We start from the raw sequence: 144,179 nt of genomic DNA on the forward strand, positions 1-144,179 counted from the left end.
GAATTTTTGCAACATACAGAGCCAGCAGCACCCCTATATTTTCAAGCATACAGGAGCAGTGTGCTTTTAATTTTTAACAACAGCACCCCTGAATTTTTACAACATACAGGAACAGCAGCACCCCTATATTTTCAAGCATACATGAGCAGTGTGCTTTTAATTTTTAACAACTGCACCTCTGGATTTTTACAACATACATGGCCATCAGCACCCATATATTTTAAATCATAGAGGAGCAGTGTGCTTTTAATTTTTAACAACTGCACCCCTGAACTTTTACAACATACAGGGCCAGTGTAATGTTATTTGAACAGCAACACCCCTATATTTTATAGCATACAGCAGTGTGCTTTTCATTTTTAACTGCACCCCTGAATTTTTACAACATACAGGGCCAACAGCACCCCAATATTTTACAACATACAGGAGCAGTGTGCTTTTAATTTTTAACAACTGCACCTGTGAATTTTTACAACATACAGGAACAGCAGCACCACTATATTTTCAAGCATACATGAGCAGTGTGCTTTTAATTTTTAACAACTGCACCTCTGAATTTTTACAACATACAGGGCCATCAGCACCCCTATATTTTAAATCATAGAGGGGCAGTTTGCTTTTAATTTTTAACAACTGCACCCCATAACTTTTACAACATACAGGGCCAGTGTAATGTTATTTGAACAGCAACACCCCTATATTTTATAGCATACAGCAGTGTGCTTTTCATTTTTAACTGCACCCCTAAATTTTTACAACATACAGGGCCAACAGCACCCCAATATTTTACAACATACAGGAGCAGTGTGCTTTTAATTTTTAACAATTGCACCTCTGAATTTTTACAACATACAGGGCCAGCAGCACCCCTATGTTTTAAAGCATACAGGAGCAGTGTGCTTTTAATTTTTAACAACTGCACCTCTGGATTTTTACAACATACAGGGCCAGCAGAACCCCTATATTTTCCAGCATACAGGAGGACAGTGCCCCTGCACCCTGTACAACACAGTGACAGCCAGGACAGCAACACCCATGTATAGCTGTAGCACATGAAACACCAGTAAAAGCCAATGACAGCCAGGACAGCACACCTAACACAGCACAGGTACACCACAGTGACTGCAGCAGCACCCCTACAGAGCACACACTAACCCCACCTGATGCCACCACCCACAGAGAGAGACAGAGGTCTGTATCCTTCACTCTCCAAGTCCGGAGTGAAAATGGCGGCAATGCACGGCTGTTTATATAGAATCCAAATCCTGCGAGAATCTGACAGTGGGATGATGACGTTTTGCTTCGTTCTGGTTTCCAAGTCTGCCAGAAAGTCCCGAGCCAGACTCGGATACGGGCTCGGGACATGATGTTCGGAGGGGTTCGGTTCTCAGGTAACCAAACCCACTCATCTCTAATTTAAATATGTGTAGAGCAGGCATTCCCAACCACGGTCCTCAAGGCACACCAACAGTGCAGGTTTTAGTGATATCCAGGCTGCAGCACAGATGGTTAAATCAAAATAACTGAGCTACTAATTAAGTCACCTGTGCTGAAACCTGGATATCACTAAAACATGCACTGTTAGTGTGCCGTGAGGGCTGTGGTTGGGAATGCCTGGTGTAAAGAGTTCTACATATATACATAGATATTCACTTTATTCAGCGCCATCACTGCTTTTTCTGCTTTTGACATTTACACTTAGGGGAGGGGGGACCCACCCTAAAATTGAATTAGGCAGCAGGATTACCTGTCAGAGAACAGCAAAGCAAAATGTTCCCTATAGTATCTTTCGGTTTGGCAAAATACAACAGAAGATCATCAGGAAATGCTGAAAATGTTATCTCTTTCCCAGCAATCTTGATACCTTTCCTTCCTGTTTCATTTATAAAATGTCTTAGCATGGGGTCCAGGTCAGTAGCAAGGGACATGAATTTAAGGAGTTAATAGTAAGGACAAGATGGGACCAAGACATCCTATAAACGGCCTTGTCCTCATTACAATTGACTACAAGGTTCCTCTTTGCTTTGATAATGTGAGTGTGGATTATATAATCACTTAAAGTGTGTGGATGTTATGCCCCTTAAAAAGCTGGTCGATGCTGGGTGAGGCATTTCGGGAAGAAGTGACTGGAGACATGTAGCCAATATCTAAGTCCTGATTTAATAAGGAGATTTATGGTAAGAACTTACCTTTGTTAAATCTCTTTCTGCAAGGTACACTGGGTTCCACAGGGAATAACATGGGCGGGTGTAGAGTAGGATCTTGATCCGAGGCACCAACAGGCTGAAAGCTTTGACTGTTCCCAAGATGCTCAGCGCCGCCTCCTCTATAACCCCGCCTCCGTGCACAGGAGCTCAATTTTGTTAACCAGTCCAATACAGTAGCAGGTAAAAGAGATGACAACCGTTAGTAGCCACATACACCACTTTCTCAAGACAGGAGAAGGTATCAGCGGCTAATGCCATACAAACCCAAAGAAGCTAAGTGCGTCAGGGTGGGCGCCCTGTGGAACCCAGTGTACCTCGCAGAAAGAGATTTAACAAAGGTAAGTTCTTATCATAAATCTCCTTTTCTGCAGCGGGGTACACTGGGGTTCCACAGGGAATAACATTGGGGATGTCCTAAAGCAGTTCTTCATGGGAGGGGACGCACTGTAGCGGGCACAAGAACCCAGCGTCCAAAGAAAGCATCCTAGGAGGCGGAAGTATCGAAGGCATAGAACCTTATGAATGTGTTTACTGAGGACCACGTAGCTGCCTTGCACAATTGTTCAAGGGTCGCACCACGGCGGGCCGCCCAAGAAGGTCCAACAGACTGAGTAGAATGGGCTTTGATGGTAGCAGGAGCTAGAATGCCAGTCTGTACATAAGCATGTGCAATCACCATTCTAATCCATCTGGCCAAGGTCTGCTTGATAGCAGGCCAGCCACGTTTGTGAAAACCAAACAGTACAAAGAGAGAATCAGACTTCCGAACGAAGGCTGTCCTCTTCACATAGATACGGAGAGCCCGTACCACATTCAAAGACCTCTCTTTGGAAGACAATTCAGGAGAGACAAAGTACGGAACCACAATCTACTAGTTAAGGCGGAAAGAAGACACCACCTTAGGTAGATAACCAGGGCACGGTCTAAGAACCGCCCGGTCAGGGTAAAAAAATCAGATAGGGGGACCTACAAGACAACCACAAGAACAAAGCACCTACAACAAAGTAGCCCCCTGGTGCTGACCAAATAATTAAATCTAATTAAAATACACATATATGTCCCAAGAAAAGAATCTGCATGCAGCTCACTGAAAAACAGGGGGACCTCTCCACCCCCTGACAGAAATAGTTATCACAAAAAAAAGAAAAACACAGACAGCGCTAGCAGATTTCTTATTAAAATACTAATTTATTAATTAATCTATTATCATTCATTCTTAACTCTAAATAAACAACATTTTCATCTCTAAAGCTAATTGCATGCAATTATAAATGTATTTATAACTAAAATAATGGCCTAATAAATAAAACAATCACAGCTGACTGAGGAAGCCGCCGATGCCGATAGGCGGAGAAACGCATCTTTTCTATCCGTCATACCTGTGATCATCACACTGCGAGACGATCGTTATACTGGGAAGTAACCTATGATCTCCGGAAAAGGCTTTGTTTAAAGGTATTGGGCACCAGAAGCCGGGAGCATGGTAAAACGAAACCCAGTAGTGATTGCGGTAAAGACGGGATTTTAACATGGCCATGTTTTAAAAGTCTGCCGGGACACCAAATTAACTCAGCTGCTTTAAGATAAGTTAGTCTATGCATGCATGTCTAACTAACTAATCAATTACTAACCGACTGTGGTTGTGCATGAAATCAGCATTGATTCCACAGGAGAAAGGAAACAGTTATCTGAACATCCTCACGTTATGTGAACTGCTGGAAGCAAATAGTATCAATATACAACTTGGTTTTAAAACAAGTGACTTTTTTGCTACAAAAGTGTCAATGAAGTATTAAACCCCTATTTGGAGTGGAATAGAGACATTCTAACATCTGAATTATAGTTGGTATACTTTATATCATTGAAGTAAACATTAAGTTGTTACATTTATAACATCCAAGTGAAATAGTGTGAGGTGATTGATTATAGCTGGTTGCTCTGTGTAGTAAGGGAGTATTAAGTGGTTCCAGAGAGCAGAGGATTATCACTAATTATGCTGTGATTGTTTTATTTATTAGGCCATTATTTTAGTTATAAATACGTTTATAATTGCATGCAATTAGCTTTAGAGATGAAAATGTTGTTTATTTAGAGTTAAGAATGAATGATAATAGATTAATTAATAAATACCTACAAGACAAGGCACCCAAATCTGATACCCGTCTAGCAGAAGCAATAGCCAGCAGAAACAAGACCTTAAGATAAAGCCACTTAAGGTCTGCAGATTCAACAGGTTCAAACAGAGACTCTTGCAAGGCCTCCAGAACCACCAACAAATCCCAAGGAGCCACAGGTGGGACATAGGGAGGTTGAATACATAAAAAAGTGAATGTATGAACATCAGGCAGAGTCGCAATTTTTCTCTGAAACCATACCGACAAGACAGAAATATAAACCTTGAGGAAGGCCAGCCGATGGCCCAAGTCCAGGCCTTGTTGTAGGAAGGCCAAAAATTAGGCCGCACTAAACTTGTAAACGGCATGATTGTTAGATGTGCACCAAGCAAAGTACGAATTGCTGACCCTATGATAACGCCGAGCAGAAGCCGGCTTACCGCCCTTTAACATAGTTTCAATGACCGCCTCAGAAAATCCTTTGCCCTCAGTATGGAAGCTTCAAGAGCCACGCCGTCAAAGCCAGCCGGGCCAGATCCTGGTAGACACAAGGGCCCTGAATGAGGAAGTCTGGTCATTGTGGAAGCAGAAGAGGATGCTCCAGCGGGAGACCCTGTAGGTCTGAGAACCAATGCCGTCTGGGCCACGCCTGAGCTATCAGAAGTAGGATTCCTCCTTCTTGCTTGAACTTCCTCACTACTCTGGGCAGGAGTGACACCGGAGGGAACACGTACGGCAGCTGAAAGTTCCATGGAATTGCCAGTGCATCCACGAACTCCACTTGAGTATCCCTTGTTCTTGCTCCGAAGACCGGAACCTTGTGATTGTGTCAAGACGCCATCAGGTCTACATCTGGTAGACCCCACTTGTCCACTAGGAGTTGAAATACAGTACTTCGGGATGAAGGCTCCACTCTCCGGCTTGTACGTCCTGACTACTGAGGATGTCCGCTTCCCAGTTGAGGACCCCCAGAATGAACACTGCCGAGATGGCTGGCAGATGGCGTCCCCCCATTAAAGAACCTTTGACACTTCCATCATTGCCATGCGGCTTCGAGTGCTGCCTTGATGATTTATGTACGCTACCGTGGTGGCGTTGTCCGACTGTAGATGAACAAGCCTGTTCTGTACCAGATGCTGGGCCAGTTTCAGAGCATGGAACACTGCCCACAATTCCATAATCTGTATCGGGAGGAGAGACTCCTCCCTGGTCCACCGACCCTGAATAGAGTGTCACTCCAACCCCACGCCTCAACCCCTCAGACTGGCATCCATCGTCAGGAGGACCCAGTTGTAAATCCAGAAGGGACGACCCCTGCACAATTGTTGGTCCTGTAGCCAGCAGCTCAGTGACAGACGAACCTCCGGAGACAAGGAGATCATGTGAGACCTGATCCGATGAGGCAGGCCGTCCAACTTGGCAAGAATCAGCTTCTGCAGAGGGCAGAAATTAAATTGAGTGAACTCTACCATGTCGAAAACCGACACCATGAGGCCTAGTACTTTCGTCGCCAAGTGTATCGACACTTGCAGGCGAGAGAGGATGCATCGCATCCTGATCTGAAGTTTCAAGACTTTCTCCTGTGACAAGAACAACTGCTGGTTGTGTGTGTCCAACAATGCCCCCAGGTTCACCATGCTCTGAGCAGGGACCAGGGATGATTTCTTCCAGTTGATGAGCCACCCGTGGGCTTGCAAAAACTGGACCATCAGATCCAGATGACGGAGGAGAATGTCTGGGGAATTCGCCAGGATCAGGAAGATGTCCAGATATGATAGGATCCTGATACCTTGATGGCGGAGCAGGACCGTCATCACCGCCATTACCTTGGTGAAAATTCGCGGAGCTGTAGTCAGTCCAAAGGGTAAGGCCCGGAATTGATAATGGAGGTTGCCAATAGCAAACCGCAGGTATAGCTGATGCAACACGGCAATAGGTATATGTAGGTAAGCATACTGTATGTCCAGGGATACCATATAGTCCCCTGGCCCCGAAGCCAGGACAATAGAGCAAAGGATTTCCATACAAAACTTGGAGACCCTCACAAACTTGTTCAAAGACTTGAGGTTGAGAATGGGCCGAGAGGAACCATTTAGTTTCGGGACTAGGAACAGCGTTGAATAGTACCTCCTGCCTCTCTGAGCCAGAGGCACCGGCACTACCACTCCTGTGTCCAGGAGGGACTGAACCACCAAATGAAGAGTCTTTGCCTTTACCTGGTCCGAAGGGATGTCTGTCAGGCAAAAGTGATGAAGGGGACGTTTCTTGAAGGATATGGCGTATCCTTGAGTGATGACTTCCTGTACCCAGGCGTCTGAAGTTGTCTTCAACTCTGTGTTGGAAGCAGGCTGACGGGCAACCCAGGCATGTTTAGGTTTGGGCTTAGTGGATTTGGAAGTGCAAGTACGCCTGACACTTTGCCTAACCTGGAGGTCGAAAGGAAGTACTCTTAGCCTTTGGAGCCGAAGGAGTAGTACTAGGCAGACATGCAGTCTTAGCAGATGCTAAGTCAGTAATGATCTTGTTGAGATCTTCCCCAAAAAGTATGTTTCCCTCAAAAGGGATCACCTCCATGGCCTTTCTAGAGTCCAGATCTACAGACCAGGACCGCAACCAGAGGATCCGGCGAGCCAGAACAGACGTAGTAGATGATGCTTTGGCCGCCAGGATACCTGCATCAGATGCCTCCTCCTAAATATAATGGGAGGCCGTAATAATATATGAAAGACACTGCCTAACATTATCAGGAAAATTAAACGGTAGTTCCGACTCAACTTCCTGAACCCAGACCTCTATAACTTTAGCAGCCCAAGAGTCCGCAATAGTAAACCTATGCATAGCTCAGGCAAGAGTGTAAATGACGGGCAGCCCAGACTTCGAGCAACCCTCCACACGCTTATCCGTCGGTGCGCTCAGGGAGGTTACGGTAGTGACAGGCAGAGCAGATGAGACCACCATACACGCAACTTGTGAATCCACCGGTGGTGGTGTTTCCTAATTGTTACTTAACTCTGCAGCGAGGGGATAATGAGCTAGCATCTTTGTAGACAAGGAAAACTTCTTACCTGGTTTCCCAGGATTCCTGACTAATATCAACCAAGTGGTCAGAATGAAGTAAAACCAACTTTAGTAACCTTCTGACGTTTAAACTTATATGGTTTTGCAGAGGTAACTGAAAGCCCTTCATCATCATTGATTTGAAGTATCAGCCTGATAGCCTCAAAGCAGTCAGGAACATCCACCTGTGTCAGAAATTCCCCATCAGAAGCATCTGCATGGTCAGTGAAAGCGCCATCTACATCGGATGAGGTATCTGAAACATGTGTGGATTGTGAGGAAGTAATGGCCCGTTTAGATGACCCCCTGGTCTTAGGCGGGCGAGAGTCAGGATTTGCTTAGCTAGTGACTGATGTAATTGCTGTAACCGAGAGAACAGAGTATCTGCCCACGGTGAATTAACTGTAGAGACAATATGTGACTGTAATGGCACAGGAGGTCCCACAGGGGGCGCAAGTCTAATTACTAGCGTAGTCAGTAAATTAGAGAAAACAGCCTAAGGTGGGTCTTGATTTGCCCCCGTTGCTGCTGCAGACTGACCATGGGGTATAGAACCCCCAGTACCTGAACCCTCAGCTGATCCGTGGCATCAACACTGCATGGTGCAGGATCAGCCATGGATTTACCACCCTGTGTAGCAGAGATTATTTGTAAGCGTAACCCTAGGGTGTAACAGTACAAGATAAGCAGACAAACTACTTGCCAAAAATCCCCTGTATGGTGTGACTGCAAGGCAAAGCACAAACAGAAGATTTCTATGGTAAAATGTGAGGTAAAATGTGACTAAAAAACACATAGAAAAAACACGTATATCCTGTGAAATACCTACAGTATATTATCTAATAACCCTGAAGCACGGAGCCCCCTCAGGGTACAGAATATAGGGATAGCCATATGTGTGAGATACACGAAATACAGACCACACAGCAGCTATTGGCACACACTCAGTCACATATACAATGCAGAGATTATTACCAACAATAAAACTGCACTGGACTAGCAATACTAAGTAACTATACCACTGAGTAAAGCTATGGTATATATAGATAGATAGATAGATAGATAGATAGATAGATAGATAGATAGATATAACAATGCACAGTAAAGACTGGATGTATATCACAGGGTACTTGTAGTAAATAACCCTGAATATATGCACTGGTTCTTAACTAACACTGTCTAGACAACATGTAGAATACTTACGTGTCCTGTAAATGCACAGCGCTGATGAAGCTGGTGGCATTACAGAGAAGGCATTGCCCATCAGTCCCAGAGTCAGCGTAGCATGTGTGTAATGGCGCCCAAACGCTGACAGGGAGTGAGGGGGACAGAGAGATGCAGCTCCAGGGCGGGAACATTTACTCTAAATGGCACCCAGGGGCAGGGGAAGGGGCTACAGGTCAGAGCCTTATTCCCTTGCTGGACTTCACCACCGGGTACTGTGGGCCATAATATCAGGATTTTGGTACTTACCGATAAATCCCTTTCTCCGATTCCACAGGGACCACTGGAGAGCAGTTACAATGGGGATATAGTAGGCAGTAACTGGGAGCTGACACTTTAAAACTCTAACACTGTGGCTAACTCCTCCTCTACTAAGTCCCCCCTCCAAGCCAGTCTACGTAAAACTGTGCCTGAGGAGAGCTGGAAGAGACCAAAGTTAACGTAGAGGGGGTAACAGAGCTCTGTAAACCAGGACAACCCAAAAACAGTGACTTGCAAACCCTGAGGTAAAAAAGGAGGAAACAGCGCTGGGTGGGCGTCCAGTGTCCCCTGTGGAATCGGAGAAAGGGATTTATCGGTAAGTACCAAAATCCTGATTTCTCCTTCATCCACTAGGGGACACTGGAGAGCAGTTACAATGGGGACGTCCCACAGCTCCCAAGACGGGAGGGAGAGCGCTTAGAGTCCTGTAAAACCGCTCGGCCAAACTGTGACGCAGAGGCCGCAAAAGTGTCAAACCTATAAAACTTGACAAACGTATGTCGGCCCGACCAAGTTGCCACACGACATAAAGTAGTCATGGAGACCCCGCGGGCAGCCTCCCAAGAGGGTCCGACAGAGCGCGTAGAGTGCGCCAAAATTGAAGACGGAGGTTCTCACAAAGCCGCCAAATAAGCTTGTCTGATGGTCAGCTGAATCCATCGGGACAAAGTCTGCTTAGAAGCTGGCCAACCACGGCGGGCAGCATCGTATAGAACAAATAAGGAGTCCGACTTCCGAATAGCCGAAGTCCTATCCACATAGATCCTGAGCGCCCTGACAACGTCCAATGATCTCGAATCCGGAGAGTCCCCCGAGAGGGCTGGAACCACAAGTGGCTGATTGATGTGAAAATCGGACACCACCTTCGGTAGAAAAGACATGCGAGTACGGAGCTCAGCCCTATCAGCATGAAACACCAGGTAAGGAGGTCGACAAGAGAGAGCCCCAAGTTCCGATACCCGTCTGGCTGAAGCCAGAGCCAGGAGAAGGACCACCTTCCAGGTGAGATATTTCATATCCACCGACTCCAGAGGCTCAAACAACGAAGACTGCAGAAAAAGAGAGGACCAGATTCAGGTCCCATGGTGCTGTCGGAGGGCGAAAGGGAGGCTGTATCCGTAGAACCCCCTGATAGAAAGTCTGAACCCCCAGCAGCAAAGCTAATTTCTTCTGGAAGAAAACCGAAAGAGCAGAGACCTGCACCTTTAATGAACCCAGTCGTAGTCTTGCAGGGAAACCCGCCTGCAAAAAACTGAGAAGGCGGGCCAAGCGAAAAACTGAAGGAGAAAACTCTTGATGTTCACACCAGGCTACATAAGCCTTCCAAATGTGACAGTAGTGAGCAGATGCGACTAACTTTCTAGCCTGGAGCATAGTAGGTATAACCGTACGAGAAATCCCCTTCCTCTTCAAGATGGCCTTCTCAACAGCCACGCTGTCAAACGTAGCCTGCGTAAGTTTGGATAAAGAAAAGGACCCTGTTGTAGCAGATCGTCCCGTAGTGGCAGGGGCCAAGGCTCCGCTACTGACAACAGGTGTAGGGCGGAGTACCAAGCCCTGCGCGGCCAATCTGGAGCCACCGGAAGGACCAGCTCGTCTTCTCTCCTGAGGCGTTGCAGAACCCGAGGCAGCAACGGGAAAGGAGGAAAGAGGTAAATGAACCGGAACTTCCAAGGAGTCGTGAGGGCATCTATGCCCGCCGCCGCCGGGTCTCTCGTCCGAGAGTTGATGGTTCAGGCGGGATGCCATTAGGGCGATCTATGGTTTCCCCCACCTGCGGACCAGCTGACAAAACATCTGGGGGTGGAGTGACCACTCTCCCAGGTGCATGTCCTGTCGGCTGAGATAATCGACTTCCCAATTGTCCACTCCTGGAATGAATATTGCCGACAAGGACAGAGCATACTCCTTCGCCGAGAGGAGGATGTTGGTGACCCCCCTCATCGCCGCACGGCTGTGAGTGCCGCCATGATGGTTGATGTACGCTACAGTCGTGGCGTTGTCGAACTGAACTCTGACTGCTCGACCACGCAGCAGGTGATGTGCCTGAAGTAGGGTGTTGTATACTGCCCGTAGTTCAAGAATGTTTATCGTGAATCGACCAGTGCCCCTGAAACCAATGTTCGAGGGTTATTGCCCCCCAGCCTCGCAGACTTGCATCCATGGTGAGGAGAGTCCAGTCCCAAACGCCGAACCGCCTTCCTTCCAACAGATGCGTCGACTGGAGCCACCAGAGAAGCGATGACCGTGCTTTTGGAGACAGCGTCACCCGCTGATGGAGGAATAGATGATATCCTGACCACTGATGTAGAAGACACAGCTGGAACGGTCGAGAGTGGAAGCTACCGTATGGAAGAGCTTTGAACGCCGCTACCATCTTCCCCAGAAGGCGAATGCACAGATACATTGATACCCGACGGTGTCAAAGTACCGACCTCACCAGCGTCTGAAGAGAGAGGATCTTGTCCTGAGAAAGGAAAACCTTCTGACGGACCGTGTCGAGAATCATCCCCAAAAACAGCAACCGTTGTGAGGGGCATAAGTGAGACTTCGGGAAGGTCAGGACCCACCTGTGCTGAATCAGAAGGTCCGGTGTCGGATATTCTGAAGTAACAGGTCTACAGAGTGCGCCTTTATTAGCAGATCGTCCAGATAGGGGACAATCGTCACACCCTGCTTTCGAAGTAGGGCCATCATGACCGCCATGACCTTTGTGAACACTCTGGGAGCAGAAGAGAGACCGAATGGAAGGGCCTGGAACTGGAAATGAGCCAAATGGGAACATGTAAGTATGCATCCTTGATGTCTAAGGACGCCAGAAACTAATTTTGCTCCAACCCAGCAATAACAAGCTGAAGGGACTCCATTTTGAACTTGAATACCCTCAAAAACGGATTGAGATCCTTCAAGTTCTGAATTGGCCTGACCGAGCTGCCCGGCTTTGGTACGAGAAACAGGCTTGAGTAATTGCCCTGTTTCCGATGATGAGAGGGAACAGGGATCAATACCTTTGCGGATAGAAGCTTCTGGACTGCTGCCTGTAAGGCAACTCTTCTGTCGTTGGAAAATGGTAAACCCGTGGTGAAGAAACGCTGAGGCGGCCGGGTTTGAAAATCAAGCCTGTAACCGCAAATTATGAGATCTCTGACCCACGCATCTGGACAGGATTGTACCCAGGCCTCCCTGAAATCCCACAGATGAGCTCCCACCCTGTGGTCTCCCAGGTGGGAGGGAAGCCCGTCATGTGGTGGTAGCGGGGGAGGACTTAACCTCTGACTGGGTTGAGGCTGTGGAACCTCTGCCTCTACCTCTATGGCCACGGGAGACGGAAGCTCCGCCCCTGGCCTCGAAACCTGGAAGGGGCAGGAAAGGATCGAAAGGAGGGACCCCTATAGGGCCTGCGAGAGGCTGGAGCAGCAGAAGGAAGATAAGTAGACTTACCTCCAGTGGCCTGAGAAATCCAGGCATCCAGATCCTTACCAAACAGGACCTCTCCCGTAAAGGGCAACACTTCTGCTGCCCTTTTGGACTCTGTATCCGCCTGCCACTGCCGCAGCCAGAGAGCTCTGTGGGCCGAAATTGCTAAAGCGGAAATCCTAGCTCCGAGGATACAGATGTCCTTGGAAGCCTCGCAAAGATAAAGGGCTGATTTGCGGATGTGTTCCGCCAACTGTATCAGTTGATCCGCAGGCAAATCATCACGAATTCCAAAGGACAATTGTTCCGCCCAATCTTCCATGGCCTTGTTGACCCAACAACCTACCTGCGGCGGGCAAAGTAACACCCCCGCCGCCGAGTAAATAGTCTTCAAGGTGATTTCCAATTTCCAATCCGACGCTTTCTTCAGCGAAGTCGCTCCAGGAAACAGCAGAACCGTCTTCTTGGACAGATGAGACACCAACTGATCCACTTCCTGCTATCTGCGGGAAAAGGATAGGAAGACAAAATTTTCTTTGATACCTGAAATTTTGCATCCGGATGTTTCCAAGCCGCCATTATGAGCGCATCCAGCTCCTCCGAAACTGGAAAGGTCACCGGCAGGCATTGGTTGGTGCCAAACCTTGAAGGGCATAAGGTGTCCTGCTCCGTCATCGCCAGATTCCTGTAACACAGAGGCTAGTGGAGGGGGACTAAAGGACGGGACTTGGGAAGGGATTACAGCCCTAGAGAACCCTTCAACTAATTTCGCCAGTGAATGAGCCCATGATGGTTCAGGCTCCGGTATCGGGACAAGCTGTCGGAACCGGACCGCTTCTCTATCTTCTCAAGAGGCCTCCAGTTCCCCAGTCAACAGGGACATAACCTCTGTGAGCTGTGTTTTCCAACCAGGGGTGCTCTGGGGTTCTGATGAGGGCTGAGCAGATGGCTCTGAGCCACAATCCTCACATAAAAGGAAATTTTCAGACTGTCCGTGGGTGATTTTTGCAGTACACCTCTAACATTGGAAAATCTTCTGTGCTGCCTTTGAGCCTTTACCAGCCATAGCAGCACCTGTCACACTCCCCCACACAAACACAGCAATAGGCAGAAGGGGAGGGGGGGGGAGCAGGGGGAAGTGCAGCCACATCAGCCCTATGAAACTTGCACGCTACTGTGCAGTGTCAGGCACTATTAATAAAGTACAGGTGCCTCACCGATACCTAGTGCCTAGTGCCCCCTGTCCCCACTGAAACTGCTCACTATGCCTGGGAAGAAGCCTCTGAGTCTCCCCTCTCCGCGGTGCAGCATTGAGAAATGGCTGCCAGCGTGCGCTGAACCCAGCTTAGCAGAGTGGGATTAAGCTCCGCCCCCTCCGTAAAGGCGACAGAGCCGGGCTGAGCGGGGACCTGTGAGCGGGGGGAGTCGGATGACTGTGAGCCGCGCTGAGCGGGGGGAGCGGGAGGACTGTGAGCCGAATTTAGAACTGGGAGCGTGGGATCGGGGAGTTTTGTACTCAACACTGCTGCTGCTGCTGTCCTGATGGAGTGGCCCGGACATGCACCGCACGCAGCGTTGTCTGGCCACTTATACTTACCACTGCCAAGCTGACCGGGCTCTTCTGCTAACGGAGCAGCCCCGACACGCGCCGCACGCAGCGGTGTCTGGCCGGTCTCCGGAGAGCTCAGTGTCTCCTTCAGCCGGGGACCATCCCAAGCCGCACGCAGCTGCGATGGGACCCCGCCCGCAGCTCCCGCGGTACAGATTGGCAGTGGCAGAACTGCCAGTCTATGAAGAAAGAAGAAAAAATAAAAAAAATTTCAAAGAGAAAACCCAAGAGTGACCAGCTCCCTTGGGCACTAAAAAAAGACTGGCTTGGAGGGGGGACATAGTAGGGGAGGAGCTATCCATAGTGTTAGAGTTTTAAAGTGCCAGCTACCAGTTACTGCCTACTATATCCCCATTGTAACTGCTCTCCAGTGTCCCCTAGTGGATGAAGGAGAAAAAACGGTTGTATATATAACCGACCTGTGCCCCTGCCCTGGTGGTCCACACCAGCGTGTGCTGCCCACCTCCTAATAGCCATGCCGGGTCGCAATTTTCAGCGGGTCCTGCTTGTGGGACCCTCTTACCTCCTCCCTTGATGCGGCCACGCGATCCTGAAGAGCTGCGGCAAGTGTGTGTGCCCTAGGTGAAGAAACGGAGCCTCCGCTGTAAGTACCCGGCAACCAGGGATGCGGGAGTATACAGCGCCGCCGTGGGAGGTGATGGAGCTGCAGCAGGAGATGTCAGAATTAGTGATGTGCACCAGACATTTTTCGGGTTTTGTGTATTGGTTTTGGATTCGGTTCCGCGGCCGTGTTTTGGATTCGGACGCGTTTTGGCAAAACCTCCCTGAAAAATTTTTGTCGGATTCGGGTGTGTTTTGGATTCGGGTGCTTTTTTACAAAAAACCCTCAAAAACAGCTTAAATCATAGAATTTGGGGGTCATTTTGATCACATAGTATTATTAACCTCAAAAACCATAATTTCCACTCATTTTCAGTCTATTCTGAACACCTCACACCTCACAATATTATTTTTAGTCCTAAAATTTGCACTGAGGTCGCTGGATGACTAAGCTAAGCGACCCAAGTGGCCGACACAAACACCTGGCCCATCTAGGAGTGGCACTGCAGTGTCAGACAGGATGGCACTTCAAAAAAATAGTCTCCAAACAGCACATGATGCAAAGAAAAAAAGAGGCGCAATGAGGTAGCTGTGTGACTAAGCTAAGCGACCCAAGTGGCCGACACAAACACCTGGTCCATCTAGGAGTGGCACTGCAGTGTCAGACAGGATGGCACTTCAAAAAAATAGTCCCCAAACAGCACATGATGCAAAGAAAAAAAGAGGCGCAATGAGGTAGCTGTGTGACTAAGCTAAGCGACCCAAGTGGCCGACACAAACACCTGGCCCATCTAGGAGTGGCACTGCAGTGTCAGACAGGATGGCACTTCAAAAAAATAGTCCCCAAACAGCACATGATGCAAAGAAAAAAAGAGGTGCACCAAGGTCGCTGGATGGCTAAGCTAAGCTAAGCTAAGCGACACAAGTGGCCGACACAAACACCTGGCCCATCTAGGAGTGGCACTGCAGTGTCAGGCAGGATGGCACTTCAAAAAAATAGTCCCCAAACAGCACATGATGCAAAGAAAAATGAAAGAAAAAAGAGGTGCAAGATGGAATTGTCCTTGGGTCCTCCCACCCACCCTTAATGCTGTATAAACAGGACATGCACACTTTAACAAACCCATCATTTCAGCGACAGGGTCTGCCACACAACTGTGACTGAAATGACTGGTTGGTTTGGGCCCCCACCAAAAAAGAAGCAATCAATCTCTCCTTGCACAAACTGACTCTACAGAGGCAAAATGTCCACCTCCTCCTCATCGTCCGATTCCTCACCCCTTTCACTGTGTACATCCCCCTCCTCACAGATTATTAATTCATCCCCACTGGAATCCACCATCTCAGGTCCCTGTGTACTTTCTGGAGGCAATTGCTGGTGAATGTCTCCACGGAGGAATTGATTATAATTAATTTTGATGAACTTCATCTTCTCCACATTTTCTGGAAGTAACCTCGTACGCCGATTGCTGACAAGGTGAGCGGCTGCACTAAACACTGTTTCAGAGTACACACTGGAGGGTGGGCAATTTAGGTAAAATAAAGCTAGTTTCTGCAAGGGCCTCCAAATTGCCTCTTTTTCCTGCCAGTATACGTACGGACTGTCTGACGTGCCTACTTGGATGCGGTCACTCATATAATCCTCCACCATTCTTTCAATGGTGAGAGAATCATATGCAGTGACAGTAGACGACATGTCAGTAATCGTTGGCAGGTCCTTCAGTCCGGACCAGATGTCAGCACTCGCTCCAGATTGCCCTGCATCACCACCAGCGGGTGGGCTCGGAATTCTTAGCCTTTTCCTCGCACCCCCAGTTGCGGGAGAATGTGAAGGAGGAGCTGTTGACGGGTCACGTTCCGCTTGACTTGACAATTTTTTCACCAGCAGGTCTTTGAACCTCTGCAGACTTGTGTCTGTCGGAAAGAGAGATACAACGTAGGTTTTAAATCTAGGATCGAGCACGGTGGCCAAAATGTAGTGCTCTGATTTCAACAGATTGACCACCCGTGAATCCTGGTTAAGCGAATTAAGGGCTCCATCCACAAGTCCCACATGCCTAGCGGAATCGCTCTGTTTTAGCTCCTCCTTCAATGTCTCCAGCTTCTTCTGCAAAAGCCTGATGAGGGGAATGACCTGACTCAGGCTGGCAGTGTCTGAACTGACTTCACGTGTGGCAAGTTCAAAGGGTTGCAGAACCTTGCACAACATTGAAATCATTCTCCACTGCGCTTGAGTCAGGTGCATTCCCCCTCCTTTGCCTATATCGTAGGCAGATGTATAGGCTTGAATGGCCTTTTGCTGCTCCTCCATCATCTGAAGCATATAGAGGGTTGAATTCCACCTCGCTACCACCTCTTCCTTCAGATGATGGCAGGGCAGGTTCAGGACTGTTTGCTGGTGCTCCAGTCTTCGGCACGCGGTGGCTGAATGCCGAAAGTGGCCCGTAATTCTTCGGGCCACCGACAGCATCTCTTGCATGCCCCTGTCGTTTTTTAAATAATTCTGCACCTCCAAATTCAATGTATGTGCAAAACATGGGACTGCTTGAATTTGCCCAGATGTAATGCACGCACAATATTGCTGGCGTTGTCCGATGTCACAAATCCCCAGGAGAGTCCATTTGGGGTAAGCCATACTACGATGATGTTCCTCAGTTTCCGTAAGAGGTTGTCAGCTGTGTGCCTCTTCTGGAAAGCGGTGATACAAAGCGTAGCCTGCCTAGGAACGAGTTGGCGTTTGCAAGATGCTGCTACTGGTGCCGCCGCTGCTTTTCTTGCTGCGGGAGGCAATACATCTACCCAGTGGGCTGTCACAGTCATATAGTCCTGAGTCTGCCCTGCTCCACTTGTCCACATGTCTGTGGTTAAGTGGACATTGGGTACAACTGCATTTTTTAGGACACTGGTGACTCTTTTTCTGAGGTCTGTGTACATTTTCGGTATCGCCTGCCTAGAGAAATGGAACCTAGATGGTATTTGGTACCGGGGACACAGTGCCTCAATCAAGTCTGTAGTTGCCTGTGAATTAACGGTGGATAACGGAAACACGTTTCTCACCGCCTAGGCTGCCAAGGCCTGAGTTATCCGCTTTGCAGCAGGATGACTAATGTGATATTTCATCTTCCTCACAAAGGACTGTTGGACAGTCAATTGCTTACTGGAAGTAGTACAAGTGGTCTTCTGACTTCACCTCTGGGATGATGATCGACTCCCAGCAGCAACAACAGCAGAGCCAGGAGCTGTAGGCGTTACACTCAAGGATCCATCGGAGGAATCCCAGTCAGGAGAGGACTCGTCAGACTTTCCAGTGACATGGCCTGCAGGATTATTGGCGTTCCTGTCTAAGGAGGAAATTGACACTGAGGGAGTTGGTGGTTTGGTTTGCAGGAGCTTGGTTACAAGAGAAAGGGATTTAGTGGTCAGTGGACTGCTTCCGCTGTCATACAAAGTTTTTGAACTTGTCACTGACTTATGATGAATGCGCTGCAGGTGACGTATAAGAGAGGATGTTCCGAGGTGGTTAACGTCCTTACCCCTACTTATTACAGCTTGACAAAGGCAACACACGGCTTGACACCTGTTGTCCGCATTTGTGTTAAAATAATTCCACACCGAAGAGGTGATTTTTTTTGTATTTTGACCAGGCATGTCAATGGCCATATTCGTCCCACGGACAACAGGTGTCTCCCCGGGTGCCTGACTTAAACAAACCACCTCACCTTTAGAATCCTCCTTGTCAATTTCCTCCTCAGCGCCACCAACACCCATATCCTCATCCTGGTGTACTTCAACAGTGACATCTTCAATTTGACTATCAGGAACTGGACTGCGGGTGCTCCTTCCAGCACTTGCAGGGGGCGTGCAAATGGTGGAAGGCGCCACCTCTTCCCGGCCAGTGTTGGGAAGGTCAGGCATCGCAACCGACACAATTGGACTCTCCTTGGGGATTTGTGATTTAGAAGAACGCACAGTTCTTTGCTGTGCTTTTGCCAGCTTAAGTCTTTTCATTTTTCTAGCGAGAGGATGAGTGCTTCCATCCTCATGTGACGCTGAACCACTAGCCATGAACATAGGCCAAAGCCTCAGCCGTTCCTTGCCACTCCGTGTCGTAAATGGCATATTGGCAAGTTTACGCTTCTCCTCAGACGCTTTTCATTTTGATTTTTGGGTCATTTTACTAGAGATGAGCGGGTTCGGTTCCTCTGAATCCGAACCCGCCCGAACTTCAGGTTTTTTACACGGGTCCGAGCAGGCTCGGATCTTCCCGCCTTGCTCGGCTAACCCGAGCGTGCCCGAACGTCATCATCACGCTGTCGGATTCTCGCGAGGCTCGGATTCTATCGCGAGACTCGGATTCTATATAAGGAGCCGCGCGTCGCCGCCATTTTCACACGTGCATTGAGAGTCATAGGGAGAGGACGTGGCTGGCGTCCTCTCCATTTAGAGAAGAGAGAGACACAGTATTTTCGGGGAGCATTATTAGGAGGAGTACTACTGTATACTACTATACTACTTGCTGAAGTGATATTTATAGATTAGATAGTGTGACTGTAAGTGTATTATCTGACTTGTGGGGGAGACACTGACAGTGGGGAGCAGTTAGAGTCTGAGAGCAGGACTCAGGAGTACATATAACGTACAGTGCACACTTTTGCTGCCAGAGTCAGTGCCACACTGCCATTGTTGTGACCACACTGACCACCAGTATAATAATATATTTTGTGATTGTCTGCTTAGGCCTCGGAGTACTAGTTGCAAGTTGCAACGTGACCTGTCCTGAAGTGACCACCAGTTTAATAATCAATCACCACCAGTTTAATATATATATATATATATATATATAATTGTATATAATATATATATATATAATATTGTATACCACCTACCCGTGGTTTTTTTTTTTTCATTCTTCTTTATACATACTACTATAGTAGCTTACTGTAGCAGTCTGCGGTGCTGTGCTGACCTGACAGTGTCCAGCAGGTCCGTCATCAGTCATTACATAATAAATATATATAGTACCTGTCCGGCTGCAGTACTAGTGATATTATATTGATTTCATCTCATTATCAATAATTTATCATCCAGTCTAGACTCTATATTAGCAGCAGACACAGTACGTTAGTCCACGGCTGTAGCTACCTCTGTGTCGGCACTCGGCAGTCCATCCATAATTGTATACCACCTACCCGTGGTTTTTTTTTTTCTTTCTTCTTTGTACATACTACTATAGAGTATAGTAGCTTACTGTAGCAGTCTGCGGTGCTGCTGAGCTGACAGTGTCCAGCAGGTCCGTCATCAGTCATCATTACCTAATAAATATATTATCTACCTGTCCGGCTGCAGTACTAGTGATATTATATATACATACATATATATATTGATTTCATCTCATTATCAATCATCCAGTCTATATTAGCAGCAGACACAGTACGTTAGTCCACGGCTGTAGCTACCTCTGTGTCGGCACTCAGCAGTCCATCCATAATTGTATACCACCTACCCGTGGTTTTTTTTTTTCTTTCTTCTTTGTACATACTACTATAGAGTATAGTAGCTTACTGTAGCAGTCTGCGGTGCTGCTGAGCTGACAGTGTCCAGCAGGTCCGTCATCAGTCATCATTACCTAATAAATATATTATCTACCTGTCCGGCTGCAGTACTAGTGATATTATATATACATACATATATATATTGATTTCATCTCATTATCAATCATCCAGTCTATATTAGCAGCAGACACAGTACGTTAGTCCACGGCTGTAGCTACCTCTGTGTCGGCACTCGGCAGTCCATCCATAATTGTATACCACCTACCCGTGGTTTTTTTTTTCTTTCTTCTTTGTACATACTACTATAGTATAGTAGCTTACTGTAGCAGTCTGCGGTGCTGCTGAGCTGACAGTGTCCAGCAGGTCCGTCATCAGTCATCATTACCTAATAAATATATTATCTACCTGTCCGGCTGCAGTACTAGTGATATTATATATACATACATATATATATTGATTTCATCTCATTATCAATCATCCAGTCTATATTAGCAGCAGACACAGTACGTTAGTCCACGGCTGTAGCTACCTCTGTGTCGGCACTCGGCAGTCCATCCATAATTGTATACCACCTACCCGTGGTTTTTTTTTTTTCTTTCTTCTTTGTACATACTACTATTGTATAGTAGCTTACTGTAGCAGTCTGCGGTGCTGCTGAGCTGACAGTGTCCAGCAGGTCCGTCATCAGTCATCATTACCTAATAAATATATTATCTACCTGTCCGGCTGCAGTACTAGTGATATTATATATACATACATATATATATTGATTTCATCTCATTATCAATCATCCAGTCTATATTAGCAGCAGACACAGTACGTTAGTCCACGGCTGTAGCTACCTCTGTGTCGGCACTCGGCAGTCCATCCATAAGTATACTAGTATCCATCCATCTCCATTGTTTACCTGAGGTGCCTTTTAGTTGTGCCTATTAAAATATGGAGAACAAAAATGTTGAGGTTCCAAAATTAGGGAAAGATCAAGATCCACTTCCACCTCGTGCTGAAGCTGCTGCCACTAGTCATGGCCGAGACGATGAAATGCCAGCAACGTCGTCTGCCAAGGCCGATGCCCAATGTCATAGTACAGAGCATGTCAAATCCAAAACACCAAATATCAGTAAAAAAAGGACTCCAAAACCTAAAATAAAATTGTCGGAGGAGAAGCGTAAACTTGCCAATATGCCATTTACCACACGGAGTGGCAAGGAACGGCTGAGGCCCTGGCCTATGTTCATGGCTAGTGGTTCAGCTTCACATGAGGATGGAAGCACTCAGCCTCTCGCTAGAAAACTGAAAAGACTCAAGCTGGCAAAAGCACCGCAAAGAACTGTGCGTTCTTCGAAATCCCAAATCCACAAGGAGAGTCCAATTGTGTCGGTTGCGATGACTGACCTTCCCAACACTGGACGTGAAGAGCATGCGCCTTCCACCATTTGCACGCCCCCTGCAAGTGCTGGAAGGAGCACCCGCAGTCCAGTTCCTGATAGTCAGATTGAAGATGTCAGTGTTGAAGTACACCAGGATGAGGAGGATATGGGTGTTGCTGGCGCTGGGGAGGAAATTGACCAGGAGGATTCTGATGGTGAGGTGGTTTGTTTAAGTCAGGCACCCGGGGAGACACCTGTTGTCCGTGGGAGGAATATGGCCGTTGACATGCCTGGTGAAAATACCAAAAAAATCAGCTCTTCAGTGTGGAGGTATTTCAACAGAAAAGCGGACAACAGGTGTCAAGCCGTGTGTTGCCTTTGTCAAGCTGTAATAAGTAGGGGTAAGGACGTTAACCACCTCGGAACATCCTCCCTTATACGTCACCTGCAGCGCATTCATAATAAGTCAGTGACAAGTTCAAAAACTTTGGGCGACAGCGGAAGCAGTCCACTGACCAGTAAATCCCTTCCTCTTGTAACCAAGCTCACGCAAACCACCCCACCAACTCCCTCAGTGTCAATTTCCTCCTTCCCCAGGAATGCCAATAGTCCTGCAGGCCATGTCACTGGCAATTCTGACGAGTCCTCTCCTGCCTGGGATTCCTCCGATGCATCCTTGCGTGTAACGCCTACTGCTGCTGGCGCTGCTGTTGTTGCTGCTGGGAGTCGATGGTCATCCCAGAGGGGAAGTCGTAAGCCCACTTGTACTACTTCCAGTAAGCAATTGACTGTCCAACAGTCCTTTGCGAGGAAGATGAAATATCACAGCAGTCATCCTGCTGCAAAGCGGATAACTGAGGCCTTGACAACTATGTTGGTGTTAGACGTGCGTCCGGTATCCGCCGTTAGTTCACAGGGAACTAGACAATTTATTGAGGCAGTGTGCCCCCGTTACCAAATACCATCTAGGTTCCACTTCTCTAGGCAGGCGATACCGAGAATGTACACGGACGTCAGAAAAAGACTCACCAGTGTCCTAAAAAATGCAGTTGTACCCAATGTCCACTTAACCACGGACATGTGGACAAGTGGAGCAGGGCAGACTCAGGACTATATGACTGTGACAGCCCACTGGGTAGATGTATGGACTCCCGCCGCAAGAACAGCAGCGGCGGCACCAGTAGCAGCATCTCGCAAACGCCAACTCTTTCCTAGGCAGGCTACGCTTTGTATCACCGCTTTCCAGAATACGCACACAGCTGAAAACCTCTTACGGCAACTGAGGAAGATCATCGCGGAATGGCTTACCCCAATTGGACTCTCCTGTGGATTTGTGGCATTGGACAACGCCAGCAATATTGTGTGTGCATTAAATATGGGCAAATTCCAGCACGTCCCATGTTTTGCACATACCTTGAATTTGGTGGTGCAGAATTTTTTAAAAAACTACAGGGGCGTGCAAGAGATGCTGTCGGTGGCCAGAAGAATTGCGGGACACTTTCGGCGTACAGGCACCACGTACAGAAGACTGGAGCACCACCAAAAACTACTGAACCTGCCCTGCCATCATCTGAAGCAAGAAGTGGTAACGAGGTGGAATTCAACCCTCTATATGCTTCAGAGGTTGGAGGAGCAGCAAAAGGCCATTCAAGCCTATACAAATGAGCACGATATAGGAGGTGGAATGCACCTGTCTCAAGCGCAGTGGAGAATGATTTCAACGTTGTGCAAGGTTCTGATGCCCTTTGAACTTGCCACACGTGAAGTCAGTTCAGACACTGCCAGCCTGAGTCAGGTCATTCCCCTCATCAGGCTTTTGCAGAAGAAGCTGGAGACATTGAAGGAGGAGCTAACACGGAGCGATTCCGCTAGGCATGTGGGACTTGTGGATGGAGCCCTTAATTCGCTTAACAAGGATTCACGGGTGGTCAATCTGTTGAAATCAGAGCACTACATTTTGGCCACCGTGCTCGATCCTAGATTTAAAGCCTACCTTGGATCTCTCTTTCCGGCAGACACAAGTCTGCTGGGGTTGAAAGACCTGCTGGTGAGAAAATTGTCAAGTCAAGCGGAACGCGACCTGTCTACATCTCCTCCTTCACATTCTCCCGCAACTGGGGGTGCGAGGAAAAGGCTCAGAATTCCGAGCCCACCCGCTGGCGGTGATGCAGGGCAGTCTGGAGCGACTGCTGATGCTGACATCTGGTCCGGACTGAAGGACCTGACAACGATTACGGACATGTCGTCTACTGTCACTGCATATGATTCTCTCACCATTGAAAGAATGGTGGAGGATTATATGAGTGACCGCATCCAAGTAGGCACGTCACACAGTCCGTACTTATACTGGCAGGAAAAAGAGGCAATTTGGAGGCCCTTGCACAAACTGGCTTTATTCTACCTAAGTTGCCCTCCCACAAGTGTGTACTCCGAAAGAGTGTTTAGTGCCGCCGCTCACCTTGTCAGCAATCGGCGTACGAGGTTACATCCAGAAAATGTGGAGAAGATGATGTTCATTAAAATGAATTATAATCAATTCCTCCGTGGAGACATTGACCAGCAGCAATTGCCTCCACAAAGTACACAGGGAGCTGAGATGGTGGATTCCAGTGGGGACGAATTGATAATCTGTGAGGAGGGGGATGTACACGGTGATATATCGGAGGATGATGATGAGGTGGACATCTTGCCTCTGTAGAGCCAGTTTGTGCAAGTAGAGATTAATTGCTTCTTTTTTGGTGGGGGTCCAAACCAACCCGTCATTTCAGTCACAGTCGTGTGGCAGACCCTGTCACTGAAATGATGGGTTGGTTAAAGTGTGCATGTCCAGTTTATACAACATAAGGGTGGGTGGGAGGGCCCAAGGACAATTCCATCTTGCACCTCTTTTTTTAATTTTTCTTTGCGTCATGTGCTGTTTGGGGAGGGTTTTTTGGAAGGGACATCCTGCGTGACACTGCAGTGCCACTCCTAGATGGGCCCGGTGTTTGTGTCGGCCACTAGGGTCGCTTATCTTACTCACACAGCTACCTCATTGCGCCTCTTTTTTTCTTTGCGTCATGTGCTGTTTGGGGAGGGTTTTTTGGAAGGGACATCCTGCGTGACACTGCAGTGACACTCCTAGATGGGCCCGGTGTTTGTGTCGGCCACTAGGGTCGCTTATCTTACTCACACAGCTACCTCATTGCGCCTCTTTTTTTCTTTGCGTCATGTGCTGTTTGGGGAGGGTTTTTTGGAAGGGACATCCTGCGTGACACTGCAGTGACACTCCTAGATGGGCCCGATGTTTGTGTCGGCCACTAGGGTCGCTTATCTTACTCACACAGCTACCTCATTGCGCCTCTTTTTTTCTTTGCGTCATGTGCTGTTTGGGGAGGGTTTTTTGGAAGGGACATCCTGCGTGACACTGCAGTGACACTCCTAGATGGGCCCGGTGTTTGTGTCGGCCACTAGGGTCGCTTATCTTACTCACACAGCTACCTCATTGCGCCTCTTTTTTTCTTTGCATCATGTGCTGTTTGGGGAGGGTTTTTTGGAAGGGACATCCTGCGTGACACTGCAGTGCCACTCCTAGATGGGCCCGGTGTTTGTGTCGGCCACTAGGGTCGCTTATCTTACTCACACAGCTACCTCATTGCGCCTCTTTTTTTCTTTGCGTCATGTGCTGTTTGGGGAGGGTTTTTTGGAAGGGACATCCTGCGTGACACTGCAGTGACACTCCTAGATGGGCCCGATGTTTGTGTCGGCCACTAGGGTCGCTTATCTTACTCACACAGCTACCTCATTGCGCCTCTTTTTTTCTTTGCGTCATGTGCTGTTTGGGGAGGGTTTTTTGGAAGGGACATCCTGCGTGACACTGCAGTGACACTCCTAGATGGGCCCGGTGTTTGTGTCGGCCACTAGGGTCGCTTATCTTACTCACACAGCTACCTCATTGCGCCTCTTTTTTTCTTTGCGTCAAGTGCTGTTTGGGGAGGGTTTTTTGGAAGGGACATCCTGCGTGACACTGCAGTGACACTCCTAGATGGGCCCGGTGTTTGTGTCGGCCACTAGGGTCGCTTACCTTAGTCATCCAGCGACCTAGGTGCAAATTTTAGGACTAAAAATAATATTGTGAGGTGTGAGGTATTTAGAATAGACTGAAAATTAGAGATGAGCGCCGGAAATTTTTCGGGTTTTGTGTTTTGGTTTTGGGTTCGGTTCCGCGGCCGTGTTTTGGGTTTGACCGCGTTTTGGCAAAACCTAACCGAATTTTTTTTGTCGGATTCGGGTGTGTTTTGGATTCGGGTGTTTTTTCCAAAAAACCTAAAAAACAGCTTAAATCATAGAATTTGGGGGTCATTTTGATCCCAAAGTATTATTAACCTCAAAAACCATCATTTCCACTCATTTTCAGTCTATTCTGAATACCTCACACCTCACAATATTATTTTTAGTCCTAAAATTTGCACCGAGGTCGCTGGATGACTAAGCTAAGCGACCCTAGTGGCCGACACAAACACCTGGCCCATCTAGGAGTGGCACTGCAGTGTCACGCAGGATGTCCCTTCCAAAAAACCCTCCCCAAACAGCACATGACGCAAAGAAAAAAAGAGGCGCAATGAGGTAGCTGTGTGAGTAAGATAAGCGACCCTAGTGGCCGACACAAACACCGGGCCCATCTAGGAGTGGCACTGCAGTGTCACGCAGGATGTCCCTTCCAAAAAACCCTCCCCAAACAGCACATGACGCAAAGAAAAAAAGAGGCGCAATGAGGTAGCTGTGTGAGTAAGATAAGCGACCCTAGTGGCCGACACAAACACCGGGCCCATCTAGGAGTGGCACTGCAGTGTCACGCAGGATGTCCCTTCCAAAAAACCCTCCCCAAACAGCACATGACGCAAAGAAAAAAAGAGGCGCAATGAGGTAGCTGTGTGAGTAAGATAAGCGACCCTAGTGGCCGACACAAACACCGGGCCCATCTAGGAGTGTCACTGCAGTGTCACGCAGGATGTCCCTTCCAAAAAACCCTCCCCAAACAGCACATGACGCAAAGAAAAAAAGAGGCGCAATGAGGTAGCTGTGTGAGTAAGATAAGCGACCCTAGTGGCCGACACAAACACCGGGCCCATCTAGGAGTGGCACTGCAGTGTCACGCAGGATGTCCCTTCCAAAAAACCCTCCCCAAACAGCACATGACGCAAAGAAAAAAAGAGGCGCAATGAGGTAGCTGTGTGAGTAAGATAAGCGACCCTAGTGGCCGACACAAACACCGGGCCCATCTAGGAGTGGCACTGCAGTGTCACGCAGGATGTCCCTTCCAAAAAACCCTCCCCAAACAGCACATGACGCAAAGAAAAAAAGAGGCGCAATGAGGTAGCTGTGTGAGTAAGATAAGCGACCCCAGTGGCCGACACAAACACCGGGCCCATCTATGAGTGGCACTGCAGTGTCACGCAGGATGTCCCTTCCAAAAAACCCTCCCCAAACAGCACATGACGCAAAGAAAAAAAGAGGCGCAATGAGGTAGCTGTGTGAGTAAGATAAGCGACCCTAGTGGCCGACACAAACACCGGGCCCATCTAGGAGTGGCACTGCAGTGTCACGCAGGATGTCCCTTCCAAAAAACCCTCCCCAAACAGCACATGACGCAAAGAAAAAAAGAGGCGCAATGAGGTAGCTGTGTGAGTAAGATAAGCGACCCTAGTGGCCGACACAAACACCGGGCCCATCTAGGAGTGGCACTGCAGTGTCACGCAGGATGTCCCTTCCAAAAAAACCCTCCCCAAACAGCACATGACGCAAAGAAAAAAAGAGGCGCAATGAGGTAGCTGTGTGAGTAAGATAAGCGACCCTAGTGGCCGACACAAACACCGGGCCCATCTAGGAGTGGCACTGCAGTGTCACGCAGGATGTCCCTTCCAAAAAACCCTCCCCAAACAGCACATGACGCAAAGAAAAAAAGAGGCGCAATGAGGTAGCTGTGTGAGTAAGATAAGCGACCCTAGTGGCCGACACAAACACCGGGCCCATCTAGGAGTGGCACTGCAGTGTCACGCAGGATGGCCCTTCCAAAAAACACTCCCCAAATAGCACATGACGCAAAGAAAAAAAGAGGCGCAATGAGGTAGCTGTGTGAGTAAGATAAGCGACCCTAGTGGCCGACACAAACACCGGGCCCATCTAGGAGTGGCACTGCAGTGTCACGCAGGATGGCCCTTCCAAAAAACACTCCCCAAACAGCACATGACGCAAAGAAAAAAAGAGGCGCAATGAGGTAGCTGTGTGAGTAAGATAAGCGACCCTAGTGGCCGACACAAACACCGGGCCCATCTAGGAGTGGCACTGCAGTGTCACGCAGGATGGCCCTTCCAAAAAACACTCCCCAAACAGCACATGACGCAAAGAAAAATTAAAGAAAAAAGAGGTGCAAGATGGAATTGTCCTTGGGCCCTCCCACCCACCCTTATGTTGTATAAACAGGACATGCACACTTTAACCAACCCATCATTTCAGTGACAGGGTCTGCCACACGAATGTTACTGATATGACGGGTTGGTTTGGACCCCCACCAAAAAAGAAGCAATTAATCTCTCCTTGCACAAACTGGCTCTACAGAGGCAAGATGTCCACCTCATCATCATCCTCCGATATATCACCGTGTACATCCCCCTCCTCACAGATTATCAATTCGTCCCCACTGGAATCCACCATCTCAGCTCCCTGTGTACTTTGTGGAGGCAATTGCTGCTGGTCAATGTCTCCGCGGAGGAATTGATTATAATTCATTTTAATGAACATCATCTTCTCCACATTTTCTGGATGTAACCTCGTACGCCGATTGCTGACAAGGTGAGTGGCGGCACTAAACACTCTTTCGGAGTACACACTTGTGGGAGGGCAACTTAGGTAGAATAAAGCCAGTTTGTGCAAGGGCCTCCAAATTGCCTCTTTTTCCTGCCAGTATAAGTACGGACTGTGTGACGTGCCTACTTGGATGCGGTCACTCATATAATCCTCCACCATTCTTTCAATGTTGAGAGAATCATATGCAGTGACAGTAGACGACATGTCCGTAATCGTTGTCAGGTCCTTCAGTCCGGACCAGATGTCAGCATCAGCAGTCGCTCCAGACTGCCCTGCATCACCGCCAGCGGGTGGGCTCGGAATTCTGAGCCTTTTCCTCGCACTCCCAGTTGCGGGAGAATGTGAAGGAGGAGATGTTGACAGGTCGCGTTCCGCTTGACTTGACAATTTTCTCACCAGCAGGTCTTTCAACCCCAGCAGACTTGTGTCTGCCGGAAAGAGAGATCCAAGGTAGGCTTTAAATCTAGGATCGAGCACGGTGGCCAAAATGTAGTGCTCTGATTTCAACAGATTGACCACCCGTGAATCCTTGTTAAGCGAATTAAGGGCTCCATCCACAAGTCCCACATGCCTAGCGGAATCGCTCCGTGTTAGCTCCTCCTTCAATGTCTCCAGCTTCTTCTGCAAAAGCCTGATGAGGGGAATGACCTGACTCAGGCTGGCAGTGTCTGAACTGACTTCACGTGTGGCAAGTTCAAAGGGCATCAGAACCTTGCACAACGTTGAAATCATTCTCCACTGCGCTTGAGACAGGTGCATTCCACCTCCTATATCGTGCTCAATTGTATAGGCTTGAATGGCCTTTTGCTGCTCCTCCAACCTCTGAAGCATATAGAGGGTTGAATTCCACCTCGTTACCACTTCTTGCTTCAGATGATGGCAGGGCAGGTTCAGTAGATTTTGGTGGTGCTCCAGTCTTCTGTACGTGGTGCCTGTACGCCGAAAGTGTCCCGCAATTCTTCTGGCCACCGACAGCATCTCTTGCACGCCCCTGTCGTTTTTTTAAAAATTCTGCACCACCAAATTCAAGGTATGTGCAAAACATGGGACGTGCTGGAATTTGCCCATATTTAATGCACACACAATATTGCTGGCGTTGTCCGATGCCACAAATCCACAGGAGAGTCCAATTGGGGTAAGCCATTCCGCGATGATCTTCCTCAGTTGCCGTAAGAGGTTTTCAGCTGTGTGCGTATTCTGGAAACCGGTGATACAAAGCGTAGCCTGCCTAGGAAAGAGTTGGCGTTTGCGAGATGCTGCTACTGGTGCCGCCACTGCTGTTCTTGCGGCGGGAGTCCATACATCTACCCAGTGGGCTGTCACAGTCATATAGTCCTGACCCTGCCCTGCTCCACTTGTCCACATGTCCGTGGTTAAGTGGACATTGGGTACAGCTGCATTTTTTAGGACACTGGTGACTCTTTTTCTGAGGTCTGTGTACATTTTCGGTATCGCCTGCCTAGAGAAATGGAACCTAGATGGTATTTGGTACCGGGGACACAGTACCTCCAACAAGTCTCTAGTTGGCTCTGCAGTAATGATGGATACCGGAACCACGTTTCTCACCACCCAGGATGCCAAGGCCTCAGTTATCCGCTTTGCAGTAGGATGACTGCTGTGATATTTCATCTTCCTCGCAAAGGACTGTTGAACAGTCAATTGCTTACTGGAAGTAGTACAAGTGGGCTTACGACTTCCCCTCTGGGATGACCATCGACTCCCAGCAGCAACAACAGCAGCGCCAGCAGCAGTAGGCGTTACACGCAAGGATGCATCGGAGGAATCCCAGGCAGGAGAGGACTCGTCAGAATTGCCAGTGACATGGCCTGCAGGACTATTGGCATTCCTGGGGAAGGAGGAAATTGACACTGAGGGAGTTGGTGGGATGGTTTGCGTGAGCTTGGTTACAAGAGGAAGGGATTTACTGGTCAGTGGACTGCTTCCGCTGTCGCCCAAAGTTTTTGAACTTGTCACTGACTTATTATGAATGCGCTGCAGGTGACGTATAAGGGAGGATGTTCCGAGGTGGTTAACGTCCTTACCCCTACTTATTACAGCTTGACAAAGGCAACACACGGCTTGACACCTGTTGTCCGCATTTCTGTTGAAATACTTCCACACCGAAGAGCTGATTTTTTTGGTATTTTCACCAGGCATGTCAGTGGCCATATTCCTCCCACGGACAACAGGTGTCTCCCCGGGTGCCTGACTTAAACAAACCACCTCACCATCAGAATCCTCCTGGTCAATTTCCTCCCCAGCGCCAGCAACACCCATATCCTCCTCATCCTGGTGTACTTCAACACTGACATCTTCAATCTGACTATCAGGAACTGGACTGCGGGTGCTCCTTCCAGCACTTGCAGGGGGCGTGCAAATGGTGGAAGGCACATGCTCTTCACGTCCAGTGTTGGGAAGGTCAGGCATCGCAACCGACACAATTGGACTCTCCTTGTGGATTTGGGATTTCGAAGAACGCACAGTTCTTTGCGGTGCTTTTGCCAGCTTGAGTCTTTTCAGTTTTCTAGCAAGAGGCTGAGTGCTTCCATCCTCATGTGAAGCTGAACCACTAGCCATGAACATAGGCCAGGGCCTCAGCCGTTCCTTGCCACTCCGTGTGGTAAATGGCATATTGGCAAGTTTACGCTTCACCTCCGACAATTTTATTTTAGGTTTTGGAGTCCTTTTTTAACTGATATTTGGTGTTTTGGATTTGACATGCTCTGTACTATGACATTGGGCATCGGCCTTGGCAGACGACGTTGCTGGCATTTCATCGTCTCGGACATGACTAGTGGCAGCAGCTTCAGCACGAGGTGGAAGTGGATCTTGATCTTTCCCTAATTTTGGAACCTCAACATTTTTGTTCTCCATATTTTAATAGGCACAACTAAAAGGCACCTCAGGTAAACAATGGAGATGGATGGATACTAGTATACAATTATGGATGGACTGCCGAGTGCCGACACAGAGGTAGCTACAGCCGTGAACTACCGTACTGTGTCTGCTGCTAATATAGACTGGTTGATAATGAGATGTAGTATGTATAAAGAAGAAAGAAAAAAAAAACCACGGGTAGGTGGTATACAATTATGGATGGACTGCCGAGTGCCGACACAGAGGTAGCTACAGCCGTGGACTACCGTACTGTACTGTGTCTGCTGCTAATATAGACTGGTTGATAATGAGATGTAGTATGTATAAAGAAGAAAGAAAAAAAAAACCACGGGTAGGTGGTATACAATTATGGATGGACTGCCGAGTGCCGACACAGAGATAGCTACAGCCGTGGACTACCGTACTGTACTGTGTCTGCTGCTAATATAGACTGGATGATAATGAGATGTAGTATGTATAAAGAAGAAAGAAAAAAAAACCACGGGTAGGTGGTATACAATTATGGATGGACTGCCGAGTGCCGACACAGAGGTAGCTACAGCCGTGGACTACCATACTGTACTGTGTCTGCTGCTAATATAGACTGGTTGATAATGAGATGTAGTATGTATAAAGAAGAAAGAAAAAAAAAACCACGGGTAGGTGGTATACAATTATGGATGGACTGCCGAGTGCCGACACAGAGGTAGCTACAGCCGTGAACTACCGTACTGTGTCTGCTGCTAATATAGACTGGTTGATAATGAGATGTAGTATGTATAAAGAAGAAAGAAAAAAAAAACCACGGGTAGGTGGTATACAATTATGGATGGACTGCCGAGTGCCGACACAGAGGTAGCTACAGCCGTGGACTACCGTACTGTACTGTGTTTGCTGCTAATATAGACTGGTTGATAATGAGATGTAGTATGTATAAAGAAGAAAGAAAAAAAAAACCACGGGTAGGTGGTATACAATTATGGATGGACTGCCGAGTGCCGACACAGAGATAGCTACAGCCGTGGACTACCGTACTGTACTGTGTCTGCTGCTAATATAGACTGGATGATAATGAGATGTAGTATGTATAAAGAAGAAAGAAAAAAAAAACCACGGGTAGGTGGTATACAATTATGGATGGACTGCCGAGTGCTGACACAGAGGTAGCTACAGCCGTGGACTACCGTACTGTACTGTGTCTGCTGCTAATATAGACTGGTTGATAATGAGATGTAGTATGTATAAAGAAGAAAGAAAAAAAAACCACGGGTAGGTGGTATACAATTATGGATGGACTGCCGAGTGCCGACACAGAGGTAGCTACAGCCGTGGACTACCGTACTGTGTCTGCTGCTAATATAGACTGGTTGATAATGAGATGTAGTATGTATAAAGAAGAAAGAAAAAAAAATCCACGGGTAGGTGGTATACAATTATGGATGGACTGCCGAGTGCCGACACAGAGGTAGCTACAGCCGTGGACTACCGTACTGTACTGTGTCTGCTGCTAATATAGACTGGTTGATAATGAGATGTAGTATGTATAAAGAAGAAAGAAAAAAAAAACCACGGGTAGGTGGTATACAATTATGGATGGACTGCCAAGTGCCGACACAGAGATAGCTACAGCCGTGGACTACCGTACTGTACTGTGTCTGCTGCTAATATAGACTGGATGATAATGAGATGTAGTATGTATAAAGAAGAAAGAAAAAAAAAACACGGGTAGGTGGTATACAATTATGGATGGACTGCCGAGTGCCGACACAGAGGTAGCTACAGCCGTGGACTACCGTACTGTACTGTGTCCGCTGCTAATATAGACTGGTTGATAATGAGATGTAGTATGTATAAAGAAGAAAGAAAAAAAAAACCACGGGTAGGTGGTATACAATTATGGATGGACTGCCGAGTGCCGACACAGAGGTAGCTACAGCCGTGGACTACCGTACTGTACTGTGTCTGCTGCTAATATAGACTGGTTGATAATGAGATGTAGTATGTATAAAGAAGAAAGAAAAAAAAAACCACGGGTAGGTGGTATACAATTATGGATGGACTGCCGAGTGCCGACACAGAGGTAGCTACAGCCGTGAACTACCGTACTGTGTCTGCTGCTAATATAGACTGGTTGATAATGAGATGTAGTATGTATAAAGAAGAAAGAAAAAAAAAACCACGGGTAGGTGGTATACAATTATGGATGGACTGCCGAGTGCCGACACAGAGGTAGCTACAGCCGTGGACTACCGTACTGTGTCTGCTGCTAATATAGACTGGTTGATAATGAGATGTAGTATGTATAAAGAAGAAAGAAAAAAAAAACCACGGGTAGGTGGTATACAATTATGGATGGACTGCCGAGTGCCGACACAGAGGTAGCTACAGCCGTGGACTACCGTACTGTGTCTGCTGCTAATATAGACTGGTTGATAATGAGATGTAGTATGTATAAAGAAGAAAGAAAAAAAAAAACCACGGGTAGGTGGTATACAATTATGGATGGACTGCCGAGTGCCGACACAGAGATAGCTACAGCCGTGGACTACCGTACTGTACTGTGTCTGCTGCTAATATAGACTGGATGATAATGAGATGTAGTATGTATAAAGAAGAAAGAAAAAAAAAACCACGGGTAGGTGGTATACAATTATGGATGGACTGCCGAGTGCCGACACAGAGGTAGCTACAGCCGTGAACTACCGTACTGTGTCTGCTGCTAGTATAGACTGGATGATAAATAATGATATAAAAATATATATATATCACTACTGCAGCCGGACAGGTATATATTATATAATGACGGACCTGCTGGACACTGTCTGTCAGCAGAATGAGTTTTTTATAGAATAAAAAAACACCACACAAGTCACACGACGAGTGTTTAACTTTTTCAGGCAGACAATCACAATATACTGGTGGTCAGTGTGGTCAGGTCACTGGTCAGTCACACTGGCAGTGGCACTCTGGCAGCAAAAGTGTGCACTGTTTAATATGTACTCCTGGCTCCTGCTATAACCTATAACTGCTCCCCAGTCTCCCCCACAATTAAGCTGTGTGAGCACAGTCAGATATTATACATAAATGATGCAGCACACTGGGCTGAGCACAGATATGGTATGTGACTGAGTCACTGTGTATCGTTTTTTTCAGGCAGAGAACGGATTATATTAAATAATAATAAAACTGCACTGGTGGTCTCACTGGTCAGTCACTAGTATAACTAACTAACTACTATCAGCAAAATTCTGCACTCTCTGAGTACTCCTCCTAAGCTCCAGTAAATGAAGTGTCTCACTCTCACTCTCCTATCTATTTCTAAACGGAGAGGACGCCAGCCACGTCCTCTCCCTATCAATCTCAATGCACGTGTGAAAATGGCGGCGACGCGCGGCTCCTTATATAGAATCCGAGTCTCGCGATAGAATCCGAGTCTCGCGAGAATCCGACAGCGTGATGATGACGTTCGGGCGCGCTCGGGTTAACCGAGCAAGGCGGGAAGATCCGAGTCGCTCGGCCCCGTGTAAAAAAACCTGAAGTTCGGGCGGGTTCGGATTCCGAGGAACCGAACCCGCTCATCTCTACTGAAAATGAGTGTAAATTATGGTTTTTGAGGTTAATAATACTTTGGGATCAAAATGACCCCCAAATTCTATGATTTAAGCTGTTTTTTAGTGTTTTTTTAAAAAAACACCCGAATCCAAAACACACCCGAATCCGACAAAAAAAATTCGGTGAGGTTTTGCCAAAACGCGGTCGAACCCAAAACACGGCCGCGGAACCGTACCCAAAACCAAAACACAAAACCCGAAAAATTTCCGGCGCTCATCTCTACATTTTACTGAACTTTTGTGTTTTGGATTTTACATGCTCTCTACTATGACATTGGGCATCGGCCTTGGCAGACGACGTTGATGGCATTTCATCGTCTCGGCCATGACTAGTGGCAGCAGCTTCGGCACGAGGTGGAAGTGGATCTTGATCTTTCCCTATTTTACCCTCCACATTTTTGTTCTCCATTTTTTAATGTGTGGAATTATATGCCAGTATCAATAGCAATGGCCTACTACTATATATACTGCGCACAACTGAAATGCACCACAGGTATGGATGGATAGTATACTTGACGACACAGAGGTAGGTAGAGCAGTGGCCTAATGTACCGTACTGCCTTATATTATATACTGGTGGTCAGCAAACTGTGCAAAACTGAAATGCACCACAGGTATGGATGGATAGTATACTTGACGACACAGAGGTAGGTAGAGCAGTGGCCTACTGTACCGTACTGCTATATATTATATACTGGTGGTCAGCAAACTGTGCAAAACTGAAATGCACCACAGGTATGGATGGATAGTATACTTAACGACACAGAGGTAGGTAGAGCAGTGGCCTACTGTACCGTACTGCTATATATTATATACTGGTGGTCAGCAAACTGTGCAAAACTGAAATGCACCACAGGTATGGATGGATAGTATACTTGACGACACAGAGGTAGGTAGAGCAGTGGCCTACTGTACCGTACTGCCTTATATTATATACTTGTGGTCAGCAAACTGTGCAAAACTGAAATGCACCACAGGTATGGATGGATAGTATACTTGACGACACAGAGGTAGGTAGAGCAGTGGCCTACTGTACCGTACTGCTATATATTATATACTGGTGGTCAGCAAACTGTGCAAAACTGAAATGCACCACAGGTATGGATGGATAGTATACTTGACGACACAGAGGTAGGTAGAGCAGTGGCCTTCTGTACCGTACTCCTATATATTATATACTGGTGGTCAGCAAAATTATGCACTGTACTCCTACTATATACTACAATGCAGCACAGATATGGAGCGTTTTTCAGGCAGAGAACGTATAATACTGGTGGTCACTGGTCAGCAAAACTTTGCACTGTACTCCTCCTATATAATACTGCTGGTCTCCAGTCCCCACAATAAAGCAGTGTGAGCACAGATATATGCAGCACACTGAGCACAGATATGGAGCGTTTTTCAGGCAGAGAATGTATAATACTGGTGGTCACTGGTCAGCAAAACTCTGCACTGTACTCCTATATAATACTGCTGGTCCCCAGTCCCCACAATAAAGCAGTGTGAGCACATATATATGCAGCACACTGAGCACAGATATGGAGCGTTTTTCAGGCAGAGAACGTATAATACTGGTGGTCACTGGTCAGCAAAACTCTGCACTGTACTCCTCCTATATAATACTGCTGGTCCCCAGTCCCCACAATAAAGCAGTGTGAGCACAGATATATGCAGCACACTGAGCACAGATATGGAGCGTTTTTCTTGCAGAGAACGTATAATACTGGTGGTCACTGGTCAGCAAAACTCTGCACTGTACTCCTCCTATAATACTGCTGGTCCCCAGAATAAAGATATTTGCAGCACCCTGAAAGTTCTGAAACAAAGTGAGAGGACGCCAGCCGCGTCCTCTCACTATCATTTCCAATGCACGAATGAAAAATGGCGGCGACACGCGGCTCCTTATGTAGAATCCGAATCTCGCGAGAATCCGACAGCGGGATGATGACGTTCGGGCACGCTCGGGTTAACCGAGCAATACTGGAGTATCCGAGTATGCCTCGGACCCGTGTTAAATGGGTGAAGTTCGGGGGGGTTCGGATTCCGAGGAACTGAACCCGCTCATCACTAGTCAGAATGACATCTAACACTAAGAGTGCAACTGCTTCAGCCCTTGACGTCTTCTATCTTCTTTTAAAAAAGCTCTTTTCAGGGCCGCTGGAGCAGCCCTGCCTGGTAGTGTCCTGCCTGCAGGGCACCAACTTACAAACTGAGCTCCTGTGCACAGAGGCGGGGTTATAGAGGAGCCGGCGCTGAGCATCTTGGGAACAGTCAAAGCTTTTAACCTGTTGGTGCCGCGGATCAAGATCCTACTCTACACCCCTGATGTTATTCCCTGTGGAACCCCAGTGTACCCCGCTGCAGAAAAAGAGATTGGCCTGTAGGAAGAAACAGGTAAGATCTCTATCCAGGTTCAGTAACACTATTAGTCTAATTGTATTAAAATCTGGAGGGGCTCCATTACCTACAAAGATAAAATGATATAAGGTGGAGTGACATGTGGTGCAAGTTGTTTGTAATAAGTGGCAATAAAACTGTGTGGACCCGATGTTTTACCAGTCAGTAATTATTTAATAACCCAGGAGACCTCTAACTGAGATGACAAAGCCTTTCTATCATCACTGTTAAGATCAATATGATGCCCCCTTGCACAGACGCTAGTTCCACCTCTGACCATATACCCCTTTCCCAGCACCATCAATCTTCACCCATAGCAGTCCTCATTTTGGTCCTCCTACCCCCTATATTTCAAATAGGAACAGTGTGCACATTCGGTGCACAGCCCAAAAAGGGGCGTCTACTTGCTGGGAAGGGGCATGGCCACACAATAATAACACCAGTTGAAATTACGCAACCCAGTACTGCAACTTTATTCACATTATAATATTATCACAATAATGCATATGGAAAATGCATATGTGAGGGAAGCACTGTTGTTGTTTCAGATTTTGCATTCAAAGGAAGCTATTTGTTCTCATTCGCATCTATGAGATATCCCACGGAGATGTTGGATCATTCAACTAATTATTAAAAAGCTCAGTAATATATAATTTATATATATGAGGTTCCTGTTGTGTGCACCTATACGAAATATCGTTGTCACTGTGTGATGTTTAAATTCAGCCAGCGTATTTCCATCCAACCCCTGGGCATCCCCCGAGTACGTGGGAAGCCACGGGGCTCCAAAATAATAAGGCAAAGTGATGGGATTCATTGTTGCCATTCTTGGGGAACTATCAGTATCACTATTAGAGGTATCCGGCCCCAGTTCCTGTTCACGGGACATTTCTCCGGCTCCGGCCGGTGGAATCCTGTTCGTGACGCCAAATAAATATGTAATATTATCTTGTTACCTTATTCACTGGTTACTTCTGGGATCCACAGACGGAAGGGGAGTCAATGTCCTTTAACTGTTCAATATGGTAATTAGAGTCAAGAATTTAGACCTGGATTGCAATTAAACTTAGTTTTATTTCACTGGAACTGTAGTTGCAGATACGATGGCTTACTGGTAACCACACAGGACTGTAATACAACTTAATATTATATGACTCTAATACAACTTTTGTATATATCACATGAATACCACTTATAAAATATTCAGAACTCTTTAATTATTATAGTTAATAATAACAATCCTACGTTAGACTTCCCAATATTTGCTGGTAATGGATACTATAACGATATACAATCTTATTTCTACTTCCCGATCAATAGTCTCGGTTAAACAGCAATTACTGACTTTCCATCCCGCCAGCGCAAATACCCTAGTCGGTGTGGTCTCTCTCAAAGTTCAGCTGATTAACTAAATAACACGTTGGTGCACGTTGGGTACCTTAGTTGGATGTGATACTAACAACCGGAGGTGACAGTTTTGCAGTGAGAGTTTCAAGGAGTGAGATCCCAACAGGATTTCAATATGGAGGCGTACAGATTACGATAGAGCGGCTTCAAGTTAAATGGGGAGTTAATATTATTCTCAAATCCAACAGATTAGGCTAATTCTCTATGATAAGGTCAATGACCAATAGAACTGTCTATGCTGCGAGCCTGGTCTGGGCTGGCTACCACATAAGTTAATTGCAGTATCTTATCTTTTTCCCTTTTAGCGTGCTCGTGGTGATGTAGAAACAGCTTGCGGAATTATATGAGGCTATGCTGCTTTACTAAAAGAGTATCTGCAAAGGTAAGTCAATTCTATATATCGAGTTCTTATTATTACGAATACTCCACTCCACTGACGCAATATTATGAGTTTTCTCTCTCTCTATTTCTCTCTCTTCCTCTCTCTCTCTCTCTCTCTTTCCCTCTTGGCTTCAATTAATGGCCAGCAATGGACTACGCATCATCTGTGTTGGTTACTGGGAGGCAGATGTACAGATAGGAGACGTTTTTCTTCCACAGCAAGGGTGTCTTATTACACATACCAACGATCCAGATGCCACGCCCATTATTCTTGGAATGAACATTCTACAACGATGCCCCAATGAATCAATTACTATTTTGAAAAAAGAATTATCGAAGATGGAAGTAACTGAGCAAAGTACACTTCAGAAAACTATTAAGACCCTGCAAAGCCAACAAAAATTCGTAAACTGTACCGAACATCTGGGAAAAGTGTGCATCACCGATAGTAAACCGGTGAAGATACCACCAAATTCTGAAATGATTGTGTGGGGAAAGAGTAGGTGTGGACCACAAGGAAGGACCTATGAAGCTTTGGTAGAACCGTATGGCTCCAACCACGGAAATAATCTCATAGTCGCTCACGCGTTGGTCCAAGTGAAGAGTGGACGAGTCCCTGTGCGGATCATGAATCCCCACAATCATACAATTAAGTTATATCGACAGCAGGCTATTGCTAAACTAACCTGGACCACTTTCCAAGATATTATTGATCCAAAACGAGAGGCAAACCAACGTATCACCCTCGCTCATAATGAAAGTAATAAAAATTGGTGGGAAGAAATCCAAATTGGTGATAAAGATACCCCGATGGAACAGAGACAAGGAACACTACATGTGGTGAAAGAAAACTCTGAAGCATTTAGTAAAAACCCCACTGACTTCGGTACAGTTGCCACGGTGAAACATCGCATTATAACAGGGGCCGCTCTACCCATTAAGGAAAGGCATCGACCATTGGCGCCAGCCCTATACCAACCCGTCCGGAAGATGTTAGAAGATATGAAGGCTACGGGCGTAATACAGGAGAGCCATAGCCCCTGGGCGGCACCGATGGTGTTGGTGAAAAAGAAAAACGGACAATTGCGCTTCTGCGTCGATTATAGAAAATTAAACAAAATCACTCACAAAGATGCATACCCATTGCCCAGAATTGAAGAGTCCCTTACCGCATTAAAGTCTGCAAAGTATTTTTCAACATTAGACTTAACCAGCGGCTATTGGCAAATTCTAATGGATCCTGAGGATAAAGAAAAGACCGCATTTACCACACCCATGGGTTTGCATGAATTTAACCGGATGCCTTTCGGATTATGCAATGCTCCGGCGACTTTTCAAAGAGTGATGGAGCATTGCTTAGGTCATCGAAACTATGAAATGGTCTTATTATATCTTGATGATATAATTATCTTTTCCCGGTCGTACTCAGAACATCTGCAGCATCTACATGAAGTGTTCCGACAATTAGCTAAGTATGGGCTTAAATTAAATCCTATCAAGTGTCATCTATTGAAACCTAAAGTCCATTACTTGGGCCATCTTGTAAGTGCGGACGGGGTGGCTCCTGATCCAGACAAAGTCGAGGCAGTTCGAGAGTGGCCAGTCCCTCGGACTATTAAAGAGGTCCGGCGATTTTTGGGATTCGTAGGATACTATCGCCGATTTATGAAGGATTTTGCCAAAGTGGCGTCTCCATTACACGAACTGTTACGAGATGTATCAAAAAATGATCGGGGAATGATAACCTGGACAACTCGGCATCAGATAGCCTTCGATCATCTGAAACAGTTTCTTGTGAAAGCTCCTCTATTAGCCTACCCGGATTATCAACAACCCTTCATTCTATACACCGATGCAAGCAAGCAGGGTTTGGGTGCAGTGTTGGCACAAGTCCAAGATGGTAAAGAGAAAGTCATTGCGTATGCTAGTCGCGGACTGAGGAAAACGGAACGAAATGACGCCAACTATAGCGCTTTTAAATTGGAGTTTTTAGCATTAGTGTGGGCTGTTACCGAAAAATTCAGGGATTATCTGGCCGTCACCCCATTTATAGCCTACACCGACTGCAACCCGTTAGCCCATCTGGCCACGGCCCGTCTCGGAGCCTTAGAACAACGATGGCATTCACGATTAGCCAATTACCAATTCAGTATCCGCTATCGACCAGGACGGAGTAACAGTAACGCTGACGCTTTGTCACGCCTCCCCACTCAGACTGAACCAGAAACATTGGATCAATGGGAAACGGTGGAACTGCCTTCATTCCAACCCGGAAAACAAAAGATCACTCAACACTCAACGGTATCAAAGGTCAAAACTAATGAGACACTCCTGGAAACGGCGTCTGCCACTGAATGGAAAGACTGGCAAGAGCAATGCCCCATTCTACAGCAATTAAAGATTTTACTGCAGCAGGACCGAGTGTTGACTAAGCGGGAGAGACAGACTTATGCACCGGAATTGGTGAAGTTGTGGCGGCAACGAGAGCGTCTGAGACTACGACAGGGTCTACTGGTCCGGAAAAGCGTCGACCCAAAGACACATCAAACAGTAACCCAAGTGGTTATTCCCCTCTCAAAAATATCAATAGTGTTACAGGCCTATCACGACCGATCCGGTCATTTCGGTCTAAAGAAAACTGAGGATAATCTGAGGCAACGGGTATACTGGATCGGTATGCATCAAGATGTAGACACTTGGTGTAAAAATTGCACGGCCTGTAATTTGAGGAGACCACCCCGCTCAACAGAAAAAGCGTTGCTACATCCCATCATTAGTAATCAACCCTTAGAGCTGGTTACAATAGACCATGTAAAATTGGGAAAAAGTAAGGCTGGCTACGAATATGCCATAACTATTGTGGATCATTATACCAAATTTGCTGTCGCCTTACCAGTAAGAGATCTGACTGCTAGGACCACTGCCGAAATTTTCTGGCGGGCTTTTGTACGGCCTTATGGGTATCCCACGAAGGTGTTAACTGATCAAGGACCTGCCTTCACATCTAAACTCTTTCACGAACTGTGTACACTGTATGGAAGTAAGAAACTTCAGACCACCGCTTATCATCCTCAAGGAAACGGCTTGTGTGAAAGAACCAATCAGACTCTGATACACATGTTAAGAGCCGTTCCGGTACAGCAACAAGTGGAGTGGCCCTTACTGCTAGCCGAACTGGTATTCTTATATAATAATACACCCCACAGCTCCACAGGATACACGCCATACTACCTGTTATTTGGAAGACAAGGGAAGTTACCTGCAGATATGGAATTCAATGTGGAAACGGACCTAGAACCATTCCTTGAAACGACATGGGTGAAGGAACATCAGCGCCGATTGCAGTTGGCTCAAAGTTCAGTGAATAAAACAATGGAAATAGTCCGGCGTCGGCAAAAAGAACACTATGATTCCTCAGCCCAAGCTAGTTTGTTGAGGGTAGGAAGTAAGGTGTGGAAGAAAAATAATCAGCGACATAGTAAATTAGACTATCAATGGGAACCTCATCCATATACCATCATCGAACAACCTATCCATGACGTACCAGTGTACCGACTAAAAAGGGACGATGGGTTTCAACCTAGTTTAGTGCATCGGAATCAATTAAAATTGTGTCCCCATGGACCATATTACGCAAAACAAACCGGAGAGATTAGGGAGGCTCCGGGGCCCCCAATCGACACTATCACAGTCACTCCTGAGTCAAATTCACCGATGGACTTTCTCATGAGTCTATATTGCCCGATTCTTTATTTGGCTCCAAACACAGAAGGGCAAGAAGTCGAAAAGGTGGTGGATGAAGACATCCCGGCCCTCCTTGAGTTGGAGTCCGAAATACTTCCTCCAAGACGCTCTGAGAGGAGTACAAAAGGGAACCTGCCTCTTAGATATCAATCGTAAATAATAATAGAAATGATAACTTGTTAGTTGTAAAGTATCCATTGTAATAATTTAATGACTTATGGTAGAAAAACGTTGAGTAACGTAGTAAGATTGTAATTCAGGATATTTAATGTGATATGAATTGCTATTAAATTAATAGAAGTTTGTTTCCTAGAAAACCAAGTTAGCTAGAAACATGAGGACATGTATTGTTTCAGCGGGGAAGTGTGTGATGCCTCACAGTAAATTACCCCAGGAAGTTTGATAAATAGTGTTTATTCAATGTTTATGTTTCCTATGGTATCCACAGTGTTATAAACCCTGAACTGTATGCTGCCGTGGTATCAGGGCAGGGTAAAGCAGGCTGACACGTGTGGGCTACTGCAGCAGCACCTTCCGCGTGCCCACCCTGAGTGTCTCGTGTCCCGAGCGGGAAAGATCCGGGGAACTAGGGGAGAGGAGTTAAAAAAGCAGGAGGCACGAGAGACGGCAGTTAGAGCCGCTGAGGAGAGGAGAGAGAAAGCTGAGTGCGGCGCAGCGGAAAAGACCGGGTACCTGACGTGAGTGATTCCCTTGGTTGACTCCGTGGATCGAGCTGCACACCGCCGCGGTAGGCAGGAAGAAGCGGGGAAGCGGCGTAGGCGGCCAGCCAGACTTCGTGACACAGGTCCGGTGACGTGTCGGAGGCGGAGACCCCAGAGGGAGAAGGGGAGGCGGCAGCAATCGAGGAGCAACGCCCAGCAGAGGGAGAGACAGGTTAGAGGAAGGAGAGGTGACCACCAGGTGGCGCCTGGACCTGTGAAATAGCTTAAAGCAGAAAGCTATTAAGACTCGGCAGGAGAGGTAGGCTTGTACCCTCATTGGTTATGCCACCTGAATCAGTCAGCAGCCTAACACCTCACAGCTATTAAGACTCTGTAGCAGAGGTAGACCTGTATCCTCACTGGTTATGCAACCTGAATCAGTCAGCAGCCTAACACCTCACAGTTATTAAGACTCTGTAGCAGAGGTAGACCTGTATCCTCACAGGTTAGGCACCCTTATTCAGAAAGCCGCCTATCACCTCACAGTTATTAAAAAGTACCTGGAGAAAGCAGCCTATTAAATAGCACTCAGCTGTTCAACTACATGATACTGCCTCAGTCACTCACATCACACCTCCATTATTAAGAGATAGCATCCAGAGTTGGATCGTTTTAGTATCTCTCCGCTGCCTCTTTAAGATAGACTGAACCATTTAATGACCCCGCTAAGATAGAAAGCGAGATACCTCACCTGGCTTGGTAAAAAGAGAGAAAGAGAGAGAGAGAGAGAGGAAGAGAGAGAAATAGAGAGAGAGAAAACTCATAATATTGCGTCAGTGGAGTGGAGTATTCGTAATAATAAGAACTCGATATATAGAATTGACTTACCTTTGCAGATACTCTTTTAGTAAAGCAGCATAGCCTCATATAATTCCGCAAGCTGTTTCTACATCACCACGAGCACGCTAAAAGGGAAAAAGATAAGATACTGCAATTAACTTATGTGGTAGCCAGCCCAGACCAGGCTCGCAGCATAGACAGTTCTATTGGTCATTGACCTTATCATAGAGAATTAGCCTAATCTGTTGGATTTGAGAATAATATTAACTCCCCATTTAACTTGAAGCCGCTCTATCGTAATCTGTACGCCTCCATATTGAAATCCTGTTGGGATCTCACTCCTTGAAACTCTCACTGCAAAACTGTCACCTCCGGTTGTTAGTATCACATCCAACTAAGGTACCCAACGTGCACCAACGTGTTATTTAGTTAATCAGCTGAACTTTGAGAGAGACCACACCGACTAGGGTATTTGCGCTGGCGGGATGGAAAGTCAGTAATTGCTGTTTAACCGAGACTATTGATCGGGAAGTAGAAATAAGATTGTATATCGTTATAGTATCCATTACCAGCAAATATTGGGAAGTCTAACGTAGGATTGTTATTATTAACTATAATAATTAAAGAGTTCTGAATATTTTATAAGTGGTATTCATGTGATATATACAAAAGTTGAATTAGAGTCATATAATATTAAGTTGTATTACAGTCCTGTGTGGTTACCAGTAAGCCATCGTATCTGCAACTACAGTTCCAGTGAAATAAAACTAAGTTTAATTGCAATCCAGGTCTAAATTCTTGACTCTAATTACCATATTGAACAGTTAAAGGACATTGACTCCCCTTCCGTCTGTGGATCCCAGAAGTAACCAGTGAATAAGGTAACAAGATAATATTACAACTGTGGTGTATTACTTTATACATGTGTAAACAGGGAAGCGCAGGATTGAACACGTAATTTTCTCGTTGTTATCTTGTACTTTTTGGAGTGTTGGATGAACACTTTTTTATGTGTTTTACTGCTGCATATCCCTGTTTTTAACAGCGCACATTTGTAACATCAAAAACCTCTTGTTTTAGGTTTGAGTTATGGTCATTGTTACGATTCCTGTACTCCAGACTGGAGAAGATCTTATGGCAGAGATCTGAGTACAGGAATGAAATACAGGTTGTGGGAGCTGGAGAGCCTAGTAACCCCTGGCGCCCTAACTCCGTTGTCTCGCCCGTGTTATCAGAAATCCCCTGCGAGACTATGGTTGCTTGAGCCCATGGCAGCCGCGTTCGAAGGGCGGATTATGTCTGCCCAACCCCGATGCCCCCGCAGGTCTTAATGGGAGACAAGGGGAAGTCCGAGACAGGGAGATAACAAGGGGCCCTCTGACTAAGCAACCAAGCCAGGGGTTACAAGCTAACTTAACTAAATAAAAAGGTATGTGCGGACTAGCCGCCAGGGAAAAGGACAACCAATGATCCACGGATCCGACACTCCTATCCGGCACCGCTGGACACCAGAGTGGATCTTGTGGAAGCGGAATCCTCCGCAAAGCTCCAGAACTCAAAATAAACACAATAATAAATAGTAGCGGACAAGCCGCAACACACGGCTGCGCCGCGACTCACGAACACCACCAGATGTTAAAGGTGCTCGGTCAGACTCCAGGAACAGATGGTAACTTCCGAGTACTGGATCACTGAGAACAGGAACAAACGAACAGACCGGGACTGGGAACTCTCTCTGCAGCAGAATCAGGCAAACAGGAAGCTATCACCGGCGTCTGTGAGGAGTCCTGGGAGTGCTTTTAACAGAGAGTCTTCCAATCAGCTGTTTGGAGGCTGATTGGATTAAATGCCATGCAGCTGACAAGCTGCATGGCCAGGAAAACAGATGAGTGATAATTACAACATGCCGTGCAGCTGCATGCTACACAGCCAGGAAACCAGTGATGATATAAACTTAGACCCAGCAACGGGGAACACGATCCGACAGTGGCGTCCCCGTTGCTAGGCGCCGGCCGCACTGACGAGCGGACCCTCGGCGCCTAACAGTACCCCCCCCTTGAGGAGGGGTCAAGGAACCCCTAAATCCGGGTTTCTGAGGAAATTCTTGAAAAAATGCCCTTTTGAGCCTTGGGGCATGAAGGTCCTCATCTAGGACCCACGACCTTTCCTCAGGACCATAACCTTTCCAATGCACCAAAAAATAAAGCCGACCCCGGGACAGCTTGGAATCGAGAACCTTCTCAACCACGAACTCCTGCTGACCCTGTACATTAACTGGTGATCTCCCCTGAGGTTTTTTACGAGGAAATCTGCTAGATGAAACATATGGTTTGAGCAAAGAGCAATGGAAGGTATTTCCGATTCGTAACGTTTTTGGTAGCTGTAACCGGAAAGCAACTGGATTGACTTTTTTGATAATGAGAAATGGTCCAATAAATCTAGGACCCAATCTGGCTGAGGTTTGTCGAAGTTTGATATTGCGAGTCGACAGCCACACCCTGTCTCCTACTCTAAAAGTGCACGGCCGCCGGAACCTGTCCGAAAAATCTTTTTCCTTGAAAGCTGCTTTTCTGAGAGCTATGTGCACTTTTTTCCAAATAAGTTTAAGATGAGAGGTCAGGGCCAGAGAGGAGACAGAGGAATGTTGGAAAAATGAATTAGCTCTGGGGTGGAAACCAAAAACTGCAAAAAATGGAGACACATTGGTGGAGGAATGACAGGCATTATTATAAGCAAACTCTGCCAATGGAAGAAACTCAGACCAGTCATTTTGGAGTTTGGCCGAGTACAAACGCAAATATTGTTTTAAGGATTGGTTCACTCGCTCAGTCTGTCCATTTGATTGTGGATGATAACCGGAGGTTAATGATAATTTCATTTTTAACGAAGCACAAAAAGACTTCCAAAACTGTGCAATGAATTGTGGACCCCTGTCAGAAACAATATCAGTGGGTAACCCATGGAGTCTGAAAACATGACGGAGGAACAAGACTGCCAATCCCTGGGCAGATGGCAATCGGGGAAGACCAATAAAATGAGCCATCTTACTAAAACGGTCCACTACCACCCATATGACTGTGCATCCAGCTGACAGAGGGAGATCCACCACAAAATCCATGGAGATATGCGACCATGGTCTAAGAGGAACATTCAATGGCATAAGTTGACCAATAGGCAAAGAACGGGGAACTTTATGCTGTGCACAGACCTGACACGAAAAAACAAACTCTTTAATGTCTTTAGAAAGACCAGGCCACCACACTGAGCGGGATACCAATTCAAAAGTTTTAGCGACTCCCAGATGCCCTGCAACTTTGCTATCATGAAATTCCTCCAAAACAGTTGCTCTCAAAAACTCAGGAACAAAAAGACGACCAGCAGGAGTATTTCCCGGAGCTTGATGTTGAAGCAGCTTCAATTGAGAAAAAACATCCTGTGTGAGACCTGCCTGAATGACTGAAGGCGGAAGTATGAGAGTAACAGGACTGTTGTCTTGAGCGGGAAGAAAACTGCGTGAGAGGGCATCTGCCTTGGTATTCTTGGAACCAGGTCTGAAGGTGATAATGAATTTGAAACGAGTGAAAAATAAAGCCCAACGAGCCTGTCGGGCATTCAGTCGCTTAGCTGATTCAATGTATTGAAGATTTTTGTGATCTGTCAAAACAGAAATGGTATGGGTCGCTCCTTCAAGCCAATGTCTCCACTCCTCAAAAGCCCATTTAATAGCCAGCAACTCCCGATTACCAACATCGTAGTTGGATTCAGCAGATGAGAATTTCCTGGACATAAAGGCACAAGGATGTAACTCAAGGGAATCTGGATCCTTCTGAGAAAGGATAGCCCCTACACCAAACTCCGAGGCATCTACCTCAACGATGAAAGGCAATTCTGGGTTGGGATGTCTAAGGACAGGGGCTGAGACAAAGGCTTGTTTCAAGGCCTGAAAAGATACTTTAGCTTCACATGACCAATTGGTAGGATCTGCTCCCTTCTTAGTGAGTGCCACAATGGGAGCAACTATGTCAGAGAAAGAGTGAATAAACCTTCTGTAGTAGTTCGCAAACCCTAAAAAGCGCTGAATTGCTTTTAAGTTGGTGGGTTGCGCCCAACTCAGGATGGCTTGGAGCTTCTTAGGTTCCATTCGGAATCCCCGAGGGGAAATAATGTACCCTAAAAAGGATACCTCCGTGACGTGAAATTCACACTTCTCCGGTTTGGCATACAAGTGATTTTCACGTAATTTCTTAAGTACCTGACGCACCTGGGTAACATGTTGTTCTATAGAGTCAGAATAAATCAAAATGTCGTCTAAATAGACCACAACGAATCTTCCCAGAAACTCACGGAGCACATCATTTATGAGATCCTGAAAGACTGCCGGAGCGTTAGATAGGCCGAAAGGCATGACCAGATACTCATAGTGACCTGATTGAGTACTGAATGCCGTTTTCCACTCATCCCCCGATCTGATTCTAATGAGATTATATGCTCCTCTCAGGTCAATCTTGGAAAAAATAACAGCCGAACGTAGCTGATCAAAGAGGACAGAGATCAGAGGCAGAGGGTAAGTATTCTTTACTGAGATTTTATTCAGGGCTCGAAAGTCAATGCAGGGTCTGAGGGAACCATCCTTCTTCTCTACGAAGAAAAAACCTGCACTTAAAGGGGATTTAGATGGCCTGATAAACCCTTTCTCAAGACTTTCTTTCACATACTCATTCATGGCCACAGTTTCAGGACCAGACAATGCATATAACCTTCCTTTAGGCAACGTGGCACCAGGAATTAACTCAATGGTACAATCATAAGGCCTATGGGGAGGCAAAATATCCGCATTGCCCTTGGAAAACACATCCAAAAAATCTTGGTACTCTCCAGGAATATGTGCGGACCTGGCAGCAGCTACTCGGATAGGAAGTGTAATACATTCTTTATCACAGATGGTACTCCATTGTAGAATCTCCCCAGACTGCCAATCTATGATGGGATTATGAAAGGCCAGCCAAGGGTGACCCAGAACCACAGGAACTGCTGGACAATGGGTAAGAAAAAACTCAATCTTTTCAGAATGTAGAGCTCCCACCGAGAGCAAAACAGGAGGTGTACATAGAGAAATAACCCCATTGGATAAGGGACTCCCATCTAAACCATGCATGGTGATACACCTACTTAAGGTTAACTGAGGAATACCTAAGGCCTTGGCCCATGTTAAGTCCATAAAGTTTCCTGCAGCTCCACTGTCCACAAAAGCAGAGACCGAGGAACAGAGGCTGTCATAAGAAACTTTAGCAGGAACCAATAGTGAATTATTTGAGGAGATGAGCTGTAGACCAAAGTGAACCCCCTCACTATTCACTTGGTCAGGAAGTTTCCCGACTTGTTTGGGCAACTACGGGCAAAATGTCCCTTACCTCCGCAGTACAAACACAGACCAGAATTTTGCCTCCTGGTTCTTTCTTCCGGAGACAATTTGGAGAGACCAATCTGCATAGGCTCCTCCATGTCTATCGGAACGGAAGAAACACAGGGAAAAGAAACTACAGATGCCCCTTTCTCAGTCCTCCGCTCTCTGAGCCGACGATCTATTTTAATAGAGAGCTCCATGAGTTTATCAAGGTTCTCAGGAGCGGGATACTGAAGGAGGCTGTCTTTTATAGATTCAGATAAGCCGAGGCGAAACTGACTGCGCAGGGCAGGATCATTCCTGCCACAGTCGTTCGACCAACGGCGAAACTCCGTACAATAATTCTCTGCAGGATTCCTACCCTGTCTTAGAGCACGCAACTGACTTTCTGCGGATGCCTCTCTATCAGGGTCGTCATACAATAGCCCTAAAGATTTCAAAAAAGCGTCTACAGACGATAAGGCCGGATCGTCTGTCTTTAAACCAAAAGCCCAGGTCTGAGGATCCCCCTGAAGCAGAGAAATTATAATTCCAACCCGCTGAGCCTCCGTACCTGAGGAAACTGGTCTTAAACGAAAATACAGTTTACAAGACTCTTTAAAATTAAAAAACTGTTTTCTATCCCCAGAAAAACGGTCAGGCAGATGCATTTTTGGTTCAGGGATGACCCTCGGGGAAGTCCGTAACAGATCTTCCTGTGAGCTCACCCGGAGGGACAGATCCTGAACCATCTGGGTAAGTTCCTGAATCTGACTAACCAAAAACTGGCCAGGATTTGGCCCAACACCGGTGGGATTCATGAGGCCGACAAAATTCTCCCTACTGGATAAGTGAAAAAATTAACTCCTGTTGAAATTTTTTCTTTTGTCTGGCCGGTGATAATGTTACGATTCCTGTACTCCAGACTGGAGAAGATCTTATGGCAGAGATCTGAGTACAGGAATGAAATACAGGTTGTGGGAGCTGGAGAGCCTAGTAACCCCTGGCGCCCTAACTCCGTTGTCTCGCCCGTGTTATCAGAAATCCCCTGCGAGACTATGGTTGCTTGAGCCCATGGCAGCCGCGTTCGAAGGGCGGATTATGTCTGCCCAACCCCGATGCCCCCGCAGGTCTTAATGGGAGACAAGGGGAAGTCCGAGACAGGGAGATAACAAGGGGCCCTCTGACTAAGCAACCAAGCCAGGGGTTACAAGCTAACTTAACTAAATAAAAAGGTATGTGCGGACTAGCCGCCAGGGAAAAGGACAACCAATGATCCACGGATCCGACACTCCTATCCGGCACCGCTGGACACCAGAGTGGATCTTGTGGAAGCGGAATCCTCCGCAAAGCTCCAGAACTCAAAATAAACACAATAATAAATAGTAGCGGACAAGCCGCAACACACGGCTGCGCCGCGACTCACGAACACCACCAGATGTTAAAGGTGCTCGGTCAGACTCCAGGAACAGATGGTAACTTCCGAGTACTGGATCACTGAGAACAGGAACAAACGAACAGACCGGGACTGGGAACTCTCTCTGCAGCAGAATCAGGCAAACAGGAAGCTATCACCGGCGTCTGTGAGGAGTCCTGGGAGTGCTTTTAACAGAGAGTCTTCCAATCAGCTGTTTGGAGGCTGATTGGATTAAATGCCATGCAGCTGACAAGCTGCATGGCCAGGAAAACAGATGAGTGATAATTACAACATGCCGTGCAGCTGCATGCTACACAGCCAGGAAACCAGTGATGATATAAACTTAGACCCAGCAACGGGGAACACGATCCGACAGTGGCGTCCCCGTTGCTAGGCGCCGGCCGCACTGACGAGCGGACCCTCGGCGCCTAACAGTCATGGGGTGAAATGTTTATAGATGAGATACAGGGGGGTATATTTACTAATATTTGTTCGGGTGTTTGAACTCGAATGGTATCGGGTGCATTTTACTGCAACTTTTTGAATCCTGATACGGTCATTTACTAAGCTGCCGAGTTTGCAACATTCGTCTTTTCCGATGTCGATGTGATTCGTAATGTCAGGCAGTGTTTTATGGGAGTGATGAGTAAAACACTGCCTGACAAAACACAAGGAATCCCGGCCATCTCTGTGAGTTCCGAGCAGGGCTTCATTGTGCACCTTTAAAAAAAAATTTTAAGTGTTAAAAATCAAGAAAAAAATTGCGTGGGGTCCCCCCTCCTAAGCAAAACCAGCCTCGGGCTCTTTGAGCCGGTCCTGGTTGCAAAAATATGGGGGGGAAATTTACAGGGGTTCCCCCATATTTTAACAACCAGCACCGGGCTCTGCGCCTGGTCCTGGTGCCAAAAACCGGGGGACAAAAAGCGTAGGGGTCCCCCGTATTTTTAACACCAGCACCGGGCTCCACTAGTCAGAGAGATAATGCCACAGCCGGGGGACACTTTTATATATGTCCCTGCGGCCCTGGCATTAAATCACTAACTAGTCACCCCTGGCCGGGGTACCCTGGAGGAGTGGGGACACCTTAAATCAAGGGGTCCCCCCCTCCAGCCACCCAAGGGCCAGGGGTGAAGCCCGAGGCTGTCCCCCCAATCCAAGTACTGCGGATGGGGGGCTGATAGCCATGTGTTAAAATAAGAATATTGTTTTTTTGTAGCAGCATTACAAGTCCCAGCAAGCCTCCCCTGCAAGCTGGTACTTGGAGAACCACAAGTACCAGCATGCGGTGGAAAAACGGGCCCGCTGGTACCTGTAGTACTACTACAAAAAAATACCCAAATTAAAACAGAACTCACACACCTTGAAAGTAAAACTTTATTACATACATGCACACCTACATTCACACATACTTACCTATGTTCACACGAGGGTCGGTCCACTTCTCCAAGTAGAATCCATGGGGTACCTGATACCTGTAGTAGAATCCATGGGGTTCCTGGTACCTGTAGTACTACTACAAAAAAATACCCAAATTAAAACAGAACTCACACACCTTGAAAGTAAAACTTTATTACATACATGCACACCTACATTCACACATACTTACCTATGTTCACACGAGGGTCGGTCCACTTCTCCAAGTAGAATCCATGGGGTACCTGAAAATAAAATTATACTCACAAAAATCCAGTGTAGATCGGTCCTCTTCTGAGCTTGTAATCCACGTACTTGGCAAAAAAACAAACCGAAAAACCCGAACCACGCACTGAAAGGGGTCCCATATTTACACATGGGACCCCTTTCTCCGACTACCGAGACCCCCCGTGACTCCTGTCACAGAGGGTCCCTTCAGCCAATCAGGGAGCACTCTCCTGATTGCCTGTGCGCTCCTGAGCTGTCAGTCAGGCTGCGCACGGCAGAGATACAATGTAGCACATAGGCGCTCCATTGTATCCAATGATGGGAACTTTGCGGCCAGCAGTTGACCGCGAGTAACCTCACCACTGACCGCAAAGTTCCCACCATTGGATACTGTCAGGAATCGACTTACCAGGCTGACATCCGTCCGCCGCTGCGGACTCCGTCCTGGCTCCCTGCGGTCACCTGTCACCTATGCCCCTGCCATGGGACATCATCAAGGGCCTGGGAACACTCCTGAGACAGCGGGCGTGTAGCGCGCCGCGTCCCCGCTAGGCCGCGGCGTGGGCGCCGCCATGACAGTCTGCAAACAGCCAGTATACTGCGGCCAATCCGGTGCTTGGCCGCACCCACCTTCCTTCACTCACCCAATCCCTGTGCACCATGGGGTACATAAGAGACTGCAGGATCAGTCTGCAGGCATCCTGGACTTTGTGTCATTCCTGCGACCCATATGAAAGGATCGGTTCCTGTTGCTCCTGTGTTCCTGGCTCTCTGGTTAAAGACTTGTATTCCTGGTTACTCTGCACAGCTCCGTGGAACTTCAAGGCCCAGCAATACCTGCAACCTGCAAACAAGGCTTCACACTCATCACCACCTTGTGTGCTTCAGCCTGCAGTTGAGACTGACTCCAGGTGTGTTTCATTCCTCCACCTGTGATACAGCTTGCTGCTGCCAGTGCTTCATCACCTGCACTGTGAAGTCAGACTCCTGCCTCTGCTCAGGTTTGCCATTCTACATCTTGCTGCCTAAAGTTTCCTGTTTTAAAACCTGCACTGGTTTCCAAACCAGAACCATTTCACAAGCACCCGTTCTTCTGTTTATTATATTACCGGTTATTATTTCCTCAAGTCATCTGTCATCCAGTGCCATAGACTTTCAGTTATCATGCTGAGTGATTGACTTTATTCATCTGTTATTATTGTTTCTGCTACCATTCTGTATAATATCATCTGCCAAATAAATACCATTGCGCTCATGCGCAGGAACGTTATCCAGCCTCCTCGTTTTCTCCCATCTACCTCCACTGACCCACTAGCGCCCCCTCCGGGGACACAGCCCAAACACAATCTGACAGTAAGTCCAGGATCGATGGACTCGGATGGTGGACGGAGTGTGGGGTCAGAGGCCTTGCAAAATCTGGTCTCTCGTCTGGATGGTCAAGAGGTTGCGCAGCAGCAGATGCTTCAATTCCTGCAAGGGATGTCCTCCCGATTAGATACACTACAGCAATCCCTGCCTAGTGTACTCTCTCCTACTGTTCCTGTTACTCCAGCACCTGCCAGTGCTGTGAGTTCTTCTATGCCGGCTGCATCAGCTCCAGTGTCACGTCTGCACCTGCCCGTGCCGAGCAAGTATGATGGCAGTCCTAAGTTATGTCGCGGGTTTCTCAACCAATGTGAAATACAGTTTGAGTTATTGCCACATAATTTCCCCACGCCAAGATCCAAGGTTGCCTACATCATCTCCTTACTCTCTGGATCTGCTCTGAGTTGGGTGTCTCCTCTGTGGGAACGTGCTGACCCTCTGATTAACAACTACACAGACTTCGTGTCAACCTTCAGACGGATCTTTGACGAGCCTGGTCGTGCGACATCAGCTTCGGCAGACCTGATCCAACTTCGTCAAGGTACCCGAAGCATGGGACAATATGTCATCCAGTTACAGACGTTGGCTGCAGAGGTTCAGTGGAACAACCAAGCTCTGGTAGCAGCTTTCTGGCACGGACTCTCGGATCGGATCAAGGATGAACTGGCGACCCGTGACATTCCTATTCAACTGTCTGATTTGATCTCCCTGTGCATTAAGTTGGACTCTCGCATCCGCGAACGCAATAATGAACGCGCTCGGAGTGAGCCACGCAGATCAAGGTTCATACCTTCTGTACAGTTCCAGTCTCCCTCTTCTGACGAGCCTATGCAGATAAATAGGTCCCGCCTAACTCCTGAAGAGCGGGCAAGAAGAATACGTGAGAGACTCTGCCTATACTGTGCTGCTGCGGGCCATCAGATTAACTCCTGCACGGTGCGTTCGGGAAACGCCAGATCCTGACTTGTAAGGGAGGAGTCAAGTTAGGATCTTTCAGTCAAGCTCCTTCTCAACAAGACCTCATCCTTCCAGTGATGCTAGAGACTCCAGTTGGGCTCCAGTCTGCGTCAGCATTAGTGGACTGCGGTGCTGCAGGAAACTTTATCACCCAAGCTGCGGTAAATAAATTTTGTCTATCTACCTGTGAACTTTCTTGTCCAGTTTACATTACTGCTGTGGATGGTAGTCGAATCTCCAAGGGGAACATTTCTCATCAAACTGTTCCAGTGGTTCTGGGAGTTGGATTTCTCCATTCTGAACTGATCAAGTTCCTGGTCATCCCTCAAGCCACCCAGGAGATTGTCTTGGGCATGCCCTGGCTCCAGCTACATAATCCACAGTTTGACTGGTCAACGTTGCAGCTTACCTCATGGGGTTCACATTGTCATCAATCCTGCTTAGCCCAAGTGTGTCCCATTAAGTCTACCGAAGTAAAGACACAGTCAAGTCTCCCAGCAGCTTATCAAGACTTCTCAGACGTCTTCTGTGAAAAGGCTGCTGATATCCTGCCGCCCCATAGGGAATGGGATTGTCCCATCGATCTCCTTCCTGGCAAGAAGCCACCTAGGGGGCGCACCTACCCGTTGTCTGTTCCTGAAACTGAGGCGATGAGTAATTACATCAGAGAGAATCTTCAGAAGGGATTCATCCATCCGTCATCATCTCCCGCTGGTGCAGGTTTCTTCTTTGTTAAAAAGAAGGATGGAGGACTGCGTCCATGCATTGACTATCGGGGTCTCAATGACATTACTATCAAGAATAGTTATCCATTACCACTCATTACCGAATTATTTGACAGAGTTAAAGGAGCCCGCATCTTCACCAAGTTAGATCTCCGCGGTGCCTATAATCTCATCAGAATCCGGAGTGGTGACGAGTGGAAGACAGCTTTCAACACTCGAGATGGCCATTATGAATACCTGGTAATGCCATTTGGGTTGAGTAATGCTCCAGCAGTGTTCCAACACTTTGTGAACGAAATCTTTCGTGATGTCCTGTATAAGTACCTCGTTGTTTACTTAGATGATATCCTTATCTTCTCCCAAGACCTTCCATCTCATCGTCTACAAGTTTGTGAAGTTCTCCGACGTCTTCGTGAGAACCGGCTCTACGGGAAACTATCTAAATGCACCTTTGAAGTTCCCTCTATACCCTTCCTGGGTTATATAATTTCCGGATCGGATCTTCAGATGGACCCGACAAAATTGGAAGCTATTGCCAATTGGTCCATTCCAAACTCTCTCAAGTCTATCCAGCGATTCCTGGGTTTCGCCAACTACTATAGAAAATTTATTCGAGGATTCTCCACTATCATCGCTCCTATTACCAACCTGACTCGGAAAGGGGCAGACCATTCCAACTGGTCAGAAGAAGCCTTGGCAGCCTTCCAGAAGATCAAGCTAGCCTTTATGTCTGCTCCAGTGCTGTCTCAGCCAGATGTCAACAGACCATTCGAGTTGGAGGTAGATGCCTCTACAGTTGGGGTTGGAGCTGTTCTCTCCCAGAAGGGATCCGATGGGAAAGTCCACCCTTGTGGATTTTATTCTCGAAAGTTTCTTCCTGCAGAAGCTAACTACTCCGTGGGAGATCAAGAACTACTGGCGATCAAGCTGGCTCTCGAGGAATGGAGATATCTCCTAGAAGGGGCCAAACATCCGTTTAATATCTACACGGATCATAAAAACCTGCTATATTTAAAGGCAGCTCAGTGCCTTAACCCTCGCCAGTCCAGATGGGCTATGTTTTTCTCACGTTTTAATTTCAAGCTTCATTTCCGCCCAGGTTCGCAGAATGTGAAAGCCGACGCGTTATCCCGATCCATGGAATCTGAAGAAGGAACATCTGACTCAGTGCCACATTCCATCCTGAGTTCCGTGGTTTTCGCTGCATCTCAAGTCTCCCCAGCTCCTCCTCCTGGTAAGACTTTTGTTTCCCCAGATCTCCGTCCCAAGTTGCTATCTTGGGCCCATCAATCCAAGTTCACTGGTCATCCTGGGGTCCTGAAGACCTTCAAGTTCCTTTCTGCTACATATTGGTGGCCAAAGATGAAAATGGACATCCAGGATTTCGTGGCATCCTGTCCTAAATGTGTGCAGCACAAGACTCCTCGTCAGTCTCCAGCAGGTCAGTTACAACCACTGTCTATCCCTAGTCGTCCCTGGTCACACCTGTCCATGGATTTTATCACCGACCTTCCTCCTTCTCAAGGACATAATACCATTTGGGTTGTAATGGACAGATTCACCAAGATGGCTCATTTTGTTCCTCTCCAGGGTCTCCCTTCTGCCCCAAAACTTGCCCAAATCTTCCTACGGGAGGTTTTCCGCTTACATGGTTTACCCTCTGAAATAATATCTGACCGGGGGGTACAGTTTGTAGCGAGGTTTTGGAGGGCCCTCTGTTCTGCCATGCAGGTCAAACTGAAGTTTTCATCTTCATACCATCCTCAGACGAATGGGCAGACAGAGAGGGTCAATCAAGAACTTGAGACTTTTTTAAGATTATATGTTTCATCTTCCCAGGATGACTGGTTCGATCTGCTCCCATGGGCCGAGTTTGCCCACAACTTTCGATACCATACTGCCACTGAAACGACACCATTCTTTGCAGTATATGGGCAACATCCCCGTGTACCTGATTTCCAAGAACTCCCTCATATGGATGTTCCTGCTGCCACTACTGCTCTGACTCAGTTTTCATCTATTTGGAGAAAAATTCACGTTTCCCTCAAAAAGGCCTCCAGTCGGTACAAGGTCTTTGCCGACCGCAAGAGACGTGCGGTTCCCCATTTGAAACCTGGGGACAAGGTTTGGCTATCAACCCGTAACCTCCGTCTCAGGGTCCCATCCATGAAGTTTGCACCACGCTTCATTGGTCCTTACCCTGTCGAAAGAGTCATCAACCCAGTGGCCTATAAATTAAAGTTACCATCTTCCCTTCGTATACCTAACGCTTTTCATATTTCTCTCCTCAGACCTCTAGTCCTAAACCGCTTTCAGAATACTCTTCCAGTAGGTCCCAAGGTTCGAACTCAGCGGGGCGTGGAATTCGAGATCAACAAAATTCTGGACTCCCGTTGCCGGTATGGACGTCTCCAGTACCTGGTCGATTGGTCCGGTTATGGCCCAGAGGAGAGAAGTTGGGTGAATTCGTCCGATGTCCATGCTCCTAGGTTGGTCCGTGTCTTCCACAGCACTCATCCCTCCAAGCCACGTGGGTGTTCGGTGTCCACCCCTAAAGGAGGGGGTACTGTCAGGAATCGACTTACCAGGCTGACATCCGTCCGCCGCTGCGGACTCCGTCCTGGCTCCCTGCGGTCACCTGTCACCTATGCCCCTGCCATGGGACATCATCAAGGGCCTGGGAACACTCCTGAGACAGCGGGCGTGTAGCGCGCCGCGTCCCCGCTAGGCCGCGGCGTGGGCGCCGCCATGACAGTCTGCAAACAGCCAGTATACTGCGGCCAATCCGGTGCTTGGCCGCACCCACCTTCCTTCACTCACCCAATCCCTGTGCACCATGGGGTACATAAGAGACTGCAGGATCAGTCTGCAGGCATCCTGGACTTTGTGTCATTCCTGCGACCCATATGAAAGGATCGGTTCCTGTTGCTCCTGTGTTCCTGGCTCTCTGGTTAAAGACTTGTATTCCTGGTTACTCTGCACAGCTCCGTGGAACTTCAAGGCCCAGCAATACCTGCAACCTGCAAACAAGGCTTCACACTCATCACCACCTTGTGTGCTTCAGCCTGCAGTTGAGACTGACTCCAGGTGTGTTTCATTCCTCCACCTGTGATACAGCTTGCTGCTGCCAGTGCTTCATCACCTGCACTGTGAAGTCAGACTCCTGCCTCTGCTCAGGTTTGCCATTCTACATCTTGCTGCCTAAAGTTTCCTGTTTTAAAACCTGCACTGGTTTCCAAACCAGAACCATTTCACAAGCACCCGTTCTTCTGTTTATTATATTACCGGTTATTATTTCCTCAAGTCATCTGTCATCCAGTGCCATAGACTTTCAGTTATCATGCTGAGTGATTGACTTTATTCATCTGTTATTATTGTTTCTGCTACCATTCTGTATAATATCATCTGCCAAATAAATACCATTGCGCTCATGCGCAGGAACGTTATCCAGCCTCCTCGTTTTCTCCCATCTACCTCCACTGACCCACTAGCGCCCCCTCCGGGGACACAGCCCAAACACAATCTGACAGATACAATGGAGCGCCTATGCGCTACATTGTATCTCTGCCGTGCGCAGCCTGACTGACAGCTCAGGAGCGCACAGGCAATCAGGAGTGTGCCACGACGTGGCGCTCCCTGATTGGCTGAAGGGACCCTCTGTGACAGGAGTCACGGGGGTCTCGGCAGTCGGGGAAAGGGGTCCCATGTGTAAACATGGGACCCCTTTCAGTGCGTGGTTCGGGTTTTTCGGTTTGTTTTTTTGCCAAGTACGTGGATTACAAGCTCAGAAGAGGACCGATCTAAACTGGATTTTTGTGAGTATAATTTTATTTTCAGGTACCCCATGGATTCTACTTGGAGAAGTGGACCGAGCCTCGTGTGAACATAGGTAAGTATGTGTGAATGTAGGTGTGCATGTATGTAATAAAGTTTTACTTTCAAGGTGTGTGAGTTTTGTTTTTATTTGGGTTTTTTTGTTGTAGTAGTACTACAGGTACCAGCGGGCCTGTTTTTCCACCGCATGCTGGTACTTGTGGTTCTGCAAGTACCAGCTTGCTGGGGAGGATTGCTGGGACTTGTATTACTGCTACAAAAAACAATATTCTTATTTTCACACTTGGCTATCAGCCTCCCATCCGCCGACCTTGGATGGGGGGGACAGCCTCGGGCTTCACCCCTGGCCCTTGGGTGGCTGGAGGGGGGATCCCTTGATTTAAGGGGTCCCCACTCCTCCAGGGTACCCCAGCCAGGGGTGACTAGTTAGTGATTTAATGCCAGGGCCGCAGAAACCTATATAAAAGTGTCCCCCGGCTGTGGCATTATCTCTCTGACTAGTGGAGCCCGGTGCTGGTGTTAAAAATACGGGGGACCCCTACGCTTTTTGTCCCCCGTATTTTTGGCACCAGGACCAGGCACAGAGCCCGGTGCTGGTTGTTAAAATATGGGGGAACCCCTGTCGATTTTTCCCCCATATTTTTGCAACCAGGACCGGCTCAAAGAGCCCGAGGCTGGTTGTGCTTAGGAGGGGGGACCACACGCAATTTTTTTTTAACGTTTTTACACTAAACGACCCTTTCCCATAGATAACCATGCACAGATCTCACTGATCCGTGCATGATTATCCAAACTCGCCAGGAAAAAGCAGGTCTATTTTTTTGCTGCTTTTTTTAACGAATCGCAAAAAAAAAAACACCCGCACTTGAGCATTCAAAGACTAACACCCAAATAAGAATTAATAGTGAATACCCGTGTTGTATGAAATAACAGCCGCATTTGACCGATGGTCTATTCATTCGTATTTCTGAACTTAGCCTTGAAAACCATAACGAATAGCCCAAAACTGCCGAGATTTGTGCTTAGTGAATTCCCGTGTTGGGACTTAGAAAAAAAAACACAAATCGGTCAAACTCGGATTATTAGTAAATATAGGCCAGTATGTTTAAGGGACGTCATGGTGGGTTGGGTACGGGTGACCAGCGGTCAGGATTCCGCCCGCCAGAATGCTGACGGCCGGGATCATAACTACATCCCGTCTAAAATATTTGTTCTTTTGATAAGTAAAATTCAGTTGGTCTTGCTCCATACATAATTATCATATAGAGCCTTAACCTCCTTATACGCTTGCCGAAAGATTTATTAATAAACCTAAATAGGCCAAAGCAACTGCAATGCTAGCCTCATGACCTGTTTGCTGAAGCTTTTTATTTTTGTGTGAAACATATGCCAACAAATGGCTTCTCATCACTAGATTAGATGCTTGCCAAAACAGGATTATATCCTGACTGTTGGCAATGTAATCGAAATGATTTTGAAAATTGTGGAAAACTGCTGTTGGAAATCCTCTGATGAGGCTACGTATTTAGGAAATTTCCAATTAAAGGAAGAGATGAAGCATCTCCAATCTAAGTGTAAACCACATTTGTGTGTGGTCAGAGATTTGTATATCTGCTATGGCTGCATCCTTTACTCTATTCTATGAAGCAATGTCAAGGAACTAGCCAGGAATCTAAATGGGAGTAGATATGCGGGTGAGAATAAAAAGAATATTCCTTATACCGGATGTAGATAATGCCAAGGATTAAGTAACTGATTATACCATTAATGACAGAGTTGACGGTGAGTCTTGTCAACCCCTCCCCTGATTCGGAACACTGAAGGCATCAGTGGAGGGGATCATGTTATACCAATAATGACAGAGTTGACGGTGAGTCTTGTCAACCCCTCCCCTGATTCGGAACACTGAAGGCATCAGTGGAGGGGATCATGTTATACCAATAATGACAGAGTTGACGGTGAGTCTTGTCAACCCCTCCCCTGATTCGGAACACTGAAGGCATCAGTGGAGGGGATCATGTTATACCAATAATGACAGAGTTGACGGTGAGTCTTGTCAACCCCTCCCCTGATTCAGAACACTGGAGGCATCAGTGGAGGGGATCATGACTGTGTTAAGGTCTCCCACTAAAACCATCTATCCAGTCCTATAAAACTGTATATATATGCGAGAAGAAGGATGCGTTGGGTCCTGGTGCTGGAATAGATACAAGCAAAAGTGAATTTCTGAGTTTATGTACTCATCTTTAAAAACAAAAACTTCTCCTCTGAGTCCGCCAACTCCTTCAATATATTAAATGAAATAGCTTTACTAAACATAATGACCACCCCTCTTGATTTGGTATGAAAGGAAGCATTTCTATATTCTTGTACCCAGGTGTCCCTCAAGGTGTTAGGGTTGTCCATCTTCCAGTGTGACACCTGTATCAGGCAGGAATGTCTTAAGATGGATGTAACACCTTTTTACTTTTCCTATGTGAATTCAGCCCCTCTACTTTCCAGGACAAACATTTTAAAAACAGATTAGGAAGTGGTCCAGGAATGCCTGTATTGGGTGCAGAGGACATTAATCAATTCCCATTCTGGTGAATCTAGATCTAAGCTGCATCATAATTAGTGATGAGCGGGTTCGGTTTCTCGGAATCCGAACCCCCCCGAACTTCACCCATTTTACACGGTTCCGAGGCAGACTCGGATCCTCCCGCCTTGCTCAGTTAACCCGAGCGCGCCCGAATGTCATCATCCCGCTGTCGGATTCTCGCAAGATTCGTATTCTATATATGGAGCCGCGCGTCGCCGCCATTTTCACTTGTGCATTGGAGATGATAGGGAGAGGACGTGCAGCGTTCTCTCAGTTTCTGTATTCAGTGTGCTGCAAATATCTGTACTCAGTGTGCTTGCAAATATCTGTGCTCAGTGTGCTGAAAATATCTACGTTCTCTGCCTGAAAAATGCTCCATATCTATGCTGCATTGTAGTATAGGAGGACAGTGCAGAATTTTGCTGACCAGTGACCACCAGTATTATATAGCAGTACGGTACAGTAGTCCACTGCTCTACCTACCTCTGTGTCATCAAGTATACTATCCATCCATACCTGTGGTGCATTTTAGTTGTGCGCAGTATATATAGTAGGAAGACAGTGCTGAATTTTGCTGACCACCAGTATATAATATATAGCAGTATGGTACAGTAGTCCACTGCTCTACCTACCTCTGTGTCGTCAAGTATACTATCCATCCATACCTGTGGTGCATTTTAGTTGTGCGCAGTATTATATAGTAGGAGGACAGTGCAGAATTCTGCTGACCACCAGTATATAATATATAGCAGTACGGTACAGTAGTCCACTGCTCTACCTACCTCTGTGTCGTCAAGTATACTATCCATCCATACCTGTGGTGCATTTTAGTTGTGCACAGTATCATATAGTAGGAGGACAGTGCAGAATTTTGCTGACCACCAGTATATAATACATAGCAGTACGGTACAGTAGTCCACTGCTCTACCTACCTCTGTGTCGTCAAGTATACTATCCATCCATACTTGTGTGCATTTTAGTTGTGCGCAGTATTATATAGTAGGAGGACAGTGCAGAATTTTGCTGACCACCAGTATATAATATATAGCAGTACGGTACAGCAGTCCACTGCTCTACCTACCTCTGTGTCGTCAAGTATAATATCCATCCATACCTGTGGTGCATTTTAGTTGTGCGCAGTATTATATAGTAGGAGGACAGTGCAGAATTCTGCTGACCACCAGTATATAATATATAGCAGTACGGTACAGTAGTCCACTGCTCTACCTACCTCTGTGTCGTCAAGTATACTATCCATCCATACCTGTGGTGCATTTTAGTTGTGCGCAGTATTATATAGTAGGAGGACAGTGCAGAATTTTGCTGACCACTAGTATATATATAGCAGTACGGTACAGTAGTCCATTGCTCTACCTCTGTGTCATCAAGTATACTACAAAAGTTCAGTAAAATGACCCAAAAATCAAAATTAAAAGCATCTGATGAGAGCGTAAACTTGCCAATATGCCATTTACGACACAGAGTGGCAAGGAACGGCTGAGGCCCTGGCCTATGTTCATGGCTAGTGGTTCAGATTCACATGAGGATGGAAGCACTCATCCTCTCGCTAGAAAACTGCAGTGCCACTCCTAAGTGGGCCAGGTGTTTGTGTCGGCCACTTGGGTCGCTTAGCTTAGCCATCCAGCGACCTTGGTGCACCTCTTTTTTTCTTTGCCTCATGTGCTGTTTGGGAACAATTTTTTAAATCGTCCATCCTGTCTGACACTGCAGTGCCACTCCTAGATGGGCCAGGTGTTTGTGTCGGGCCACTTGGGTCGCTTAGCTTAGCCATCCAGCGACCTTGGTGCACCTCTTTTTTTCTTTTCATCATGTGCTGTTTGGGGACTATTTTTTAAATCGGCCATCCTGTCTGACACTGCAGTGCCACTCCTAGATGGGCCAGGTGTTTGTGTCGGCCACTTGGGTCGCTTAGCTTAGCCATCCAGCGACCTTGGTGCACCTCTTTTTTTCTTTGCATCATGTGCTGTTTGGGGACTATTTTTTAAATTGGCCATCCTGTCTGACACTGCAGTGCCACTCCTAGATGGGCCAGGTGTTTGTGTCGGCCACTTGGGTCGCTTAGTTTAGTCATCCAGCGACCTCGGTGCAAATTTTAGGACTAAAAATAATATTGTGAGGTGTTCAGAATAGACTGGAAATGAGTGGAAATTATGGTTATTGAGGTTAATAATACTATGGGATCAAAATGACCCCCAAAGTCTATGATTTAAGCTGTTTTTGAGGGTTTTTTGTAAAAAAAAAAAAAAAATCCAAAACACACCCGAATCCGACAAAAAATTTTCAGGGAGGTTTTGCCAAAACGCGTTCGAATCCAAAACACGGCCGCGGAACCTAATCCAGAACCAAAACACAAAACCCGAAAAATTTCCGGTGCACATCACTAATCATAATAGGGCCATCCCAGCAAGCAGGAGAAGGGAGATGTATTAAAACTCTTACATAACACCTTTACACACACATGACTCTAATATACCCACCGGTAACCAATATCAACATGCATGGTAAACAACCAACCAAAGATTACATTTTTTTTAACCCAGTTTGGCAAACAATAAGATTGTCCCACTATAAGCAGAGAATTACTGTAGATGGCTAAATGTATTAGCCTACGAGAAGCAAGAAGTGCAGGATTTTCGTGAGAATCTGGACGGATTTTTAAAGCAGCAATAATTTACATGGCATGACCAGGTTGGTCTTGCCATGAAAATGATTACCCCATTAATAGTCCGGCAAGACTGGCATGAAATCCTGCACTGCCTGCTTCTTGCTGGCTATTACATTTAACCTTCAGAGTGAAAAACCAGTATAGACTGATATATCAGTAAGTATCAATACCGACAAAATAATCAGAAATTGCAACATCATGATAAATTCAAACACTAGATTCTGCAAACATGGGGGGTAATTCCAAGTTGATCGCAGCAGGAAATTTTTTTAGCAGTTGGGCAAAACCATGTGCACTGCAGGGGGGGCAGATATAACATCTGCAGAGAGAGTTATATTTGGGTGGGTTATTTTGTTTCTGTGCAGGGTAAATACTGGCTGCTTTATTTTTACACTGCAATTTAGATTGCAGATTGAACTCACCACACCCAAATCTATCTCTCTTTACACATGTTATATCTGCCTCCCCTGCAGTGCACATGGTTTTGCCCAACTGCTAACAAAGTTCCTGCTGCGATCAACTCAGAATTACCCCCATGGTCAATGTGAGAGTATACTTATCAAAAGACCCCAAGAAGTCAATGATTATTGTCTGGAGAGGAAATAAAATGGCTTGTCATGAATAACGCACAGCTTGGTGGGATATAGAAGTGCACAGAGGATGCCTTTAGCAAATAAGTCCTTGCAGACAGGCAAAAATTCATGTTATTTGGTAGAGACCTGAAAGGAAGCAAATGCAATCTAGAGCTCCAAACTTTGTACTTTATTTAAATAGTTCAGAAGCTTAAAGATGACAAAACGAGGGTGTTGCTGAGAAGATTAGAAACATAGAAACATAGGGGTATATTTACTAAGATTCGTAATTGTCGGGATTTGGAGGGAGATTAAATACGAATGACATCGAATGTGTGAATTTATAACTTTTTGTTTTTTTTACGCCTCATTTACTATGCTGTCGGCAGAGCCGTAACTTGGTGTGTGCTAAGTTTGCCTTGCACACAGCGCACATGTGGTGGGAGCGCATAGTGCGCTGTGTCACACAATCAGCGGCAGAGGATTTTTAATTTTTTTTTCATTTGTGCCGCCCGGCCCCAGCAAGCTGTCAGCGCACGCTGATTTGACAGCTGCCGCTGGGTCCAGAGCCGGCTCACGCCCACAGTAGTCCCCTCCCTCCCTCCTCCTGCAGTGTGCATGTGACCAGCAGGCAGCAGCGCGCGGAGGCCAGACCGGCTAAGCCTAAGGGCTGGGAGTCAGGCAGCCGCAGCGCAGTGGACCGCGTGGACAGGATTTCACTTCCAGCCAGCTCCCCAGCGGCCACACAGGGAGAGGAGAGGCGTCGATCGAAACAGGTGAATGAATCAGTGTTGGCCTCACCTCCAGCAGCACTGTCCTGGCAGGCACCCCCCCCCCCTCCCCACACTGCTGATTGTTGGCCTCACCTCCAGCAGTACTGACTACAGAGGGCAACAATCAGCGTGTGGGGAGGAGGGGGGGGTGCCTGTCAGGACAGTGCTGCTGGAGGTGTAAAAAGGGGATGCTGTCTGCCGTAATGTGTAAAAAGGGGACGCTGTCTGCCGTAATGTGTAAAAAGGGGGACTGTCTGCCGTAATGTGTAAAAATGGGGATGCTGTCTGCCGTAATGTGTAAAAGGGGACGCTGTCTGCCGTAATGTGTAAAAAGGGGGACGCTGTCTGCCGTAATGTGTAAAAAGGGGGACGCTGTCTGCCGTAATGTGTAAAAAGGGGACGCTGTCTGCCGTAATGTGTAAAAAGGGGGACGCTGTCTGCCGTAATGTGTAAAAAGGGGACGCTGTCTGCCGTAATGTGTAAAAAAGGGATGCTGTCTGCTGTAATGTGTAAAAAGGGGACGCTGTCTGCCGCAATGTGTAAAAAGGGGGACTGTCTGCCGTAATGTGTAAAAAGGGGGACTGTCTGCCGTAATGTGTAAAAGGGGCTCTACCTGGTGTAGTGGCATAATTTGAATAATGGAGACTACTGTGCACTCTAGTATGAATTGGTATTATTTTGTAGCCACGCCCCTAAAAATGTTGCACGCGCCTGCGGCACGCGCTGCCCGTGTTTTACACGGGGGCGCCAATGCCGTTTCTTGCACACAGCGCTAAAATGCCAAGTTACGGCACTGGCTGTCGTATTCTGCATTTTCGTGTTTTACGATGCCAATGTCATTCGTAATTTCGGGCAGTGTTTTACGGGAGTGATTAGTAAAACACTGCCGGACTTAACACAATGAATCCCAGCCGGATCTGTGAGATCCGTGCAGGGCTTCATTGTGTACCTTAAAAGAAGTGTATAAAGTGTTAATAATCCCGAAAAAAATTGCGTGGGGTCCCCCCTCCTTAGCATAACCAGCCTCGGCTCTTTGAGCCGGTCCTGGTTGTAAAAATACAGGGGGAAAATTGACTGGGGTTCCCCCATATTTTAACAACTAGCACTGGGCTTTGCGCCTGGTCCTGGTGCAAAAAATACAGGGGGAAAAAACGTAGGGGGTCCCCCGTATTTTTAACACCAGCACCGAGCTCCACTAGTTAGAGATAATGCCACAGCCGGGGGATAAACCCACTATCGGGGTATTTTTCGTGTTACCTCTTTACCTGTATTTAATCATAACTACCTATTATAACTTAACTAAAATAAAGACACAGACAATAGTGCTGGCGTTTAAAATCTTTGTCAAATTTATTATTGACAGGTACTGTTTTTAATTTTTACTTTAAATGGTGGTGGCACTAAAGAACGGACAGGGAAAACAAACACACACACAAAACCAAGTGTTGGTGTTCAACTCTCCACTCCACAACCCACCCATTCAGGTGGTGTAACCATTTCCCGTCCAGGACAATTGGTTTACGCCATACCCCACTGCAAGGAGAGCGCACCCACTAAAGCCTAAAAACGTAACAACCAACCGTTCTTTACCGCCACGTACTGAACCAACTAACTAACCACACAAACTGGGTGGGAGGGTGGGAAAACAGGAACCAAGAGGCAGATAATCTGCCTCAGCCTAGCTTCAAACAAAACTCTCCTCCCCACTTGACCACCATTGGCTGACCCCTAATCATGCCATTACAAACAAAAACAATCATAACACATCCTTAAAGTGACAACCCTCAAAACCCCTTGTGGTTTAATATGACCTCGGTGCTTACATATATATATTCAGCCTTCGGTCGGACCACTGTTATATTGGTCCCTGCGGCCCTGGCATTAAATCACCAACTAGTCACCCCTGGCCAGGGTACCTTGGAGGAGTGGGGACCCCTTAAATCAAGGGGTCCCCCCTCCAGCCACCCAAGGACCAGGGGTGAAGCCCGAGGATGTCCCCCCCATCCGTGGGCGGTGGATGGGAGGCTGATAGCCTTTTGTGTAAAAAAAGAATATTGTGTTTTGTAGCAGAACTACAAGTCCCAGCAAGCCTCCCCTGCAAGCTGGAACTCGGAGAACCACAAGTACCAGCATGTGGGGGGGAAATGGGCCCGCTGGTACCTGTAGTTCTACTACAAAAAAATACCCAAATAAAAACAAGAGACACACACCGTGAAAGTAAAAGTTTAATCAACATACATGCACACTTACATACACACATACTTACCTATGTTGACACGAAGCACTCGGTCCCCTTGTCCAGTAGAATCCAGGGGTACCTGTAAATAAAATTATACTTACAAAGAATCCAAGGTAGATCGTTCCTCTTCTTAAAAGTTAGAATCCACGTACTTGGCAAAATAAAAAAATGAAATACCCGGTCCACGCACTGAAAAGGGTCCCATGTTTACACATGGAACCCCTTTCCCTGAATGTCCTGACCCCCGTGACACCAAATCGGTCAAAATCGGGAGCTTAGTAAATATACCGCATAGAATTTGATGGCAGATAAGAACCACTTGGTCCATCTAGTCTGCCCCTTTTTTTATCCTTTAGGTAATCTCAACCCTTTTTGAACCTTAATTCTTTGTAAGGATATTCATATGCCTATCCCAAACATGTTTAAATTGCTCTACAGTCTTAGCCTCTACCACCTCTGATGGGAGGCTATTCCAATTATCCACTACCCTTTCTGTGAAGTCATTTTTCCTTAAATTTCCCCTGAACCTGCCTCCCTCCAGTTTCAGTGTATGTCCTCGAGTTCTAATACTTCTCTTCCTTTGAAGAATGTTTCCTTCCTGAACTTTGTTAAGACCCTTGGTATATTTGAAAGTTTCTATCATGTCCCCCTCTCCCTTCTCTCCTCCAAACTATACATGTTAAGATCTTTTAGCCTTTCCGGGTAAGTTTTGTGATGTAGGCCATGCACCATTTTAGTTGCCCTTCTTTGCACACTCTCTAATGTATTTATATCCTTCTGGAGATATGGTCTCCAGAACTGGACACAGTATTCCAGATGAGGCCGTAACAATGACCTATACAGTGGCATTATTACTTCTTTTTTTCCTGCTACTGATTTCTCTCGCTATGCAACCAAGCATCTGACTTCCCTTTCTCATTGCTTTGTTGCATTGCTTTCCTGCCTTTAAGTCACTTGAAATAGTGACTCCTAGATCCCTTTCCTCCTCAGTAGTTTCCATTATAGTACCCTTGATACTATATTTTTAGCCTTTGGGTTTTTGAGAACCAAGTGCATGATTTTGCATTTTTTTAGCATTAAACTGTAGTTGCCATGTTCTTGACCATTTCTCAAGCCTAGCTAGGTCCTCAATCATTTGTTTTTCCCCTCATGGTGTGTCTACCCTGTTGCAAATCTTTGTATCACCTGCAAAAATGCATACTTTCCCTTCAATACCATTTGCAATGTCACCAACAAAGATATTAAAGAGAACTGGTCCAAGTACAGATCCCTGGGGGACTCCACTGGTAACATTTCCCTCCATAGATTGCACTCCATTTACTACAACTGTCTGTTTCCTATCCTGCAACCAGGTTCTTATCCATTTAATGGTTTTATAAATCACTCCCACGCTTTCAAGTTTATTTAGCAGTCTGCGATGTGGGACAGTGTCAAATGCCTTACTAAAGTCTAGATATGCTACACCTACAGCTCCCCATTCATCTATTATTTTCATCACAGAGTCAAAAAAGTCAATAAGATTTGTTTGGCATGATCTCCCACCAGTAAATTCATGCTGTTTTGGATCCCTTAAATTGTTTGATTTAAGATATTCCACAACTTTTTCTTTTAATAGTTTTTCCATTACTTTCCCTACTACTGATGTAAGGCTTACTGGTCTGTAATTACTTGTTTCTTCCTTGCTTCCACTTTTGTACAGTGGTACTACATTTGCTGTTTTAACAGTCCACTCCAATTCTGTGCGCTTTCCACTAGGTGATGTCATAGTTGTGAGATCCAGAGCTTCAGGAATCCATGATAACACAAGATGGAGGAGACCCCTGGGCTTTACTGACTGTGAAAGGCCTATCAGCCTTACATTATTGTGTCTGTTCTGATTCTTGATTCTTGTTAAACTTATCGTGAAGTACTGTGAGTCATGGGATTGAAGAATTGTTTTCTCATAATGTAACTCATCTTTCAATGTTGATACATGACCTCTGTCAACCATTTGAAGTGTTGCATCAGCTGTGCTGTGGCCAAGTTAAGTGCCTCCGTGATGGGCACCAGTTTGATTTCTAGCACGGGTGAAATTAGATCTATCTCCTTTGCCTGTTGCACTGCTAAGGAGCTGTATTTAGATGTGTCAAACAGTGTCTCTAAAGGGTGATTGTAAGAGGCTACAGAAAGGGCTACTTTATCGTTATTACACCCTGACTGTGAACCCCTAGAACCCCATGGATATTTTGTCACCTATTTCTTCATGGTAACAAAGCAGTTGTAATGTAAATGTACAGTCATTACAGAGTGTAAAAAAACTTACGTCCCTTTCCAAGTTGTAGTAAGAAATAATGCAGAAAGAGTATGTAGCAGCTGAATGCAGCCAGTGGCTGCTAGTGCTGATAACACAGAAATGTGCCTTATAGGGGGTCAGTGAGGCTGGCTGCTGCAGCATACACAATGTAAAATATGGTATTTTCTGGTGCCCAATGCTGTCTATATATTCTGATACAAGGGAGTCATGCCAATACTCCACAATACACAACATAAAACAAAAACGGCAACAGATATAGGCTAGTGGTGCTTTGACAATAATTAACATATGAAGAGAGGGTACTGCCTGGTATTGTAAACGAGGACTCTACCTGGTGCATGTGTAAAAGGGGGCTCTACATGGCGCAATGTGTAAAAGGGAACCCCACCTGGCGCAATGTCTAAAAGAAGCTGTACCTGGCATTATAAAAGGGAACTTTACCTGGTGCAATGTGTAAAAGGGGGCTCTGTCTAGAATAATGTGAAAAGGGGGTTCTACCTGGTGCAATGTGTAAAAGGGGGCTCTACATGGTGCAGTGTGTAAAAGGGAACCCCACCTGACGCAATGTGTAAAAGGGAACCCCAACTGGCGCAATGTGTAAAAGAAGCTGTACCTGGCATAGTGTTTTGACTGAGGAATCTTCTTTCCAAGGAGAGTTCGTAGATCTTCTGGGCAATGACTGCTGTACATCCTAGGTTTAGACTCATAGAACTCACCAGCAGATCTTCTAGCCTATAACAGCCAATTTTCCCATAAGGCAAGATGTGGCTACTGGCACTGGGATGTCACCAGGACTTACACCACTGGTGGTAGTACGAACTTAACCCTAAGTGACCTGAATCAATGCTGGTAGGAAGGAAAATCCAAGATAAAAATAAGAGAAAGAGAATAACACTACGGTGCCAGGGAAAATCGGAAGAGCCAAAGATATAAAGACGGTAGAGTCCCAGACGGTGACAAGTCTGGTGAAATAAGAACAAGTGTGTTTAGGGAAAAAGAGAGCACATTAACACTGAGGACTCTGAACCTACAGGTGGAGCTATAGGTAGTGGAGGTACGGAAGAAATGCAGGAGGATTTGCGCACAGGGGTGCAAACAGACGAGATATAATACTGACAGAAATAACAAATAATTCTCATGACAGATTATGCAGCTGATACGGGTACTCTCCAGTGGACTTAAGCAGATAACTAGGTGAGGAATCCACAGGCTAGGACTAGTACCTAGAGACAAGGACTCCCGCTGCAGCCAGGAAACTATGACCAGCAGGTAGTGAGAGAAAGAGCCAATGAGAATCACAGCACAATCAACCTTCCCTAATTAGCAATTCACTGCAGCTGTGCTACTGCACATCCACCAGCCTCCTGACACCTTCAGTCAGCTTTCCCACTGCCTGGCAACCCTGACCACCGCTAGTGCACACCGTCCCAGTTGCCATGGAGCCGGTGGCTGGGGAGCATCCGGTCACCTAGTGATGACCAGATGCTGTCAGCCATGGCCTGCAGCTTGTAACAGTACAACTCCCCCTTTTGAGGAGAAGTCAACGAACCCTTAGAGCTTGGTTTCCAAGGGAATTCTTTGAAAAAGGCCTTTTTTTAATTTGGGAGCATGCAGATTCTTGTCTAACACCCAGGATCTCTCCTCTGGTCCATACTCCTTCCAATGGACCAGAAACTTCAGTTGTCCGCATACCAGCCTAGAGTCTAAGATCTTCTCCATCACAAACTTTAATTGATCTTGAACTAGCACTGGAAGTGGTCTCTGAGCACGACCTACCCCAAAGCTGGAAGAGTCTGGAAGATAACTGGCTTGAGGAGAGAACAATGAAAAACATTGTTAACTTTCAGGGCTCTAGGCAATTGTAAACGAAAGGCTACTGGGTTAACTTGTCCAACAATTTGAAACGGCCCAATAAACTTTGGGCCAAACTTCTGTGACGGTTGTCTCAGTCTGATTTTTTGAGTTGACAACCAGACCATGGGGTAAATTTACTAAGGTCCCGATTTTGACCGAGATGCCGTTTTTTCATCAAAGTGTCATCTCGGTAATTTACTAAGCAATAATCACGGCAGTGATGAGGGCATTCGTAATTTTTTGGAAGTCCAACAAAAAAATTACGAATGAATACACCATCGGTCAAAACGCGGCTGTTTAACTATGAATCTCGGTAATTTACTAAGAAGTGCAAAGCAAAAAAACAAACAAACACTGCCGTGAAAAATTACAACTCGTAAAAAAGTGCTTAAAAAAAACAGACCTGCTTTTTTTTACCGTGATTGGATAGGCATGCACGGATCCATGAGATCCGTGCATGTATATCAGTGGGAAGGGGTGGGAAAGTGATTATTTTCTCAAAAAAAATTGCGTGGGGTCCCCCCTCCTAAGCATAACCAGCCTCGGGCTCTTTGAGCCGATCCTGGTTGCAAAAATATGGGGGGGAAAATTACAGGGGTTCCCCCATATTTAAGCAACCAGCATCGGGCTCTGCGCCTGGTCCTGGTTCCAAAAATACGGGGGACAAAAAGAGTAGGGGTCCCCCGTATTTTTAAAACCAGCACCGGGCTCCACTAGCTGGACAGATAATGCCACAGCCGGGGGTCACTTTTATATAGTGCCCTGCGGCCGTGGCATCAAAAATCCAACTAGTCACCCCTGGCCGGGGTACCCTGGGGGAGTGGGGACCCCTTCAATCAAGGGGTCCCCCCCCCAGCCACCCAAGGGCCAGGGGTGAAGCCCGAGGCTGTCCCCCCCCATCCAATGGGCTGCGGATGGGGGGGCTGATAGCCTTTTGTGATAATGAAAAGATATTGTTTTTAGTAGCAGTACTACAAGGCCCAGCAAGCCTCCCCCGCATGCTGGTACTTGGAGAACCACAAGTACCAGCATGCGGCGGAAAAACGGGCCCGCTGGTACCTGTAGTACTACTACTAAAAAAATACCCAAAAAAAGACAAGACACACACACCTTGAAAGTAAAGATTTATTACATACATGCACACAAACATACAAACATACTTACCTTATGTTCACACGCAGGTCGGTCCTCTTCTCCAGTAGAATCCAAGGGGTACCTGTTGAATAAATTACACTCACCAGATCCAGGGTCCCAGGGTCCTCGTCGCATCCATGTGTAATCCACGTACTTGAATAAAATAACAAAACGGATACCCGAGCCACGAACTGAAAGGGGCCCCATGTTTTCACATGGGACTCCTTTCCCCGAATGCCAGAAACCCACTCTGACTTCTGTCTAAGTGGGTTTCTTCAGCCAATCAGGGAGCGCCACGTTGTAGCACTCTCCTGATCGGCTGTGTGCTCCTGTACTGAGTGACAGGCGGCACACGGCAGTGTTACAATGTAGCGCCTATGCGCTCCATTGTAACCAATGGTGGGAACTTTCTGCCCTGCGGTTGACCTAAAGTGACGTCACCGCTGAGCAGAAAGTTCCCAACATTGGTTACAATGGAGCGCATAGGCGCTACATTGTAACACTGCCGTGTGCCGCCTGTCACTCAGTACAGGAGCACACAGCCGATCAGGAGAGTGCTACAACGTGGCGCTCCCTGATTGGCTGAAGAAACCCACTTAGACAGAAGTCAGAGTGGGTTTCTGGCATTCGGGGAAAGGAGTCCCATGTGAAAACATGGGGCCCCTTTCAGTTCGTGGCTCGGGTGTCCGTTTTGTTATTTTATTCAAGTACGTGGATTACACATGGATGCAACGAGGACCCTGGGACCCTGGATCTGGTGAGTGTAATTTATTCAACAGGTACCCCTTGGATTCTACTGGAGAAGAGGACCGACCTGCGTGTGAACATAAGGTAAGTATGTATGTATGTTTGTGTGCATGTATGTAATAAATCTTTACTTTCAAGGTGTGTGTGTCTTGTCTTTTTTTGGGTATTTTTTTAGTAGTAGTACTACAGGTACCAGCGGGCCCGTTTTTCCGCCGCATGCTGGTACTTGTGGTTCTCCAAGTACCAGCATGCGGGGGAGGCTTGCTGGGCCTTGTAGTACTGCTACTAAAAACAATATCTTTTCATTATCAGAAAAGGCTATCAGCCCCCCCATCCGCAGCCCATTGGATGGGGGGGGGGGGCAGCCTCGGGCTTCACCCCTGGCCCTTGGGTGGCTGGGGGGGGACCCCTTGATTGAAGGGGTCCCCACTCCCCCAGGGTACCCCGGCCAGGGGTGACTAGTTGGATTTTTGATGCCACGGCCGCAGGGCACTATATAAAAGTGACCCCCGGCTGTGGCATTATCTGTCCAGCTAGTGGAGCCCGGTGCTGGTTTTAAAAATACGGGGGACCCCTACTCTTTTTGTCCCCCGTATTTTTGGAACCAGGACCAGGCGCAGAGCCCGATGCTGGTTGCTTAAATATGGGGGAACCCCTGTCATTTTTTTCCCCATATTTTTGCAACCAGGATCGGCTCAAAGAGCCCGAGGCTGGTTATGCTTAGGAGAGGGGACCCCACGCAATTTTTTTTTTGGATTTTACAGTGTTTAATTTAAAAAAAAAAAAAAATGAACCCCAGCACGGATCACACAGATCCGGCCGAGATTCATTGTAAAAAAGTCGGCAGTGTTTTGCTAATCACTGCCGTAAAAATAAAAAATAAAACACGAATGACATCGACATCGGAACAAAAGAAAAACCCGAATACGACAGCTTAGTAAATTAGTCGTAATAAATTCAAAAAGTTGCAGTTTTACACTTTCGATGTCATTCGTGATTGAACTTTGACCTGAAACGGGAAAATACGAATGTTAGTAAATTTACCCCCATGTCTCCAATCTTGAATGAACACGGTCTCTTGTATTTATGAAAATATTTTAAAGCAACGTATTGCTCCACTGGTTGACTCACTCACTTGGACTGAGGATTGTACCCCGAAGAAAGACTAACATGCATTCCCAGACTTGAACAAAATGACCTCACCTGCCATAGACTTTTTATTGCATAGTTTTGACTATAAGCCGCTCATAACTTTATTGTGATTACATAAACCTTTTCTTTAAGCTAGCTTATCACTAAATAAACCACACCACAACTGAAATAAAGACACGGACACAGTAGCTGGAGTTAAAGGTCAGACGATGTTTATTAATCGCTGACCAACTCTTTAAACTAATAATTGTGATCGAATTAGAATTGAATTTTGAATATAGATTTAAATTTAGTTTGGAGGATGGCAAACAGAAAATCGCTGCCAAACACCAGCACCCGTCACCTAGATGAAAAACCACCAAACCAAGGAGGGGAGTACACATACCCCGCCTCCTTCCCGCATAACCCGCATTGTGCTGGCCTTACCCCTCTCTCTCTGGCAAACGTTCGGTTCCCGCAGGGGAACGTCTAAATGTCCAACCGCAAGAAAAGGACACACCTGCCGTCCTTCTAAAGAGGGAGCCCCACAATGACCACTTATGCCTGTGTGACAGCTGGTTGGCAGCGACTTCCCGCCACCAAGGTTTACCAAACCGCCACCGCCATCCGCAACCACAACATTAACCAAATAAGAACTAACTAGCTCTACCGAAAAAGACCAAAAATATCCTCCAGAAAAAACTGCACTCCTTCCGGAGAAAGGTGAACCCCATCGTCTCTGTAGAACTGCCTGTTCCGTAGCACCAGCAGAGGATGCGTGATTGCCACTCCGCCTATGGCCTTGACAAAAAGAGACACCGTAGAATTCACCTTTTTGCGTGCCTTCTCCAGCGCCGAGAAACGCACCGCACCACGCCAATGGAAACGGGGCACCATTTACGACCAAACAATGCAGACCCCCGGCCAGTGACAACGGATCGCCACTAAGTCCGCCTTTACCGACAAAATCAGATCTATGCCTTTGACTCGCCCTAGATCATTACCACCCAAATGAATGATGATACAACTGGGGCGAACCCAGCGGCGCTCCCGAGAAAAAAGGACACGCAACAGATCACCCCATAACATACCCCTAACACCTAACCATCTCAATTGCCTGGACCCAAAAATCTCAGTCGCCCTAGATGCCATGGGATGTTTTTCCGCCCAAAAAATATAGGAATGACCAACCATCCATATGTGGTCTCCAAAATTGATGACAGCTGCAAAAGAAAATATCCTAACATCAGCTTATGAACATACTCCATACAAAAACACAACTTAACAAAATTGAACCCAAGTGAAGGAGAAAAATCAAAAAACCTCCCGTGGACCTTGAGAGAACAGCCAATTGAAATTAGGCCCCCTCGGAGGAAAAATTTAAAAAATTCACTTCACACCCTCGATTCCTGAACGGTAAGCGTTCAAAAACCGACGAGTAAACATGTTTTTGGGTTAGCGCAACAGGCGCACTTATAACTTATCTATGCGGACATAGGACCTATAGGAGGCCGACTTCCAGCGACCCAACTCCCGAATAGCCGCAGGTGATGAACCTGCAGCCGCCGCATGGGTAGCCGCCCCAATCCGAAAGGAATGGGTACCGAAGTCCGCCTCCTGCAAGCCCAACGCCGTTAAACATTTCTTGAACACAGACCCAAACTGAAACTTTGTCAGAGGGTCAAACTGCGCATGCACCAGCAACTGGTTGCCCCCCGGAGGTCTTAACCGCACATACTCTTGCGTCAACCGCAGCGGGCAAACGCCCGGTTCCTCCTGAGCCTCCAAAGACAACCAGCGACCCCGACCTGTTTGATCTGTCTTGGATCGCACAATCCTACAGAGCAACAGGCCCTCCTGCAAGCGCACATTCTCGTAAAGCAAACCTGATTCCCGAGACGCCTTGCTGCCTGCCACTAACTCGCTCACCCGGAAAGCCCCGAAAAAGGCCAGGGCATACGCACAACTAAACAATGCTACCTCAAATTCCGAGGACGCAATCCGAGGTAGCACACGCAGCAGCTCTGCTAGCAGCTGCAATGTTATGGGCCTACGTGAGTCCGCAGGCGCCGGGTGCAACCTAGCCCAACCCTTCAGCGCTCTGGAAAGGACAAACGACCCCGTGGGGTCCGTCATCCCGTGGAGCCGCGAGTGAAAAGAGATGCCCGCAAGGGCAGTAGCCATGGCCGCTTTTGACCTACCGTTTTGGTAATGTTCCCAAACAAAGGTCAACAGGGCGTCGGCTGAGGACTCACCTGCTACCCCGTACCTACTCTGAAAGGCCGACCAATCCCGCCAGGCTGCATCATACGCTCGTAGAGTGGAGGGAGCCAGAGCACACCTGGCTAAAGCAGTTAACCCGACTCGACCATCTGCCAGACAGAAGGTGGGCACTGTAACCCCTCCGCCGCCGCTCCCGGAACCAACTTCCTGAATTTGTCAAATTGGAACCGGGACAATGCATCCGCAATTCCATTGTCAACTCCAGGAACGTGGCGAGCCCTAAAATTAATATTGCGCTGCAAACAAACCAACACTAAATGCCTTAGCAGTCTCAGTGCCTGCGGCGAGGAGGAACGCTGATTATTAATCGCATGTACTACCCCCAAGTTGTCGCAAAGAAACAAAATGTCCTTATTTGCAAACCGGCCGGCCCATAACTCAAGCGCCACTATGATCGGGAACAATTCCAGCAAAAGAAGGTTCTTGGTAAACCCGCGCGTTACCCAAGAGGCCGGCCAAGCCGCAGCGCACCATGCGCCAGCGAAGAACGCGCCAAACCCTAGACTGCCTGAAGCATCCGTGAACAATTGCAGCTGCTTACTGGAACAACAAGGAGCGGGCCACAGCACTTCCTTGTTGAAGGACACCAGGAAAGAGACCCAAATCCGCAAATCATCTCTGATCTCGCGGGAAAGGTACACGGAGTGATTCTGCCGTACCGTCCCCGCCGTGGCCCGCTCGAGTTTGCGACAGAAAATCCTACCCATGGGGATAATCCGGCACGCAAAATTGAGAGAACCGAGCAAGGACTGCACCTGCTTAAGCCGAACCCTGCGCTTGCCTAAACAGTCCGTAATTAAACCCAACAGCTTCCGCACCTTATCCTCGGGCAAGCGACAGCAACCCCCCACCGTGTCAATTTCGATACCTAAATAGCTAAGACAAGTGCAAGGGCCCTCGCACTTATCTAGCGCGACAGGCACCCCTAAAGCGCAGAATAAGGACCTGGCCACTGAGAGAATGTCCCCACAGACCGAACTGTCCCCGGGCCCCACAAAGAGAAAATCGTCAAGGTAGTGAGCCACCCCCGGTTGGCCGGAGGCGGTCTGGACGCACCAGTGCAAAAATGTGCTAAAGCGCTCAAAGTAGGCGCAGGAGACAGAGCAACCCATGGGGAGACACCGATCCACGTAAAATTCGCCCCCTAGTTTGAAACCCAGAAACCGCAGGGAATCTGGGTGCAGCGGGAGTAGCCGAAAGGCCGCCTCCACATCCAATTTTGCCAACAGACCCCCCGGACCACAATCCCGCACCAAGCGCAGCGCGTCATCAAAAGACTGATAACGTACCCTGCACTTGGCCTCCGGAATAGCGTCGTTGACCGACAATCCCGGAGGGTGCGACAAGTGCTGTATCAAACTAAACTTGCCCGCGGCCTTCTTGGGCACCACCCCCACGGGGGAAATGCACAAGGAGGGCAGCGGGGGAAGGGCGTAGGGCCCGGCCATGCGCCCCAGGCCCATCTCCCCGTCCACTTTCCGCCGGACCTCCTGCGGGAATTCGCGGGCCGATCTCAAATTCTGGCGCGCCACCACATGCACCGAATCCGAAATGGGCAAACGAAAACCGTGTCGAAAGCCCTCCAAGAGAAACGATGCCGCCGCCTCATCGGGGTACAAGCTAAGCCAGCGCTGCAACTCGGGAACTAGAATCGGGGAGAAGGCCTTACTTGCCAATTCCCCCGGCCTCGGTGGAAGCGGCGGGCTTACCGCCTGTCGCCGAGGTGCAATCCTTGGCCGGGTGACTTGCTCCGCACAACTTACATGAGTGGCGAAAACGACAACTCGCTCCCTTGACACACTTGCCGTCGTTGTAGGCAAAGCACTTGCCTTTCCCTGTCAAGCGGGAACCCGCCGCCCCGGTCGCTCCGGGCTTCTTGGCCGTGACGTCCGGGGTGGGTTTGACCTGCTGCGTGACCTCTAACCACACCTCAACATCCTTAAAACCCGCGGGCAGGATGGGGTTGCCATCCTGATTGCGACGAAACTTCTCGTCGTAATCCCGCCAAGCGGAACCCTTGGATTTTAAGTACATATCGTGTACCAAAAACAAATATTTAACCAAGTTGGCATACTCCGAGGGCCGCGATTCCGTGTAGCAAGCCGTGAAAACCAAAAAACCCCGCAGCCACTGGTGAAAATTGCGAAACGCATTTTCCCCAATACCACCCGGTTTCTTGGCTGCGTCAAAGCCTTGTCGCATTTCCTCCGTAAGGGTGAATATGTCTACATACTTCCCCTTCCGGATTTTTTCCCGCATGCGCTTGCGAACCCCCCGTGTTACTGCAGTGTTGGCGCAATGTACCATCTCCCCATAACGGGGGGGGGTCAGGAGGGACCACCGGCGCAGGAGCGGCCGTCTTATGTGCCTCCTTTGCCATTCGCCGCGCGATGAGTCTAGCTAATTTACGCGGGCGCCGCGGAGAGCCGGACGAAACGCTGCTAGAAGATGAGGAACTACCGGTTGAAACGTGTAAAGGAATGTTTAACTCACCGGTGCTAGAAGGACCCGGAACCGCGTCGTCCGCTGCACCCGCCTCCGCTGATGTCCGCACCTCCCCGGTTGATGTTGCGTTCATCCGCGACCCTCGCCTCCTGCCGAGCGTAGCCCCTGCACTGAACGGAACCTGTGAGGGAGAAACAGAGGGGACAACAGGCGCAGGGTGGACCAAAACATCATTAACAAATGGTTGAACCTGCGGAGGAGGAGTCCCCGCCCCGCCGCTCAGCGGCGGATGGCCGCTTGGAAGCTGCAGGGGGGGAACCCCCACCGAGGCGTACCCGACCGACTGCGTAAAGGCAGCCCCGCTCCCTGCACCGAAACTCGCGGGGTAAGACGGTCGCCACGCAGTATGCGGCGGGCAGCCGCTCGTCCCCGCCCATCCGGCTGACACCGGAAGGAACTGAGGGGGCGCCGGGAGAGGAGGCCAACCCTGTGCTACCTGACTCCCCCCGACCAGTGACTGTCCTGTCTGCAGGCCCGCAAAGGCCGAAAGGGGCACCGCGACCCGAGGGCCGCCGACCGACCACGTGGTCTTCACGCCGGCGCCCGCGCTGGTTACGTGCGGGGAAAAAGGTGTACCGGACGCAGCCGTGAAGCCCATAGAGGGCATGCTGGCGGCTAAGGGGAATGCCGGTGCCAGAGGCCATGGAAAACCCCCGGGGAAGGGCTGGCTCCCCGCGAAGCCTTGTTGCGCTGCTAACGAAAGAGACGCGCCGGGTGTCATGTAAGCCGCTGAGACGGACGCCTGAGTGGACCCAAACTGAAACGGACCGGGCAGGGCGAGGGCAGGGGTTTGAAACCCTGCAAACGGGGACGCCGCTAAAGCCGGCGGGGGGACTGACGACCAGGGGCCGCCAACGCAGGCCCCCGACGTCGGGGCCACCTCCGTGAAACCCTGCCATGTGACCGCAGCTGGGGCGGGCGCAGCGGCAGACGCTGCCACGTCCCCTGCCCCAGCAACACCAGGCCCAACCAAACCCTCATTCCCGCTCAAGTACTGGGGTGTGGTAGGCCCCGCGCTAGGGAGGGGTAAATTAGGGCCCTGCGCTGTTCCGAGGACAGCGGGGGCCTCTCCCCGCTGTCCCAGGCTCATCTTCCCCGGCTGTGTATTGGCCCCCCTCTCACTCCCCGCAGCGCCACCGCGGCCGCCCGACACCACGTGTGCTGCCGGGCCGCCGCCGAGAGCCGCCCGCGGGGAAGGAGGAGGAGGACCGGCGCCGATCATAGCGCCGAGAGAGGGAGAGTGTGAAGGGGGCTGGGCTGCTGCGAGCATCGGTGCACGCGGCCCGGCCGGGCCGCGCGGCCCGGCGCCACGTGTTGAGCGGCCGCTGGCCGCCTGTCTCCGTCCGGCTGGGAAGCGGGCTGTCACTGCCCGCCCCCTCCGCCTATCCGCAGCAGGGGAAAGCATTCCATGGTACCCTGCACTAGGGGAACGAGAGCGGGGGGTGCTCCCAGCCTCCACGAGGCGGCGGGGAGGGGGGGCAGATCGTCTGGGGCGCGGCATGCTGGAGGGAGGGAGACACTGGGAAAAAACCACTGGCACCTAGCAGGAAAATGCAACAGCAACAGGGGGGGAGCAAAAGGGGGGTACAATGCACAGCAGATAAAGCAATGAAGGATAACAATTAATCAGCAAATTAAATAAGTAATGATCTACTTATCCTTCCTGGGCCATACAATGAATGGCAAGAGGAAGTCTAGGAAAATGGCCACCACCTATATACTAACCTAAGACCCTCCTCTTAATCTTGATGCACAACCTTCCAATCCAATAGGAAAATACCAACCGGGAAAACTGATCTGCCTAGTGACAATACTAAATTCCTTTGTCGTATAAACAACCCTTAATGAAGTCTAAGAACACAGTACGCTGTTTACTTAAGAAGTACCGTAAGGGTACGCTAGTTGCGTAACGATCGCTTAGTCGTAGGCGAGACGCTCAAGCGTCACGTTCGCTCACGGCCCAGTGATCACAGGACAGCACGTTATTGGTGATGACTAGAGTAATGATTCGCTATGGCGTAGCGGACGCTCGAGACCACGAGGAGATCACCAGCGGCGCAGACGCTCACAACGCTATACCTTTATGTCTAAACCTTTTATCAATGAAATACACAGAATACCTTAATGTGAATACAGGGTGTAAGTGCAACCTTGTGTAACCTGACTAACTACAAAGCTGCTTGAGCGTCACCGACGCTCAAGTGAACACTTAAACTATAGGAAATACACAGATACTGGTTTAGGGTCCAAAGCCTATTATCTGTATTATAACTATTATACTTGCAAAAAGAACCACAGTACAAATGATACACTACAATATAACAGAGACTTCCTAACCGAATAACTATACAAGAAATACAATACAATACTATGCTGATCTAATACAATACAATATTAGTCAATGGGAGATACGAGAGAAAGAGAAGGGAGAGAGAGAGAGAGAGAGAGAGAGACGGAGAGAGAGAGAGAGATTGGCTCACAGTAAGACAATATGATTACGGAGAAAAACTTACGCACAAAGGGTATGATCGCATGCGCCTCTGGACATCCAGCTTCCCGATTATCAGCAATGAGAACCGTTTGATGAGAAGATGAAGGCTGGATGCCACAGGCCCGTCTTTTATGCTACTCACACAATGCAATCTAATGGTCCCTACAACCTCATTGTCCATTGGACGCAGGAATTCGGCTTCGCATTATAACAAAAGGTCATAGGGTGATTCATACAGGTGGGCTGTGACGATTTCAAACAGCTCAGGTGGGTGGGAAACTAGGTTTCCCGCCGCATACCTGAGTATGAGTAAATAATAGAAATGGACATAAACTTCTTATGTCCATAACTATCCGCACGAGCGATTAATACGCTCCAAACCAACACCGGAATATTGTTAATTAAATACTCTTCCGATGGGTACCAAACACTGCTGTATGATTCCTGTTAGACCCTTAGCACAATACAAAGAGGGATTCCTCCGTTCAGGGACATTCCATATTAACCAAACTTTCAGAATCTATCAAAGGGACCATGGTCTACAAACTACATTAATTGTGAAAATATGTAACGATTGGGTCGCACGCTACGACTACATACTCTTTACCGTAAATACGCATACCGATGCGAGCGGGTGCACGCATCAGCGGGTATGCGCTATCACGGGAAAGCGCACGCATGCGCAGCGCGGACCAGCGTGAGGTGCAAATATGGCAGCGTGTATAGGGATATTTTTCTGACTTTGACAGTCCACCCTTTGGCAGTCAATAATAACTGCCACCTTCAAAACAAAAAGGAGAAAAATATAAGTCAGGGGTTAATTCATTTCCATGGTTGGGTAAGGAAGAAGAGAGGAGTAGGTGTGAAGAGGGTATGACCTAGTGAGAAAGCAGAAGCATGTGTGTATGAGTCCATGTTTGGAGGGTCATGTATCATCGTGCCGTACGTGTGGTAAATCAAGCTTCGAGGTATTGCGAAGTATACATTTGAATTCCTTCTTATCCCGTGGTACAGGTCTGTGGATGGGCTGTCAAACTTTACCGAGCTCTTTTCGGCTTTTGAACAAAATGGGGAGCACATTTTAGTTGATGATACATGAATAGGGGAATATGTGATTGCTGATATCTGTGCCTGTATTCCCTATACTATGTGTGTTATTACCTGAGGGTTGTAGAGATGAGGATGAAGAACACTTATGGAAAATGCAATGATATTCTATGTCAGGTAAATGTACATCTGTCGTTGAAGTTTTGTTCGGTATCTGTTGAGAGTCGTCTTCTTTGCGCTGTATTGCTCCTTGGGCATGAGCAAATAGCTTTGTCAGTGCCATCAGATTTACAAAAAATGTTGGGCTAGCGTGAGTTTAAAAATACTAGGGAAACTGGGGATCCATGGCAAAGTTCATCAAGTGTCCATATCATAGGTAGTCAAAACTTCATCTTTGGTGCTTGTCTGTTGTCTGTATAGCGTCTCGTCAACTTCCTCGTCCAAGGGGGTCTTTGTATCTTGGAGAAAAGCAGAAAAACAGGTAAAAGAAACGGACCGTATAATCGCATTTTTTATCACATCCTGGTTTCTATCATTGGGTCATAAATCAAATCCAGGTTAATTACAGTTTCCTCACTCCTCAAGCTCATCACTTTTGTACTTTGTTTGCACCTCATTAAAGCCTGCCCGCATCTAAATATCAATCCAATAGATATAACAACACCTAAAATACATAGGAGAAACTTTCCAACATCCATTATGACTCCTTGAGCCCAGTCTCCTAAACCGGAGAACCAATTTCGCGGGTTCAACCATGACACCCAACCAGTCAGCTCATTACCTACAGCAGCAAGGGTGAGATTGTGTTTTCGACGAAATTCCCACTTCAATTGGAGAATATCGTCCATCTTTTGGTCTATGACCTCTACCGGATCCTCGGTGCTATTTGTGATATACGTGCAACACTTTATGCCGTACTGTGTTGCCAATGTAACACAATATCCGCCTGTTACTGCTGTAAGATAATTAAGAACCATCCTATGCTGAACTAGTTCTGTTTTATAAGCTTGAAGTTCTCTTCCAGTGTATCTGAACGTGTCATCATACATTTCAGTGATATTATCTAACAAATTGGCGAGTGCGGAAATGTATCTATAATTCATCACTCCCCGAGCGGTGCGAGTGAAATCTAACGCTACCAGAACCTGAATCCCGGTGGATTCATGGATAAGATCAGAGGCCGGATGCTCTAACCTTTCTGACAGTTGTCTTTTAACTCGGTGCTCGTAATGAGTGTGAGTATAAGGAGCTTGGGCACCACGGTGTATGTCCTTCATTTTGTCATGTGTAACAGTCATCACTTCAGGCAATACCTTTCCAATATAACACAATCCTTCAGAGTTTGGGGCAAGCCACTTGTACGCCTTTCTCCCGCATATGAAATATGCATCATCGGGGAGAACATATGGGACGGAGAAGGACATTACCATATTACACACCTTCCAGGTGAAATCTCTTGACCCTAATTCTTCCATCTGCTTAATGCATGTATCAGTTTGTACGATATGTGCACAGTATCCTGGTGATACTTCTCCAACTCTCGTAATCCTATTTCCTAAGGTATACCTATACCGGAAAGATTTTCCTCTACTGGCTATGTGGCGTACAAGCTCTGTATCTGTAGGCATTCTATCTGCTCTGTGTGAAAAGGTCATGGTAAGGTTGCTCCATGACACTTCCCAATTTCCCGGCTTACGGGGATTGGAGATATTAAAACATAAGAGGGACCTATCCACATGGTATTGGTGGAGCTTCAAACTAGGAGGGCTGGAGATGTTAAACCTCCGGTCCACCGGTCTCCCACCACTTAGCTCAAGTACCTCCCCTAACGTTAAAGGAAATGGTACTAGCCCTGATTTGCTATGACCCTGAGGTACTTGAGAGCATACCCAACAATCTGTTTGGTTTAATACGTTACCCACTAAGGAGTGATAGTCACTCAATGGATGCCGGTCCATATGGATATTAAAACTGGATTGGCATTTCTTTATGCACCCATCCTCAATCAAATTGTCACAGAGCCTACAGATACAGTTTTCTTCAGCTAACAATCCATCACAATTTCTTCTATCGGATCGTTTTCTGATACTCGCCTTTGCTTGTTGGTTTGGTTGATCTTGGAAAACTACGCCTCCATCATCATAATCGGAACCCATTCCAGAACCTCTCTCGACCTCTATGGTACTCTCGCCGGAACAGACTGCTCTGGTCAACATCATGGTTAACATCAAAATCCGGATCACAGTCTCTTGGGGCAAGTCCATCTTTGAGGAGGAAATAGAGAAGAATGAGAAGGGGGAAAAAGAAATTTTAAGGGAGAGGGGATGGGAAGTGGAGAAAAACAATAAAAGGGGGAAGGGAGTCAACAACTGCTTTCGGTCTTCAAGGCTCAGGTGCCGCCTCAGTCCTCCTGGAACAGACACTCCAGTGCTACAACCTCTACCGTCTGTTCCTTATCACGGGACCTCTCTGGATCAGCAACCTTTTTGCAGTGGGATGAATGGACCCAAGTCTCTCTCTCAGCAACCTTCAATGCTGTGGTGCTAGTCAATAAGACCTGGTATGGTCCTTCCCATCTATCAATAAGACAACCTGAGCGTAGAAAATTTCGTATCATTACATAATCCCCAGGTTCAATGTCATGACAATTACTATCTGGTAAATCAGGAATCACCAACTTCAGATTATCATTTTGATTCCTCAACTGCTTACTCATGTTAATCAAGTATTTTACAGTTACTTCATTGTTACATTTCAAATCATCCTGAGGGTTAATCATGACATGCGGTTGTCGACCAAACAGAATTTCAAAAGGGGACAGGTTAAGAGGGGACCTGGGAGTGGTTCTGATGCTATACAAAACAATGGGTAAAGCTTCTGGCCACGTCAATCCTGTCTCTGCCATTACTTTACTCAATTTATTTTTAATAGTGCTGTTCACTCTTTCGACCTTCGCACTCGCCTGCGGACGGTACGGAGTGTGCAGCTTGCTATCAATACCCATTAATTTACACATTCCTTGAAAGACATCACCGGTAAAATGGGTACCCCTATCACTTTCAATGATTCTAGGGATACCATATCTACATACAAATTCCTGCACAATTTTCTTAGCTGTAAACATAGCGGTATTTGTAGCTGCTGGAAATGCTTCGACCCAATTCGAGAAAACATCTATACAAACAAGTACATATTTCAAATTTCGACATGGGGGTAATTGAATGAAGTCAATTTGTATTACCTGGAAAGGGCCGCCGGCAGGTGGGATATGGGATGGTTCTGTAGGTATTGCTTTTCCAATATTCTTTCTCAGACAGGTAAGGCATGACATTGCTCTTTTACCCGCATGAGAGGAGAATCCTGGGGCGCACCAGTATGCTCTTACCAATTTGCACATTCCCTCCTTGCCTAGATGAGTCAACCCATGAGCTGCTTCAGCCAGACATGGAAGATATGCTCTGGGGGCCACTGGTTTACCATGTCCATCCGTCCAGAGCCCTGAGGACTCCTGGCCATATCCCTTTGCCTTCCAGACTGCTCTTTCCTGTGTGGAACACAAATTCTGCATCTCACACAACTTCTGTGTGTTGATGGTATTAAATACCATCAGTTGTGTGGTGTCTGTCTGTATGGGGGTAGCAGCTGCAAGCTTAGCTGCTTCGTCTGCTCGGCTGTTACCAAGTGACACTGGGTCTTGACTATATGTATGTGCTTTACATTTGATAACAGCCACTCTGTCGGGTTCCTGTATCGCTGTTAGAAGCCTTTTTATATAAGCTGCATGCGCTATCGGTGTACCAGCTGCCGTCATGAAATTTCTGAGGCGCCATAGGGCTCCGAAATCATGTACTACCCCGAAGGCGTATCTAGAATCGGTGTAGATATTGGCTGACTTACCCTTAGCCAATTCACATGCTCTGGTTAGGGCGACCAGTTCAGCAACCTGGGCTGAGTGAGGTGGACCTAGCGGTTCCGCTTCTATGGTGTCTTGGTCATCTACGACTGCGTATCCAGTACACAAGTCTCCCGAGTCTGACTGTCTATGACAACTACCGTCAGTGTAGAACGTGAGTTCTGCATCTTCCAGTGGATTGTCACTGATGTCAGGCCTTGCGGTAAAATTTTGGGTCAAATATTCCATACAATCATGTGCATCTTCCTTTGTATTAGATCCTCCTTCCCCATCACTCTCACCTTCCACCCTTTGTGTCTGACCAGGCACACCTGGGAGAAATGTTGCAGGATTTAATGCGCTGCATCTCCTTATGGTGATGTTTACTGGGGCCATTAATGCCAATTCCCATCTTGTAAACCTTGCTGATGAGACGTGTCTGGTTTGGGCAGAATTCAATAAGGCAGATACTGCATGTGGTGTATGGATTGTGAGGTTGTGGCCTAGCACGACATCTTCGCTTTTTGTCACTAGCAATGCTATCGCCGCAACGCTACGCAAGCATGTGGGGAGGGATCGCGCTACCGTGTCTAGCTGAGCGCTGTAGTATGCAACTGGCCTGCTGGCATCACCGTGTTTTTGGGTTAGTACACCTGCTGCGCAACCAGCACTTTCTGTTCCGTATAGTTCAAAGGGTTTCCCATAGTCTGGCATACCTAGTGCTGGTGCCTGCGTTAGGCACTGTTTGAGTCTCTCAAATGCTGTTTCGGATTCGTCTGTATGCGAGATCCTATCAGGTTTGTTTGAGGAGACCATTTCCTGCAAAGGTAACGCCAATATGGAAAACCCTGGGATCCAATTACGGCAATACCCACACATTCCTAAAAACGTCCTGATCTGTTGCTGGGTTTGTGGCAGTGTCATGTCTCTAATGGCTTGGATTCTATCAGCGGTCAGGTGTCTCAGTCCTTGTGTTAGACAGTGTCCCAAATATTTTACCTTAGGTTGGCATAATTGCAACTTGTCTTTGGAAACCTTATGTCCTGTGTCTGAAAGATGAAACAGGAGCTGTTTCGTATCCTTCAGGGAAGCTTCCAGCGAATCTGAACACAGTAGTAAATCATCTACATACTGTATCAATACTGATCCACCCTCCGGTTGGAAAGACTGTAAACAATCATGCAAAGCCTGAGAAAATATACTTGGACTGTCTATGAAACCTTGGGGTAACCGAGTCCACGTGTATTGGACTCCTCTGTATGTGAATGCAAACAAATATTGGCTGTCAGGGTGCAGAGGTACCAAAAAGAATGCGGAGCAGAGGTCAATAACAGTGAAAAATTTGGCAGTGGGAGGAATTTGCATTAGGATGACAGCTGGATTTGGCACTACGGGGAACTGACTCTCAACTATTTTGTTAATCCCCCTTAGATCCTGCACTAGCCTGTAACCCCTCCCCCCACTCTTTTTAACAGGGAAGATGGGACTATTTGCTGTGCTGGACGTTCTTACTAGAATGCCCTGTTGTAGCAAGCGCTCTATTACTGGGAAAACTCCTAACTCCACCTCTGGCTTCAGAGGATACTGTGGGATTTTTGGAGCTATCCTACCATCTTTTACTTGTACAACTACTGGAGCTACGTTTGCCATTAATCCAGTGTCCTGTCCATCTTTTGTCCAAAGTGACTCTGGTATCTGAGATGTCATCTCTTCTATTTGGGATGGATTCCTATTTGTCATAATGGGATGTGACATTAATTTTGATGGGGAGTCTAACATGTCTCGTACTTCCTGAGCGTGATTCTCAGGAATGTCCAAGAATACACCTTCAGGAGTACAATAAATGACGCAACCCATTTTACATAGTAAGTCTCTTCCCAGGAGATTGGTTGGTGCCGATGCAGCTAGCAAAAATGAATGCTTGGTATGCAAAGGCCCTATTGTAATCTCGGCTGGTTTGCTAACAGGGTAGTGCTGGACTACTCCTGTTATTCCCATGGCTGGAACTGTCCTACCAGTGGTTCTCATGCCCACTGTCGAATTTATCACTGACTTGGCCGCCCCTGTGTCTACAAGAAAGTTTAAGGTTTTACCAGCTACATTGATTGCAATCTCTGGTTCACTTCCAAGACTGGCAATCAATTTCACTGGCTGCAGATTACAGGTATGGCCACACCCCTATTGGGTATGCTGACCTCCCTGAATCCCGTTGGCAGCAACTACTTGTGGGGGAGTTAGCTGGGAACTACCAGAGGCATGCCAATCTCTGTTCGGGGGGTATCTTTTTGTTTCCCCTGTATGTGGCTCAAAACTCCGCCTCTGTGGACCCTGCTCCCAATGTCGTGTGTCGTGTCGTTGTCTAGGGGGTTGAAAAGATCTTTGTACACTCTTTGTTCTACAGTCTCGTGCATAGTGTCCCTGTTTGTTACAAGAAAAACATGTTATTACACTTGACTTACCCACAGGATTCGGTGGTACATACGCAGGCTGCCTTGTGGTCAGCGCCTGTATACTTACTGACATCAACTTATCACTTTGCGACTCCCTGTGTCTAGTGATGTTTCTGTCGTGATCAATAGCAGCCTCTCTCAATGTGGACACCGACAGACCTCGCCAACATGGTTGAGTGGTCTGAACCCTAGTCTTTAATGTTTCCTTTAAACCATCCATCAGTACAGATACTGCTACTTCTTGGTGGTTAGGGTTGGTCCTAATGTCTTCTATTCCAGTGTACTTTGCCATTTCTAATAGTGCCCGATGAAAATATTCTGTTGCCGTTTCGGACTCTTTTTGTCTAATGGAGAATATTTTGTTCCATTTAACAACGGCTGGGAAATACTCCTTTAGCTGTAAATTTATCCTTTTTACGTTATCTTTGTTGTACACATCTGAAAGTGGTACATCTTTATCTAGTCCACAATCAGCTAAGAATTGAACTGAGTCGACATTTGAAGGTAAACAAGCTCTTAGCAGTATCTGCCAATCCTTGTTGTTGGGTTCTACAGTGTTACCTAGATCCCTGATGTATTTTTGGCTAGCAACTAAGTCTTTCCTGGGGTCAGGAAATTCGGACACTATTGTTCTTAATTCCATTCGGGAAAATGGAGTGTACATGGCAATGTTCCTTATGGGAGTGGCTCCTGATACATCTGTTTTCCCATTGGGAACTGCTATTACTCTAACAGGGTTAACTCTAACAACCTCATTCTGTGTAGATTCTACAACTTGTGGTGAAATTGTTTCAGTATAATGCATGGTGCCGTACTTACCCGTTGACACGACCTCACCTATCCCTCCGCTAGGGGCTTTCGCTAATCTCGTGGGTGTTGCTGTGCCTACTGTGGTCTCTGCTATGGTGGCCGCTAGAGAGAGAGCTGAAATTGTTGCTGGATCGTCTTCTTGATCACACTCCTGAGGAAAGTTCAAAACAGGGTACAACTTGCACGGGTTAATACTTGCATGAGTTACTTGGTTAACATCATTAACATTTACAGGGTTACTAAGTGTTTGTGTTTTACAACCCAGTGCGTTTCTCTCCGTAATCAACTTCTCTCCTGCTATGTATGGTGGTGGCGGGGCTGTGGCTACCAGTTTCCTGACTGCCCCAGATCCCGCCGCCAGAGCCAAACCTCTCTGTATCTCACCTTCCTGTTGCCACAACTGTAAATAATCATGATGCTGAATTCGTCTCTTTGTTGATTTTATGAGACATATCCTCCTCCTTAAATTTTGTAACACTTCTGGACTGAAGCTACCTATTCTTGGGAATTTCTCCCTGTCTTGTACAGTCATTCTCTCCCATTCATCACATAAAACCTCTGTGTGACTTCCGTATTTTTCACACATGATGTACCTTGCCGACCCGACTGGTCGGTTCTCTGAATCAACCCGAACCGAGGTTGATCGCCCCCTACCTGAACAATTGGCCCCCATAATCTGCAGGTGTTGCTTACTACTCCTTTGATCTTTATATCACGGTCTTCAGCGAACCCTTACAGCAAACCAAATTATTCAAAATAGGCCGGCGGTGGCGGTTTACCGAGTACCCCACTCACTCGCCCACCTCGACCAATACGACCTGATCACACCGATATGGTGCTGGCGTACTCGATACAGGGCCCTACCAGAAACCTTCTGTTTACTGGAACATACGAGGGTTACCCGCAGGACACTTACTCTTTCCAGTAAAGGTGGGGTTGTTAGATAGTTCCTGAGTGACCAGCGAACTTCCCTTTAAAAATAAAAAATTACACAAATCACGTCAGAATGTACAAATAGCGTTTGTGACCACTTTACTCTAATGGTATTAGGTCAGATTACTAACTACTGCACACAATTACGTGCGGTACAATCGTTCAGTACATAAGCACTACCTGTTATGTACTGAGAGATCAATGGAATCGAAAATTGCGGCTGCGAATTCCTTCAGCCAGAGCTTCCAATGGCCTATATGGGTTTTAGCACCAACCCCCGGGGTTGTGCTTCTTGTACCTTTATAGCGGACCTTCTTTGTCTCCTTATGACCTCCTGGTCTTGTTCTGTACGACCTCCTGGTCTGACCTCCTGGTCTTGTATACTGGTCCGCTATACTCTAATGCTCATATTTTATTTAACCAAGGATGCCTCCTTAGCCACCGTATATGTCACTTACACGTATGTCCTACCCGATTTCTTTTTGGTTCAACCTCTAAGTTATATAAACTTATGTAATAAAAACACACTCACTCAACACATGTACACTTTCGTTTCTATATCTATTTCTGCGCAGAAATTTTCTTTAGCCCAGCTGTGTTACCAATTAGGAGCAGGATCTGTTAAACTAAATTTCAAATTTTCCAAAAATAGATTTGCGTTATTTACCGCATCGCGTTATCTACCGCTGTGCGTTACTTATCGCCTTTGCGTTACTTATCGCCTTATCACAACTTGAGCTACGTGGGCGTAACCGGACGCTACGTTGCGTAATGTACGCTGCGTGCGTCTGCCTTTGGATTGCGTACGCTAGTCTTTGTTAGAGACACGTGTACGCAAAACAAAAGATCCACCGTAACACAATTTCTACTTTTATCAATGTAGATGATCCCTGATCATCTACCGCACACCACACTGACTGCCTTATCTCCCAGACAAGCCGTGTGTTGGTCTATACTTTTAACTATTACCTCTATTCTTAAACTATGAAATAACAGCAAGTCTCTTTTAGTACTTTCTATCAACTATAAAAATTGGCAAACAGGAATAGTGATATACGAAATTGAGAAAGAAATGCAGATATATATGTATGCGTGCGTGTATACGCAAGACAGAAGAGAAATAAACAGTTTTAAAAGACACAAGCGTTTTGTTCTTACTTCCGGTTCCCGGATTCCTTCAGCACTCTTTATCTAAGTGAAGCAGACGCTTATCCCGTCAGCACTGCGAGACAACCTCCCACCCTTTGCTGGGGGATAATGTCTGCTGATCTACCTAGTGCAGATATGAGAAGGACAGGACGAGTCCCCCAATTGACAATACTAAATTCCTTTGTCGTATAAACAACCCTTAATGAAGTCTAAGAACACAGTACGCTGTTTACTTAAGAAGTACCGTAAGGGTACGCTAGTTGCGTAACGATCGCTTAGTCGTAGGCGAGACGCTCAAGCGTCACGTTCGCTCACGGCCCAGTGATCACAGGACAGCACGTTATTGGTGATGACTAGAGTAATGATTCGCTATGGCGTAGCGGACGCTCGAGACCACGAGGAGATCACCAGCGGCGCAGACGCTCACAACGCTATACCTTTATGTCTAAACCTTTTATCAATGAAATACACAGAATACCTTAATGTGAATACAGGGTGTAAGTGCAACCTTGTGTAACCTGACTAACTACAAAGCTGCTTGAGCGTCACCGACGCTCAAGTGAACACTTAAACTATAGGAAATACACAGATACTGGTTTAGGGTCCAAAGCCTATTATCTGTATTATAACTATTATACTTGCAAAAAGAACCACAGTACAAATGATACACTACAATATAACAGAGACTTCCTAACCGAATAACTATACAAGAAATACAATACAATACTATGCTGATCTAATACAATACAATATTAGTCAATGGGAGATACGAGAGAAAGAGAAGGGAGAGAGAGAGAGAGAGAGAGACGGAGAGAGAGAGAGAGATTGGCTCACAGTAAGACAATATGATTACGGAGAAAAACTTACGCACAAAGGGTATGATCGCATGCGCCTCTGGACATCCAGCTTCCCGATTATCAGCAATGAGAACCGTTTGATGAGAAGATGAAGGCTGGATGCCACAGGCCCGTCTTTTATGCTACTCACACAATGCAATCTAATGGTCCCTACAACCTCATTGTCCATTGGACGCAGGAATTCGGCTTCACATTATAACAAAAGGTCATAGGGTGATTCATACAGGTGGGCTGTGACGATTTCAAACAGCTCAGGTGGGTGGGAAACTAGGTTTCCCGCCGCATACCTGAGTATGAGTAAATAATAGAAATGGACATAAACTTCTTATGTCCATAACTATCCGCACGAGCGATTAATACGCTCCAAACCAACACCGGAATATTGTTAATTAAATACTCTTCCGATGGGTACCAAACACTGCTGTATGATTCCTGTTAGACCCTTAGCACAATACAAAGAGGGATTCCTCCGTTCAGGGACATTCCATATTAACCAAACTTTCAGAATCTATCAAAGGGACCATGGTCTACAAACTACATTAATTGTGAAAATATGTAACGATTGGGTCGCACGCTACGACTACATACTCTTTACCGTAAATACGCATACCGATGCGAGCGGGTGCACGCATCAGCGGGTATGCGCTATCACGGGAAAGCGCACGCATGCGCAGCGCGGACCAGCGTGAGGTGCAAATATGGCAGCGTGTATAGGGATATTTTTCTGACTTTGACACTAGCAACTGCTTAGTCATTTAAACAACCAATCACAAAAAGTTGATCGCTTATATGGCCTCAGGCTTATGCAGCCTTCAGCTTATCTAAAAATTATCAGAATAACATAAAGAAGATATTTCTAAAATTTTCTTTGTATTTTTCTTATACTCGATATAGTCAAAACTCTGGTGTACACATTATTATGACAGGAAAGACTCTGCCTCACCTCACCTCACCTCACCTCACGTCATGTCACAGACTGGGACCCTCTATTGGACACAATATTCAAAGGTAAGCAATGAAATATGAAGTCTTTAGCAGAAGGCAGTTTTAACAGAGCCACAAAATGAGCTATCTTGCTAAATCGATGATGGTATTCTGTGAAGAGGAAGGAAGATCTACAATAAAATCCATAAAAACATGGGTCCATGGCATACACAGAATGGATAATGGAAGAAATTGACTCATGGGAGCTCTCCAAGAAGTCTTATTCCAGGCACATACTTCACAAGAAAGCACAAACTGTCGTAAATCTTGAGCCATTGAGGTCCACCACACAGCTCGTATCAACTGCTCCAATGTTGTAATAAATCCAGAATCAGAATCAGCTTTATTGGCCAGGTATACTTGCGTATACTAGGAATTTGTCTTCGGTTTTCTATACAACAGCCAAGTAGGTAACAGACAAGCAGGTGGGGGGGGGGCAAGTAAAGTCACACAGATAGGTATACCGTAGGGACACAAGTTAGTTACATGTACGTCTAGTCAGTCAATGTTCAGGAGTTCAGAAGGCGGACCGCTTGGGGAAAGAAACTTTTGAGGCTTCTGGTGGACCTGGCAGGGACGGCCCTGTAACGCCTGCCTGAAGGAAGCAAGTTAAACATGCTGTGGCTGGGGTGTAGCTGGTCTTTTACTATCTTCATTGCCTGCTTTTTAGCTCTGGACAGGTGCAGGTCTTGGACTGAGGGAAGGTCGGCCCCGATGATCTTCTCTGTGGTTCTGACCACCTTTTGGAGCCTGCATCTGTCCCTTGCGCTGGCGGAGCTGTACCATACGAGTATCGAGGAGTACAGTACCAACTCCACAATCGCGGAGTAGAAGAGGAGCAGAAGCTTCTGTGGGATGTTGAATTTCCTTAGTTGCCTGAGGAAGAATAACCTCTGCTGTGCTTTCCCAACAGTGGCGTCAGCGTTGGACCCCCATTTAAGGTCCCGGGAGATGGTGGTCCCTAGAAACTTGAAGGAGTCCACTAGTGATACCACACTGTCAGCAATCGTTAGCGGAGGTGCGCTAGATGACTTCTTTCTGAAGTCCACTATCATCTCGACAGTTTTGAGGGGGTTGAGCTCAAGGTTGTTGTGGATGCACCACTGGGCCAGCCAGTCCACTTCCCGTCTATAGGCTGATTCGTCCCCGTCCTTGATGAGGCCGATGACAGTGGTGTCATCGGCGAATTTGATGATCTTTACTGATTGCGCCTCTGAGGTGCAGTCATTTGTGTACAGGGAGAAGAGCAGGGGTGAGAGGACACAGCCCTGAGGGGCCCCTGTACTAATGGACCGCTCTTGAGAGGTGAATTCCCCCGCTTTCACCATCTGTGTCCTATCTGTCAGGAAGTCTTTTATCCAGGAGCAGGTAGCTTCTGGAACCCCTAGGCGAAGTAATTTGGGGTGGAGGATGCTGGGGACGATTGTTTTGAAGGCCGAGCTGAAATCGACAAACAGGACCCTCGCGTAGGTACCGGGAATGTCTAGGTGCTGTAGAATGTAGTGCAGGCCCAGGTTGACTGCATCCTCGACACACCGATTCGATCGATAGGCAAACTGCAGGGGGTCCAGTTGGGGGCCAGTCACAGTTTTCAGGTGATTCAAAACCAGACGCTCGAACTTTTCATGACCACAGATGTCAGTGCTATTGGCCTGTAGTCATTCAGGTTCGTGATAGAGAGTTTCTTGGGGACTGGGACGATAGTAGACCTTTTGAGGCAGGAAGGAACTTTCTGTAGCTCCAGCGATTTGTTGAAGATCTTGGTGAATATGGGGGCGAGCTGACCCGCACATGCTCTTAGGGCAGATGGTGACACTCTGTCAGGACCCGGAGCTTTCCTGGGTTTGGCCCTTTTGAACAATGCCTCCACCTCTTCTTGGGCGACTTGCAGTGCCTGGGGTTGGCCGTCGGTGTTCGGGGCATCGTAGAGGTGATTGTTTGGGTTGCAGGGGACTTCTTTTGCGAACCTGCAGTAAAAGTGGTTCAGTTTGTCTGCTAGGTCTTGGTGCATGGTGGTGGACTTTGATGTTTTCCTATAGTTGGTTATGAATTGCATTTCTTTCCATACAGATACGGGGTCATTGGTGGAGAGATCGTTTGTCAGCTTGTCCGAGAACTGCTTTTTTGCTAGCCTGATTCCTTTAGTCAGAGTTCCTAGTACGGTTGTATAGTGCTCTGTCACCGCTGCTATAGGCCTCCTCTTTGGCTCGACGAAGTTGCCTGAGCTGGGCATTGAACCAGGGCTTGTTGTTGTAGTAAATGCAGTAAGTCTTGGTAGGTACACACATGTCCTCACAGTAGCTGATGTAGGATGTGACAGTGTCTGTCAGGTCATTCAGGTCAGTTGCCGAGGCTTCGAAGACCCCCCATTCCGTGCAGTCAAAGCAGGCCTGGAGCTTCATCTTGGCCTCATTGGTCCATTTCCTAACAGTCTTGACAACAGGCTTAACCGCTCTCAGCTTCTGTGTATAGGTAGGGAGTAGGTGGACGAGGCATTGGTCAGATAGGCCGAGTGCAGCACGCAGGATAGACTGGAAGGCAGACTTGAGGGTAGTGTACCAGTGATCAAGGGTGCGCCCTTCTCTAGTGTGACACGTGACTTGTTGTTTGTACTTAGGTAGCTCCTTGCTCAGGTTAGTTCTGTTGAAGTCGCCCAGTACTATAAGCTGAGAGTCTGGGTGTTTTTGTTCTATGTCGGATATGCATACGGCCAGGTGGTGCAGGGCTTCGTTCGCGCAGGCGAGGGGGGGGATGTACACTCCCACAAGGACAATTGAGGCAAATTCCCAGGGGGAATAGAAGGGGTTGCAGTTGATACTCAGCATCTCTAGGTGAGGGCTACATGATTTGCCTATGATCGTGACATTGGTGCACCATCCGTCGTTGATGTAGAAGCAGATGCCACCACCCTTCGTTTTTCCTGAGAGAACCTTGGAGCGATCGGCCCTGAAGAGACTGAAGCCCGGCAGAGACATAGGGTTGTCCGCAATATGGTCGTCCAGCCACATCTCTGTAAAGCAGAGGATGGATGACCCTGTAATGCCTGACCCTGCGCTGCCCAGAAGGAGGGACAATTCATCGAACTTGTTTGCTAGTGAGCGTACATTCGAAAGCAGGATAGCGGGAAGTGCAGACCGGTGCCCTCACCGCCGCCACCTCACTAGGGCGCCTGCGCGACAGCCTCTCCTCTGAGCCCAGGTCCTTCTACTAGGGCCGACATGAGGGCTTCCGTCATTCTCTTTCCGGGGCCGGCGATCCACCCGCCAGTCGCCTCCCGGGCTGCAGGGGGGCGCGGCCGCTCGGTCATCCCCTTCAGAGTCCACAACGTCTGCATCCTTGCCACACAGGGCAGCGAGGGCTGCAAGAGCCGCTGGTCCGCCCGCTGACGGGCCCGAATGTGTGGTAAGCACCTCGGGAGCGCTCCAACTTAGGAGGGCTTCCCTGCTGTATTTGGTCACTGGTGGGGTAGACAAGGGCAGGGGAAAATAAGGGGAAACAGGTATTTTGGCTGAGCTGCGTAGCTCCGAGGCAGCCATCTGCGGTGCCATCTTAGATTGTAATCGCTATAATCGTGGCTGCTGTAACCTATTGCTGCTCCTTAATACAATGGGTATATTTGAAACAAGGGATACTGTAAATAAAAAACTGCTTTTTCTGTTGCTGATTTAGTCAAAAGCAGCCTTGTGGAGAGGTGTTAGAATCCAATTCATGTTGTGTAGGTGTGAAAGATCTCAGTGTGAGAGCCCTTTGAAGTAAATTTCTTGTGGGGGTAGTGATAACATGTGTCCTGTGGAATGGCTCTTGCAAATTTAGTGAGCAGTGACCCTTCAGTGATTCAGAGCCTGAATATGCTGTATATTAGTTGATTAATGCAAAAAGTCAGTTATTTTTTGCTCAGAGAACATCGGTGAGTGATGTCAAAGTGATGGGCTGGATGGAGCCAAATATAGGTTGTAGTCCACAGTACCTTGTCTGGGATGTCCAATGCAGAGCACAGTAGATTCCAAACTGAAGGACTTCTCAGAGGAGAGTTGCAGAGGTTCCAATCTATTGTGTATCTGGTTTTGATAAGATGTCCGCGTAGAGTAGAACAAGTTAAAGGTAAGTCCTTGGATATTTATGATGATTTATAGGTCAGGATGTCCAGTATTCCTAGCCAAATGAAATTGCAATAATACAGCCTTAAGATGAACCTTGGGAATGAACAGGCGACCAGATGGAGTCTCCTCAGGAGCTTGGTCCTGCATTGATATAACTCGAGAGGACAGATCTTGTGTTAACCCCACAAGAATAGCAGAAAAGGGCACAATTGGTAATTCAGAACCCAAAGATTCTTGAACCGTCAGGAAACTGAGAGGCAAGGCATCCGCCTTAACATTCTTAGATCCCGGTCTGAAGGTGATTACAAATCTAAATCTAGTGGAAAAACAGGGCCCAATGAGCCTGCCGAGGGTTCAGTCTCTTAGCGGCCTCAATGTAAGCTAGATTTTTATGGTTTTATTACATGCAGCACTCCCTTCAACCAATGGTGCCAGTCCTTAAAGGCCCACTTAATCGCCAACAGCTCTCGGTTTCCAACATTATAATTCCTCTTAGCCAAGGAAGACTTGCGGGAGAGCAAAGCACAAGGATGGACATTTCAATCCTCAGGATTCCTTTGTGAAAGCACTGCCCCTGTTCCAACATCCAAAGCATCCACCTCCACCAAAAAAAGGCAAACTTGGGTTAGGGTGATGAGGGACAGGAGCTGCTGTAAACACCTTCTTAAGCCTTTCGAAAACCAACACTGTCTATGGTAACCAATGCTGTACATCTGTTTCCTTCTTAGTAAGTTCAATGATGGGAGCAACAATGGTAGAGAAGGAGCGAATGCAACGTCTATAATAATTGGAAAATCCAAGAAAGCACTGGATAGCTTTGAGGTTAGAGGGAAGGGTCCACTCCAGGACCACCTGAACCTTCTTCAGGTCCATAGAAAACCCATTAGGGTTATATAGCGCACAAATATTCTGCAGAGAATATTTGGCCATTCACGTCAGCTTCTCCCCCTCCCCCAGTGGAGCTTACAGTCTATATTCCCTACCACATGTACACGCACACACTTTCACGATATGGTTAATTTTGTTGGGAGCCAATTAACCTACCAGTATATTTTTGGATTGTGGGAGGAAACCGGAGTACCCGGAGGAAACCCACGCAAGTACGGGGAGAATATATAAACTCCACACAGTTAGGGACATGGTGGGAATCAAACCCATGACCTTAGTGCTGTGAGGCAGTAATGCTAACCATTACACCATCCGCACTGCCCCAAATGCTGTTTTCCATACGTCACCCTCTCAAATCCGAACAAGGTTGTAGGCCCCTCTCAAATCAATTTTGGAGAAGATCACTGACTCCCAGAGTTGGTCAAATAACAGAGAGATGAGAGGAAGAGGATTGGAATTCTTCACAGTGATCTTATTCAAAGCTCTATTATCAATACATTCAATTCAATTCCTGAATGTTTTGATTCATGGCTTGAGTCTCAGGAATGCACAAGTCATACAATCTCCCCTTGGGTAATCTAGCATTAGGGATAATATCGATCGGATAGTCAAAGTCATGATGTGGAGGGAGAGTGTCCGCCTCCTAGAAGGTATGATATGGCTCAGGAAGATTCATAAGAGCAGTCTGAACAGAACGGGCTAGAAGGAAGAGATCACATTCAGAACTCCAGCAGATGATATCCCCGGATATCCAGTCTACTACTGGATTGTGTTCTCTTAACCAAGGCAGTCCAAGGACCACAGAAGCAAGGGGACAACGAATAAAAAATAAACCCAAGTTTTCTATATGAAAGAAGTAGAGGCAGGATATGAAACAAAATTTACCCATGGGTTAAAGAGTTGCCATCAAGGCCACAGAGACAGTCAACTATAAGGGCTCAAAAGGAATATTTAGAGATGAAGCAAAGGTGGAGTCCATAAAATTCCTTGCTGCTCCACAATCCAGGAAAGCGAGTACAGGAAACTTCTTACCATTGTAACTAAAATAGAATTTGAGGGAGTACTGGCAGAGATACCCAAGTGAACAACTCTAACTCTACTCGGGCTCTTTCTTTTACCGGTCTTTTAGGGCAGACACCAACAAAATGGCCTTGTACCCCACAATAAAGATAAAGACCCTTTGCCCGCCTTCGCTACTTCTCATCAGACACTAGCCACGTGACCCCAAGCTGCAGGCGTTCAGGCTGTTCCTCCTGAACTTCAGCACTGGAAGGATGGGCAGGAAGTACCCCATACTCCCTATCATGTTTCCGTTCACGGAAACGGTGATCAACCCAAATGGCCAATTTTATGAGAGCATCCAAAGACTTTGGTGGTGAATACTGCACAAGGCAGTCCTTAATCTGCTCTAAAAAGGCCAATTCGGAACTGACTCCGAAGAGCCGCATCATTATATCCGGAATCTACAGCCCATCTTCTGAATTCAGTACAGTAGGATTCTGCAGTCCCATGGTCTGGAATAATGTGTGTCTCGCTCTACCTGGCGTAATGTGTAAAAGGAGTATAATGCATATAAGTGGCTCTACCAGGTGTAATGTGTATATGTGGCACTACTGTGTGGCATAATTTGAATAATGGAATAATGGAATAATGGAGTAATGGAATAATTGAATAATGGAGACAACTGTTCAGTGTTATATGAATTGGAATTATTTTGTGTTCACACCCCTTCCCTGTGAGGCCACTCCCCTATATTTTTTATCCACACCTTCGGCGCGCACTGTCCCTGTTTTAAATATGGGGGGGCACCAATTCTCTTTCTGGCACAGGGCACCAAGATGTCTAGTTACAGCTCTGGTATATAGCAACTAAGGGCCTAAGTCAGACCCTGTCGCTGATGTGCAAGAATCGCTATGAAGCTATTTTTGCACATCTGCGCATGCTTCGTACACCGGTACCGGTATGTGCAAGGTCCTAAACTGCATTCTCTTCAGAGCGCAGTTTAAAACCAGGAGGAAGGGCGGGACCGGGGCATCAATGCCGCATTTTGTTGGCATTGATGCTCCCTTTAAGGGTCACGGTTCAGACAATGGAGGCATGTAAGGACAATTGCTGGGGTGGGTCAACCTTTAACATGGTGAGTAGCTGTCTGCCTTCACACATTTTTTCGCACATCTATGATCAGGTTGAATTAGCCCATAAAACCATGGGGATTTTGTTCATGTTTTGGTCAAAACATTTAAGCTTCCAGCATATCATCAAGAAACACCAATGCTCCAAGTCCTGACACTAGCATATATGCTCAGCACACAATTACATCACAGTTAAATGTACTCACCTCCCACATATAGAGGGTAACATCTATACTGGGCTGGCTTGTGAGCCACATCCAACAAGGCCTTTTACAGCCGTAATTGAAAGCTGCCATGATAACACTAGTGAAAATTTTAAAACAAAACAAAAAAGAAATATGCCTACTTTCAGTTTTACCCACATTGTACATGGTACCAGCTGCGAGGCAGTATTAATGGCGTATATGTATACAAAACAGAAAGACTATTGCTTTTGGCAAACAATAATATACATACTGTAAATCTCTGTGTATATAGCAAATGAAACCATTGGGATTTTGTTCATATTTTTAACAAAATATTTAAGCTTGCAGCCTGTTGCCAAGGGACCCCAATTCTCTGCAAGTCCCTACACTAGCATATTGCTCAGCACACCATTATATTGAATTTATATGTACTCACCTCCCAGCAGTTGGATGGTGTAGAGTAGACTGTGATGAAACCCCACCCCCCACCCCCTCCTCTCTCCCCCAACAGCGCATGAGCAGTAGCACAGCTGGGGGTACAGCAATGAGTAATGCCAGTAAACCTGCCAGTTGAGAAAATCTACAGCCAATTACCCACAGTTTTCTTCACCCCCGTATTTCTGCAGCTCCAGCCCTGCAGAGTCTCTTCAGCTCCAGCCAGCCACCTTCTGCCTCTCCAGCCCCTCAGTGTCTCGCTAGCCAGCCTCCCAGTAACTCTCTAGCTCCAGCCAGCCCCCATTCTGTGTCTGCACCTAGCCCCTTTTCTGTGTCAGCAGCCACCCCCCCCCTTCTGTGCATCCAGTCAGCCCCCTTTCTGTGTCTGCATCCATCCCCTCTTTTGTGCGTCCAGCCAGGCCCCCTACTGTGCATCTAGCCAGATCCCCTGATGTGTGTCCAGCAAGACCCCTTTTTGTCTCTCCAGCCACCACCCCATTCTGTGTCTACAGCCACCCCCCCCCCCCCCTTCTGTGCATCAAGCCAACCCAGTTTCAGTGTCTGCAGCCATCTCCCCTTCTGTACATCCAGCCAGGTCCCCTTCTGTGTGTCCAGCCATCCTTCTTCTGTGCATCCAGTCACCACCCCCTTCTGTACATCCAGCTACCCTGCCTTCTGTGCGTCCAGCCTTCCTCCCTTTTGTGCGTCCAGCCAGCCCCCCTTCTGTGCATCCAGCCCGGCCCCTTCTGTGCATTCAGCCAGGCCGACCTTCTGGGTGCCCAGCCAGACTCTCTTCTGTCTCTCCGCCAGGCCCAGTTCTGTGCATTCAGCCACCCCCGCTTCTATGCGTCCAGCCAGCCCCCTCTTTGCAACAGCGGTGTATGACTGTGATATCATGCATGCCCTGTCTCGATAAAATAAAAAAGTAATTGAACTGTACTAGGCAGGTGCTGGTGAATCTGAACCCCAGACAGGCGTTGACTGTTGTCTTGACACTGCATCTCTCCATTCTCATAAAGGATCAGATACGCTAATAGCGATTCCATTTACTATGATATGTTGTTTTACTGTGTTTGTATTGTACATTCAGATTTCTCTTTGCCCTGTCATTAAGTTGATATCATATTGCTTATTGACTGCAATTGTTACATACTGTTTGAGCCTTTCAATAAAATATTATTAAAAAAAACATTGCAAATTATAAATTCATTTGTCACTATTTAACACATACTACTCACATGACTGACCATCCCCCCCTCAAAAATATAATCCTCCATTTATGTTTCATTCAAAAAATAAAAAAACCCACATTGTTTAGATGAGCTTATTTCTGTAGAGTGAGCATGTTTTGCTGCCAGATGGAGTAAAGGAATTAGTTGATATTATCCGTCACCTCTGTTGTAGTATAAGGTCAATTTGTCCAAGCAATACTGTATCCACATACTGTATGTAATGAGTTGGGGATTCATTTTGAGCTCTGTACTGTAGAATATACTGTTACCAGGGAAATCATTGGTTAGTTTCACAGAAACAGATGACAGAATTATGGGCACTTACTGGGTAATAATGCTGGTGTTGTATAAGTACAGGATAGTCATAGTAGTAGTAGTAGTATAGCATACCTCCCAACATGACCCTCTCCAGGAGGGACACAATGCTCTGCTTCTGGATTTTTCTCTTCACGTATGATTGCCGGCACCTGTGTTGAACAGGTTAGTGGACAAGAAAGGTGTTTTAGCACAGGTGATGGAAATCATAAATTAAGAGGGAAGTCCAGAAGCAGAGCATTCTGTCCCTCCTGGAGAGGGTCATGTTGGGAGGTATGGTAGTAGTAGTAGTAGTAGTAGTAGTAGTAGTAGTAGTAGTAGTAGTAGTAGTAGTAGTAGTAGTAGTAGTAGTAGTAGTAGTAGTAGTAGTAGCAGCAGCAGCAATAAATAGAAAAAACATACTGGGACTCCTATTATTAGCTACTGTCTAAGTTGAAGCGCAAAAACTTAAGTACTAGCTATAATCTCCGTTTGATGTCCTCTGTATTTCAGCAGTGATTACAGCTGTGTGAAAACACTGTGATGTGATCCTGTAAATTTACAGATTACAGCTTGTGTAAAAGTAAATTGCTACATTTGGCTGTTGAATACAGGTAATTGGCACTTATCAGATACTGCCCTCTAGTGCAGCTATGATTATATGACATGCAACAAATAAAACATTGAGACATTTATCAATCATTAAATCATGTGCAAATGCTTCTTTCTGCATGGTTAAAGCAAGTCTAATTCAAAATACTGCATTAATACAGCATAATTCTCAAAGTTGACTGCATAGTAAAGCAATGTGGATGGTACTGTATGAGATGGTTTAAACTAGCTAAAGAAATCTTTTGACACTTCCCCGACAGGCTGGATGCCCTTACCCCTCCTACCTGCTTCTAATTAAATATGTCTGTGTACATGCACTGACTGATGGCTGCAAAACGCAATAAAGATACTGGGTCAGAACCTGGAAAGTAAATGTTTCACTGCTGAGATCAGCAAGCGACAAAAGAACTCTCATTGGTATACATTCATCGCAGCAAAAGTAACTTATTTAGTTCTAATGACCTGGCATAAGATTATTGAAAAATTGGATAAAAATGAATATCTTATTGCTGCAAATATATGAATAAAAATAAGAGATAACATTTTATTGTAGTGAGACATGTATAGGGGTAGTAAGTCAGTTATGGAGGAGGCAGTGTGGAACCTGTGGTGGGAGCAGTTAGATAGCTATGTTGGGTGCAGTAAGAGCTAAGAAGGGGGCAGTAAGACAGAAATTTAGGTGGCAGTGAGACAGCTAAGGAAGGTGTAGTGAAACTGTAATGGAGGTGGTAATGAGACATCTCTGGAGGGGCAGCAAGACAGCTAAAGAGGGGGCAGTGAAACACCTAAGGAAGGAGAAGTGAGGCATCTATGGTGGGGCATTGAGACCGCTATGGAGGAAACAGAGAGATGGTATCTCAAATACTGTGCACATCTCGAATACTGTGCACATCTCGAATACTGTGCACAATTTTGGGCACCATACTACAAAAAGGATATCCTGGAATTAGAAAAGGTACAAAGATGGGCGACCAAATTGATTAAGGGGATGGAAACGCTAGAATACGAGGAAAGGCTTGCTAATCTAGGCATGCTTACACTGGAAAAGAGGAGATTAAGAGAGGACATGATTAACATTTACAAATATATAAGGGGACAATACACATAGCTTGCGGGGGATTTGTTTTTGGTAAGATCAACACAGAAGACATGTGGACATCTGCTTAGGTTAGAGGAGAGGAGATTTCCAGGGACGTGCAGTCAGGGGAGACAGGGTAGGCAGTGCCTCCCCTGTCATTAATGATTAAAATAATACTAAGAAGATACTTATGACACATATTCTGTGTCATATGTATCCTCTTTATATTATTCTAATCATTAATCCTCTGTATGTGTTTGGGAGGCACTGATCGTGGTGCCTCCCATTGTCAATGGAGAAAGGTATGGGAGCGGGGGGGCGGGCGCGGGAGGGCCCAAGCCATGTGCAGTAAAAGCCCATTGAAAATACTTTGGCAAGCGACACCATTAGAGGTGCAGTTTTCATACAGGGACGTGCTTTCAACCCATGAAAGCACGCCCCTGTCAGTGAGGCCACAGTGATTGGCCAGCGCATCCGTCACTGGATCTGCTGTCATCACTGTGTGGAATACATTGGGGATAAACCCCTGGTGTCCCCCAGCACACCGAGCTGTACCTGTACCAAGACATGAAAGACTATATATATACATATAATAGAAATCCAGAGGTCTTAGTTACATACAGTTTGCAAACATATGATAAGCCACCAGGCCCCGACAAGGCTCCTCTGATGCTGGTGGTCCCTAACTCTAGGTCTGGGCCCGGGGTGCAGAACCCCACAAACCGGGAAAGGCCAGCTACCCCAGGGCAGCACAACGCGAGAAGGTAAAGTGTTAGTATGTGTTAATAAAAGGAAAACAAAATCTATAACAAAAATTAATATACTAGTGAGAGTGTAATTAAAAGACCAGAAGGATTAATAAATGTGTTAAGGGGGTGCTAAATAAGATCTCGCAGTGTGCTACCCCAGAGCAGCCCAGCCCCACCAATCCAGGGGGAACCGCACCCCAGACCCACCCCAGGTACTAATAATAATAATAATAATAACCCTTCCGGGTAATATAACTTACATTTTGTTCTGTCATCACTGTGTGGGCAGAGGTGGCGGTGGAGGTGCGGGCGGTGGGATGCGGCGGTGGTGCAGGCGGCGGGATGTGGCGGTGGTGCAGGCGGCGGGATGCGGCGGTGGTGCGGGCGGCGGGAGTATACCTGTATTCTGCAGAGTTTAGCAGCGGAGCGGTACCAGTTTAAAAAATGTCGCCTAATTTTTTAAATTCAAGATTTGGCTCGCCGCCGCGAGCCAATCACGGCTCACCACATCATTGCCCCACCCCCTCCTGCTGACTTATATTTGTCAGCATGAGTCAGCGGCGTCAGTCCGAAGGCGGAGCAGTGAAGAGCTCCTGAAGAAAGAAGACGCCGGAAGTCCTGGATGGGTGGAGGCTATGCAAAAAAAGCTTAACAGCCACCGCCCACCAGGTGAAGATGCCGGAAGCCTTGGGGAGGCGGCAGCCATGCAAAAGAGCTTAAAGGCCGCCGCCCACTAGGTGAAGACGTGGGAAGCCCTGGGGAGGCGGCTGTCATGCAAAAGAGCTTAAAGGCCGCTGCCTCCCAGGTGAAGACGCCGGAGAAAGACGCTGGAAGCCTTGGGTAGGCAGTGCCCCCCCCCCCCAAGTGAAGACGCTGTAAGCCCTGGGGAGGTGACGACCCCCCAGGTGAAGACGCCGGAAGCCCTGGGAAGGCGGCGGCCATGCAAAAGAGCTTAAAGGCCACTGCCCCCAGGTGAAGACCCTGTCTAATAAAACTTTTTTTTTGAGACAGTGTGGTGTTTTATTTTAATATTTTCTTTACAGGTGGACTACAGGTGCCAGTGGGCCCTTTATGTCTGGGCATGCTGGACTTGTGGTTCTCCAAGTGCCAGCATGCTGGGGCAGGCTTGCTGGGACCTGTAGGCCACCTGTAAAGAACAATATTAACATACAATGAACCCCGCACCCACCGCCACCAGGGATGCGGGGCATAGCACTGGGCTATCAGCCCAGTGCTGGTTGTTACTCGGGAGGGGGGACCCCATTTTTATTTTTTGGGGTCCCCACTTTCCGAGGAATTCCAGGACTGGGCTGGCTGGCTTGGGGGGTGATTAATGTTATGGCAGGGGGACCCCACACTGAGTGTCTCTCCGGCTATGGCATAATCCCCCCTGGCTGGTTCTGCCTGGTGCTGGTTTTAGTGATGTGTGGGGGAATACACTTTCTGTTTTTTTTATGTTTTTTCCCTCTATGCGGGGGTTGTTAGTTGCCAGTGCCTCCCCAGCCAGTGACCTCACCGCACGTCACTGGCTGAAAGCACGCCCCTGTCAAAGCGGCACTGCTATTAGGTGCCGCTTATTAGGCTTTTTTCCAATGGGCTTTCACTGCCCAGTGCTTGGCCCCGCCCCCCGCTTCCGGACATTTCTCGCAGACGGCTGGAGGCACCGTGAAAGGTGCATCCGATGCACATTTAAAATAGTTTTTTTTTATAGGGTCAAATTATTAAAATAATACACAGCCTAAAGAAGATACTTATGGCACAGAATATGTGTCATAAGTATCTTCTTTGTATTATTTTAATCATTAATGACAGGGGAGGCACTGCCTCCCCTGACTGCACGTCCCTGCTTTCAGCTCATCTGAAAGCACGCCCCTGTGACTAAAGAACATATGATTGGGCAGTGGGAGGGCCGGCCCTATCATTTACCCTGGACATTTAGGAGGGCACCGCATCCCGACTTACCCTGACTTACCCTGGTGTCCCCACTGCCAGCGCACACAGTCCCCTGTGTTCCACACCCCCTTCCCTGTGTGTCCCCGCTGACGGCGCGCACAGACCCTTGTGTTCCCTCTGGACCAGGGGGAACACAGGGGTCTGTGCGCGCTGTCTGTGGGGACACACGGGGAAGTGGGTGTGGAACACAGGGGACTGTGTGCGCTGCACTAGCGCACGCAGGGGGGTCCCCTGACAGACCAGATCGTTTTTTTAAAAGTAAAAGCCGTCGCCGCAGCCCGCGATTTAAGCTTCGCCCCTCTGGCAATTGGCTCCACCCCCTTCAAATGACCCACGAGTCATGGGCTGTATCTTGGCCTGCAGCTGCTGCAGACAGTCTCCATTCTGTTCAGTCCCCAGTCCCTCAACTTCCTGCTGTTTTCTATCCGTGACTGTGCCAGATACTTGTAAGTATTTATTATTATTGCTCCAAAATAAAGTACTTGTATTTGTAGTTCCTCCTGCAAAAAAAGTCGATATATATATATATATATATATATATATATAAACTGTACATATGTGTGTATATTTATGTATGTGTGTGTATTTATGTATGTGTGTGTGTGTGTGTGTGTATATATATATATATATTTTCACACACCACACGCACACACATATATACAAAAGTGTCCTCCAACATCCTTGCTGCGGGAGGCTGCATAGTGTGGCGTTGCTGTGATGCGTACTCGTCGCAGCATAGCGCAGGCTCCCGCAGCTGTTTTCCATAGCCTGCGATGATAGCCGGAGCGTATTGTTACCTTCCCACTGGAAAGGGGGAGAGAAAGGGGAGCGGGCCAAGCTCGGGGCTGTGAAAACCCATTAAAAAACTGCAGGGGAAGCGGCACATATGCCAGTGCCTCGTTGACAGGGGAAACCCGCCCCTGGCAGCGAGGCAGATGTGATTGGACAGCGGATCCAGTACTGGATCCGCTGGTCCAATCACCCATAGGCACTGAGCTGCAGCTGTGGCGGGACCCGGCGCTACAGTGGAGCCGCCACTACAGGCGGCGGGACCCGTTGTTGGAGCTGCCTACAGCAGCGGCAGCTCCGGAGATATCTGGAGCACCAGAGCTGGGGACAGTGCAGCGGTGCCTGCAGCACTGGTACCTGACCACCCAGGCGAGGAGGCGCAGGGGGGGGGGGGGGGGAGGGGAGTTGTGCGGTGGGGTGGGAAGTGTCTGGCCAGCTCACCCCCAGATCACTTGGACTGCAGCTCACCCCCAGATGATCTGGGGGTGAACTGCAGTCCAAGTGATCTTGCCCAGATATTATATATTTGTATCACAGCCGCCCGCCGCCCACTGCTGACCAGCGCTCACTGCCGCACGCTGCACCGCCACTGAAAGCTGACCACCGCAGACAACAGAGGGACATCAACGCCGCAGCAACAAAGGACGGCTTAGTACCGCCGTATCCCCCGCAGACCATGGGCTCATCTGCCACCGACAACCACAGTCTCTTCCGGGGGACATGGTCAATTAGGATGGCCCTAATACTGGCTACCCCATGACCATATTGCATACAATGCCGTGCAAAGGGTTGTTCACTCTCCCTCTTCTCCAATGCCTTCTTGATGGCACTCCTGTGGAGTGCCATACGCTCACGAAACTGTCTTATGGTCTTGCCTACGTATGCAAGACCACATGGGCACGTGAGTAAGTAAACCACATGTGTGGAGGTGCACGTCCACACATGTGGTTTACTTACTCACGTGCCATCCTAATTGACCATGTCCCCCGCAAACTTAGGGGGGGCAATAGGGATAGGGCCCTGCTACAGTTAGAGTCCAGATGGATTTTTAATTTGGGAACATTGTCCCCCAGGGGGCTTAATGAGAACCTGGGTCTACAATGTTTTCTGTAGAAAAATAACACAGGTATACTAACCTATAATTGTTTCTAACCTACTCCGTTATATTCATGACTACACTTCCCTTCCCATATATATTGCTCTCTTTGTACATTGTTTTCTCCGTACAAAATATTTTTCATAAATGTTTAGTTACTATCTTTATTAAATATAGTGGGTTATGTATTGATAACTAGAGACTATTAGATGATAAGGTTTCAGCTGTTTACACTGAGCGTGGCGTATCCTGAGCTTTTAATGTTTATGTATTCTGTTATATGTTTTTTAATCATCATGCAAATATTGTATGTGCATTATTTTTTCCATGGTTGACGCATTGCTGTCTGTTTACAGTCACCATGGTTACCTCTCTGCGCCGCGCCGCACCGTGACGTCAGCGGAAGCAACACGGAAGTGGGGCCACTCGAACTGGCGGGCGGTCGCGCCGTGGAGCAGGTGAGTATGTTCTGCCTTAATGTCTCTGTCTATAAAATGTTCTATGTTTGTTTTATTTGGCTTGTCTGGCCCTGAGGACGGGGCGCTGTCCCCGAAACATGTTGGCAAATAAATTGACTTGAATTAATACAGTTACAAAGTCTGCTTGAGTGCCGCCTGCAAACCCATACCTATATATATATATATATATAAACACATATCAGCCGGCACTCTATAAAAATAGAAGCTTCGGAGACAAAGTCCAAACATCTCATATCTCAACATACAGGAGACAATGAATGAAACTCAGGAGGCAGTTTCATGTTTGCAGAAAAGTGGTTCTTATTGGTCGACGTTTCGGGGTATATACCCCTTTCTCAAGACATCAGAAAACATCAGAAAGGTTGAATGCATTGATCGCTAAATTTGTAGCACGTGGTTATGATCATGATGTGCTAATAAGTCAAAAACACAAAGTTATCAGTATGCCTAGAACCCAACTGCTACAGCCTAGATCAAATTCTAATATTATGCCTTGGGTCAGTTCATACTCAGTGGCTAGCCCTATCATAAAACATGCCACTTGAGCACTCTGGCCTATAATTAAATCTGATAGGGATCTCCCCTGTTTCTCTAACATTAGACCTATGGCCGCGTTTAAACGTGGCCGGAATTTGAGAGATATATTGGTAAAATCTGATGTGTCAGGGATGGGTATTAGATCTGAGCCCAATGTGTACTTTAAACCGCCAGGTTGTTATAGTTGTTTCAACTGTACAACTTGCAAATACAGGTTGAGTATCCCATATCCAAATATTCCGAAATACGGAATATTCCGAAATACGGACTTTTTTGAGTGAGTGTGAGATAGTGAAACCTTTGTTTTTTGATGGCTTAGTGTACACAAACTTTGTTTAATACTCAAAGTTATTAAAAATATTGTATTAAATGACCTTCAGGCTGTGTGTATAAGGTGTATATGAAACATAAATGAATTGTGTGACTGTAGACACACTTTGTTTAATGCAAAAAGTTATAAAAGATATTGGCTAAAATTACCTTCAGGCTGTGTGTATAAGGTGTATATGAAACATAAATGCATTCTGTGCTTAGATTTAGGTCCCATCACCATGATATGTCATTATGGTATGCAGTTATTCCAAAATACGGAAAAATCCCATATCCAAAATACCTCTGGTCCCAAGCATTTTGGATAAGGGATACTCAACCTGTACATGACGCAGTGTAAACAATTTAAGCACCCACACAGTGAGAAAGTATACGAAATTAGACATGTATTAACTAGAGATGAGCGCCTGAAATTTTTCGGGTTTTGTGTTTTGGTTTTGGGTTCGGTTCCGCGGCCGTGTTTTGGGTTCGAACGCGTTTTGGCAAAACCTCACCGAATTATTTTTGTCGGATTCGGGTGTGTTTTGGATTCGGGTGTTTTTTTCCAAAAACACTAAAAAACAGCTTAAATCATAGAATTTGGGGGTCATTTTGATCCCAAAGTATTATTAACCTCAAAAACCATAATTTACACTCATTTTCAGTCTATTCTGAATACCTCACACCTCACAATATTATTTTTAGTCCTAAAATTTGCACCGAGGTCGCTGTGTGAGTAAGATAAGCGACCCTAGTGGCCGACACAAACACCGGGCCCATCTAGGAGTGGCACTGCAGTGTCACGCAGGATGTCCCTTCCAAAAAACCCTCCCCAAACAGCACATGACGCAAAGAAAAAAAGAGGCGCAATGAGGTAGCTGTGTGAGTAAGATTAGCGACCCTAGTGGCCGACACAAACACCGGGCCCATCTAGGAGTGGCACTGCAGTGTCACGCAGGATGTCCCTTCCAAAAAACCCTCCCCAAACAGCACATGACGCAAAGAAAAAAAGAGGCGCAATGAGGTAGCTGACTGTGTGAGTAAGATTAGCGACCCTAGTGGCCGACACAAACACCGGGCCCATCTAGGAGTGGCACTGCAGTGTCACGCAGGATGTCCCTTCCAAAAAACCCTCCCCAAACAGCACATGACGCAAAGAAAAAAAGAGGCGCAATGAGGTAGCTGTGTGAGTAAGATTAGCGACCCTAGTGGCCGACACAAACACCGGGCCCATCTAGGAGTGGCACTGCAGTGTCACGCAGGATGTCCCTTCCAAAAAACCCTCCCCAAACAGCACATGACGCAAAGAAAAAAAGAGGCGCAATGAGGTAGCTGTGTGAGTAAGATTAGCGACCCTAGTGGCCGACACAAACACCGGGCACATCTAGGAGTGGCACTGCAGTGTCACGCAGGATGTCCCTTCCAAAAAACCCTCCCCAAACAGCACATGACGCAAAGAAAAAAAGAGGCGCAATGAGGTAGCTGTGTGAGTAAGATTAGCGACCCTAGTGGCCGACACAAACACCGGGCCCATCTAGGAGTGGCACTGCAGTGTCACGCAGGATGTCCCTTCCAAAAAACCCTCCCCAATCAGCACATGATGCAAAGAAAAAGAAAAGAAAAAAGAGGTGCAAGATGGAATTGTCCTTGGGCCCTCCCACCCACCCTTATGTTGTATAAACAAAACAGGACATGCACACTTTAACCAACCCATCATTTCAGTGACAGGGTCTGCCACACGACTGTGACTGATATGACGGGTTGGTTTGGACCCCCCCAAAAAAGAAGCAATTAATCTCTCCTTGCACAAACTGGCTCTACAGAGGCAAGATGTCCACCTCATCTTCACCCTCCGATATATCACCGTGTACATCCCCCTCCTCACAGATTATCAATTCGTCCCCACTGGAATCCACCATCTCAGCTCCCTGTGTACTTTGTGGAGGCAATTGCTGCTGGTCAATGTCTCCGCGGAGGAATTGATTATAATTCATTTTAATGAACATCATCTTCTCCACATTTTCTGGATGTAACCTCGTACGCCGATTGCTGACAAGGTGAGCGGCGGCACTAAACACTCTTTCGGAGTACACACTTGTGGGAGGGCAACTTAGGTAGAATAAAGCCAGTTTGTGCAAGGGCCTCCAAATTGCCTCTTTTTCCTGCCAGTATAAGTACGGACTGTGTGACGTGCCTACTTGGATGCGGTCACTCATATAATCCTCCACCATTCTATCAATGTTGAGAGAATCATATGCAGTGACAGTAGACGACATGTCCGTAATCGTTGTCAGGTCCTTCAGTCCGGACCAGATGTCAGCATCAGCAGTCGCTCCAGACTGCCCTGCATCACCGCCAGCGGGTGGGCTCGGAATTCTGAGCCTTTTCCTCGCACCCCCAGTTGCGGGAGAATGTGAAGGAGGAGATGTTGACAGGTCGCGTTCCGCTTGACTTGACAATTTTGTCACCAGCAGGTCTTTCAACCCCAGCAGACCTGTGTCTGCCGGAAAGAGAGATCCAAGGTAGGCTTTAAATCTAGGATCGAGCACGGTGGCCAAAATGTAGTGCTCTGATTTCAACAGATTGACCACCCGTGAATCCTTGTTAAGCGAATTAAGGGCTGCATCCACAAGTCCCACATGCCTAGCGGAATCGCTCCCTTTTAGCTCCTTCTTCAATGCCTCCAGCTTCTTCTGCAAAAGCCTGATGAGGGGAATGACCTGACTCAGGCTGGCAGTGTCTGAACTGACTTCACGTGTGGCAAGTTCAAAGGGCATCAGAACCTTGCACAACGTTGAAATCATTCTCCACTGCACTTGAGACAGGTGCATTCCATCTCCTATATCGTGCTCAATTGTATAGGCTTGAATGGCCTTTTGCTGCTCCTCCAACCTCTGAAGCATATAGAGGGTTGAATTCCACCTCGTTACCACTTCTTGCTTCAGATGATGGCAGGGCAGGTTCAGTAGTTTTTGGTGGTGCTCCAGTCTTCTGTACGTGGTGCCTGTACGCCGAAAGTGTCCCGCAATTTTTCTGGCCACCGACAGCATCTCTTGCACGCCCCTGTCGTTTTTTAAAAAATTCTGCACCACCAAATTCAAGGTATGTGCAAAACATGGGACGTGCTGGAATTTGCCCATATTTAATGCACACACAATATTGCTGGCGTTGTCCGATGCCACAAATCCACAGGAGAGTCCAATTGGGGTAAGCCATTCCGCGATGATCTTCCTCAGTTGCCGTAAGAGGTTTTCAGCTGTGTGCGTATTCTGGAAAGCGGTGATACAAAGCGTAGCCTGCCTAGGAAAGAGTTGGCGTTTGCGAGATGCTGCTACTGGTGCCGCCGCTGCTGTTCTTGCGGCGGGAGTCCATACATCTACCCAGTGGGCTGTCACAGTCATATAGTCCTGACCCTGCCCTGCTCCACTTGTCCACATGTCCGTGGTTAAGTGGACATTGGGTACAACTGCATTTTTTAGGAGACTGGTGAGTCTTTTTCTGACGTCCGTGTACATTCTCGGTATCGCCTGCCTAGAGAAGTGGAACCTAGATGGTATTTGGTAACGGGGGCACACTGCCTCAATAAATTGTCTAGTTCCCTGTGAACTAACGGCGGATACCGGACGCACGTCTAACACCAACATAGTTGTCAAGGACTCAGTTATCCGCTTTGCAGTAGGATGACTGCTGTGATATTTCATCTTCCTCGCAAAGGACTGTTGAACAGTCAATTGCTTACTGGAAGTAGTACAAGTGGGCTTACGACTTCCCCTCTGGGATGACCATCGACTCCCAGCGGCAACAACAGCAGCGCCAGCAGCAGTAGGCGTTACACGCAAGGATGCATCGGAGGAATCCCAGGCAGGAGAGGACTCGTCAGACTTGCCAGTGACATGGCCTGCAGGACTATTGGCATTCCTGGGGAAGGAGGAAATTGACACTGAGGGAGTTGGTGGGGTGGTTTGCGTGAGCTTGGTTACAAGAGGAAGGGATTTACTGGTCAGTGGACTGCTTCCGCTGTCACCCAAAGTTTTTGAACTTGTCACTGACTTATTATGAATGCGCTGCAGGTGACGTATAAGGGAGGATGTTCCGAGGTGGTTAACGTCCTTACCCCTACTTATTACAGCTTGACAAAGGGAACACACGGCTTGACACCTGTTGTCCGCATTTCTGGTGAAATACCTCCACACCGAAGAGCTGATTTTTTGGGTATTTTCACCTGGCATGTCAACGGCCATATTCCTCCCACGGACAACAGGTGTCTCCCCGGGTGCCTGACTTAAACAAACCACCTCACCATCAGAATCCTCCTGGTCAATTTCCTCCCCAGCGCCAGCAACACCCATATCCTCCTCATCCTGGTGTACTTCAACACTGACATCTTCAATCTGACTATCAGGAACTGGACTGCGGGTGCTCCTTCCAGCACTTGCAGGGGGCGTGCAAATGGTGGAAGGCGCATGCTCTTCACGTCCAGTGTTGGGAAGGTCAGGCATCGCAACCGACACAATTGGACTCTCCTTGTGGATTTGGGATTTCAAAGAACGCACAGTTCTTTGCGGTGCTTTTGCCAGCTTGAGTCTTTTCAGTTTTCTAGCGAGAGGCTGAGTGCTTCCATCCTCATGTGAAGCTGAACCACTAGCCATGAACATAGGCCAGGGCCTCAGCCGTTCCTTGCCACTCCGTGTGGTAAATGGCATATTGGCAAGTTTACGCTTCTCCTCCGACAATTTTATTTTAGGTTTTGGAGTCCTTTTTTTACTGATATTTGGTGTTTTGGTTTTGACATGCTCTGTACTATGCCATTGGGCATCGGCCTTGGCAGACGACGTTGCTGGCATTTCATCGTCTCGGCCATGACTAGTGGCAGCAGCTTCAGCACGAGGTGGAAGTGGATCTTGATCTTTCCCTAATTTTGGAACCTCAACATTTTTGTTCTCCATATTTTAATAGGCACAACTAAAAGGCACCTCAGGTAAACAATGGAGATGGATGGATTGGATACTAGTATACAATTATGGACGGGCTGCCGAGTGCCGACACAGAGGTAGCCACAGCCGTGAACTACCGCACTGTACTGTGTCTGCTGCTAATATATAGACTGGTTGATAAAGAGATAGTATACTCGTAACTAGTATGTATGTATAAAGAAAGAAAAAAAAAACACGGTTAGGTGGTATATACAATTATGGACGGGCTGCCGAGTGCCGACACAGAGGTAGCCACAGCCGTGAACTACCGCACTGTACTGTGTCTGCTGCTAATATATAGACTGGTTGATAAAGAGATAGTATACTCGTAACTAGTATGTATGTATAAAGAAAGAAAAAAAAACCACGGTTAGGTCACTGGTATATACAATTATGGACGGGCTGCCGAGTGCCGACACAGAGGTAGCCACAGCCGTGAACTACCGCACTGTACTGTGTCTGCTGCTAATATATAGACTGGTTGATAAAGAGATAGTATACTCGTAACTAGTATGTATGTATAAAGAAAGAAAAAAAAACCACGGTTAGGTGGTATATACAATTATGGACGGGCTGCCGAGTGCCGACACAGAGGTAGCCACAGCCGTGAACTACCGCACTGTACTGTGTCTGCTGCTAATATATAGACTGGTTGATAAAGAGATAGTATACTCGTAACTAGTATGTATGTATAAAGAAAAAAAAAAAAACCACGGTTAGGTGGTATATACAATTATGGACGGGCTGCCGAGTGCCGACACAGAGGTAGCCACAGCCGTGAACTACCGCACTGTACTGTGTCTGCTGCTAATATATAGACTGGTTGATAAAGAGATAGTATACTCGTAACTAGTATGTATGTATAAAGAAAGAAAAAAAAACCACGGTTAGGTCACTGGTATATACAATTATGGACGGGCTGCCGAGTGCCGACACAGAGGTAGCCACAGCTGTGAACTACCGCACTGTACTGTGTCTGCTGCTAATATATAGACTGGTTGATAAAGAGATAGTATACTCGTAACTAGTATGTATGTATAAAGAAAGAAAAAAAAACCACGGTTAGGTGGTATATACAATTATGGACGGGCTGCCGAGTGCCGACACAGAGGTAGCCACAGCCGTGAACTACCGCACTGTACTGTGTCTGCTGCTAATATATAGACTGGTTGATAAAGAGATAGTATACTCTTAACTAGTATGTATGTATAAAGAAAGAAAAAAAAACCACGGTTAGGTGGTATATACAATTATGGACGGGCTGCCGAGTGCCGACACAGAGGTAGCCACAGCCGTGAACTACCGCACTGTACTGTGTCTGCTGCTAATATATAGACTGGTTGATAAAGAGATAGTATACTCGTAACTAGTATGTATGTATAAAGAAAGAAAAAAAAACCACGGTTAGGTCACTGGTATATACAATTATGGACGGGCTGCCGAGTGCCGACACAGAGGTAGCCACAGCCGTGAACTACCGCACTGTACTGTGTCTGCTGCTAATATATAGACTGGTTGATAAAGAGATAGTATACTCGTAACTAGTATGTATGTATAAAGAAAGAAAAAAAACCCACGGTTAGGTCACTGGTATATACAATTATGGACGGGCTGCCGAGTGCCGACACAGAGGTAGCCACAGCCGTGAACTACCGCACTGTACTGTGTCTGCTGCTAATATAGACTGGTTGATAAAGAGATAGTATACTACTAATATTATATACTGGTGGTCAGGTCACTGGTCACTAGTCACACTGGCAGTGGCACTCCTGCAGCAAAAGTGTGCACTGTTTAATTTTAATATAATATTATGTACTCCTGGCTCCTGCTATAACCTATAACTGGCACTGCAGTAGTGCTCCCCAGTCTCCCCCACAATTATAAGCTGTGTGAGCTGAGCAGTCAGACAGATATATAATATATAGATGATGCAGCACACTGGCCTGAGCCTGAGCAGTGCACACAGATATGGTATGTATGTGACTGAGTCACTGTGTGCTGTGTATCGCTTTTTTCAGGCAGAGAACGGATTATAAATAAAAGTGGTGGTCACTGGTCACTATCAGCAAAACTCTGCACTGTACACTACTGAGTACTCCTAATGCTCCCCAAAATTAGTAAATCTAGTGTCTAAACGGAGAGGACGCCAGCCACGTCCTCTCCCTATCAATCTCAATGCACGTGTGAAAATGGCGGCGACGCGCGGCTCCTTATATAGAATCCGAGTCTCGCGATAGAATCCGAGCCTCGCGAGAATCCGACAGCGTCATGATGACGTTCGGGCGCGCTCGGGTTAACCGAGCAAGGCGGGAAGATCCGAGTCGCTCGGACCCGTGAAAAAAAACATGAAGTTCTGGCGGGTTCGGATTCAGAGAAACCGAACCCGCTCATCTCTAGTATTAACGTGTAAATCTGAAATTGTGGTATATATAATTCATTGCCCATGTGGCTATTATTATGTGGGCAAAACGTTGCGTCAATTTCGCGAGCATATGGCTCATCAGCGATCGGCCATCCACCTGGCAGGGAGGAACTTGGATCAATCAGTGGCATGTCATTTTAAAGGGAAAGGACACACTCTGTCCATGTTGAAATACTTTATGATCGATCACATTCCCCTGTCTATCGGGGGGGGGGGGGTAATCAGCGGAAGGCGCTGCTACTGGCTGAATCCCGATGGATCTTTAGACTGGGCACAATGTGTCCGAATGGCCTGAGTGATAAGATTAATTGGAATAGCATAATGTGATTGGTGCTATACTGTAGTTTTGTTAAAATCCAGAGGTATATAGTGGTTTTACTGCCGGTGTATATGGTAAACTTGATGAGGGTCTAGAATAATTGTTATGATTACTTATTGCTAATGTCTTCATTGTATTAGAAGTTTAGTGATACCCAGGGCCAGCTCGAGGCATGTTCGACTCAAGCGGCCGCGCAGGGCGCCACGCTTAAAGGGCGCCGCACGCTGGCACCACTATGTCGGAGCCTGGAGCCGGCCCTGTCCTGTAGCCTGCTGTCCTCCCGCACCGCCTCCTGTACAGTGAGCTGTGCGCGCTATGCGGCGCCGGCGTCTGATGTCAGACACCAGCACAGCACAGCGTGCACAGTTCTGTTTCAGGCAGCGGCTCGCACACAGACAGCGCGCACAGCAGCACTCCCCCTCCCTCATAGTCGGTACAGCAGGTACTGGGGGCATATGTGGCACTGTGGGGGCATTTATCTGTCACTGTGAGGGCATTTATCTGGCACTGTGGGGGTCATTAATGTATCTGGCACTGTGGGGGTCGTTAATGTATCTGGCACTGTGGGGGCATTTATCTGGCACTGTGGGGGCATTTATCTGGCACTGTGGAGGCATTCATCTGGCACTGTGGGGGGCATTTATCTGGCACTGTGGGGGGGCAATAATGTATCTGGCACTGTGGGGGCATTTATCTGGCACTGTGGGGGCATTCATCTGGCACTGGGGGCATTTATCTGGCACTGTGGGGGCATTTATCTGGCACTGTGGGGGGCATTAATTTATCTGGCACTGTGGGGGGCATTAATTTATCTGGCATATTAGAGATGTGCACCGGAAATTTTTCGGGTTTTGTGTTTTGGTTTTGGATTCGGTTCCGCGGCCGTGTTTTGGATTCGGGCGAGTTTTGGCAAAACCTCCCTTAAAAATTTTTGTTGGATTCGGGTGTTTTTTTTTTCAAAAACCCCTCAAAAACATCTTAAATCATAGAATTTGGGGGTAATTTTGATCCTATAGTATTATTAACCTCAATAACTATAATTTCCACTAATTTCCAGTCTATTCTGAACACCTCACACCTCACAATATTATTTTTAGTCCTAAAATTTGCACCGAGGTCGCTGGATGACTAAGCTAAGCTACTCAAGTGGCTGGCACAAACGCCTGGCCCATCTAGGTGTGGCCCTGCAGTGTCAGACAGGATGGCACTTAAAAAATTGGCCCCAAACAGCACATGATGCAAAGAAAAGAGAAAAAGAGGTGCACTGTGGTCGCTGGATGGCTAAGCTAAGCGACACAAACACCTCAATATCACAGGAATTAATCTTTCTAATCAATGGTATTATTGGTCCAAATCACTGGAAGAAAATGACAAAATCACAGGAATTATTTGTTCTAATCAATGGTATTATTGGTCCAAATCACTGGAAGAAAATGACAAAATCACTGGAATTATTCGTTCTAATCAATGGTCCAAATCACTTGAAGAAAATGACAAAATCACTGGAATTATTCATTCTAATCAATGGTATTATTGGTCCAAATCACTGGAAGAAAATGACAAAATCACTGGAATTATTTGGCAAGATCACTGTAATTAATAATTATAAATCACTGATATTAATTGGTAAAATCTCGCTATCGCCTGCCTAGTGAAGTGGAATCTAGATGGGATTTTGTACCGGGGACACAATAACTTCATCAATTGTCTAAATCCCACTACACTAATGGCGGAAAATGGGCACACGTCTAACAGCGCACTGATTATACTGAGAACTGATTATACTGATCACTGATGATACTACGGAGAACTGACACTGAGCAGCGAGAACAGCACTGGACTATTGTACTATAGTATACTGGTCACCACAATGCAGCACTGACACTGAGCACAGATATTAAGCACTGACCAGGATACTAGAAGTGACACAGAGCTGCAAGATACAGCAATGGCCTACTGTACTGTACTACTATATACTGGTGGTCACCACAATGCTGCACTGTACTACTATATACTGGTCACAACAATGCAGCAGATATTGAGCACTGATCAGGATACTAGAACTGAGTCTGACACGGAGCTGCAAGATACAGCAATGGCCTACTGTACTGTACTACTATAATATACTGGTGGTCACCACAATGCAGCACACTGAGCACAGATATTACCAGGTGTATCTCACACATCGCTCAGTACAGATTACAGGATGTATAATCACCAGGTGTATAACACACGTCGCATAGTACAGTATACAGGATGTATAATTAATTACCAGGTGTATCACACACATCGCACAGTACAGTATATAGGGTGTATAATCCCCAGGTGTATCTCACACATCACACAGTACAGTATATAGGGTGTATAATCCCCAGGTGTATCTCACACATCGCTCAGTACAGATTACAGGATGTATAAAATCATCAGGTATATAACACACGTCGCACAGTACAGTATACATACTGGTCACTACAACGCAGCAGATATTGAGCACTGATCAGGATACTAGAAGTGACACAGAGCTGCAAGATACAGCAATGGCCTACTGTACTGTACTATATGTATACTGCTGGTCACCAAAATGCTGCACTGTCCTACTATATACTGCTCAGAACAATGCAGCACAGATATGGATAGTATACTTGACACAGCTGCAAGACACAGCAATGGCCTACTGTACTATACTACTGTATATGTATACTGCTGGTCACCAAAATGCTGCACTGTCCTACTATATACTACTGCTCACAATAATGCAGCACAGATATGGATAGTATACTTGACACAAAGCTGCAAGATGCAGCAATGGCCTACTGTACTGTACAACTATAATTATATACTGGTGGTCCCCATAATGCAGCACACTGAGCACAGATATGCACAGATATGGAGCGTTTTCAGGCAGAAAACATAGATATTTTCAGCACACTGAGCACAGATATTTGCAGCACACTGAGCACAGATATTTGCAGCACACTGAGCACAGATATTTGCAGCACACTGAGCACAGATATGGAGCTTTTCAGGGAATGAACGCAGCCACGTACTGTCTGTTCAATCTCCAATGCACAAGTGAAAATGGCAGCGACGCGCAGCTCTTTATATAGAATACTAATCTCGCGAGAATCCGACAGCGGGATGATGACGTTTGGGCGCGTTAGGGTTAACCGAGCAAGGCGGGAAGATCCGAGGCTGCCTCGGACCCGTGTAAAATAGGTGAAGTTTGGGGGGGTTATGGATCTCTCTGCAGCATTTGATACCTTGGACCACGGGGTTCTGATTGAGCGACACATTTTTGTGGACTGGATGGCACAGTCCTTAGCTGGTTCAAATCGTTTCTCACAGGCAGGTCACAGAGAGTATTGTCTGGAGTATACTCATCACCATCAGTGCCATTTCCATGTGGTGTCCCACAAGGGTCTATACTATCCCCCTTGCTTTTTGCAGTTTACATGCTCCCACTGGGTGAAATAATCAGGCGCCATGGCCTGGTCTACCACTATACAGATGATACCCAACTGTATTTGTCCATTGCCCCGGGCACTGATAACCCAATAGCAACCCTAAATGGCTGTCTAGCTGAGCTCCAGGAGTGGGTGAGTGCCAGTTGGCTGCGACTGAACCTGGACAAAACAGAGGTCCTTATGATAGGACCACAACATCAAAGGACAAGACTGCAGTATAGCCATCCAACTGGACTTACACTCGGGGATTCAGAATTGCAAACCACTAATAGTGTGCGGAATCTTGGCGTTGTCCTGGACGGTGGCTTGACACTTAAACATCAGATATCAGACACAATCAAATCCTCATTCTTTCACATGAGGAGCATAGCCAGAATCAAGCACTTAATTCCCTCAGATGATCTGCCAAAAGTCATTCATGCATTTGTATCATCTCAATTAGACTACTGTAATGCCCTCTACCTTGGTCTCCCAGCAAAAGAATTGCACCACTTACAGCTGGTGCAAAACACAGCTGCCAGGCTGTTAACCAACCAGCCCCGCTCTAGCCACATAACACCCATCCTCTACTCCCTTCACTGGCTGCCTGTAAGATGGCGAATCATCTTCAAGATTAGATTACTGAGTTTCAAAGCACTACATGACCAGGGCCCAAGGTACCTGAAGCAGCTTCTGATCCCATACTGCCCCACTCAATTACTGCGATCTGTAGATGAAGGACTTTTAGCAGTACCTAGAATCTCCCATAATTCATCTGGGGGTCGAGCTTTTAGTCATGGGGCTCCTACTATATGGAACTTACTTCCCTGCACAGTGCGAGATGCCCCAACTATAGAATCCTTCAAAAGTAGACTTAAGACTTTCCTGTTTACTCAAGCATTTCCATTATGTTACTTTAGTATCTCTATGCTTCTGTATTTTATGAAAATCTGTTCTGTACTTCATTATTTTCTGTACTATATTATGCTATGTATCTGTTAAGCGCCTTGAGTCCTATTGGAGAAAGAGCGCTATATAAATAAAATTAATTATTATTACTATTGTGACGCCTCATTCCCCTGTCTCACTACCAGTGCCGCCTGCTTGGTGTACACAGTGATGGGCATCTTGGTCAAAGAGAGAGTAGGCCAGTCTCCATGCCAAGGATGGAACAGCCAGGCATGCAACTCACAAATTATCCTTTGCAGCAGGAGCCTAGAACTTTATTGCGTGCCAGAACAGTGGAGCGTCATGCTCTGAGGCGACAGTGGAGTGTTGTCCCCAGGACATTGGGCATTGGGCAATGACACGGGTCGCACAGTCCTCCCTATAGCCCTGTCTACTGTGTTAAAATACCAGTCTCCCATCCATTCCTTCATCCAGGCAGCCGTAAGGGACAGTATATTCAGAAAAACAAACCATCACCCACTCTGTTAGGACTCAATGAGGAGTGGACCAAGTTTGATCTGTTTTAACAATTGAAATTTTAATTTTGGGCTTCACAGCAAATAATTATCTTTAAACACTTGCTATTGAGGCATGTGTCTGGGACCCCATTAATATAAGCCAGTCTATTATTTAAAACTCATAACCTTGGAATAATATTTTCTATGTACTGATTTCACCCAAAGTGGTGCTGTGAAGCCAATGGCTGGGAGGCACTGGCACTGTGGTGCTGTGAAGCCAATAGCTGGGAGGCACTGGCACTGTGGTGCTGTGAAGTCAATGGCTGGTAGGCACTAGCTAGTAGCCACATTTAAACACATAAAAATTCTTAGAATAATACAATAATGATATTATAAGTTATAAATATATTGTATTATTCTAATAATTTGTATAGTCAAATCTCTGAAGTATACTGGACTATGACAAGTGAGGCACTGTCTCCCCTGTCTACCCTAATAGCACATCACTGCAAATGACCCCTTTTTATGGCTAATCCATTAGATCTGTCCTTGCACTTACTATGACCAGGGACAGATTAACAATGGGGCTGATGGAGCTGCAGCTCCAGGCCCACCCTCTAAAATAGGCCCACAGGATCAGAGATTTCTGTGCTGCAGTAGACAGGAAATAAACTTTGCTTCTACTGCAGCCTCATAGGCGGGCATCGCGCCCCCTCCTCCCTCCACATCCTAGACCCCCTTCCCGCAACCGCGGCCCTGGTGGATTAAATGGCGTCGCTGACAGAGACAGTATAAGGCTTTCCCATCCTTCCCCTGCGCTGCATACACAGGGGTAAATTATTTTAATATGGGATGTTGCCCATAGCAACCAATCAGATTCAACTTCTCATTTATCTAGCACCATCTAGAAGATAATAACTGGAATCTGGTTGCTATAGGCAACATCCCATCTTAAATAGAACTCCCATCTTAGTAAATTTACCCCACAGTGTGCTTCGGCGTTGCTTCCTCCGCGCTGGGTGACGTCACGGCGAATGCAGGGCCGGCTTGAGGGCTGCTCCAGCTGAGCGGCAGCATTGGCGATCATTCCAAAGGGGGCACTCTGCGGTCGTCGCCATTGTGCCCAGTGACAGGTGCTGACCTCAGGCGGCCAGAGTCAGAGCCACAGCCGACCTTCCAACCCTGTCGACCTTCCAACCCTGTCGATCTAGTGAATGTCGACCTATAGTGGTCGACCTTAACATTGTCGACCTAGACACTGTCGATCTAATGATCCACACCCTCTTGTGCAGCATCAGTCCAGTGACCAGTCACAGTGGTGGTGTCCTCTGCTGCCATATATCCAGTGTAACTGTATAAGTCCCTTTTAGTGGTGCTGTGTTGTCCTGCATTAGACCAGGGGAAGTGTCTTGTGCAGCATCAGTACAGTGACCAGTCACAGTGGTGGTGTCCTATAATTCCCGTGATACTGGCATAATTCCTGTGACATTGCCGTATAATTCTCTGAATACTGGCGTATAATTCCTGTTATATTGTTGTATAATTCTCGGAATACTGACGTATAATTCCTGTGATACTGCCATATAATTCCTGTGATACTGGCGTATAATTCCTGTGATACTGTTGTATAATTCCTGTGATATTGCCGTATAATTATCTGAATACTGGCATATAATTCCTGTTACATTGCCATATAATTCTCGGAATACTGGCGTACAATTCCTGTGACATTGCCGTATAATTCTCAAAATACTGGCGTATAATTCCTGTGACATTGCCATATAATTCTCGGAATACTGGCGTATAATTCCTATGATATTGCCGTATAATTCCTGTGATATTGCCAAATAATTCTCTGAATACTGGCGTATAATTCTTATGATATTGCCGTATAATTCCTGTGATATTGCTGTATAATTCTCGGAATACTGGCATATAATTCCTGTGATATTGCCGTGTAATTCTCAGAATACTAGCGTATAATTCCTGTGATGTTGCCGTATAATTCCTGTGATACTGCCGTATAATTACAGTTATCTTCCCGTATAATTCCATATAAATCCATATAATTCCGTATTAATCCAGTCCAGTGGTGCTGCCATATAAATTCAGTGGTGATGTCCTGTGCTGTAAATTATTTACTCCAAATAAAGGGGTTATTAATATTTAATCCAGATAATTTTTACAGGGTTTGCCCTGTGAGGTGTAGGGGTAAGCTCTCTTGTGCCGCATATTGTGTTATATAACTCCAGAAAATAATGGAGAACAAACATTTGGAGGATAAAATAGGGAAATATCAAGAACCACTTCCTCCTAGTGCTGAAGCTGCTGCCACTAGCCATGACATAGACGATGAAATGCCATCAACGTCGTCTGCCAAGGCCGATGCCCATTGTGATAGTAGAGGGCATGTAAAATCCAAAAAGCAAAAGTTCAGTAAAAAAGAAATTTAAATGGTCTGAGGAGAAACGTAAATTTGCCAATATGCCATTTACGACACGGAGTGGCAAGGAATGGCTGAGGCCCTGGCCTATGTTCATGACTAGTGGTTCAGTGTCAGATTGTGTTTGGGCTGTGTCCCCGGAGGGGGCGCTAGTGGGTCAGTGGAGGTAGATGGGAGAAAACGAGGAGGCTGGATAACGTTCCTGCGCATGAGCGCAATGGTATTTTATTTGGCAGATGATATAACACAGAATGGTAGCAGAAACAATAATAACAGATGAATAAAGTCAATCACTCAGTATGATAACTGAAAGTCTATGGCAATGGATGACAGATGACTTGAGAAAATAATATCCGGTAATATATAAACAGAAGAACAAGTGTTTGTGAAATGGTTCTGGTTTGGAAACCAGTGCAGGTTTTAAAACAGGAAACTTAGGCAGCAAGGTGTAGAATGGCAAACCTGAGCAGAGGCAGGAGTCTGACTTCACAGTGCAGGTGATGAGGCACTGGCAGCAGCAAGCTGTATCACAGGTGGAGGAATGAAACACACCTGGAGTCAGTCTTCAACTGCAGGCTGAAGCACACAAGGTGGTGATGAGTGTGAAGCCTTATTTGCAGGTTGCAGGTATTGCTGGGCCTTGAAGTTCCACGGAGCTGTGCAGAGTAACCAGGAGTACAAGTTCTTAAGCAGAGAACCAGGAACACAGGAGGAACAGGAACAGATCCTTTCACATGGGTCGCTGGAGAGACACAAAGTCCAGGATGCCTGCAGACTGATCCTGCAGTCTCTTATGTACCCCATGGTGCACAGGGATTGGATGAGTGAAGGAAAGTGGGTGCGGCCAAGCACCGGATTGGCCGCAGTATACTGGCTGTTTACAGACTGTCATGGCGGCGCCCACGCTGCGGCCCAGCAGGGACGCGGCGCGCTACATGCCCGCTGTCTCAGGAGTGTTTCCAGGCCCTTGATGATGTCCCATGGCAGGGGCATAGGTGACAGGTGACCGCAGGGAGCCAGGACGGAGTCCGCAGCGGCGGACGGATGTCAGCCTGGTAAGTCGATTCCTGACAGTACCCCCTCCTTTAGGGGTGGACACCGAACACCCACGTGGTTTGGAGGGATGAGTGCTGTGGAAGACACGGACCAACCTAGGAGCATGGACATCGGACGAATTCACCCAACTTCTCTCCTCTGGGCCATAACCGGACCAATCGACCAGGTACTGGAGACGTCCATACCGACAACGAGAGTCCAGAATTTTGTTGATCTCGAATTCCACGCCCCGCTGAGTTCGAACCTTGGGACCTACTGGAAGAGTATTCTGAAAGCGGTTTAGGACTAGAGGTCTGAGGAGAGAAATATGAAAAGCGTTAGGTATACGAAGGGAAGATGGTAACTTTAATTTATAGGCCACTGGGTTGATGACTCTTTCGACAGGGTAAGGACCAATGAAGCGTGGTGCAAACTTCATGGATGGGACCCTGAGACGGAGGTTACGGGTTGATAGCCAAACCTTGTCCCCAGGTTTCAAATGGGGAACCGCACGTCTCTTGCGGTCGGCAAAGACCTTGTACCGACTGGAGGCCTTTTTGAGGGAAACGTGAATTTTTCTCCAAATAGATGAAAACTGAGTCAGAGCAGTAGTGGCAGCAGGAACATCCATATGAGGGAGTTCTTGGAAATCAGGTACACGGGGATGTTGCCCATATACTGCAAAGAATGGTGTCGTTTCAGTGGCAGTATGGTATCGAAAGTTGTGGGCAAACTCGGCCCATGGGAGCAGATCGAACCAGTCATCCTGGGAAGATGAAACATATAATCTTAAAAAAGTCTCAAGTTCTTGATTGACCCTCTCTGTCTGCCCATTCGTCTGAGGATGGTATGAAGATGAAAACTTCAGTTTGACCTGCATGGCAGAACAGAGAGCCCTCCAAAACCTCGCTACAAACTGTACCCCCCGGTCAGATATTATTTCAGAGGGTAAACCATGTAAGCGGAAAATCTCCCGTAGGAAGATTTGGGCAAGTTTTGGGGCAGAAGGGAGACCCTGGAGAGGAACAAAATGAGCCATCTTGGTGAATCTGTCCACTACAACCCAAATGGTATTATGTCCTTGAGAAGGAGGAAGGTCGGTGATAAAATCCATGGACAGGTGTGACCAGGGACGACTAGGGATAGACAGTGGTTGTAACTGACCTGCTGGAGACTGACGAGGAGTCTTGTGCTGCACACATTTAGGACAGGATGCCACGAAATCCTGGATGTCCATTTTCATCTTTGGCCACCAATATGTAGCAGAAAGGAACTTGAAGGTCTTCAGGACCCCAGGATGACCAGTGAACTTGGATTGATGGGCCCAAGATAGCAACTTGGGACGGAGATCTGGGGAAACAAAAGTCTTACCAGGAGGAGGAGCTGGGGAGACTTGAGATGCAGCGAAAACCACGGGACTCAGGATGGAATGTGGCACTGAGTCAGATGTTCCTTCTTCAGATTCCATGGATCGGGATAACGCGTCGGCTTTCACATTCTGCGAACCTGGGCGGAAATGAAGCTTGAAATTAAAACGTGAGAAAAACATAGCCCACCTGGACTGGCGAGGGTTAAGGCACTGAGCTGCCTTTAAATATAGCAGGTTTTTATGATCCGTGTAGATATTAAACGGATGTTTGGCCCCTTCTAGGAGATATCTCCATTCCTCGAGAGCCAGCTTGATCGCCAGTAGTTCTTGATCTCCCACGGAGTAGTTAGCTTCTGCAGGAAGAAACTTTCGAGAATAAAATCCACAAGGGTGGACTTTCCCATCGGATCCCTTTTGAGAGAGAACAGCTCCAACCCCAACTGTAGAGGCATCTACCTCCAACTCGAATGGTCTGTTGACATCTGGCTGAGACAGCACTGGAGCAGACATAAAGGCTAGCTTGATCTTCTGGAAGGCTGCCAAGGCTTCTTCTGACCAGTTGGAATGGTCTGCCCCTTTCCGAGTCAGGTTGGTAATAGGAGCGATGAGAGTGGAGAATCCTCGAATAAATTTTCTATAGTAGTTAGCGAAACCCAGGAATCGCTGGATAGACTTGAGAGAGTTTGGAATGGACCAATTGGCAATAGCTTCCAATTTTGTCGGGTCCATCTGAAGATCCGATCCGGAAATTATATAACCCAGGAAGGGTATAGAGGGAACTTCAAAGGTGCATTTAGATAGTTTCCCGTAGAGCCGGTTCTCACGAAGACGTCGGAGAACTTCACAAACTTGTAGACGATGAGATGGAAGGTCTTGGGAGAAGATAAGGATATCATCTAAGTAAACAACGAGGTACTTATACAGGACATCACGAAAGATTTCGTTCACAAAGTGTTGGAACACTGCTGGAGCATTACTCAACCCAAATGGCATTACCAGGTATTCATAATGGCCATCTCGAGTGTTGAAAGCTGTCTTCCACTCGTCACCACTCCGGATTCTGATGAGATTATAGGCACCGCGGAGATCTAACTTGGTGAAGATGCGGGCTCCTTTAACTCTGTCAAATAATTCGGTAATGAGTGGTAATGGATAACTATTCTTGATAGTAATGTCATTGAGACCCCGATAGTCAATGCATGGACGCAGTCCTCCATCCTTCTTTTTAACAAAGAAGAAACCTGCACCAGCGGGAGATGATGACGGACGGATGAATCCCTTCTGAAGATTCTCTCTGATGTAATTACTCATCGCCTCAGTTTCAGGAACAGACAACGGGTAGGTGCACCCCCTAGGTGGCTTCTTGCCAGGAAGGAGATCGATGGGACAATCCCATTCCCTATGGGGCGGCAGGATATCAGCAGCCTTTTCACAGAAGACGTCTGAGAAGTCTTGATAAGCTGCTGGGAGACTTGACTGTGTCTTTACTTCGGTAGACTTAATGGGACACACTTGGGCTAAGCAGGATTGATGACAATGTGAACCCCATGAGGTGAGCTGCAACGTTGACCAGTCAAACTGTGGATTATGTAGCTGGAGCCAGGGCATGCCCAAGACAATCTCCTGGGTGGCTTGAGGGATGACCAGGAACTTGATCAGTTCAGAATGGAGAAATCCAACTCCCAGAACCACTGGAACAGTTTGATGAGAAATGTTCCCCTTGGAGATTCGACTACCATCCACAGCAGTAATGTAAACTGGACAAGAAAGTTCACAGGTAGATAGGCAAAATTTATTTACCGCAGCTTGGGTGATAAAGTTTCCTGCAGCACCGCAGTCCACTAATGCTGACGCAGACTGGAGCCCAACTGGAGTCTCTAGCATCACTGGAAGGATGAGGTCTTGTTGAGAAGGAGCTTGACTGAAAGATCCTAACTTGACTCCTCCCTTACAAGTCAGGATCTGGCGTTTCCCGAACGCACCGTGCAGGAGTTAATCTGATGGCCCGCAGCAGCACAGTATAGGCAGAGTCTCTCACGTATTCTTCTTGCCCGCTCTTCAGGAGTTAGGCGGGACCTATTTATCTGCATAGGCTCGTCAGAAGAGGGAGACTGGAACTGTACAGAAGGTATGAACCTTGATCTGCGTGGCTCACTCCGAGCGCGTTCATTATTGCGTTCGCGGATGCGAGAGTCCAACTTAATGCACAGGGAGATCAAATCAGACAGTTGAACAGGAATGTCACGGGTCGCCAGTTCATCCTTGATCCGATCCGAGAGTCCGTGCCAGAAAGCTGCTACCAGAGCTTGGTTGTTCCACTGAACCTCTGCAGCCAACGTCTGGAACTGGATGACATATTGTCCCATGCTTTGGGTACCTTGACGAAGTTGGATCAGGTCTGCCGAAGCTGATGTCGCACGACCAGGCTCGTCAAAGATCCGTCTGAAGGTTGACACGAAGTCTGTGTAGTTGTTAATCAGAGGGTCAGCACGTTCCCACAGAGGAGACACCCAACTCAGAGCAGATCCAGAGAGTAAGGAGATGATGTAGGCAACCTTGGATCTTGGCGTGGGGAAATTATGTGGCAATAACTCAAACTGTATTTCACATTGATTGAGAAACCCGCGACATAACTTAGGACTGCCATCATACTTGCTCGGCACGGGCAGATGCAGACGTGACACTGGAGCTGATGCAGCCGGCATAGAAGAACTCACAGCACTGGCAGGTGCTGGAGTAACAGGAACAGTAGGAGAGAGTACACTAGGCAAGGATTGCTGTAGTGTATCTAATCGGGAGGACATCCCTTGCAGGAATTGAAGCATCTGCTGCTGCGCAACCTCTTGACCATCCAGACGGGAGACCAGATTTTGCAAGGCCTCTGACCCCACACTCCGTCCACCATCCGAGTCCATCGATCCTGGACTTACTGTCAGATTGTGTTTGGGCTGTGTCCCCGGAGGGGGCGCTAGTGGGTCAGTGGAGGTAGATGGGAGAAAACGAGGAGGCTGGATAACGTTCCTGCGCATGAGCGCAATGGTATTTTATTTGGCAGATGATATAACACAGAATGGTAGCAGAAACAATAATAACAGATGAATAAAGTCAATCACTCAGTATGATAACTGAAAGTCTATGGCAATGGATGACAGATGACTTGAGAAAATAATATCCGGTAATATATAAACAGAAGAACAAGTGTTTGTGAAATGGTTCTGGTTTGGAAACCAGTGCAGGTTTTAAAACAGGAAACTTAGGCAGCAAGGTGTAGAATGGCAAACCTGAGCAGAGGCAGGAGTCTGACTTCACAGTGCAGGTGATGAGGCACTGGCAGCAGCAAGCTGTATCACAGGTGGAGGAATGAAACACACCTGGAGTCAGTCTTCAACTGCAGGCTGAAGCACACAAGGTGGTGATGAGTGTGAAGCCTTATTTGCAGGTTGCAGGTATTGCTGGGCCTTGAAGTTCCACGGAGCTGTGCAGAGTAACCAGGAGTACAAGTTCTTAAGCAGAGAACCAGGAACACAGGAGGAACAGGAACAGATCCTTTCACATGGGTCGCTGGAGAGACACAAAGTCCAGGATGCCTGCAGACTGATCCTGCAGTCTCTTATGTACCCCATGGTGCACAGGGATTGGATGAGTGAAGGAAAGTGGGTGCGGCCAAGCACCGGATTGGCCGCAGTATACTGGCTGTTTACAGACTGTCATGGCGGCGCCCACGCTGCGGCCCAGCAGGGACGCGGCGCGCTACATGCCCGCTGTCTCAGGAGTGTTTCCAGGCCCTTGATGATGTCCCATGGCAGGGGCATAGGTGACAGGTGACCGCAGGGAGCCAGGACGGAGTCCGCAGCGGCGGACGGATGTCAGCCTGGTAAGTCGATTCCTGACATTCAGCTTCACATGACGATGGAAGCCCTCATAACTGAGGCCTTGACACTTATGTTGCTGTTAGACGTGCGTCCGGTATCCGCCGTTAGTGCAGTGGGATTTAGACAATTGATAGGAGCAAAATTACCCTCAAAATCTGTGATTTTAGCTGTTTTTAGGTTTTTTTCAAAAATCATCCAGATCCAAAACCAAAACACGAAAGGGTGGTTTTGGCAAAACCAAGCCAAAACCAAAACACAAAAGGGTGGTTTTGGCAAAACCAAGCCAAAACCCAAACACGAAAGTGGAATTAGAACCAAAACCAAAACACGAAAAGTGCCAGCCGCACAGCTCTACAGATATATTGCATTAGTGGCGGTATGTACATAACTTGACAGGGGTGAGGGTGTATAAAAGCAATCTGTGGGTGGGGTAGTGGCTTATTAAAGTTCTGGAAGTGTATAAATGTTATCCTGTGTTGTCTATTATTGACTGTGGGGTGCATTATTAAGTGGGGTGTATAAATGTTATCTGTATGGTGTATTATGTGGGGTGCATTATTGTGTGGGGGTGTATAAATGTGAAGAGGGTTTGGGTGTATTATATGGGGTCGGCTTTTTTATATGATATGAGGGATGTGGGTTGTATTATTATGTGGGATGGGGGTGTATTAATGTTATCTGCGGGTTGATGGGTTTAAATGTTATCTGAATGGTGGATCATTATGAGGCATGTGGTGTATTTAAGTTTTGGTGTGTATATTAATGATATCCTGGAGGAATAGGGGTATTGCTACAGTATACAGTAGTAAGACTACATATGCTAGCCTGGAGTTTGGGATTCCGGCAATCAAAATGCCGACTGCTGCATCCCGGCACAGGGAATCCCAACACCTTTGGGAAAAAGTACCTATCCCTAACCCTACCTCCCCACAGCCTAAACCTAACCATCCTCCCCCATAGCCTAGCCCTAACTCTCCCCGGGGGTGTCTAACCCAAACACCCCCCCTCCTGTCGCAGCCTAGCAGGGGGCACTGCAAAATTTTGTTAAAAGGGTGCTAGCTGTTCCGACGTCAAAAAGGTGCCATCCGACCACTACAGCACACGGACTCCAAAATACAGCCCAGGACAGGGCACTCATATCAGGGTAGTGCCTAGATCCCCTAAGCAGCAGCTCCTTGAAGGTGGCCTAGCGGCAGCAGCATATCTGCTATCCTCCAGACTGAGGTGAGGTATCAGACTGACGTGGCATACTGAGGCACCGTTAAATACAGTATATGTATATATATATATATATATATATATATATATATATACAGTGGCAGGAGAGGTACTTTGCCACCTGTAAGCTACACACAGGATCCTGAGGGTGGATGGGAAGTGTGGATGTACCAGGTTCCCATCCATTTTGCCCAGGCCAGGTCTTATAGGCTTCTTAGCCCAAAAATCTGCTTCATCAGCCAGCACCTGGGTGCTGGGTTTAAAGCAGAGTCTCTCCCATGATTCAGGGCTCCTGAAGGCAGTTAGTGTCCAGGTGATAGGCCTGCTGGGGACAGTGGGATCCGGAGGGCTGGACCACTAGTGTCAGGATGCCGGGACCTGAAGGGTTCCTTATTAAGTAAGAGGGAGAGAGGCAGGGCCTAACCTCCCTGGTAGTTTATACTAAAGATAGTGATCTTTGTTTTATGTATATCTTTGAATTACCTGAATAAAAGGTATTTGTTGTTTTTGCACAAGCCTGGAGTCGGTCGTTGGTGGAATTTTTGTAGCAGAGTGCATTCTTGCAAGTCTCCTGTTACAATATATATAAAACCTGGATGTCCAGCACTCCCTCTAAGCAAAAATACAGACTCGGTGCCCTCCGTGGAGATAGAACAGCACAGTAGCAAATAAGCGTCGACACTCCTGGGTCTTTTAGTGAAGAAAAAAGTGTATTTCAAAATATCACATCAAATTCCAATGTTTCGAAGGGCGAAGCTCCCTTTGTTAAGGCGTGATAAGATCACACCCCCATATAAGTAATCACACCCCCACCATTTGAAATATAAAAAGAAGCGCTTGTATAACTAAACGCACATACCTGTAAAAAATAAATTTGATTAATATGGTAATGTTACAGCTCTTTTCTGAAAAAATGCAGGAGGTGAGAATGACTTGTTTTTAAAAAATTAAATGTCCATCAAATTCAATGAGATGACTTTCCCTATTTTTCCCTACCTTACATGCCGGGTTTAGATGGCTGTATGTCTGGGCAGCCTGTGCGGCTATGGTGAGCCCAATTAACGGCTTCGGCTAGCGGCTCCTGTGCTCCGACCGCTTCAGCTGGTGGTAAAAGCTGTACAGCCTGTAAGGCTGCGGGGAGCGCAATGAGCGGCTGCGGCTGGCGGCTCCCGTTCTCTGATTGTTCCGGCTTTGTGATGAGAGCTGAACAGTCTGTACGGCTGTGGGGAGCTTAATTAGCGGCTGCGGCTGGTGGCTCCCGTTCTCTGATCACTCCGGTTTACATTCCTCCGTGCGGCTCACAGCTTTTTGAAGTGCCAGTATTTGAGAACCTTTCTCAGAGTTCTTCCCAGTCTCCTGCTATGTCCGTATCCTTTAACGCGTTTCGGGCTATCCACCCTTTTACTAGGATATGGATTAACTTTCCTATTCTCCTTTTTATGATAAAAAAACTTTATTATTCTTTTTTTAAAACAGGAAATGTTAAAAACGGATGTAGTAAATAAAAAAGCGGCAAACATGTGCCTATAAATCCAATGGATTCAAAAATAAAATTATATTTATTTCTATTAGAGCTTAAATTATAGGTATGGCGTTTCTGATTATTACTGTCAATAATTGTTATAAAGAATAATTATATTTTTATATGTACTGTGTATTAATTAAAAATTAATATGGTATTAAATAGTATCCCTAGTATGGATATATAAAAATGCTATAAAAGGACATTTACATCAATTTCTACAAGAATGTTATAAAAAGGCATTTACATCGATTTCTACATTTAAACCATTTGGTTGGAGTGTCTGCATGTGGTATATCCACTTTGTTTCTTTTTTCCTTAGTTCCAGGCATAAATTACCTCCCCTCCAATTATTAAATACTTTTTGTATGCCCAAAAATCTTAGACTGCTGGGGTCTTTATTGTGACAGTCTTTATAATGTCTGGAAACGCTATGAGTTTCCAATCCCCGCTGTATATTGTATATATGCTCTGCAATTCTGACTCGTAGTTTTCTCTTAGTCTGACCGATATATTGATACCCACATGGGCATTGTAACAAATAAATCAGCCCTTCTGAGTTGCATGTGATCCTTTCTTTTATTTTATAAACTTTTTTTGTTATAGTCGATGTGAATTCTGTAATTGGCCTTGTTGACTTATTGCCAGTTAATTTGCATGCTCTGCAGTTTAAACAGTGGAAACTTCCTTTTTCTTCAAACGGTCTATCTTCATCCATATCCAGATAGCTCTTAACCAAATTTTGTTTTAAGTTTCTTGCTTTTTTGTATATAATTTGCGGTTTTTCCTTTATATGCGGGACCAGCTGTTTGTCTAGTTTTAAAATGTGCCAATGTTTATTAAGAATGGACTCAAGCTGAAGGTGTTGACTGTTAAATTGCGTTATAAAGGCTGTACTAAAATTATTTTCATCCGTTCTTTGTTTATACTGAAGTAATGTTTGTCTTTCCATAGACGAAATTCGTTCAATTTCTTTTTGTAACACCTCATCTTTATATCCTTTGTCCAAGAAATTTTCTTTCATGGTCGTGCTTTGTTCCTGGTATGTTTCCTGATGTGTACAATTTCGTCTCAGCCTTCTGAATTGACCAGAGGGAATATTCTTAAGCCAATGAGCATGATGGTTGCTTGTCTGGCTTAACATGTTATTTCCACTGCATTCCTTGGTGTGGTTTCTTGTGCAAATTTTCTGATCCTGAATGAAAATCTCTAGGTCTAAGTATATGACCATATTTTTACTAACTGTTGTTGTGAATTCTAAACCATAGGCATTATTATTCATATATTCCATAAATTCTGTCAGTGTTTCTTTTGGTCCACCCCACACGAACAGTAGGTCATCTATATATCTTTTCCAAAGTATTAGATGTTTCTTATACGGATTTCCTTGCCAAATTCTTTCCTCCTCCCACTTGGCCACGAAAAGATTTGCATAACTCGGTGCAAAAGATGATCCCATCGCGGTCCCCTTGACTTGGTTGTAAAATTGTCCTTGATTCCAAATTTTTTAAAAACAATTCATTCTCACCTCCTGCATTTTTTCAGAAAAGAGCTGTAACATTACCATATTAATCAAATGTATTTTTTACAGGTATGTGCGTTTAGTTATACAAGCGCTTCTTTTTTTATTTCAAATGGTTACAATTTTATGGAGCTGCTACACATATTCATAGTGCAGTATTGATATTACATACAAAAACACACCCCCACCATGCTGGTCTTACCCCCTGCCGCGGCGCACACTAGGCCCTTACTAAATTTCAGCTCCAGGCCCATCAGAACCTTAATCTGGCACTGACTATGACCTGTCTTGCTAAGTGGAAGAATAATATACTTTGGGCCTGTTTCTGAGCCAGGCAGATCTCTTCTCAAAGGCACGAATGGCGCTCTCCCCACTCTGCTACCCTGCTGCTGTCCACTGCACCTGTTAACCTGTATGACAGGCATCGGCACTGGCAACATGTATGCCTTTTCCTGTGTCAGGTCCCTTACTCCCTTCTGCACCTGTCAGCTGTATGACATTCAGCTTGAAGCACAGCTCTTCAGTATCTAGTACACCAGCTGATCTCAAGAATCAGGTCTCTCCCTCCCCTTTCCTCCCCGCTACACCTGTATGACAGGCAGCAGCAGTAGGCACTTCAGTCTTTGGTACCACACCCACCTCTCCTTCCCCTCCTGTTGACATTATGTTTAAGGGGCACTACTACTGTGGGCATTATGTGCATAAAGAGCACTACTACTGTGGGCATTATGTCTAAGGGGCACTACTACTGTGGACATTGTTTGTATAAGGGACACCACTACTGTGGGCATTATGTGTAAGGGACACTACTACTGTGGGCATAATGTGTGTAAGCAGAACTACTGCTGTGGGCATTATGTGTAAGGGGCACTACTACTGTAGACATTATGTGTAAGGGGCACTACTACTGTGAGCATTATGTGTAGACGGGGTACTACTACTGTGGGCATTATGTGTAAGGGGCAATACTACTGTGGACATTATGTGTATTAGCAGCATAACTACTGTAGGCATTATATGTAAAAGTGGCACTAATGTGGGCATTTTGCAGTAATAAGGGACACTACTATGTGGTATAATGAATCAGAGGCTCTAGGTGCAGTGTAATATGAATACGATTGTGCTACTGTGTGGTGGAATTTTAATTGGGGTACTATTTTGTGGCCATGCCCCACCCTTATGAGAATACACCCCTTTTTGTAGTGCTGCCGAAGGCACACGCTGTTCCTTTAATAATTATGGAAGGGCACAAATTTACAGTGCGCAGGGAGGCGCCGAACACCTTAGCACCAGCCCTGAATAGGTGTCATGGATTTATGCTTGCATACGCACGAACCCCCTTATCAGTTGAACATATACTGACATTAGCATAATATAATATGCAGATTGCCTGCAAAAACAGCTACTTTGAAATAGAGATGAGAGGGTTCAGTTCTCAGAGAACCGAACCCTACCAAACTTCACGTCCAGAGCCTGGATCCGAGCCCGACTCGGGTTTTCCCACCTGACTCGGAAATCAGAATGAGGCAAAATGTCATCATCCCGCTGTTGGATTCTCACTGGGTTTGGACACCATATAAGGAGCCGTGCGTCACCGCCATTTTCACTCGAGTCCTGGAGAGTGTAGTGAGAGGACGAGTCTCCTACCTCAGTGTCTGTGCAGCGGGAAAGTGGGGTGGCAACTATAGTGCTGTGTTGTCTTGCATCAGACCAGTGGTAGTGTCCTGTGCATCCGTCAGTCCAGTGATCAGTCACAGTGGTGGTGTCCTCTGTTGCCATATGTCCAGTGCTGCTGTATAAGTCCATTACAGTGTTGCTGTGTTGTCCTGCATCAGACAAGTGGTAGTGTCCTGTGCATCAGTCAGTCCAGTGATAAGTCACAGTGGTGGTGTCCTCTGCTGCCATATGTCCAGTGCTGCTGTATAATAAGTCCCTTACAGTGTCGCTGTGTTGTCCTGCATCAGACCAGTGGTAGTGTCCTGTGCTGTATAGTATTTACATCAAATAAAGGGGTAATTAACATTTAATCCAAATATAATTTTTTCAGGGTTTGCCCTGTGTGGATCTCCTGTGCCGCATATTGTGTTATATAACTCCAGAAAAATAATGGAGAAGTAAAATTTGGAGGATAAAATAGGGAAAGATCAAGAACAACTTCCTCCTAGTGCTGAAGCTGCTGCCACTAGTCATGACATAGACAATGAAATGCCATCAACGTCTGCCAAGGCCGATGCCCAATGTCATAAGAGAGGGCATGTCAAATCCAAAAAGCAAAAGTTCAGTAAAAAGACCCAAAAAAAGAAATTTAAATGGTCTGAGGAGAAACGTAAACTTGCCAATATGCCATTTACGACACAGAGTGTCAAAGAACAGCTAAGGCCCTGGCCTATGATCATGACTAGTGGTTCACCTTCACATGACGATGGAAGTAATCATCCTCTCGCTAGAAAAATGATAACCGTTAAGCTGGCAAAAGCACAGCAAAGAACTGTGCATTCTAAGATGGTATCACAAATCCCCAAGGAGAGCCCAAGTGTGTCGGCGATTGCGATGTCTGACCTTCCCAACACTGGATGGGAAGAGGTGGCTCCTTCCACCATTTGCACGCCCCCTGTAAGTGCTGGAAGGAGCACCCACAGTCCAGTTTCTGATGTTCAAATTGAAGATGTCACTGTTGAAGTACACCAGGATGAGGATATGGGTGTTGCTGGCGCTGAGGAGAAAGTTGACGATGAGGATTCTGATGGTGAGGTGGTTGTTTAAATCAGGCACCGGGGGAGACACCTGTTGTCCATGGGATTAAGAAGCCCATTGTGATGCCCGGGCAAAATACCAAAAAAGCCACCTCTTCGGTGTGGCATTATATGCAGACAACAGGTGTCAAGCCATGTGTTGCCTCTGTAAATCTGTAATAAGTAAGGGTAAGGATGTCAACCACCTAGGAACATCCTCCCTTATACTGTACGTCACCTACTGCGCATTCATCAGAAGTCAGTGTCAAGTTGTGAAACTTTGGGTAAGAGCATAAGCAGTCCGCTGACACCTAAATCCCTTCTTCATCTTGTACCCAAGCTCCTGCAAGCCACACCACCAACTGCCTCAACGTTAACTTCTTCCTCAGTCAGGAACGTCAGTAGTCCTGCAGGCCATGTCACTGGCAAGACTGAGGAGCCCTCTCCTAACCGGGATTCCTCCGGAGGATCCTTGAGTGGTACACCTACTGCTGTTGCTGCCGCTGCTGTTATTGCTGCTGGGAGTTGATCGTCATCCCAGAGGGGAAGTCGGAAGACCACTTGTACTACTTCAGCTAAGCAACTGACTGTCCAACAGTCCTTTGTGAGGAAGATGAAATATGACAGCAGTCATCCTTTTGCAATGTGGATAACTGAGGCCTTGACAGCTATGTTGGTGTTAAATGAGCGTCTGGTATCCGCCATTAGTTCAGTAGGACATAGAGAATTGTTTGAGGTAGTGTGACCCTGGTACCAAATCCCATCTAGGTTCCACTTCACTAGGCAGGCGATACGGAGAAGTGTCCTCAGTGTCCTACAAAATGCAATTGTACCCACTGTCCACTTAACCATGGACATTTGGACAACTACAACAGGGCAGACTAAGGACTATATGACTGTGACAGCCCACTGGGTAGTTGTATGGCCTCCTGCAGCAACAACAGCAGCGGCACCAGTAGCAGCATCTCGCAAATGCCAACTCGTTCCTAGGCAGTCTACGTTATGTATCACCGCTTCCCGTAAGAGGCACACAGCTGACAACCTCTTATGCAAACTGAGGGACATCATTGCACAATGGCTTACCCCAATTATACTATCCTGGGGATTTGTGATATCGGACAACGCCACCAATATTGTGCGTGAATTACATCTGGGCAAATTCCAGCACGTCCCATGTTTTTCACATACAATTAATTTGGTGGTGCAGAATTTTTTGAAAAATGACAGGGGCGTGCAGGAGATGCTGTCGGTGGCCTGAAAAATTGCGGGTCACTTTCGGCATTCAGCCACCGCGTGCCAAAGACTGGAGCGCCATCAAACACTTCTGAACCTGCCCTGCCATCACCTGAAGTAAGAGGTGGTAACGAGGTGGAATACAAAACTCTATATGCTTCAGAGGATGGAGGAGCAGCAAAAGGCCATTCAAGCCTATACATCCACCTACGATACAGGCAAAGGAGGGTGAATGCACCTGACTCAAGCGCAGTGGAGAATGATTTCCATCTTGTGCAAGGTTCTGCAACCCTTCAAATTTGCCACACGTGAAGGCAGTTCAGAGACTGCCAGCTTGAGACAGGTCATTCTCCTCATCAGGCTTTTGCAGAAGCAGCTGGGGAAATTGAAGGAGGGGCTAAGACGGAGCGATTCCGCAAACTATGCGGGACTTGTGGATGGAGCCCTTCATTTGCTTTGCCAGGATTCAAGGGTGGTCAATCTATTGAAATCAGAGCACTACATTTTGGCCACCATGCTTGATCCTAGGTTTAATGCCTTCGTTGTATCTCTCTTTCCGGCAGACACAAGTCTGCAGAGGTTCAAAGACCTGCTGGTGAGAAAATTGTCAACTCAAGCGGAACGTGACCCATCAACAGCTCCTTCTTAATTTTCTCCCGCAACTGGGGCTGCGAGGAAAAGGACAAGATTTCCTAGCCCACTTGGAATGGTGGAGGATTATATGAGTGACAGCATCCAAGTAGGCATGTCAGACAGTCCGTACTTATACTGGCAGGAAAAAGAGGCAATTTGGATGCCCTTGCACAAACTGGCTTTATTTTATCTAAGTTGCCCCCCATCCATTGTGTACTCCGAAAGAGTGTTTAGTGCAGCCGGCAACCTTGTCAGCGATTGGCGTAGGAGGTTACTTCCACAAAATGTGGAGAAGATGATGTTCATCAAAATGAATGATAAATTCCTCCGGGAAGACCTTTACCAGCAATTGCCTCCAGAAATTACCAGGGACCTGTGATGGTGGATTCCAGTGGGGACGAATTAATATTCTGTGAGGAGGAAGATGTAAACACTGAAAGGGGTGAGGAATCGGAGGATGAGGATGAGGTCGATATCTTGCCTCTGTAGAGCCAGTTTGTGCAAGGAGAGAATGATTGCTTCTTTTTTGATGGTGGCCCAAACAAACCAGTCATTTCAGTCACAGTCATGTGGCAGACCCTGTCGCTGAAATTATTGGTTTGTTAAAGTGTGCATGTCTAGTTTATATAACATAAGGGTGGGTGGGAGGGCCCAAGGACAATTCCATCTTGCACCTCCTTTTCTTCTCTGCATCATGTGCTGTTTGGGGACTAGTTTTTTAAGTGCCATCCTGTCTGACACTGCCGTACAACTCCAGGGGTACTGCCATATAAGTCCAGTCCAGTGGTGCTGTCTTGTGCTGCATCAGTCCAGTGGTGGTGTCTTGTGCTGCCATAAGTCCAGTGGTGGTGTCCTGTGCTGTATATTATTTACTCCAAATAAAATGGTTATATACATTACTTATATTATTATCCAAATAATTTTTATAGGGTTTGCCCTGTGTGGTGTAGGAGTGCGCTCGCCTGTGCTACATATTATTATAATAGCTTCAAATAAAAGGGTTATTATTATCCAGATTAATTTTACAGATTTTGCCGTGTGTGTGTGTGTGTGTGTGTGTGTGGTTTAGGGGTACACTCTCCTGTGCCAACAATATTGCGCGTGTATTACATCTGGGCAAATTCCAGCACGTCCCGTGTTTGTTTATGCTGTACACTTGTGTCGCTTAACTTAGTCATAGAGCTACCTCATTGGACCTCTTTTTCTTCTTTGCATGATGTGCTGTTTAGGGCCTGGTTTTTTTAAGTGGCATCCTGTCTGCAACTGCAGTACCACTCCTAGATAGGCCAGGTGTTTGTGCCGCACACTTGTGTCGCTTAGCTTAGTCATGCAGCTACCATATTGCACCTCTTTTTCTTCTTAGCTTGATGTGCTGTTTTGGGGCCTAGTTTTTTTAAATGCCATCCTGTCTGCCACTGCAGTGCCACTCCTAGATGGGCCAGGTGTTTGTGCCGCACACTTGTTTCGCTTAGCTTAGCCATCCAGTTACCTCATTGCACCTCTTTTTTTTCTTTGCATCACGTGCTGCTTGGGGCCTATTTTTTAAATCTGCCATCCTGTCTGCCACTGTAGTGCCACTCCTAGATGGACCAGGTGTTTGTGCCGCACACTTGTGTCGCTTAGCTTAGTCATCCAGCCACCTCGGTGCAACCTTTTGGCCTAAAAACAATATTGTGAGGTGTGAGGTGTTCAGAATAGACTGGAAATGAGTGGAAATGACTACGGACTACGAGAAATAGATTTACCGGTAAGTAAAATCTTATTTTCTCTAACGTCCTAGTGGATGCTGGGGACTCCGTAAGGACCATGGGGATTATACCAAAGCTTCCAAACGGGTGGGAGAGTGCAGATGACTCTGCAGCACCGATTGAGCAAACACAAGGTCCTCCTCAGCCAGGGTATCAAACTTGTAGAACTTTGCAAAAGTGTTTGAACCTGACCAAGTAGCCGCACGGCAAAGCTGTAATGCCGAGACCCCTCGGGCAGCCGCCCAAGAAGAGCCCACCTTCCTAGTGGAATGGGCCTTAACTGATTTTGGCAGCGGCAATCCAGCCGCAGAATGAGCCTGCTGAATTGTGTTACAGATCCAGCGAGCAATAGTTTGCTTTGAAGCAGGAGCACCAAGCTTGTTGGAAGCATACAGGATAAACAACAACTCTGTTTTCCTGACCCTAGCCGTTCTGGCTACATAAACCTTCAAAGTCCTGACCACATCAAGTAACTCGGAATCCTCCAAGTCAGTAGTAGCCACAGGCACCACAATAGGTTGGTTTATATGAAAAGATGAAACCACTTTCGG

This window comes from Pseudophryne corroboree, chromosome 2 (assembly GCF_028390025.1).
Source record: "Pseudophryne corroboree isolate aPseCor3 chromosome 2, aPseCor3.hap2, whole genome shotgun sequence".
Classification (NCBI taxonomy): domain Eukaryota; kingdom Metazoa; phylum Chordata; class Amphibia; order Anura; family Myobatrachidae; genus Pseudophryne; species Pseudophryne corroboree.